This window comes from Octopus sinensis, linkage group LG1 (assembly GCF_006345805.1).
Source record: "Octopus sinensis linkage group LG1, ASM634580v1, whole genome shotgun sequence".
NCBI classification, from domain to species: Eukaryota; Metazoa; Mollusca; class Cephalopoda; order Octopoda; family Octopodidae; genus Octopus; species Octopus sinensis.
The window spans coordinates 10,943,551-11,087,729 of record NC_042997.1 but is presented as its reverse complement, the minus strand read 5'-3'; the positions used below and the strand labels follow the sequence as shown (position 1 = coordinate 11,087,729).

Sequence of the window (144,179 nt, the reverse complement as noted above, 5' to 3'; positions counted from 1 at the left end):
ATACATCATGTAGGTGTTAATATGCTGAATGTCATGCAAAAATGCTTACTGAATTGAAATTTCTACTTGTAGTAGGAGAAAGGAATCAAAAGCCTTGTGGTAATCATTAGTAATTTACAATTGGCAAAATAGATATATTCATGCATGTAAAGCATATTTCATCATCATCATCACCACCACCACCACCACCACCGCTGCCACCACCACCGCCACAACCACCACCACCACCACCACCACCACCACCACCACCACTGCCACCACCACCACCATCAACAACATCATCATTTAATGCCCACTTTCCATGCTAGCATGCATTGGATGATTTGACTCTCACTATTTGAGAGCTACAGGCTGCATCAAGTTCCAATGTTATGCCAACCACTTTACAGGGTGTACTGGGTGCTTTTTTAAAATTTTGTGTCAACAACACTAATGGGATTGTCATGTAACCTATAAGACAGAAAAGAAGAGAGAAAAAGGAAATGGAAAAAAGCTCCTACTCTTAAGATGAAGGATTTGGGAGGGGAAGGTGGAGGTGGGTGGCTTTATGCCAGATGCTGAAAGGCTAAAGTATGATAGAGGGAGAAGCACAAGCATCTTGCTATAGAGGAGATGCATGGCTTAAGGAGATAAAAGGAAGATAGTGATGGGATGTTACAGCAAATTGTCAAGGAACAAGGTGAGCATAAAAGAGGACATGGTGAGTGGGTCATGGGAGAGGATGAGAGAATGGAAGCTTTTGTTAATGTGTGAGAGTGAGAGAAGAGTAAACAGTTGGAGGTCGAGATTAATGTAGTAAATTATGAACAAGGGTGAGGGTGCAGATGATGGGAAACACAAGTATGTAGAGGTGTAATTTGGGAGGCATAGGAGTAACTCAGGAAGAAGGATAGAGCAGAATATAGTGGGATGATGTGAGAGGTGTAGAAGTAGTGGAGTGGAAGATATAGGGATACATAAGATGGTAGATATGGGGGAGGGGCATTGAGAATGATAGCAGACAAGAGTTGTTTAGAATAGAGTATAGCAGAGAGAGTGAGAGACACACACAGACAGACAGAGACACAGAGAGAGAGAGAGAGAAAGAGAGAGAAGGAGAGAGAGAAGGAGAGAGGGAGAGAAGGAGAGAGGGAGAGAAGGAGAGAGAGAGGGGGAGAGCAGTGGTTGAAAGTATAGAAGTGGTTCTGGGGGTGTGGGGCCGACCATTACAGAGGATTGGCTGTAATACGTGTGCCAATTCTGCTCTCAAGTAAGTACAACAGCCAAGTATTACCAATGATATAAGAGGGATGAAAATGGTGATAGTGGTGGTGGTAGTGCTGGTGGGGTGTTTGATGTGTTAGAGAGAAGAGAGAGAGGAGTGGGGACAGGGTCTTGCATGTACTAGAATAACCAAGTGGTTTTAGGATATCATTTTTATTGTAATGGACAGGTCTTCTTGAGCACAGCAAAATGTCAATCATCTCTGTCTTTGTCACCTCTTCTGTAAGGCTCAACGTCTTGTGATCAGCCTTCAATGCTTTGTCCTATGTCTTCCTGGGTCTCCCTTTTCCACATGCTTACATACATATATTCATAAGCTTAGGTTCATAGACAATGCACCATTCATATCATGAGAGTGAAAATGTGTCAGAAAGAGAGGGTGGGTGATTGAGGAGAAAGGGAGACTAAGGGGAAGCAGAAGTGGGAGAAACCCATGAAATGACTTTTGAAACTACTATTTTATTTTATTTTATTTTCACAGATGAAGTCCGAACTGGCAAGTATTCCCACTTATTTCATCCTGAGCAATTGATAACAGGAAAGGAAGATGCTGCTAACAACTATGCCAGAGGACATTATACGATTGGTAAAGAAATTGTGGATTCAGTATTAGAGAGGATTCGCAAACTGACCGACCAATGTAATGGTCTGCAAGGATTTTTGATTTTCCATAGCTTTGGTGGTGGCACTGGTAGTGGTTTTACTTCTTTATTAATGGAACGTCTCAGCGTAGATTATGGTAAGAAATCTAAATTAGAATTTTCCATTTACCCAGCTCCACAAATTGCTACTGCTGTTGTTGAGCCATATAACTCTATTCTGACAACTCATACTACACTAGAACATTCCGATTGTTCATTTATGGTTGACAATGAAGCCATCTATGATATATGTAGGCGTAATTTAGACATTGATCGTCCAAGCTATACCAATCTAAACCGATTGATTGCTCAAGTAGTCAGTTCCATCACAGCCTCATTACGGTTCGATGGAGCCCTTAATGTAGATTTAACTGAATTCCAAACCAACCTTGTACCTTATCCAAGAATTCACTTTCCATTGGTAACTTATGCTCCAATCTTATCTGTTGAGAAAGCTAATCACGAACAGTTGACAGTTTCAGAGATTGCCAATGCATGCTTTGAGCCATCTAACCAGATGGTTAAATGTGATCCACGTCATGGAAAATACATGGCTTGTTGCATGTTATATCGTGGAGACGTAGTACCAAAAGATGTCAATGCGGCTATTGCTACAATTAAAACCAAAAGGTCTATACAATTTGTTGACTGGTGTCCAACTGGATATAAAGTTGGTATCAATTATCAACCACCAACAGCAGTGCCTGGTGGAGATTTGGCTCAAGTACCACGAGCAGTGTGTCTTTTAAGTAACACAACAGCCATTGCTGAAGCTTGGGCCAGGCTAGATTTTAAGTTTGACCTCATGTATGCTAAACGTGCATTTGTTCATTGGTATGTTGGTGAAGGTATGGAAGAAGGAGAATTTTCAGAAGCAAGAGAAGATCTGGCTTCATTGGAAAAAGATTATGAAGAAGTTGGATTTGATACAGAAGATATTTATCCTGAAGAAGAAGAACTAGAAGAATATTAAATAGAAATATTATCTCCCCTGCAGCATTATCATAGCTTAAAATATTCTTCCACGTTATTACTTATAAATTTCAAGAATAAATTCAGCTTTGAAAAATATAAATTATCATGTGATTTCAAACTATAACAATGGTAGCTTTATTTATAACTTGCAAATGAATTTTTTTTAACTTCTTTTAAAGGAGTTTTATTTTTTGGTAAACATTAAGGATCTTTTTTTTTTTTAAGTTCAGAGATGAACTTTTTTTATGCAGAATTTTACAACCAAATGCTCTTCCTAACACCTACTTCATTGTTGATTTACCAAAGTTTGTCTTCCTGTCTGTCACCTTTTACACACACAAATTATACAAGCAGGCAGCTTTATTATTTTAAGAAAGCATAATGCAGTGATAAAAAGGATTAAACAATCAATTTATACTTGTTTAATCTAAACTATATCCATATATATTTTCAGAGAAATTATTTAATTAATGCCTAATTAGCATTTTTTGTTCATTTTTTTAATTTTATGACTAACCAAAAAGTTAAAGGTTGTTATGGTTGTAACATTGCTGAGATTCTACAGCAGAATATCAATATTGATGTTATTATTGGAAACTAACGACTTACTTATATGGAAGTATATATACCACTTGTGATATATATTTATACCACTTGTGCTAATTAAGTTCTTAGAGCAATTATATTTTCACTTCTTTTTAAATTTTTATATCAAGGAACAAATATATATACACACACACACACACGATTGGGTGTGCTCAACGCACAACAGTTAAACCATTCAGGTTTTGGCTCTAATGTTAATTGCGTTAAACTCCCACCGTTGCATGTATGTATGTATGTAAGCTATGTGATCTTCAAATTTACAGATTTAGGGAAGTGTTTTAAATTTAATCAATGATTTCTCAATTGCTGCAATTGCAACTTCAATATAGCTTGTTATTATCACTGGAAAGTCAGTTAATATGATTTGAGGTGTTATAGAGTTTGTTATTGACACAAGACTAATGTGAATTTGACCTGTTATAGGGTTTGTTATTGATATGTTGCTCAATATAGTTTTGACTAACTGCAAGATTAATCATTGACTTGTCGAGCAGTATGGTTTGATATTCTATATGTTATGCTTATGCCAAGTAATATAATTGAAAAGTTTATGGTTTGTTATGATGATATGTTAACTACTGGTATGGGTTTTCCTGAAACAAGATTTATCAACATGTTAACTAGTATGGTTCGATGTTCTGTTGTTTGTTATGTGCGTTGTTATTGATATGACAACTAGTATGGCCTGGCATGTTACTGTATTGTTAGTATGGCAATTAACATGGCTTGACATCTTACAACTAACATTCAATGTTTAATGTAACATGCTCTGCTTGTCATGATAGTATATACCACTGATATAACATGATGCATTATAAAGTTCTTATTGAAGTGTGAACTACACTGTTCCAATACTGATTACAAGCCATAGAGGTGTTGGGGATAATATCAATTAGTTTATTTATTAATTTATTTATAAGTTACTAGCAAAATTAATATTAACTGATTAACATGAACTTATGCTGTTTTGCTATATTTACAATAGTTCTGCTAATGTATAATAATTATGTTTAAATAATTATTAATTCTAGTGTATGTTGACCATTTTAATTGTTCAAATCAATGTTAAGTTGTCTGTTTGTAAACTGATACAGTTGTTTAACCTCATTTCAATTTTTAAAAAATTACAAAATAACAAAAGCTTCCAAGGAAATATCTTCCATAAAAGAATACATAAATGCGAAATAAATGTTTTTTAAACACTATTCAAGTTGTTTTGTTTCATTTCAACTTTCCATACTCTGAGCTTTTAAACAGAAGACATTTAGCTTATGTAATTTATTTTTAAGCTCTTTACAAGTACAAAATTTTTTTCAACAATTTTCTCTTTACAACTTGTTTACAGTGAACCTTGTTATTTTTCAGTACCTTTTCTTTTAGGCTTTAATTTCTAGTGGTTTGCAAGATTCTTTATATGAGTTCGTGTGTTGAAGCATATTCTGTTGTGTCTGGGGAGAGTCATTTTCTTTTTGTGCCTTATAATAAAACACACTCACCGGTAAAATTTCCAATTTTTTCTTATTTTTATTGTCCTAAAATTTTTGCTGCATCTTGCAACCTTTTCAATAGTTTTGACTCTTTAGGACAATAAAAATAAGAAAAAAGTGGAAATTTTACCATTGAGTGTGTTATATTATAAGGCACAAAAAGAAAATGACTTTCCTCAGACACAACAGAATAATAATAATAATAATGATAATAATAATAAATGGAATCAGGAAGAATATAAAGAAGTAATATATGCTTATTACTTTGCATTAAGTAGGCCAACCCAAGAGAAACACACCGCAAACTCCTACAGAATTTGGAGGAGCCGGAATCCAGCTAGCAGACCAAACCCGGATGAAAACAGATTAGCAAATGTTAGAAGAGATATCTTCAGAAATATCAGACCCACAGATGCAGTGGTAGAGAATGACCTAAATGTAAGTCAGGAAGGAAATAACGAAGCAGAGGGGAGGAATGTTGGACTGCAAGCATTGACTGAAAGGCGAACATCTGCCGAAAAGACTCAAGATCCTGAAGAAGAAGAAAATATAATGACCCTAGAAAAAACAGCCCGGAAAATGATGTCGAAACAGAATTTGAAGACCACATATTCGCTGAACAATACAGAAAGTCTATCATTGAAATGAAGCAGGAAGTTCTGAATGAGCTTGCAGTTGTAGGGCATACAACTATGAATGATAGGGAACCACTCCATAAACTCTCAAATGCACACCAACATAAAACACAAATAAAAATTGGCAACTGCGTTACACAAGAAATCATACAACAACTAAAACCCGATCTTAATAAGTTAAATGAAATTATTTACTCCGTTGCTAAGGTAATCGAAAGATGCTGTTTAATGCCCAAAAAGCCAACAGTACCAAATTCAAAAAGAAAATCAAACTGGAGGGGTAGAATTGAAACTGAAATTGAATCATCGCAAAAGGAGATATCAATATTAACTGAGCTAATCTCTGGAAATGGTGTAAGATCAAGAAAAGGCAGGAAGATTGCGAGAAAACATGGACTCTCAACAAGAGAAGACCTAATCTCAGCGAAAGAAACAAACAAAAAGTTCAAGCAAAAGCTCAGAGAATATGCAGATTTGAGAAAAGAATTAAATGCTACAAGCAAAATAAGATGTTCAAATCCAATGCCAAATCATTATACAGGGAAATAGGGAAAGAAAAAATAACTATTGAAAATCCACCCCTAATGGAAGAAGTTGAAAACTTTTGGAAAGAGGATGGAGTGATGAGAAACCATACAGTGAAAATGCAAACTGGATCAAACGCATCCAAGACACCTACAAAAATCTACAAGAACAGGTATGGGAAGACATCTCAATCATCAACCTAAGGAGGGCACTAACGAAGGCTCATAAGTGGAAATCCCCTGGTATTGACAGAGTACCAAATTTCTGGTTCTCATCACTCTCGTCCGCACACAAAATGTTAGTAATACTATTTAATAGTATTATGAAAGACCCGGAAAAAACTCGCCATTGGATGGCAAATGGTATTACTTACCTCCTCCCCAAAAATAATGAAACAAAAGATCAAAAAAACTACCGGCCTATAACATGTTTGTCTACTACCTATAAGAATTTGACACCTATTCTAGTGGAGAAAACATATACGTTTATGGAAGAGAATAACCTCTTTCTCACTGAACAAAAAGGATGCAGACGAGGTTCATACGAATGTAAACATCAGCTCCTAATTAATCGCATGATCCTTGAGAACTGTCATAACAAGCGCAGAAATCTCAGCTCTTCTTGGATTGATTACAAAAAAGCCTTTGACAGCATACCACATTCGTGGATTCTGAAATCGCTGGACATTTTCAAAATTTCTCCTGTGATTTCAGATTTTTTAAAGTATAATATGTTACTATGGAACACGAAGCTCCAATTATACCATAATGGAGTATTGCGCTCAAACAATATTAGCATAAACTGTGGTATTTTCCAAGGTGACTCACTTTCACCACTAATTTTCTGCATAGCACTAATACCACTCGCAAGTGAACTGAATAGAACAGGGTATGACTACAAAATTGACAACAGGAAAATAAGCCATCTATTTTATATGGATGACTTAAAACTATATGGCAAAGATGATGAAGAGCTTGACAGACTCTTACATACTGTGAAAGGATTCAGTGATGATATCGGGACGGAGTTTGGCCTTGAAAAGTGTGCCAAAGCCTCTTTTAAGAAAGGGAAATTAGTAAAGTCAAGTTCAATCAAATTAGATGTCGAAACAGTAATAAAGAAACTTGAGCAGGAACAAACCTATAAATACCTAGGAATAAATGAAGGCTCTGGTATCCAGCATGCAAGCATGAAAGAGAAGGTAAGGAAGGAATGTTATAGAAGAGTTCGAGCAATCCTGAAGTCTGAGCTGAATGCATATAATAAGGTGTTAGCCATAAATTCCTTAGCAGTCCCAGTTGTTCTTTATAGCTTCAATGTGCTTAACTGGAATACCAGTGAAATAATGAAAATTGACAGAAAAATCCGCAAGCTACTGACTTGTAATAAGATGCACCATCCAAAGGCAGTCGTGGATTGTCTTTACCTTCCCAGAGCTCAGGGAGGACGAGATTTGATCCAGTTTGTACAAAAGCACTACAATCGGGCTGGCCAAATACCTTGAAGCAACCAACAATTGGATGCTAAAACTTGTTGAAAAACATGAAAGACCGAAAAAACTTCACTCTATTCTGAAAGAGAGCAAAAAATTCGCCACTGATCTCTTAGATACCTACCAAATTGATCAGGCTGAAAGAAATGTGCCAACTGCTGCTGCAAAGAAAATAAAATTGATTGCAAAGACAAAAGCACACGAAAAATTAGCTAGCAGATGGGAACAGAAACCTCTGCATGGCAAGTATGTGGCCCATAGCAAACAAGCTGATGTCGACCAGAAACACACGCACAAATGGTTACGAAGCTCAGGGCTAAAAGCAGAGAGTGAAGCTGCTCAAAACCAATGCTTATCAACCCGGAACTACCAAGCCAATGTGATAAAAAATGGAGCTGACCCAAAATGCCGATTCTGTAACAATGAGATTGAACTATAGACCACCTAATCTCAGGGTGTAGAGTTTTAGCACCTGTAGAATATAAAGCAAGACATGACAGAGTCGGCCAGTATTTACACTGGACAATATGTCGGCATTATAAAATCAAAACCACTGAGAAATGGTATAAACACCATCCTGAAGCTGTGACTGAGGGAGAAAATGTGTCGATTCTATGGGACTTCCCCATACATACCGACAAAACTATAAAAGCTAATAAACCGGATATTATTATAAAAGATCAGACAAAAAGGATGTGTTTATTAATTGACATGAGTATTCCTTGCGATCACAATATAGCGGCGAAATAATTTGACAAGATCAGTAAGTATAAAGACTTGCTAATAGAAATTGAAAAAATGTGGCATCTCAAGGCGACTACAGTACCAGTGATTGTAGGATCTCTAGGAATAATAAAAAAAGGTACTGAAACCTATTTGAAAATGATACCAGGCTTACCATCCCTACAAGAAGTGCAGAAAGTCATGTTAACTGGAATGACACATGTACTGAGAAGAGTATTGTCGTTGTGAAAACAACATCCATCCATGAATTTATTTATTTATTAATTTTTAAATACATATTTTACTGTGAATTTGCATGTGTAATCTGGGAATGCATACAATGAGCTTCTCTGCCCTAGGTGTACAGAAAACACTTGGCGAGAAACGGAAGAAAATTTGAAGAAAGAAGGAAAAATAATAATAATAATAATAATAATAATAATAATAATAATAATAATAATAATAATAATAATAATATAGGTGTAGGAGTGGCTGTGTGGTAAGTAGCTTGCTTACCAATCACATGGTTCCGGGTTCAGTCCCTCTGTGTGGCACCTTGGACAAGTGTCTTCTACTATAGCCTTGGTAGACAGAAACTGAAAGAATTCCATTGTATATATATATATATATATATATATATATATGTATGTATGTATGTATGTATGTATGTATGTATGTGTGTGTGTGTGTGTGTGTGTGTATACTTTTGTGTGTTTGTGTTTGTCCCCGCAACATCGCTTGACAACCCATGCTGGTGTGTTTACGTCCCTGTAACTTAGCAGTTCAGCAAAAGAGACAGATAGAATAAGTACTAGGCTTACAAAGAATAAGTCCTGGGGTCGATTTGCTCGACTAAATGTAGTGCTCCAGCATGGCCACAGTCAAATGACTGAAACAAGTAAAAGAGTAATAATAATAATAATAATAATAATAATAATAATAATAATAATAATAATAATAATAAGGATTATGACAAAGCAGTATTAACATTACCTTTAATTCACATTTATAAATAAATGCAGCTTCAAGTAGACCTACATATGTTTTGATTGCGTTGGTTAGTAACTGTTGCAATTGTAACTTTTCTATAATACTGGTGTAGTTTCTTCAGGGTCTTAAATGTAATATCCTTTGAGATTTAACTGCTTAAATTTTATGTTGATTTTAGTTGCATTCAAAAAAATAAAAAATAAAAGACTGGCTAAACACTTAAATTCATTTGAAGATAAAAAAAAAAATTCAAAAACAAGTCTAAGTAGGTTAACCTGGTCTCTTAAAGACAGAAACAAAGATTATACTATCAACTGGGAATTAATTAGCACTGCAAAACCTTACAGACCAAGAACTAATAAATGTGATTTATGTATAGAAGAATTTTACCACATTTTTACATCAGAATATAATATAATAATTTCTAGACAAGAACAAGCTTTAAGATGCTTGCATATGAGAAAATTTACCTTTGCTCAGTATAAATGAATAATAAATATTTAAACAACAAAATTTTTTGAAATAACTGACTATAAGGAATAAATGAGTGATTATCCAGTCAATACTTGGAATAGAAAATAGTTCATGTCTGAACTAACATACAACTCTACTTTGTTGAATACAAGTAAAATCAACATAAAATTTAAACCAATTAAATTTCAAAGGATATTACAGTAAAGACCCTACAGAGACTGCACTGGTATTATAATAAGGTTGCAATTGCAACGGTTACTAAGCAATACAGTTGAAACATATGTAGGTGTAATTGAGGTCGTATTTATATATAAATGTGAATTAGGGTTATGCTAATGCTACTTCATCATAATCCTTATTATTTTTATTATCTATATTAAATATTCCAGGAAACCTACCTGGTTAAAGGTGATATATTTGGAATAATCCAACGAAATATATCTCTGAATTCTTACCTATTAAGAATTATTACTGGATTTATAAATAACCTATTTTGAATACCTAACCTAATTGTGAGCAAATCAGTAAATGTTTGGAGAAATACCTTATTAATTACCTACACACATATATATATATATATATATATATATATATATATATATATATATATAAACCTATCGTTTAAAGTTATATTCAAGCTAACAAAAGAATTAAAGAACCTTAGGTGGTCGCTTGAATTGAGAAATGATAGCCAAGTGCCCTTTAAATTACACATTAAATATGAAAGAACATATTAAATAATATAGTCTTAGACAACCCATAAAATGTCAGATGGGTTATGAATGGAATACCTTTAATCAAAGATGTGCTTAACCAGGGCTGTTCTGGGACCCAACAATAATAAACAATAATGACAATTACATCTTGATAAATGAGCCAGTGAGGCAGGAGAAGCTCTGTTTAACTACATTTCTTGCTGGAAGTGACAGCTAGGTTCTCTCTTAGGCAACACTCTACTGTCCTAGATACTACCTAAAAATATGAGAATGTCACAGCTGGAGTGCCTTTGAGCATAGGTCTGCTTGATTATGACTGACCTAGACCCAAACAATAGGTGGTATTTAACATATAATATTTGTTTAAGGTGTTTAGTGGCAGAAACATCTGTGGCTGTGAGGTCAGGTATGATGATAAGAAACAAATATAGCTATGTCGTTAAGTGATATGCTTTGCAGTTTCATAATTTCTGATTTGGCTCCACTTACATGGCACTTTAGGCAGGTGACTTCTGCTGTTACCCTGTGTGTGTGTGTGTGTGTGTGCATGAATACACATGCATATGTGCACACACTCATGTGTGAGCATGTATCTGTGTGTGCTGTGCATGTTGTGTATGTCTTTGCATTGGTACTTCACTGCCAATGGTGACAACGTTTATGTCTTACATGAACAAAAAGTCCAGTTGCTTGTCCGTTCATGCAAAGTTATGGATTGAAATGCTTTACTTGAAAAACAAGTACAAGTCTTGAACTCTTGGAAATAGCAGGCAAATTTTCCTCAAATCACACTTTGCCATCTTAGATTGAATATGCAGTCCAAGAGACTCCTAAAAAGATGGCATGCTCATGAGTCTGCTTGATAGTAAGACCAAGACTAAGAATTAAAACAATAACAACCACAGCAAGACCAGTAAAAGAGATTCTTCGTAGTTACTTGATCACCTAAATATAACAACCAAATGTTCCTCAAAATATATCCTGCAGTCTTAAATTAGGAAAGAACATTTTTTTTCTTTTCTGCTTACTCAGAGGAAGAATCCAGGATCCTTTCCAAAGTCACCATGACTGGAAGAAGTAAGGAAGTTATTCTTAGACCAGAGATGTGCTATTAATGCTTGCAACAGACTTTGCTAAAGGTGCTGGCATGGCTGTGTGGGTAAGAAGTTTGTTTCACAACCATATGGTTTGAAGGTTCAATGCCATTGCATGAACTTTTGAGCAAGTTCCCTTGGTCACAGCCTTGGATTGAGCAAAACTTTGTGAGTGGAATTTGGTAAATGGAAAGCCACTGACGGCTGTGTGTGTGAGAAAATTTACCTTTACTCAATATAAATGAGTTATAAATATTTAAACAACAAAATTTTTTTGAAATAACTGACTATAAGGAATAAATGAGTGATTATCCAGTCAATACTTGGAATTGAAAATTGTTCACGTCCGAATTAACATACAACTCCACTTCATTGAACTAAAATCAGTTAAAATCAACATAAACTTTACCCAGTTAAATCTCAAAGGATATTACAGTAAAGACCCTAAAGAACTACACTGGTATTATAGTAAAACTACAATTTCAATGGTTACTAATCAATGCAGTCGAAACATATGTAAGTTTATTTGAGGCTGTATTTATATGTAAATGTGAATTAAAGGTAACGCTAATGCTATTTCATCATAATCTTTGTTGTTGTTGTTGTTGTTATTGTTATTATTATTATTATTATTATTATTATTATTATTATTATTCATATTAAATATTCCAGGGAACCTATATGGTTAAAGGTGATATATTTAGAATAATCCAATGGAATATATCTATCTCTGAATTCTTATCAAATAATGATTGTTACTGGATTTATGAATAACCTATTTTGAATACCTAACTGTGAGCAAACCAGTAAACATTGGAGAACTCCCTTATTAATTACCTATATATATATATATATATATATATATATACACACTTTATTTAAAAGCAGCAGAAATATAACAAAAGTTGTTACTCAGAGTTTCACGTTTCCGTTCGTTTTTTTTTTAACAAAACTGTCTGACAAACGGGAACGTAAAACTCTGAGTAACAACTTTGTTATATTTCTGCTGCTTTTAAATAGAGTATATTACTCTATCTCAGGTATTTGAGTACTTTTTTCCACCTTGTTTCACATTTATGTACTTACTCCAGTATATATATAAAAACCTATAGTTTAAAGTTATATTCAAGCTAACAAAAGAATTAAAGAACCTTAGGTGGTTGCTTGAACTGAGAAATGATAGCCAAGTGCCCTTTAAATTACATGTTACTAGATTAAATAAGAAAGAACATATTAAATAATATAGTCTTAGACAACCCATAAAATGTCAGATGGGTTATGAATAGAATACCTTTAATCAAAGATTTAGCTTAACCAGGGCTGCTCTGGGACCCAACAATATAAACAATAATGACAATTACATCGTGATAAATGAGCCAGTGAGGCAGGAGAGAGCCTCTGTTTAACTGCATTTCTTGCTGGAAGTGATAGCTAGGTTCTCCCTTAGGCAACACTCTACTGTCCTACCTAAAAATATGAGAATGTCATGGCTGGGGTCTATTTGAGTATGATTGACCTAGAGCCAAACAATAGGTGAAATTTAACATAAGATATTTGTTTAAGGAGTTTAGTTGACAGAAACATCACTGGCTGTGAGTTCAGGTTGCACCTCTTAAGTGAGGACACATAAGAGGTGCAGCACCAGAGAAAATAGTCTTTGGGGGTGGTATGTGCACAGGTACAATTAACACTGAAAATGTACAGAAGATAGACTCCATCAAATTCCAGGGGGAAAAAACTAGAAGTAGTTGGTCGATAGCTTCTGTTACCTAGGTGACCAAGTCAGTAGTGGGAGTGGATGCTTCGAGAGTATAGCTGCTAAAATAAGATTAGGCCGGGCAAAATTCAATTAGCTCCTACCTCTGTTGGTAACAAAGGACCTCTCTCTCAGTGTGAAAGGCAGACTATAATGCCTGTGTACAAACAGCCATGCTACATGGCAATCAAACATGGGCTGTGACTACTGAGGACTGTGTAAACTTGTAAGAAATGTTCCATCAGTATTCCTCGTATTGATGTTTGTGTATGCATGTATTCAATAATAGAGGTTATTCTCTGTATTTATTCCAGAACTGCCTTTTTACCAAATGGCATTGTATATAATTTTTGTGATAACATTGTGTCACATAAGGAGGCAGTACCTTGATGGCATGTATAATGCCTTCCACAGAAATATGACAATCTACATTTTCAGTTGCATCTTGAAGCTCCGAAGGCTTCACTGTCTTTTGTTAATTGGATATTTAGTAGCAATCTCCTGTTCTTGGATTGCAAATGCACAGCCTTCAAAGTTTAATGTGATGTAGCAGTGATGAGCCCAAAAGAAGCTTTGCTTCATGTCAATATTACTGTCTTCTTATCAGTTATGTACTGGGGTCGATCTAATCGACTGGCCCCCTCCCCCCAAAATTTCAGGACTTGTGCCTACAGTAGAAGAGAATATTTAAAAAAGGTGGCAAGCTGGCAGAAATGTTAGCGTACCGAGCAAAATGCTTACTGGTATTTTATCTGGCTTTATGTTCTGAGTTCAAATTCTGCCAAGGTCGACTTTGCCTTTCATCCTTTCAGGGTTGATACATTAAGTACCAGTTGCATACTGGGGTTGATCTAATCGACTGTCCCCCTCCCCCAAAATTTCAGGCCTTGTGCCTAGAGTAGAAAAGAATATTATTATCTTCTTCAAGGCTTTGGGAAACATACCTATACATGGTCTTTTTTTTTATTGGTATGCTGAATATTTCATACATAAGTCTTCTTTAAGGTTTGCTTGTCTACCTTTTTCGGGGTTGTATGGAAGGTCATCAGGAAGAGAATGTTCCTTGAGGAGTTCACTGGCAACATAGGATATTGTTCACTTCGCTTTTCAGCACTATGTTAATGCATTTATTTTTGCAGCTGTTGTTTAGCAAGTGCTGTCTGAGAGAGACTATGCAACATTCAAAAACTGTTTGCACTGATTTCAAGCCTCAACCATCTTTATCTCTTCATAAGTAGAGCATACATGTACGTACATATGTATTATGTATGTATGTATGTATGTTTTGTTTTTCATCCTGCAGGGTGTCCAATAAACACCCTCCTCACCAAGCAAGCTTGGTGGGGTTGCCGGTTTAGTCGCCGACAGCCCGACCATGCAACAGGTTGTACTGGGTTACATGTTACCAGTAGCACTGGAAAGTGACCTAACCCGTCAAAGGGTGGAGGAACTCTTGAGAGTCAATGGTCATCCAATAAATGTGTATTTTTTTTTCTTAAGGCTTAAGGCTGTATCATGTGCGGGGACATAGAAATAATCGGACTGAATACTCGATCGCGCGGTTAAACCATTGGGAGTGAAGGACTCCTAGCCTTTGTTAGGGCATCCTTCTAGGAGAAGGTAACTCAGATAACTGGGATAACTCCGACATAAAACCTGCGGCTCAGTGGTTACCAATGATGTTGACTTGTTCTTCTTTTCGGATTATGGCTGCTGTTGCTTAGTGAGTGGGATTGAGTCAGTGCACAGCCTTCCCTCAGTTAAAAAAAAATCTTTTTGCACAGGCATTGCACGATAACAACATTGTTCATGATTGTTGATGGTGCTGTGAGTCTCAACTGAATGGCTGGCTGTAGCCTTAAAAAGCAAATAAAAGTCACATTCGATCACAACACCAATAACAGTTAAGCTTCGTGCAATGGCCATACTCGATAACGAGGGGGCAGCCATCATGTATGTATGTATGTATGAAGGCATGTATGTTTGAGTTAGAAGATTTGGGTGACATAATATTTTGAGGAGTTGGAATACTTCATGGACATTGAAATATGATATATAGTGTATATAAGCCAAACCTAAATAGCTTTTTGTAAAATAAGTACTTTGTATTTAAAGGAAATTTACTGTGTTTATAATACAAATAATACAAATATGTGGAAGAAGGGTTAAACTGATCTTTGTCTAAATAGACTGAAGGAAGAGCAGGCTTTTATTGTGAGTGGATATGAAATATAAAGCAAATAAACAATAAATCCAAAGTTATGTTCTATTGTCTAACCATTTGACTCAAGGAGAATGGTGACAGGTTAGCTTAACAACAGTTATTCATAGATAAAATTTTGGGTTACAAATGCATGTTAATACATGTAAGGTATTTTAGAATTTATTATAAATTAGAAACATATATGAATATGTACTTACAAAAAATAATAGTTTCTTTTGTCTAGTCACAAGACTGATTTTTCATGGTGAGATATCATTATTAATTCAATCGGCCTCATTACATTACTGGTATATATTTTATCATTCCTAGAATGAGAAAAGTTAAAGTTGAGACTTTAGGGATTTAAACTCTTTAAAAAGGGAGAGAAAAGGCAAATACTGTAATGCACTTAACACATTATATTAATGCTTATGCCAACAAGCTGAACTCAGCAACAAATAAATAATAAACATTTACTTCCCTGATATTTGTGGGTATGATGGGAATACCTAGACCGTTCAGAAAACATGCCTTTTGAAAATGAGTACAGACACATAATTAGTAATCTGTTGTTATCCAATATCATTGTGTAACCACAATTATTTTGCTTAATCCTGAATATACAGTCACCACCACCACCATTATTATGATGGCATGGATATAACATCCATTTTGCTATGATGGCTCATCTTGATCTTGCATTATATAATCTGTCAACCAAAACATCCTTAAATTTAGCTTCATCATCCTTCCTGTGTGTATGTATGTATGTCTGTGTGTCTCATCTTCCACTGAGGAGGGAGTCGGTTTCCTAAAAAGATACAAGGCTCTGTCTTTGGGATGTAGTTAACACAGACACATTTGGAACTTAAGAAAAGTCTTGCATATTTTTACTGTTCCACTGACAGATTGCATGTGTAATGTATGCATTAAATGGTTAGTTGCTCTTTCTGAAAATTCAAGTTTATCCAGATTCTCCGTTAAGCATTTACTAACAAAACCTAGTATCCCAATTATTATTGGTATGAATATGAATTCATATTCTGGATATAGAAGCTAGAGGTTTCGAAGCAGTTGTCCATAGATATCCTCTTTGTCTTTGATTTTCGAAGAGATATTTATATCTGCAGGGCAGCTGACCTTTATGACATACATACCTTTGCCCATCCATCCCAAACAACAATATCCTGCCTGTTATGTTAACATTTCACAGAAGTTTTGATGGGAATATTCCACCAGTATTCCTTGAGTTGGTGTTTATGAATGTATTCCATAAGAGAGATTTTCTAAGTTTATTTCAAGGTAGTCTTTTCTGTGGATGGCATTGTAAATTGTTTTAGCAACAACATCATGCCACATAGGGAGGTAGTACTGTGACGACATTTTAAGACAGCTGCTAATCACATGCATGATGTCTTCCACAGAAACATGACATAGCCTACACATGCAGTTGCACCTTGAGATTGCAAGTTCATCACTGTCTTGCTTGTTCACCAGGTATTTTGTGGCAGTCTCCTTTTCCTGGATTGCAAATGCATAACCTTCAAAGTGTGATGTGATGTAGTGGTCTTGTGTCAAGAGAGGCTGTGCTTCATGGCAATTCTACTGTCTTCTTCAAGCTTCCAGGCAACATATCCATGCATAGTCTATTTTTTTGCATGCTGAATGCTTTCCACCCAGGTTTTCTATCAGGTAAGAGAGCCCAGCTGTTTTGGAGCTGTATAGGAGATCATCAGGAAGAGAGTGCTTCTTGAGGAGCTCACTGCCAACTTGTGTAATGTTGCTCACTTCACTTTTCAGGACTGCATTAATATATTTATTTTTGTTGCTGTTGTTCAGCAGGTACTGCTTGAGTGATACCATACGGCATTTGAAAGCCGTCTGCACTGATCTCAGGCCTCTATCACCTTCATTTTCCCTTAGGGTGAGCCTGTCAACATCACTGTTTCTGTGGAAGTTCCCAGTTGTTGTCAGGATTTTGCGGGTTTTGATATCTATGGAATGGATTTCCTCTACAGACCAATCAAGTATCCTAAATGTTGGGATCAGCACTGGTACTGCAAATGCATTGTGGGATATCATTTTGTTGTAAGAGGAGAGTTCTGACTGTCATATTTTCCTAAATCTGGTGTAATATTCTCAGATCACTCTATCTTTATTCACAGTGCCTTCATATGATACATTTTCGTATGTGCCTAGATACTTGTAACATTCTTTGTGTGGAATGGGGGAGATAGAGAGACCATTGATGCACAGGCATTGGGTTTGGGGGACTAACGTCCCTCACTCTATAACCAAATACGAACATTTCTTTTGGCCAAATTCCATACCTATATCATCTGAAAATTCCAGTTGTTTTTTTTTTTTGGCATTGTTGACACTTTCAGCATAAATCTTGCAGTTGTCTACAAAGAAATTATGAGTTACATTGATATTTCTAGCAGTTGAAGGTCCTAACATGTAACCATTTGTTTTCTGCAGTAGGAATGATGATGGATTCAGTGCCAAAATGAAAAGAAGTACAGAAAGACTATCTCTCTGGAATATTCCCTTTAAAATGGCTATAGCATCTGAGACAATTATTCTGTTCTCAGTTGGAAGGGTGAGAATTGTTGTCCATGTCTTTGTGAGTCTCTCTATAGCAGCAATTAGGGTGGTAGGTACTTTTGCCAGATGTAGGCAGTTCAACAGCCACGAATGAGGGACAGTGTCGAATGCATCCTTATAGTCAAGCCATACTGTCATAAGGTTTCTATGCTGTTTTCTTCAGACAGTACAGCTTTGTTTATTAAAAGTTGTTCGGCACATCCCCACACTCCCTCCTTTCCACCAGCCTGTTCATTAGTCACAATGTTGTTCGACTCACAATGGTCCTGGAGGAATTGGTTGAGGCAACTTTTGTACATCATCATCATCGTTTAACGTCCGCTTTCCATGCTAGCATGGGTTGGACGGTTCAACTGGGGTCTGGGAAGCCCGAAGGCTGCACCAGGCCAGTCAGATCTGGCGGTGTTTCTACAGCTGGATGCCCTTCCTAACGCCAACCACTCCGTGAGTGTAGTGAGTGCTTTTTATGTGCCACCGTCACAGGTGCCAGACGAGGCTGGTGAACGGCCATGCTCGGATAGTGCTTTTTACGTGTCACCGGCACGGAGGCCAGGCGAGGCTGGCAACGGCCACGATCGGATGGTCTTTGTTACGTATATATGTATGTGTGTATGTATGTATATGTATATATATATATATATATATATGTATGTGTGTGTATATGTATATATATATATATATACACATGTATGTATATAATCATGTTCCATGCTTGCATGGGTTGGACAAAAATGTTTTTCAGTGCCTACTGGAATCATAATCCAGACACACCATAAATTGTGCAGACATGCTAAACACTAAGGAATTGTCATTTTATTCATTCTTTCACTCATTCATCCATTCATACATACATGTTTTGTGCGTGTGTGTGTAATTGCACACACAATTACGGAGAAAGAGAGTGAGAAATGGTAAAGTGTAATGCATAAATGAAAATCAGAAGAGATGGAAAAAGAAAGAAAAATGTTTCAGTTACAAGCATGTGAAGTAAGTATCTTTAATGACAGGACAGGCATCTGACTGTAAAGCAATGCTTTAGTAATATTTATTCGTCTGACCTTTACTACCACTGCAAAATAGACAATATAATGAACAAAATATCAGAATGAAAATTGTATTTTTACCATTCAGCTGGTCATTATATTTCTTGACCATCCAACACTGACATCAACAGATCAGCTGTCCTCTATTATAATGACTATCACTACTGGCATTTCAAGTTTACCAGGTCACTATGTAACTGACCACTAATAACTGATATCTACTTATTGCTAATGTATATGTAATAAACCCTTAAAGAGAGAGCCCCAGGATGACCACAGTCCAATGACTGAAACAAGAAAAGGATAAAAGATAGATAGTCCCCTAAAACATTTAGTCATGGGACCCCTAGGCTAATCCCTGCTTTGATAGTGAAAGTGGGCTTAACTCTAGCATTTAATCCAGCCATTTCTGGTCCAGATATTTTCCTGGTTTTATGTTAAAACTGAGCAGATCCAATGTCTCACACCTACACTACAAGGTCATTCTAAAAATAAACAACCACATCATAGAAATTGTGAAGCTATGAGAAAATGCATGATTAATTCAAAACAATGTGAATAAATAAGGTTTACATTTGACAAAGAAATCTGATAGTTCAAGAGTTAAAGTTGCACCATAAGCATCCACATAAATCTTTGGCATTGCTAGCTTTCCATACTTTGTGATTTTGGCATTGCTAGCTTTCCATACTTTGTGATTTTGGCATTGCTAGCTTTCCATACTTTGTGATTTTGGCATTGCTAGCTTTCCATACTTTGTGATTTTGGCACTGCTAGGTTTCCATACTTTGTGATTTTGGCATTGCTAGCTTTCCATACTTTGTGATTTTGGCACTGATAGGTTTCCATACTTTGTGATTTTGGCACTGCTAGCTTTCCATACTTTGTGATTTTGGTATTGCTAGCTTTCCATACTTTGTGATTTTGGTATTGCTAGCTTTCCAAACTTTGTGATTTTGGCATTGCTAGCTTTCCATACTTTGTGATTTTGGCACTGCTAGGTTTCCATACTTTGTGATTTTGGCACTGCTAGGTTTCCATACTTTGTTATTTTGGCACTGCTAGGTTTCCATACTTTGTTATTTTGGCATTGCTAGGTTTCCATACTTTGTGATTTTGGCACTGGTAGCTTTCCATACTTTGTGATTTTGGCACTGCTAGGTTTCCATACTTTGTGATTTTGGCACTGCTAGCTTTCCATACAGTAGAAGACACTTGCCCAAGGTGCCACACTGTGGGACTGAACCCGGAACCATGTGGTTGGTAAGCGTGCACTGGTCACAACAGGTATTGTTATTTACATGTTAAACACTGAAAGAACTTACAATGAGATAATTATTGAGAGTTTCTTTAGCTTTCTCCAGAAAAGATTCCCCAATGGATTTAAACCACATCTTATTGGTACTTGGAAGTTCCTTCTTTCCAGGTTGTACATAATGTTTAGGCAAGCAATGAGCCTGTAGTTTCCTGCCATCTTGGTGTATGTACGCACGTGCATGCGTGTGTGTGTTGTGTGTGTGTGTGTGTGTGTGTATATTCTCTTCTGTTTTTTTTAGATTCTTCCTCTGAGGATACAAAGCGTCAACATTGAAATGTAGATAACTAAAACAATGCCATATAATATCCTCTTTCTCTTTTATTTTCAAAGAGATATTCACATCTGTAGGACAGCTGATGTTCATGACAATACATACTTCCTGTCTGTCCCAAACAACTATCTCTGGCCTCTTATGTTTACACTTGACAGATGTTCCACCAATATTCCTTGTGTTGATGCTTGTATATGTTGTCAATAATGGGGATTCTCTATATGCTTGTCCCCACTACCACTGCTTGACAACCAGTTTTGGTTTGAATACATCTCTGTAATATAGCTGTTTGACAAAAAAGACTCATAGAATAAGCACCAGATTAATGCACACACACACACACATATATAATATTTTACTTCTTATGATAAGTGCTTTATATGGAATGTATATCAATTACTTATCTTCATATAGAGAAAATGTTTCTTATACATTTTTCACTTATATTTTCAAACAACCGTTAGCCACATCAGTTATAATTCATACACAACTAGACTCAACACTATCTTAGTATGTTTTTTTTTAATCTTTCATAAGGATATTATGTATATCCAAATACTGAGGAAAACAGTAATTTGTAATTAATTAATTATGATTATAATTAAATTATTTCTAATTTTTTATCATGTTATTTATATGTTAATATTATTGTTTGAAATGATTGTATGCATGGATTAAATGTTTTTAAAACTTTTAACACCTTCTCTTCTCTATTTTTAATTGTTTGTTGAGTCTCTATAGGATACGAGTTCTATAAATGCTCACAACAGACCTTATACTTGTAACATTTTCATATTTGAAAAATACTTACAACTGTAAGCTACCAATGTAATATAAAGAATCTTTATTAGAAATCGACCTTTGGATCCCACCCCAAGTAAAGGATGAAATAGAACTCAACCTTTTCTCATATATATATATATATATTGATAGAAAAGGTAAGACAACAAAAGAATGATAGAGACCTCGATATTATGTAAATAGAGGAATTTATCTGTAAATGTAATATGTGGCAATTATTTGGTAGCCATGATAAAACTCTGAGTTTTGGATGTTGGAGTGGAAATCCTTGCCGCCATCTCTTCAGTTATCTGGCCATCGGAAAAATGCTGCATTTTTCTGATGGCCGGATAACTGAAGAGATAGCGGCGGGGATTTCCACTCCAACATCCAAAACTCAGAGTTTTATCATGGCTACCAAATAATTGCCACATATTACATTTACAGATATATCATCATCATCATCATCATCATCATCGTTTAACGTCCGCTTTCCATGCTAGCATGGGTTGGACATATATATATACACACACACATACGTACATACATGTATTAATTTTTATAGCTGCTCCACATTCACTGTCTATGTATTTTACACCTATATAAAAATCACATTTCTTATATTTCATATTTACCGAAAAAGAATTAAATCATTTAATAGACAATTGTTTTCTCTCATAGTCTCTGGCTGACCAAAATCTTGGAAGTGGAATTAAGAAACACAGTATTCCTTCATACTTGTTCTGTACTAACAGTCTGTATTTCACTCTTCTTATCTTTTTTTCTGTTATTAGCTTTTAGTCTGGAGAAAGAAGCTATGACTATAACTTTCACAGGCCCGCTGAGATTGGTGAGATCAATACTGTTGATATTCCATTTTAATTGCTGTAATTTGATAATTGCCAGAAAACCATATAAAAAGACAAAAGTACAGAGTGTTGACATACTGAGAAGAATGTAGGTCGTGTTGTGGTTAGTGTATGATCTAGCAGTTAGATACAATATGGGTGATGAGAGATGGGAGAAGTAAACTGAAAGTACTTGAGAGGAATTGGCCCAAGACCAGCCATGTTGAAAGGGTAGAGGTCATTGTTACAGCAGTAGAAAATGTACAGGAAGAAGAATGTCTATGGGGAAGAGGTTGGTATTTGTGAGTAACTTCATGCCAGTCAGTCTAATGACATTTCTCTGGATGTGGTCAAGGATATCTGTGTGGGTAGTAACTGTACCATCCTAAATATGGAACCAGTCTTCCATTGTGAGTCTTACCTAAGTTTTGTAGAACATTAGTACAGGGGGGGGGGTTGAAGTACTTTCTGGCCCTAAAGAGAAAGGCCAGTTTTTGTGATGCAATTGTAGTGGACCTTGCAAGCATGAAGTGAATTCAATCCACCATAGCCAAATTTAAATTAACACTGCGACAGACCTTTTCCCACTGTGGAACAATGGTTTTTCTCTGACAGCAGTTTTACATTTTCCAGATGCCTTTAGCTAGGCCCGACATAATGTCTTCACCACTTGACCCTTTCTAACCTCTTCTACTTCACCAAAAGCTAGAATAGAGATAAAAAGATCATCAACTAAATCTATTGTTCTCAATGATATATCTATCCTTCTGGATAGTTATAAAAGCAAAAATCAGTTGGTGACAACTCAACAAGTTCAGTCACATGGTGATGACTCAATGAGAACGAAGTTTGGCTGACCAGCTAGAACCTTGGTCAGAGGGAGAAATGAAGTTTACTGTCAGCAACTGTGACACAACACCCTACAATTCTCTCTAGCTCTAATTCTGTTCTCTTACAACATCATTCTATCTCTTTCTGTAATTACTACTAAACAATGAAGAGGACACAAACACAAACTTTACTTCTCATGCTTTTGGATTTATCAAAACCTGCCCATCGAGGCAAGGTATTGTAACATAACGGTAAATAAATATTTCCTTAAAACTTCAGGCATTGTTTATCTTTCACATCCTACAACATGCAATTATAACAACAAATTTTTATTGTCACAACTGCTGACTCTGACATTTCATATTATTGTTTATTAATCAATCTTACCCATTACAATTGGTAACTACACTAATTAAAACCTAACCGTTACACATTCGTTATATTGAGGATGTGCATTTGTTAGGAGAGATCCTGATTGATAATGAGGATCTCTCCTCATTTGAAGCAATCATAAGGGTTCTAGTTGTGTGCAGCTCATGTTTAAGGAGTGTTGTATTTTCTTGATATGTAAAGTGATTGGGTCTTTTTACTGTTAAAGTAGACAAGATTAGCATAACCATACTGGGGGATGTTTTCATAGATATCTCTTTTTATAGCATCTATGCAGATCTGATGTAAAGGAAGGTATCAACGATGTATGTAGAAGTGGGTATTGTTGGAAGTGATAAAAAGTACGTTGTTGATGTATAAGAAGAAAACTGTAGGTGGTCAAAACTAAATTCTGGTGCACACAAGAGTTGATAGAGTGTTGGTCAGAGAGAGAGGGAGAGAGAGAGAGAGCATCAGTGGCATACCTTTTAATAGTGTGATCTTACAAGAAGTCATTGATCCAAGAGATGAGATATGAATGAAGCCCGTAGACAAGCAGCTAGGATAAGAAGGCTCATGTTGAAAGCAACAACATGGCTTTCAGTAAATTTCTTAAGAGCAAGAGTCTACAGGTGAATAATACAGGAGAGTAGGTGGCCAGTAGGTCTGGCTTCATTAAAACCTTACTTGCTGTCCTTAAGGAAGGAGACAAATCAAGAGAGATTAGAGAATACATTATTTCCAATTGACGGATATTTGTCCTGATCTTGTTTGTTGTTAACACGTTTCGGCTGATATACCCCCCCAAGCCTTCATCAGGTGTCTTTGGGAAATTTCGAAGCTGGGTTCTTATTCCTAAGGTATTTTTCGATGTTGTTGTTGTTATTATTATTATTCAGTTCACTGCCTGGAATCGAACTTGGGGTTAGTAGCCCGCGCTCTTAACCACAACGCCATATGCCCGTTGAATAATAACAACAACAACAACAACATCGAAAAATACCTTAGGAATGAGAACCCAGCTTCGAAATTTCCCCAAGACACCTGGTGAAGGCTGGAGGGTATATCAGACAAAACGCTGTGTTAACAATAAACAAGATGAGGACAAATATCCGTCAATTGTAAATAAGGTACATAATTCCTCATCTCTTAAATATAGAACAGATTAGAGAATGTCGTTGTTAATGGCTACTTCTCCTCTTCCTATTATTTTTCATGCCGTCGTTAGAGAATGATGTTCAAGTCTTTGCTCATAGAAGCGATACAAGTTCAACTAGAGGTATCTGGGTTCCACACTATGTAGACACTATGTAGAAGGTTAAGGAAGGGGGAAGAATGACAGAGGCATCATCTACGCAGAACCCAGATACCTCTAGTTAAACATGTATCGCTTCCATTAGCAGAAACTTGGACAACATTCTCTAATGATGGCATGACAATCTAACTGCTTCAACAACACAAAAGACAAAGAAAGCTATGTTGTACTTCATCAACTCTAATCTACAAGATACAGCTAAAACCCTCAATGTCGCTACAAATGTTAGACCTCACAATTTTTCATATCTCCTGTCAATTACACATTCAAACCATAAGAAAAACTATATTCCAAAGACTAACCTTCCTCTTTAAGTTTGGAAATACTACAACTCCCAGTAGGTGCTTATTTTCTACAAACGTTCAAGATCCACAATGGAAAACTACTTCCATATCTAGAACAGTACTGTTTGCTATACATACAAACGTCTTAAATCACCTTCAAAAGCAAAACATCTAGCTACTTTAGTCTTTCGAAACACTACCCCTTCACTCTATCATAATTACAATATCATAAGTTCTTCAGGATGTACCAGTTACATACCATATCAGTCTCAGTCGAATATTTGTACTTGTTTCTCTTCCTCTAGTCATTTGTACTCTGTCTCCCCAGGCCCCAGTCTAACCACTTTCCTAAGCTCTCTGTCTCAACTGTTTGAAATCCCCTTGCCGCCCGTTTTTTTTCCTGCTGTCGTTCACTTACAGATATTCAAACTAAATATCGACTGACAATATTACCTGTCTCGGATGAAGTGATGTATGTCATAGTCGCAGTCCACTTCCTCTTCAATAAACCACCGAAAATTTTTAAATGAAACAAAAATTGTGGCGATTAACTCATGGGATGCCAAAAAAAAAAAAATATTGAGTTTTCATTCCAAGTTCAGTTATATGTACTTTCTCTCTCCTCGTATATGTGTGGTATGAAGGGGAGGCGGCGAGTTGGCAGAACCGTGAGTACGCCGGGCGAAATGCTTAGCGGTATTTCGTCTGCGTTACGTTGTAAGTTCAAATTCCGCCGAGGTCGACTTTGCCTTTCATCCTTTCGGGGTCGATAAATTAAGTACCAGTTACGCACTGGGTCGATCTAATCGACTTAATACCTATGTCTGTCCTTGTTTGTCCCCTCTGTGGGTAATAAAGAAATAAGTATGAAGGGGAATATGTTATGAATCAGCGATGGGATGGGGCATAAGGCCTGAAGAGTTGAAGTTAAGGAAGGTGGGACGAGGCACGCTAAACCACTCCCCTCTTTGAGCTGAAAAGGAGGTGAACGCCTTAATCCGCGTACCTGCCTATTTCAATCACTGTTCTAAACGTAGTTAACTCCGTCGTTACCTGGAGATGATGATGCAACAATTGCTGGATGTTTTTCTACCCACGAAATTTAAAATTTAAAATTGTTTACAATGAAGAAAACTAATTCAATTCATTATATTAGGCCATTAAAAGGGAAGAAATTTTATATTTATGCAGAGAGTTTGTTATTATTTATTTAGCTTTCAAGTGGAGGAGTGGCGGAATCAGTAGCAAAACAAAAATCTCCTAGCAGCATTAAGTTTCACTGATTTTATATATTCGGAACTCAAATCTGGCCGAGGATAACTTTGTTTTTCATCTTTCTGGAGTCGGAAAATAAAGAAGTATCTGTCAAAAATATTGATGTAGTTTAAATCGCCTGTATCTCATCTCGACCCAAACTGCGACCATGTGCTTATGTCAAAACAGAAATCTTTATTTATTTATTACTATTATTTAAACATTTAGCCGGCATTTAGTTGCTATCGAAAAAAAAAAAAAAAAAAAAATCAGGCGCTTTGTAACAACCACTTTAAGTAAACATATCGCAATGATTGACCTGGTTAATACTTATCGGTAGTGTTTTATTTTTTCCTTCTTTCACACTCACCTCGTATTGTGTTTTAGTTGATAGTGGAGGCCAAACTGCATCAGCCTACATCAGCTGATAGGGGTCGTTACAACATAATATGGCGGCATGGTCTGACCCATCATTAACAGTTCTCGACAGTCCTCTATCACAACTCAATTCCGATGGAAGAAGGACATATACGGGGGATAGCTCAGTGATTTCAGGTAGGTTTTTTAATTTTTCTACATTTAAATTAAAAAAAACGAAAACAATTCATTTGACTTCGCCTTACGTGTTTTGATTGCGACATCTTCCAAACTTCAATTTCTTTTCTAAATGTTTGTTTTTATTAACTCATCGATGTATTATCCCTTTCTCTTTCTTACACTCATACACGCGTGTGTATAAATGAAAAATGTGTGCGCGCTTACATTCACATATGTGTATACATGTATGCATTTGTGCGCGTATAGATGTGCATATGTGTGTATATTATGTTGTATATATTTTATGCACGTATGCCTGTGTGTATGTGTATGTAATAATATTTGATTAGAAAGTATTGTATATTCAACTTACTACATCTTAAGCACAGAAGCCTGCAGGTATATATATATGTGTGTGTTTGTGTATATATATTTATGTGTGTGTATATATTTGTGTATATGCATGTATGTATATATATCTGTATATGTATGTGTGTATATCAGTGCTTTTCAAACTTTTTGCTGGAGCGGAACCCCAAGGAAACATTCCACTGGCTCGAGGAACCCCTGTGCAATAATTTAATAGTCTTATGCACACATATCAGCACAAGAGAATTAAAAATTACTGCCGATTTTAGCAGTTTTGTAACTTCTTGCGGAACCCCTGGACTGTACTGGTGGAACCCTGGTTGAAAACCACTGGTGTACATAATAGCTGTTTGTATATATGCATATACGCATATATGTATGCATGTGTATATATATATGTGTATATATATATATATATATAATATATATATATATATATATATATATATATATATATATGTGTGTGTTTGTGTATATATATATATGCTTGTGTGTATATATATATGTATGCTTGTGTGTATATATATATATGTATGCTTGTGTGTTATATATATATATATATGTATGCTTGTGTGTATATATATATGTATGCTTGTATATATATACAAGCATACATATATATATACACACAAGCATACATATATATATGTATATATATATATATATATACACACATGCATACATATATGCGTATATGCATATATACAAATAGCTATTATTGTGTTGAATTATTAATTAGATTTCATATAAACAATCAATAAAAAATGAAAACAAGTCTCATGTTTTCCCTGTCAAGTTGTTTTGTAATCATCTCGCCTACACTCCATCGCCTTGTTCAAAGTGATTAAAGTACAACAAATAAGCTGGACTTATTTAGTCGTTCATTTACAGTATGGTATTTTCAGATTTAATTGTTTTAGGGACGTCTACAGTCAGTGACTGTCTTGCTCAAACACGAACCCTTAATTCTGTGTTAGAGGTGGGATTATTGTGTCCATAGGTGAACGGAATAAGGGACCAAAATATTATTTTACTTCTTTCAGTCAGTGGACTGTGGCCGTGCTGGGGTTTAATGCGAACAAATACACCGCATTACTTATTGTTTCAAGTCTGGTACTTTTTCAATTGACTCCTTTACCGAACGTCTAAAAAGACATAAGTAGACCCACACCAGTTGTCAAGTGGCGTAGACACAGACACACAGGGCTTCTACACAGTTTCCATCGACCGAATTCTCTCACAAGGAACTGGTTAGTTCAGGGCTTGGCAAGACTCCCCCCCACCAAACCCCACCCGTTTTTAAAGTTTTTTTTTTCGACACAACCCCCATCCCTTTTCGGCTACGGGGAATACGAATCTGCAAAAATCGGCATTTTAAAATTATCACCCCACCCCCATTTCATTCTTTTTATAAACTTTTTTCACAATATTTTTTTCAAAATATGCGGAAAAATATGGAGATTATGGTTCTGAAAAAAAATTACCTAAAACTTTTGTAAAATTTTTTTTATTTCTAAATATGCAGAAAAATACGGACATGATTCGGATAAAAATTTCAAAACATTTCTGTACATACGGTTAAGGTTAGGGTTAGTGTTGGGGAAAAAAGTCAAAATTCTTTAATTTGGGGTGGGGGGAATTTAACAATGCCGATTTTTCGGAACCACCGTATCCGAAAACGGGTTTTTGGCAAAAAAAAAAAAAAAAAAACAAATTTTGGAGAAAATGGGTGGGGACAAGTGGAAGTCTTTCCCAGGGCTATTGTAGAAGACACTTATTACATCGAACTTTTGCCGAACCGCTAAGTGACGGAAACGTAAACAGACCAACATCTGTTGACAAGCGGTATGGAGATAAACACAAAAACACTCGCACACATATAAAATATGCTTCCACATAGTGTCCATCTACCAAATTCATTCATAAGGCATTGGTCAGTCCAGGGTTACAGTAGTAAACGCTTGCGCAAGATGCCGCTCAGAGGGTCTGACCCTGAAACCACGTGTCTGCAAAGCAGCGAACTCCTTAAGCACAGTATTATCTGTACCCAATACCATAATTTTTGGTAAATTGCATTTTTTAAAACCTATGGCATTTGAGATGTTTAAGGAGCTTTACTGCTGGCACCGAATTATCAAGTGATGCTCGACACAGTGCCTAATGCTGCCTGTCTTGGTTTGTCCCAAACATTTTGTTCTATAGAAATAATCTTAACAAGCAGTATTATTTGCACGATGTATAACTGGAGCAATGTGCATGCTTTATTTATCTTTATTTATTTGACACATCGGATCTTTCCCATTTGGCTGTAGTTTACTTTGGTAAATTGTATTATCTAGCGGTTATATAAAAACTGAGTTACCTGGCATTGAACGGACGGAAAATTAGATCTGCAAATTGAAATGTAAAAATATGCCTTTCGCCACAAAACAATCGTTTTGATACTTTCAAAATAATCCACTGGATGCTTAGGGAAATTATTTAGATTGAGATTTTGTTTTATTGGTACAAAGACAGAATTATTTGATTGATTTTTCCCCCTCTCATTATATATGCCTTGTGTCATATATGTGCTTCCAGTTAAAAGAAATCATTCAAATATATTAAGGATTACAATAAAGAAGAAGACAGCCAAGCAATGGGATCAGTTTTTGTTCTTTTAATGCATCTTTGATTGAATATAATTGTAATAGGAAACATGAAAGAACTTTGTTATAGTGTCCTATTTGCACCATTCCCACTATGATCACAGGATGTGATCTTGTAAGATATGCCTCGTTTGAGACATAAATTGCTTGCCTCTATGTAAATAAACATGAAAGCAGGAGTGCCATAGGTTGGGAAAGAGGTTCACGTCTTTATATATAAAAGTGAGGTTGTGTGCTGTCTGTCTCCTACGATTTAGATTCCTAACTACTCCCACATTTTGCGGTGCAGTTTAACCAAAACCGGGTATCTTATAGTCGTGATTCATATCGAGCCCTTCTGTGTATTAGCGCGCGTCTACTATGAGTCTACGATTTAAAAAAAAAATTACCATCAATTTTTTCCATTTTTAATGCATTTTTGGCATATATAAGGGAAGTAACTCTCTAAAAATTTATTATTAAATCTCAGAACGTTAAAAGCTACAGTAACTCCCCCCCCCCTTGTGGTTAGCCATAGTGAGATGGCTATTATACTTTACATCTCTAAAAATGCTTTTATAGTTATTTCCCTTACAAACCTGAGCAACGCCGGGCGATACTGCTAGTATTGTATAAAGAGAAACAATTGTTTCTAGCTTGTAGAAGGTAAATCAACTATATTTGTTAATTGCATTAAGTTGAAAAAGACTAAATCAACTTCCTAACATTTGAATGTTTTTTATCATTATGATATTTCTGTAATAATGCTAGAGTTTGTAGGAAGTAGTTAAGTGTAGGAAAACATGCTTACAGTCAACAGATCTACAGTCAACATCACTGCATGTCAAAATCTTTTTGAATAATTTTAATGTATCCTACAGATCTAATTTTTGAAGCTGAATCCAAATTTGTTATTCATTTATACCAGAAAAATTTTGTGAAAATGTTACAGGTGTTCAAAATTTGATAATTTACAGAGTTTTCAACCAATCAGAAAGCAGCGCATTTGCTGCCTCTTCCATCATCTGTCCCAGTAATGTGAAGCGTGAAAAACATTAAAAGATTCACAAGTAAATTAAATATTTAAAAGCTACGAACAAACCAACAAGAGTTGCTAGAAATAACAGTCAAAACGCGATAGTTACACTCCTTGTGTGCATGTGCAGCATCTTTGGTTACTATGAAAACAGTTCTTTGCAGTCGGTATGGAACACATGATGTTCCTTTGCTTTGATTACTATGGAGACAGAGTTCTTTGCCATGGGGATGTGTAAAATACTTGCTTCTGATTGGCTAAAATACCCAAATTTTGCAAATTTTAAAGGCTAATAACTTTTTTAATTATGGGTTTATAGGATAAATGAACTTCATTTTTATAATTAGTTTTCAAAACTTAATCCATATACCAAATTTGAAAACAGCTGGAACAAAGATCTCAGTAGGTTTACATTTTAAGTATGTTTTACAGTTTGAAATGATGTTGCATTATCATAATTGACAAATATGGTTGATTTTCTTTTATGCATGTTCTACAAACTACAAAAAGATTTCTTCTGCTTATTCAGTCTCTGAATCTCTTTTCAAGCTCTGGCACTCCTATTCTCAAATGTTCACATAGGGGCAGTCACTTAATGTAAATAGACTTTGATATATTTTGTCTCATAAAGAGATGTTTTACATATTTCTAGAAGATTATTCCACTAGAATGAATGGCCATATTCTACCTATTTTACGTTCAAACTGGCCAGATACAGCCTTACACACCTACCCTAGAATGCCATTCTAAAACTAAACAATCACATATCAAAATCTGAAAGCTATGAGATTAATTCAAAACAATGTGAATAAACAAGCATTACATTTGACAGATAGAGTAACCTGAAGGGTTAAAGTACAAACTTTAGTATTCTTTACACTAAAAAAAAACTGAATTGAAGTCTTTTCTCAATGCAGTTACCAATGTCATTACTATTCTTTCAATAGGATTTCTAAGATTTCTTTTATTCAAAGAAATGTAATGATCTAGAGAAAATACATTAGAACAATTTCTCTGAAAATCAGAAGTGTCTCTTTGTAGATGAGAGCTTTAGAGTCTTTTTTTATATTTTAAGATGTTGCTAAAAATGAAAATGTAATTCCTCTTTGAATGATTGTTTTAGTTTCTCTGGTTTTAGTTGTTGAATAAAAGGGCTTTAAGAAAAGTGTATTATGGTCAAAGAATCCTAAGAAATATTAGTAGTAAGAAAAAATGGCTTTAGCCCTTTTGTTACTGTTTTTGTTGACATATAATGCTTTTGTTTTTAAGATAGTGAAGAATTTAGTAAAATAACATTCTCATTATTAAGCTGCAATTCTGATAAAAGATTATAATTTAGATCACTTTAAAGCAGTAAATTTGTGTCATAGAACCAGGGAGTGGGGTTAGTATCAAAAAGGTTAAGGCAACCTGGACTGGGTCTTTTAACTGCATACTTGATTGTAACAAAGAAGAGAAATTGAAGTCATAATAGAAATGTTTTAACATTAAAAGAGTTATTATGAAATATTTCTATTTTCATAAATTCTTTATTTCAGTAATAGCATATACTTTTTTTTTTCTGTTTGATAGTGTTGTTGCACAAAGAGCAAATGATTTTATTGAAAGCTGAAGTTGGATTTGTAACTCTAAATGCCAAAAAGCATGTCTTGTCAGTTCATATAATTTGCAAGTGATTTCAAATATGGCTAAAGACTTATCTTGTGTGCATCTAGCCTTTTCTAATAAGCAAACTTGCAATCAATCAATGATGAAATGGTATCTATCTAGCAGCTTTATTGGGGATATATACATATATATATATATATCATTTGAGAAAAAGGATAGGCATAAATAGCTAGAGTTTGTAATTCTAGAAAAAATCAATAACTATTTTTTGTTTTGTTGTAGCTACCAAAAAAAGTTCAGAGAATGTGAAAAAGAATGGGATAGCTCAATAAATTACAAATATTTCAATTTTCATTTTAAAATCTCTAGATATACAATTGATTAAACTGCATAAATTAGTTTAAGTAGCCTTATTACTCAAACCCATCTGGGCAGTCAGGGCAGTCTCCATCAAGACCAAAGTGCGCCTCTTCAACAGCATCGTCATACCATCGGAAATATAGAAGACGTCAGCAAAGTTCACATGAAGGCTCAATGTATTTCAGTTATGATGCCTCTGATGGATACTGTGAATATCATACCAGGACCACATCACCAATGACAAGATACATTGCTGAACCGACACCTTTCCACTCCATGACATTGTCACTGAGTGCTGCTTGTGATTCGCAGACCATGTTCTCCGATTACCATTGTCATGGCATATGAAAACTGCCATTTTGTGGAAGCCACCACATGGCAAGAGAGAACGAGGGCGACCAAAAGTGACTTGGTGCTGCACCATCGTCAATGACCTCAAAACCATTGACATTTCATGGGATGAAGCCGAAATCACCATGGCTGATCGACCATGTTGGAGAAGCCTTGCTGCCCATTGCGTAACATGACACAGGACCTAAAACTAAGAAGCCTTATTACTAAAATCTATTATTTTAGGAAGCATTGGAAGTGGTGGGGGGATATATTTTCCTGCATGGAAAAAATAATTATCAGCGATTGTGTTGGCTGAGAACCACTTCATTTCAACTGAAATTGTGTCTAAAGATTCTGCTATGAGTAAGAGAGTTGAAATGGATTCACTTTTAGTATTTACATCGAAGTATCAGATCAGCAGAACCATCTGAACCTCAGACAAAATGTCTTGCAATACTTCAGTTATACATTCAGTGTTCAAATTCTGCCTGGGTCAACTTTGAACTTCAAGATATGGTATTAATTTAATTTATAATAGTCTCCCTTCCGAAATTTATGGCTGTGCATCAGTGTTAGAAATCAATATTTATAGGAGCATACAATACAGGTAGTAAATGGCAGGGTTTTTCAAACATTAAATGAAATAACTGATGTGTATTCCAACTCTCTCTACTAAATCCTGCCATGGTGAACTTTACCTTTCATTGTATTGTCGGCTTTCCCTTAGACAATATTGGTGATAAGAAGAGAAAAGACTTGCAAGCACTGGCACCTACTAGTCTTCTACAAAAATTCTTTGCTAGGTTTGTGGCTTTGTAAGAAGCTTTTCCAGTGCGGATACTCACTGCCGTTAACCCTTTTGTTACTAACGCGGCCAAAACCGGCTCTGTGGTAAAATGTCTTGTTTTCATAAGTTTTGAATTAAAATATTCCACCTAGCCTTAGTTACAATTTACGTTCCTAACACTAGCTTAATGATAACTAAGTTATTTTACTAAATTCTTTGTTATATTTAAAATAATTGAAAGAAACACAAAGAATCTCAAAATAAATACAGTAATGAAAGGGTTAATAGATGACCATTGTCAATATGAGGCCTGATCAAAAAGTATGAGAACTGGTGCTATAAAAAGATAAGCATAACACAGCTCATATACTCCTCTCCATACACTTTCTGCAACTTTATGTAGGTCTCTGCGTAGGTATCACCAAACTTTTGGCAAAATTTGATGCAGACTCTCTGCTCAATTTTCTTGGTGAGACGACCATACCCCCACACACGTTATTTCCAAGCACTGCTATAAACAACAGAAGTGAGTAAGAATGTTTAACTTAGTGTACATGTGTAACAGAATTCAAGGTCACTCTGTACCAAGTGACTTCACTCTGTGTACTTTAGTTCCGTTACCCTAGAAACAGCCCCAATATTTTTTGATCAGACCTCTTATAGTAGAGATATAACCTAAAATGGCAATCATCATCACCTTCATTTAATGTTCTTCCTTGCTAGCATGAGTTGGATGGTTTGACAGGAGCTAGCAAATAAGAAGACTGAACCAAGCCCTACTATTTGCTTTGACTAGATGTTCTTCCTAATGCCAACCACTTTACTGAGTGAACTGGGTGCTTTTTATGTGGTAGCAGTGAGATTACCATGACCCCTCAGCTGAGCAGGGAATAGTTTTGAAGGAGGTGGCTTTGTGCCAGGTAATGAGAAGTTAGAGTATTGGATAGTGGGACAGAAATAGGTGTCTTGCAGTAGAGGAGATACATAGCTACCTTAATTGGAGAGAGAGAGAGAGAGAGAAGATGTGATGGTGCAAACTCTTGAGTTGTAGGGAGGTGTATGTAAGTGGAACTGGGGACTGGATAAGGTGAGTGGGTGGGTAAGTTTATGAGATTGGGAAATGGAGGGAAGGTAAGGAATATAATGAGTGGATACAGGTAGAGAGAGGGAGTGTCTGGAGAATATATTGTGGGGAAGAGATTCAACAGGGACATATTAAGTGCTAGTAGGTTCATGAGGAGAATGGGAAAGGAGAGAAATACTACTTCGAACAAGTCCCTTGGGCATTTGAGGAAATCTAATTCCTTCATGTTCTTAGTGTTTACTTTTCCTCCACAACTGTCACACACACAAACTACTTTCTCTGTTAACCTTCCTGTGATTCCACTCCACTTCTTATGTGTATGTAGCTTGCACTAGGACTGGGTACATCATACTAAGTTTCTACTTACATTTTTCTGCATATTGAGCAAGGCCATTTCCATGAAGGGATTAGTATTTGTTTGCTTTCCTGCTTATTAGTACTTTAGCCTTTGTTAAATTAACTCCAAGGCTTTTTGATTTCAGACCTTGCTTCCATACTTGAGATTTCTTCTTTAATTCTACTTACTATAGATTCATTTATAATAATAAGGTCATCAACGTAGAAGAGCTCCCTTGGACAACCAGTTTTAAATTCCTGTTATAGCCTGGAGGACTATGATAAATAAGAGATGGCTGAAAATCAAAACTTGGTAAAGTCCGACCAGTACACTAATATATAACAAATATTAAGTATATCTTTGATACAGTAAAAGAATGAGAAAAATAATCTTAAAATACCTTTTATTTATTGTTATCTAATCTTGAAAGAGATTAAATGCAAATAGTACTTGATATTTTATTCATGAGGTCTACTGATTTTTTTCAACAGATTCTATTACAAGATATCTGGGGATGTACATGCATATTTAATATCTTAACATGCTATATTATGTTCCTCTCACAATCATGTATATATGGTTTTGATTGGGAGAAGTACAATGTGATATCTTAAAATCTTAAAATTTCAATATGCAGAAGCAAACATAGATAAATCAAATAAGGGAGATCCCTCCCTACATAGATAAGTTGCCACCTAAGTGGAATCAGAGCACACCACAACTCTGACCACCTTCTGGTCTGATTTTTTTCCACAAAGTGAACCATCCAAAATTGCCACAAAGTGTTTTTGGCTTTAGCCAACCCATGAAGGGCCCTACATCCTTTGAGTTGTAATCTCTCAATCACTTTTAAACTACTTAACATAGTCTTTATCAAACATATATCATCTAGAAGCTCTTGGTTATCATATTCTGTCTCTTCAATCAACATATTTACATTGTTTTCTTCTCAAGGTCAACGTTAGATCAAGTAGATCACTGTTTTACTTTTGAAGCGCTAAATTTCAGGCACTCTTTGAAGGAAGGCATCTCTTCATGAAGGGCTTTCATTGTCTTGTTTGCTTTTGTTTGGTTTCATTCTCTTTCTTCCTTCTTTTCTTGGTGGCTACCCTTCTCCAATCACCATTTGGTCCTAGTTGTCAGAGCACTTTTGGGTGGCATTATTCAATATAGTCTCTTGCTGGTCTCTTGCTTGAGGAAGAAACTCTTTGGATTTGGTGACGGTGGCACTAAAGATGAGGCAATTTCATTTGTTTTGGCTTCAATCATTCCTGAAGCTGTGACTGGTGGTGCTTTACAAACAGTAACAGCAGTGAGCAGATGAAGTAAGACAAAGATTTTAACTCTTCTAGACAGAAAGCCCCTAAATGGCTCTTACTACTCTGTGTAGCAACTGGGCCTGCGCAACCACTCTAATTGACCTTTTTCTTTTCCTTCAGTTGGGTACAGCTTTAGGATGGCCTTGTCTATGGAGGTTATTAGAAGCTGACTGTCCAAACAGACATTCAGCTCATATTGTTGCAGGTTTACTCACTATATGCTGCACAAAAGTGGTAATTAACCAAATGTGGTATCTGTTCCAACTTCTCTGGTTGTAATTCTTGTTTCTAAATCCCACATGTATTGTAACACCAACCTGTGAGCAGTCATATGGTGCACCAATTCCTCCTGTCTCCTTGTTTTGTGTTTACTTTTAAAGACCAGGTACATACTTCCATATGTTCTGCTCCAGTCAATAGACTACAATATCTGTCATACATTAGCTAAAGCTTCCTTCAACTCTCATTCAGGGGCATACAAAGCCCCCTCTGTCCATTAGTTGTTGAAAAACAGAGGTATATTATCCTCCATATTCTTTCTTTGATAAATTTCTTGGATGAGGAAGTGCAATTTTTTGTGACATATCCAATTCACTGATTTTCCTTTTCTTTGGACTAGCTCATATCAAATGATTCACCTTTTTTCCCCCACAATGGCAACAAATGATGATAGAATGTTGGTGTTGTTATAATGGTGATGAAATGTTGCTGGTGTTGTTAATGTTATTTGCTTTTATATTTTTTCCAGCACTAGTTTTTTTTTCATGTTCTCTATTGCTCATGTGTAAGTTTTAAGTTTTCTATATTTTTGATTTAAGGTCATGTTTGTTTTCCTCTGTTAGTGATATCTGTATATATAAAAGGCAGGATGTGTGTGTGTACGTGAATGTAATTTATGCACGTCCACAAATTAGCACACATGTCGCTCCAATTTTAGGAGGACATTTGTCATGATCCTAGCTGTATTTTCATCAACTTATTTTCCCCAGAGACACCAGTGAATAGCAGTAAAAATAAATTTTCAACTAAAACTTAGCAATTTTCAAATTGGAGAATTTGCCATTGTTTACAAACAGGAGTTAAGTCCCCTTCTAGCGACGAGTAAGAATTGATGAGTGGAAAAAAATTGATAAACCAATTCCTTATGGGATTTCCCAATCAAGTTGTCTGCAACTCATTTTCAGCCAAAAGTTTACCAATTTCAACAGATTTCACCCAAATTTGACGCCAATGTTACTTAGTTTGGTTTGAAATAAAGAACTTTATTAGCTTAATAATCCTAACTTAATCCTGGGCAAAGCCGGGCTATACTGCTAGTTACTACTATCAGGAGTATCTCTTCCTGACAATTGTGAAGTTGTTATCTTGCAGTGTGTAAATATTGCAAATGCCAAAAATATATGAGGGGAAGTCAAAAATTATCCACACTTTAGCCATAACATATCTTTATTATTGTCATACTGCCTTCTGTGCATGTGTGCTTACAGTTGATACTATTGTGGTCACATGATTGAAATTTGAGCCTGATCACACCATTTACCTACTGGCCTTACAGTGTAAGCATGGCCACTCCACTAGCAATGTGTGCCAAAGAAGAACAAAGAGCAGCGATCCGATTTCTCTGGCTGGAAGGTGTGTCAGGTGCTGAAATTCATTGGAGGCTTTTAGCACAATATGAGAACAGTGCACTACCACATAGAAGTGTGTATGAGTAAATTGAGAAGTTTTCTCAAGAGATGGTAATGGTGAACTGGTGAGTTATCATTGATGGGAGAGCTCATTCTCCTCAGATTAGTCATGGTTCTGCCTGTCAAATCATCCATGATGAGCTTGGCTTCCATAAAGTCTGTGCTAGATGGGGGCCAAGAGAGCTTGCTACAGAGAGCTCAAATACAAACATCTTGAGGTCTGCCAACTTGATTGCTACAACAGTGCTTTGCTGGGCAACAAACTGAAGCTAGCAATTCACACCAAACACCAACGCCTATTGTCGAAGAAAGTTTTGTTGCTGCATGACAATGCACATCCACACACGGCTGCCCAGAGCATTGAAACCATTAATCAGTTGGGTTTTGAGGTGCTGGAACACCCTGCCTACAGCCCAGATCTTGCCCCTTCCGAATATCATATCTTTGGACTGCTCAGATGGTCTCTGAAGTCGTCTATTTCCTACGGATGAAGATGTGAAGGAAGTGGTGCATAAATGGTTGCATGACTATCTGAAAACTTTCTTCTTGGAGGGAATACACAAGCTTGTGGACTGCTGGACCAAGTGTATCAAAAAGGAAGGTGACAATATTGAAAAAAATGATGTACTTGTTTATCTCTTGCTTTTGTGTAAATACATTGAAAAACCAAAAGTGTTTATAATTTTTGACTCTCCCTCATATAATAGTTGTAAAAGAATGTTTGAAATAATCCTTTTCTGTACTCTAAGGCAATGGGATAAATATCCAGTTGTTCTGAAGTTCCGTGCTGGTAATAGAAACCAAAGAAACTTCCTTCTTGTATGTTAATCTTAGGAAAAAAAACTGTTGGGTTGGTTGATTAATTCAACCCTAGGACTTGGCTGATACTATATTTTATCAATCCTGGAGGTAATGAAAACAAAGCTGACCTCAGAAGAATTCAAACTCGGGCTGTAAAATACTGGAACAAATACTGCGAGCCATTTTGTGTAGCATTCTAATAATTATGACAATCTAATAATAAGACTTGGGAGGGAACCAGTCAATTTTATCCACCCCAGTGCTTGACTGATATTTATTTTATTGATCCTGAAAGGATGAAAGGCAAAGTCAACCTCTGAAGAATTTGAACTCAGAATGTAAACATAGCATTTTGTCTAGTGTACTAGCAATTCTGCCAACTTGCCTTGATTCCATACCTTGCTTCTACACATGAGATTTCTTTAATTCTACTATAGATTTATCTTTAAGAACAAGGTCATCAACATAGAAGAGTTCCCTTGGACAATCAGTTTTAAATTCCTCTGTTATGGTCTGGAGAACTATGATAGATTAGAGGTGGCTGAGAATCAGACATAACAAATATAAATTTTTATTTGCTACAAAGGAAACAACAAAAACTTTTGGAAAACAATGATAGATTTCCGTTTTTTTTTTTTTTGCTTTTGTAGTATCATACAGATTAGAAATATGTACTGAGATTCACACACACAGACAGAATTTTACTAAATGAGATATGTTGTACAATTAATCTTATCAGTTCTTTTAATTATTTATCTCAGTCGTAATGTGTGTGTGTATATTAATATTATCTTGTTTGTTTTTTTTTTAATTTTCCACTTAATACAATTTTAATCTGTAATTATGACACTTCCAGCTTTTGTGCAGTTACTCAGCATACTAGAAATGGCAGCCAAATCTCCTGCAACTCATGCTTTATGATTTAAAATAGGGTGGAATACATTAAACAATAAATCTATGATACAAAAAACCTTGATCATAGCTAGCCCAGGGGCTTAGCTACATCATCATCATCATCATCATCGTTTAACGTCCGCTTTCCATGCTAGCATGGGTTGGACGGTTCAACTGGGGTCTGGCAAGCTCGAAGGCTGCACCAGGCCAGTCAGATCTGGCAGTGTTTCTACAGCTGGATGCCTTCCTAACGCCAACCACTCTGAGAGTGTAGTGGGTGATTTTATGTGCCACCGACACAGGTGCCAGACGAGGCTGGCAGACGGCCATGCTCGGATGGTGTTTTTATGTGCCACCGACACAAGTGGCAGACGGCCACACTCGGATGGTGTTTTCTTAGGTGCCAGACGAGGCTGGCGAACGGCCACGCTCGGATGTTGTTTGTTACGTGCCCACAGCACGGAGGCCAGTCGATGCGGTACTGGCTACGATCACGTTCGGATGGTTTTCTTATGTGCCACCCACAAGGATACAAATTCCATTGATGTTCATCTATTTTTATTTGGTTTGATTTGATTTGATTTTGATTTTCACTTGCCTCAACAGGTCTTCACAAGTGTCACAAGGAGGAAGGTATGCACAAGTGGACTGACTACGTCCCAGGTAGGGGCCACGGGTTATGGCTTCACTAGTCTTGTCGGGTCTTCTCACGCACAGCATACTTCCATAGGTCTCGGTCTCTAGTCATTTCCATGGTGAGACCTAATGTTTGAAGGTCGTGCTTCACCACCTCGTCCCAGGTTTTCCTGGGTCTACCTCTTCCACGGGTTCCCTCAACTGCTAGGGATTGGCACTTTCTCACACACCTGTCTTCATCCATTCTCGCCACATGACCATACCAGCGCAATCGTCTCTCTTGCACACCACAACTGATGCTTCTTAGGTACAACATTTCTCTCAAGGTACTAACGCTCTGTCGAGTATGTACACTGACATTACACATCCATCGGAGCATACTGGCTTCATTCCTCACGAGCTTATGCATGTCCTCAGCAGTCACGGCCCATGTTTCACTGCCATGTAGCATGGCTGTTCGTACACATGCATCATACAGTCTGCCTTTTACTCTGAGCGAGAGGCCTTTAGTCACCAGCAGAGGTAAGAGCTCCCTAAACTTTGCCCAGGCTATTCTTATTCTAGCAGTTACACTTTCAGCGCACCCACCCGCACTACTGACTTGGTCACCTAGATAACGGAAGCTATCAACTACTTCTAGTTTTTCTCCCTGGAAAGTGACGGAAGTTATTTTCTGCAGATTTTCGGAGGTCAATGCTCCCGAGCATCTGCCACATACAAAAACTATCTTCCCAGTTAGCCTACCTTTGACATTGCTGCACCTCTTATGTGTCCATAGCTTACACTGGGTACATCTTATAGAGATGTACCTACATTAACAATTATTGAGGCACTGGAGGTAGTCTTTGAAATATGTTTTTATCACTACCAAATTCACTTCATTAACTTGTGATATCAGATGAATACAGGTGTGTGTGTGTGTGTGTGTGTGTATTAACTGAATGACAATGTAACAAGAATTACGTAATCAACTTTATTAGCTTATAGTGTTTCTGCTGTAAGAAACAGGGCATTCAGTGCAGGGTACTTGTATGATTTCACTTGTATTTTCTTCAAATTTGTTGTTGATAATCTTCACACTCAGGCAGATGACATCTCTCAGTAATTTCCTCTCTAAAATACTTTAAAGTATTTCTGATACTTTTCTTGTCCACCATATTAATGCTATTCAGTTAGAATGGAACAGTATTGATTCTGATTTTTTTTTACCAGGCACAATTTTAGTTCTATCTAAGGAGAAGTGATATGTGAAAAAGGGAAGCCACCATGGCATAATAATGGTATTTCTTTTATTGGCTGAGTGGAAAATATAAATTAAGATCATCATCATTTAGTGTCTGTTGTCCATACTGGCATGGTTTGGATGGTTTGACCAGGGCTGGCAAGCTGGAAGGTTGCACCAGCCTCTAGTCAGATTTTGCATGGTTTTTATGGCTGGATGCCCTTAATAATGCCAACCACTCTGAGAGTGTAATGGGTACTTTTATGTGACACCAGTATCTGCCATGACTATGATTTTATTTGGCTTGATGGGTCTTCTCAAGCATGACAATGCCGAAGGTCTCGGTCATTGCCTCCGCAAGGCCCTACACTCGAAAGGAGCTTTTTACATACCGCTGCCGTCATCCACTTTGCCTCCTTGGGGCTTAACACTTGAAAGATGCTTTTTTACATGCTACTGTACTCTGCTTGTGAACTTCTTTGTGTTCTAGATCCTTGAAGCTACAAAAATAATTATGATGGGAAAAGGAGATACTCCACAGGTATCATAAACCTTCCATTCCATTATAAGTTATTTTAAATCAAAGTACAGCATGTTAGTATTACGAGTTAGATAAATGAATAATGAGTGGTTAAAATACAGAAATTTTTTAGCTTTGCTAGTCATTTCGCTTGGTATAATAGTGTCATCAATTTTACTAAAATTTGAACTCACAATTTAAATAGTTGAAATGAAACTAAATAGTGTTAGACATTTAATCTAGTATTTTACCATTTCTCTCCATCACTGCCCTAAAGCTTACATTAAGGTTGCTAAGATTCAAATGTTGAGCTTTGATTGTAATTAATTCCAAATAAACAATTTTAATAATCATATAACTTCTTCATTTCATACTAGTGTAAATAATACCCAAATACTAAATGTTTAATTATTCTACATAGATTTTGATAAATAATATGAATCATGGGTAATTAACCTAATGCCACCAATTATATAGAACTGTGTAATAGCCTGATGTTATTGGCACTTTTGACTAGACACCTGAACAGCTTAACAGGCTATACAACTTACTAAACCACTATGCTGAAACACTGTTTAACAAAAGGTAAAAATGCTCATTATTTGTGATATAAGAATGAGAACCAGAATCAGATGATTAATATGCATTAAGGTAAGCATAATATTTTTAACTGACATTGTGAGATTTTAATAAATATCAACAAATTATAGTAAGTAACTCTTTCATAGACAAAAAAGGGGCATTTTTCTGTTCATGGAAAATTTATAATTTTTACATTTGTCAAAGTCTCACAGTGTCATTTACAAATATTATTTTTACCTCAATGTGTATTTATAATTGTCCATACATATTGTTTAGTACATTAACAATCACGGTTAGGTCATATATAGTTTTGTGTTTAATGGTTGAGTATATTCACACACTCCTAGGATATCCATCACTAGTGATCTCTCAATTTTGAAGATTTTGTTGAAAGCAACATTGTTACTATTAACACCATTGTCTATTGTCCGATGTGAGGACCTTCTAGTAACTTTGTGAGCTTTATTTCTCTGAGCTTACTTGAACTGAAAGTTTTCTGTTAGACCGCTCAATCAAAGTGTGTTCTATGAAGTCTGGCCGGTTTCAGGACTCAGTTATACCTTCTATGCTTTTTCTTCTCTATATTAACTTCTCTCAACTTCCTGCACTGCACAGTACTGTATTACCCAACCAATCTTGGAATACACAATATCACAAAAATTGTACTAACCTTGTTTACATTCATTTTGAAGGATGTGAAGAATTCTTAAATTTAAGGGAGAAAATTTTAATTTCCTTTATAATTCATCTGTTCTGTAACAGAATGATTATGGGACTAGGTTTTTGACTTTTAAAATTGATTTGTTAAGAATTAATAACCTTTCCCCTGTTATTTATATTGGTACATACTGTTATACAGGTCATGCCACTCATCACTCATTGATAAGCTTTTGTGTACACATGTGTATTTCATTTCTTCCATGAACTGAGGTCAGGGAAACATCTACAAGTTCAAAAATAACAACTTAGTCTTTATTAACAACACCAAGACACACACTACTACTAGGCATCACAGAAACAGTCTAGCAACACTATGCTCTCCCTACTGATGAGTAACTTGCACTTAAGTGTTTTGCTTTATACAAATGATGTGTGCGTGTGTTTGTTTAGGTGCAAGGGTGATTGTGTGGTAAGAAGTTTGGTCCCCAAGGCGGTGAGCTGGCAGAAACGTTAACACGCTGGACAAAATGCTTAGTGGTGTTTCGTCTGCTGTTACGTTCTGAGTTCAAATTCCGTCTTTCATCCTTTTGGGGTCAATAAATTAAGTACCAGCTATGCACTGGGGTCGATGTAATCGACTTAATTCCTTTGTCTGTCCCCTCTATGTTTAGCCCCTTGTGGGCAATAAAGAAATAAGAAGTTTGCTTCCCAACCTCATGATTTTGAGTTCAGTCCCACTGTGTAGCACTTTGAGCAACTATCTTCTACTATAGTCCTGGGCTGACTGACCAAAGCATTGTGAGTAGATTTGGTAAGCAGAAATTGAAACCCATCACATATATATATATATAATATATCATCATCATTATCATCATCATCATTTAATGTCTGCTTTCCATGCTGGCATGGGTTGGATGGTTTGACTGAGACCTGGCAAGCCAGTGGGCTGCAACAGGCTCCAATTTGATCTGGCAATGTTTCTACAGCTGGATGCCCTTCCTAATGCCAACCACCTCAAGAGTATAGTGGCTGCTTTTTATGTGCCACTGGCACGGGAGCCAGTCAGAGGGCACTGGCATCGACCACGTTCAGATGGTGCATCTTACATGCCACTGGCACAGGAGCCAACCAGGGTGCACTGGCATCAACCATGTTCAGATGGTGCATTTTACATGCCACTGGCACAGGAGCCAGCTAGGGGCCACTGGCATCGACCAATTTTGGATGGTGCTTTTTACGTTCCACTGGCATGGGAGCCAGGCAGGGGGCACTGGTCTTGGCTATGTTTTCAATTTTACTTGACTCAACAGGTCTTCTCGAGCATATTATATCATCTGACTCTTCAAGGGTACTTTTAAATGGGCCAGTCATGCAGCACTAGTATTGGCTATGGCTGCAATCTCACTTTACTTGCTAGATCTTCTCAATCACAGCATATCTCCAAAGGTCTTGGTCTCTTGTCATTGCCTCTGTGAGGCTCAACGTTCAAGGGTCATGCTTCACCACCTCATCTCATGTCTTCCTGGGTCTACCTCTTCCACAGGTTTTTCCCACTGTTAGGATGTGTCACTTTCTCATGCAGCTGTCCTCATCCATACGTAACACATGACCATACTGGCGCAGTCATCTCTCTTGCACACCACATTTGATACTTCTTATGTCCAACATTTCTCTATACATACTGATATTACACATCCAACAGATCATACTAGCTTCATTTCTTTCAAGCCTATGCATGTCCTCAGCAATCATGGCCTATGTTTCACTGCTGTGTAGCATTGCAGTTCGCACACATGCATCATACAGTCTGCCTTTTACTCTGAGTGAGAAGCTCTTAGTTGCTAGAAGAGGTAGAAGCTCTCTGAGCTTTGCCCATACTATTCTTATTCTAACAGCTACTCTCAGAGCATCCACCCCCACTACAGACTTGGTTGCCTAGGTAGCAGAAGCTATCATCTACTTCTAGTTTTTCCCCCTGGTATGTGACGGAATCTATTTTCTGTAATTAAATATATGTCTGGTCATAGAGTGACCAATGGTTTTACATCCATAAAGCTAAGGGGTTTATGGATGTGAACCCCTTAGCTTTATGGATGTGAAACTATTGGTCACTTTATGACCAAACATATTTAACTGCATGTAAATACATTACTGGTTTATCCTTTGGAGTGTGCTGATGATATATATATTATTCTTTTACTTGTTTCAGTCATTTGACTGTGGCCATGCTGGAGCACCGCCTTTAGTCGAGCAAATCAACCCCAGGACTTATTCTTTGTAAGCCTAGTACTTATTCTATTGGTCTCTTTTGCCGAACCGCTAAGTTACTGGGACGGAAACACACCAGCATCGGTTTTCAAGTGATGTTGGGGGGACAAACACATACTTACACATATATATACATATATACGACAGGCTTCTTTCAGTTTCCAACTACTAAATTCACTCACAAGGCTTTGGTCGGCCCGAGGGCTATAGTTGAAGACACTTGCCCAAAGTTCCACGCTGTGGGAATGAACCCGGAACCATGTGGTTGGTAAGCAAGCTACTTAGCAAACAGCCACTCCTGTCCCTATATATATATATATATGTGTTACTATCTCCTTGTCTTGAATTTGCATGATAGTTGTAGACAGGTGACAGCTGCAGAAAAATCTGCCTCAGTAAGTTCCGCCTGATCCATGTCAGTATGGAAAAGTGGACATTAAAAAAAATGTTTATATTTTTGAGATTACATTATGGAGATTAACTATGATCAATGCAGTTATCTTACAAATGACATCAAAACCAACATATTCTTGCTTCTATTTATAAAGTTACTGAGGCTAAAATACAGGATTGGTTTGCTTTGCTCCATATTGATTATGTGTTCTTAGTTAGTTAGTTAGTTAGTTAATTTTTTGGCTCAAAAAGCAAAAAGCAAGGCCATGTAGGGGGACATGGAGTTATGTACAGGGTGGCATTCATGTAAAGAGTTCAGGCCACTTGTGGTCAAGGGAGACTTTGAACCGAGCGGTCGTCGGCATCTTCACTATCTCTTTTGGCAGCTTATTCCACAGATCTGCAACCCGGACAGAGAAAGCCCCTCTCCTTCAATTGAGATGAAATCGTCGCAGATAGAGCTTTTCGGAGTGACTCCGCAGCCGACGCTCTGGAGCAGGAGTGAAGAACAGCTCTTTCGAGAGGTTACACTTTCCGCTTATGATGTGAGCAAGAATGAGATCATCACGGCGTTGTCGTGTTTCTAGAGAATAAAGGTCGAACGTCTTCAGCCTTTCTTCATAAGACAAATGCTTGAGACCAAGAACCATGCGGGTAGCCAGCTTCTGGACTCTTTCGAGATGCTGTGTGTCTTTGAGGAGATAAAGAGAAGAGGCTTGAATCCCGTACTCCAATATGGGTCTGTTCTTACAACAGAATTTTTTGAGTTTCAAAAGCATTTCAAATTTGAAAGAATAGTGTAAAGTTTTAGGGCCTAAAAGTCTATGCTGTAAAGATTGAAGTGTTTGTTAGTTATGGAGAACACAATACATTGTTTCATCTTTGAAGTGGTCTTGCACAATATGTGGAAACAGAGAAAATAGCTTAATACTTTGTCCTCAAAGTGCAAATAATGCATGCATAAAAGATGTCCTGGAATTCGTAAGTTTAGCAGAGTATCAGGGTTTCAGATGTGTTAGATAGACTGGTTAGCAGTAAAAGTACTCATGAAATAAAGTTCGTTAACTACTTTGATGGTTAGCTAAATGTTGATAGTTTCTCTCCTCTAGGTTATCTAATTAGTGCTGGAGGTGACTGTAATGAAAAAAATGTAGCTAAAGTAAGGAAGGTCTGGAAGAAGTTCAGGGAGTTTATTGCCTGTTTGAAAACAAAGGGTTTATCTGTGTAAAAGGCAGACTACATGAAGCATGTGTAGCAAGTATGATTGAGCACATTTAGATTTTCTTAATGGGCATTAAATGTTGGAAATAGTGGTAATTGGATCTAAATATGGTAAACTTGATATATTGAATATTAACCTATATAAAAAGCATAGTACAAGTGATCTGAGGGCAGCTGTGCACTTAAAGTATCAGGTGATATCAGCAAGAGAAATATGATTATATTCTGATAAAGATAGATAGTAAAATTGGATGTGGTGTCAGTGAAGGGTATCCATGCAGAGGAAGTTGAAAGAAGATTTGAGAATTATCAAGGTCAGATGTCAATATGCTAAATTTCACTAATGAGATGGTATGTAATATTGACTAGATTAATGGTTACAAAGTATGAAGTCATAGTATGTATTTCACTTTAATAAATTATGAATTTAATGATCATTAAAAATAATTATTGTGCTATTATTTTCCATATATTTCATTTTTGGATTTGGTTTGCAAGATTCTTTATGTGAGTTCGTGTGTTGAAGCATATTCTGTTGTGTCTGGGGAGAGTCATTTTCTTTTTGTGCCTTATAATTTAACACACTCACCGGTAAAATTTCCACTTATTCCTTATTTTTATTTTCCTATAATTTTCGTTGCGTCTTGCAACCTTTTCAATAGGTTAACTACTTTGATGGTTAGCTAAATGTTGATAGTTTCTCTCCTCTAGGTTATCTAATTAGTGCTGGAAGTGACTGTAATGAAAAAAATGTAGCTAAAATAAGGAAGATCTGGAAGAAGTTCAGGGAGTTATTGCCTGTTTGAAAACAAAGGGTTTATCTGTGTAAAAGGCAGACTCTCTATATTTTCCATATAGTTAGAGCATTAAAAAACCTTGTGGTATTTGTTCTGTCTCTTTGCATACTGAATTTAAATCCCATTGAAGTCAATTTTTCTTTTCATCCCTTTAAAGGTGATAAACTAAAGTATCAGTCTTGATCTGAGATCAATGTAATCAATCATCCCTCTCTTCAAAATTGCTAGTTTTGTACCTAAACTAGAAACAAGTATTTCCCATATTGTATCTTGCAGTCTGATAGTTAGAATGAGATTGGGGCCTGTTGAAAGTACTATGGAGCTGAGTGAAACATTGAGTGAGAACCACTGAAATGTAAACTGAAAACTGTAAGTTAGTGATTGGATATCAGCAATAGATAACTTAACCTTTTAGCATTTAAATTAGTCATATTGAGTCTAAATACACTGTTTTATATTCAAACTGCCCAGATCCAGTCTTTCACATCTGTCATTCTAAAAATAAACAATTGCATCATTAAAATCTCAAAGTTACAAGCTAATGCAGGATTAATTCAAAACAGTATGAATATATAACTATTACTTTTGACAGTTATCTGAATGCTAAAGATTTAACATGATATAAAGTAGATTGATTCTAGACTAATAACTTAGAAGAGAAAATAGTTTTAGACCTGGTGAAAATGGAAAAACTTAAATATGTAAGATATGTTTTGTGAAGGATATTAGCTATTATAATAATCTTGATAAATTGAGATTATAGCATTATAGGAAGAAGCTATTGACATAATATAGCTTCAATTTAGGATATTAAGTGATTATATATTACTAATATCCTCAAATGTCTGGTATATAAAAAATTATTTATATTATGATCGAATGGAAATGCCCTAACATATATTTTGAAAATTTAGGAATACATTAATATTTTACATTTCACACCTGCTTTCAAGTTATCTTAATGAAAACTTACTCTATTGAAATTGAAAGACCTGAGTATTATTTTGTTGTTGTCAACATATTATTACACTTTACTAGGGAGGATTAGGATTAAATTGACAAAAGAATTAGGTTATTTCTTGCAGCTAAACTTCTCAGAATTAAAGATTATAGCTTCTTCTAAATCATTGTTATTTGCTTTGTGATGTATGTCTTTATGTTCTAAGTTCAAACCCTACTACATTCAATTTTACCTTGTATCCTTCTGGATAAAATAGATACTGGTTTAGGACTGAAGATGATATAATCAATTATATTCCTCCACAAAATTTGCAACCTTTTGTGTTAAAAATCTATATCATCATCATCATTATTATTATTATGAAGAAGGGGTGGTTGGCAGCTTGAATATTTAGCTATTTGCTTGTGTTCCAATGTTGCCAAATTGTCTTTGCCTATTATTTCATCAGAATTGATAAAACAATTAGTAGTCAATATTCAATGTTGCACACCAAAATGTGTGGCTGTGTGCCAATGTAAGAAATCATAATTTTTACTAAGAACTATTACATTGTGTGCATACATCAATGACTAATGCATCTGGACACATCTTCATTGATGTGCCTGGTATCATTGGGTGTTTCGGGTTTTTCAACACCATACATCCTCCTCCAGTGAAGTAGGAGCAGAGGTTAGTTAAGAAGCTTTGCTATCTACTGTCTTTGTTTTAAAATAATACCTGTAAAATACTTGGATTGGTTAAAGTAATTATTTTAATTATCCATTTCAAAAATAACCCTTAATCCTAAGAAATCATTATTTTAAGAAGAGATTTAAAATAGCGTGAAAATATTTACTTCAGTATTCTTATGTTGTTTTCTTTAAATGAACATTTGCTTATGTCTGTGAAAGAGAAAAAGAAGCAGAGAACTTTATTTACTATTCATCAACTTTCTTTTTCTTATTTTCTATTTTCATAATAATTAAGCTTGATTTCTTTCACCAATTAATGAGTCAACAGATAAAGCTTTTAGCAAATACTTTTCTGTCACTTAACAGCTTAAATGTTTAACTTTGGATGAGTTTTCCCTGAAATAAGAACACCCATTCTGTATGTTTTATATATATATATATATATATATATATATATTTTTATTCTTCTTGAGAACAGAGGACTGACTATTCTATGACATACAAAAAAGATTAAAGTGTTATTTTAAGATTATGAAAAAATTCTTCTCTTCATCCCAAGTGTACAAATAAAAAAAAATCTGAATTGAACAGACATGAACTCCACAGACATCCTATCTGAGGATGTAGTAATTCTGAATAAAAACTGATACAGGATGAAAGGGATTCTTTAGATTGTTGCAGACAAGCTCTCTAGTTCCATGGGGCATGATGAAATGTACCTTTTCGATACTGTAATGTGTTGTTGATAGAAAGACATTGACAACAATGAAGATTAGTAGCTTTTCTCTGTTTATGTGGGTGTTAAACGACATGTGATGGGATGATGTGAGACTCATCCAAGTGTTGAATAAGCAGAAAATGTTTACTTTGAAGCAGCTAGAATCATATGGAACTACTTGGTGTTGGGATGGATTAATGTAGCACAGAACCATAGCATATATTACAAAGGAGTCCTAAATTAAAAATATACATAAATACATAAATCTTTTATTTGCAGAGTAAAGTACAATTTAAAGTTGCATAATTAACACAAACAGATGTGTTGATGGTACTGTAAATGTCTATTTCACACAGAAGTTAATTTCACTGGAATTGTTCAATCTGTTTAGAGTCATGGTGCTCTTTAGTTCTTTTTTAATAATTTTTTTTAGCTTGGAAACGAATATTATCTACTGCAGTTGGGTGACAAATAGATGTATAAGGCATTAACTATGTTTATAAAACAAAACTCCAAGGAAATGCCCGTTACCGTGTTTAATGCAATATCATTTTATGCAGTTTTGCAAACTGCACAGCTCCTTCACTAAAACTTTCTTCAAGATCTTACAGATCCATGATTTGCATATTTGTGTTCAAATCTGCTGGAAATCATCATTTCCATTCATGCTGTTCACTGTGCAAACAATGATTTATTACATCCAGATTTAATTTCACAAGATTTGATGACCTCTTTACAATTCTCTTTAGGGAGAAATAACTTGAACTGATAAATTGATCCAAGTATACTAATTCACCTTTTGATAAGCTTTCTGGTATTTTGGTACAACAGAAAGTGATCCATCAATAATGGATGGAAATGTTTGGCTTTTAAACTTCTAATAAAGCATCTGAGATTTAACAAGTGGATAAAAATACTGGATCCCCTAAAAAAAAAAAACCATTATGTGAATTCATTGTATTTTCTTCAAGATTGTTGTTGATAATCTTTACATTCAATCAGTTCCTTGCTTATTTGCTCAGTGTCTGAAAAAAAAAAAGACTGCAATACTTGAAAATATCCATGTGGTGACTCACACAGTGCATGAGCTGTGATCAAATCTTGGCCAGAAGATTGCTAAGAACCCAGTATTTTGGAAACATTATAATACTTGACCTCACAATTTGATCATTATTCCTGTTTCTAACTTCATGACTGAAAAGTTGACTATGAGCCTATTTTTGACACTCTCTTTTCTGATCAATATTATTTAAAAAGCAATCCAAAACTTATTGCAGAAAAACTGTGTAAAAAGTCCTATAGTTGCATTAGCTGATCACCTGTTATATAACATTCTTCTCACAATAGGAAAATGAGCACTACCCTCAGATAATACTGTGAAAAGGAGACCCCCTGATAAGTGGAAATATAAGCAGTGTGTACCAATCAAAAGAAAATTAATCTTTCTTGACAATATGCATCAGTGCATTTTTCAACTAAATTTAATGAATAGAATGTAATCTGTAAATTTATTCAACATTTAAATTTATGCTTATTGGGTATTATTCTTGTTATTCATGTTTGCAGTTATTGTCATCACTTTCCCCCATGGTAGCCGTTTATATCAATACTGTTTTCTTTTAAAATTTAAGTAAAGTTTTAGCCAGCTGGTCAGCACAAGGACTTTCCTTATTAAAGATTTTCACTTCTCTTTTAACTGCCTAAACAGCAAAACATAGAACACAAAAGTAGGATAAAAAAAAAAGAAAGTACTAAAACGTTTACTTGTAAATTTATCTGAATTAAATATCCAAGTGAGATAAAAGTTCAGAAAAAAGTTCTAACATTGGAAAACTTTAGTGTACACAATGTTAATACCTTCTGTCAAAATTGTCACTAAACTAGCTGCAGCCTGTGTTGTTCTTGATGGTGCAACGTATCATCGTCTATGTCCATATTAGTCATAAGGAAACAGACATATTTTACTCATTGACTGACAATTAAATTTATTGTTTTTTTTTATCAATGCAACAGCCACTTGAACTCTATAATTAGGAAAGAGTGAATGGCAGAGTGACAGGTCTCATTTTAATTCTTGGTATAATGATGTGTTCATATCAACAAGTCATTGGAATTCTTGATCCATTGTGAGGCTTTATTAACTATTTAATTGCAATATTATATATATATTTTTTTCAATTATGTTTGTCCACTGAGGGGATTTTTGAATTGCCTTCTCTTCCTTTATCCCATTTCTACTTTTTCCCCTTTGTTTATTTTTTCCCCTTTTTTTTGTTGTTGTTATCTCTGTCTCTTTCCTGTCATTGTTTCCTTTCCAATTGTTCTTTCTTTATCCATAATGTAGGAGTTATCTGCTCTATATGCTAGGGTCATAAGTGCTATAAGCAAAAAGTTACCTTAAAACAGAAAAAATAATATTCATACAAAAGAAATTTTCTCCAGAAAGAAGAAAAGTATTATCCATAAAGAAAAAATAAGTTTCAGTACTGACAGAATATCATATATGGTATATGAATGTTGCAGTTTTACAAAAGGCAAATTTCTCCTCTACACACTGTGTAAGCACAATAAAATAAAATGGAAGTATCATTCTATAAAGGAAGTATCAAAGTAAATCACTCGATTTCTCAGAATCCTCTCCAAACATGCACACTCTCTATTGAAAAAGATGTCATGGGTGAACTGAGCTCGAATTATTCTTTGAAAGTCAAGGTCAAACTGTCAGATATGCACAATGTTATTTTATTGATATAGATTTGATTTTGTGATCTAATGTTGAAATCATCATGATCACTTAGTGTCCATTTTCCATGCTGGCATGGGTTAGACAGTTAACTGGAACAGGTAAACTAGAGAGCTGCAACAGACTCCACTCCGTTTTGGCTGGATGCTCTTCCTAATGCCAACCACTCCATAGAATGTACTTGGTGTCTTTTCTGTGTCATTGACACAGGTGCCTTTTATGTGTCACTAGCATGGTTACCTCACATCTGTCACTGGCACAGGTATCTTCGACATGTCACCAGCACAAGTGCCTTTCATGTGTCATTGGCACTGGTCATAACTATGACTACACTAAGCTTGATGTGTCTTCTCAAGCACAGCAAATCACCAAAAGTCTCGGTCACTTGTCATCACCTCCCTGAGAGAATGTGATGGTATTACATATACACATTGCACACATGCATTATATATATATATATATGGTAGGTTTTCTACCTGGCTGGCTCCTGTCAACCATCCTACCCATGTATGCATGGAAGATGGATGTTAAATAATGATGATGATGAGGATAATGATATATATCATCATCATCGTTTAGCGTCCGTTTTCCATGCTAGCATGGGTTGGACGGTTCAACTGGGGTCTGTGAAGCCAGAAGGCTTCATCAGGCCCAGTCAGATCTGGCAGTGTTTCTACGGCTGGATGCCCTTCCTAACGCCAACCACTCCGTGAGTATAGTGGGTGCTTTTTACGTGCCACCCGCACAGGTGCCAGACAGAGCTGATACTAAGATTAGAATCTACATACTGGATGCTTCTTGATTTATTGAGTAAAAGTGTATAACAAAGATTTTGCACTAAGGATAATCTCTCTAGATGATTAGTTTGTATTAAAAGAGAAAGAAACACTTTGATAGAATACAGTGGCAAGAATTAGTTTTAGAAATAAGTTTTACTAATAATAATTTAGGAAATAATTTAGTCAACAAAAGTTATGAAATAGCCTTGCAATAAAACAAGATGGATTTTCATTTTATAGAAAAGTATTTGTGTGAATTAATTTGTTTATCTTTCTGCCATTTCAGATGTTGATGGCTGTAGCTATGAAGAAGATCTTGTGTCACATATCAATTCCATCACAGATTCAAACAATCATTTGATGACAAAATATAAGTGGTGCCTTAACTATCAAGAAGCAGCTGTTTATCTCCAAGAAGGTGAAAATAATGATAAATATGATACCCATCCTTCAAATTACGATGCCCTACCAGCCTATCAAGTTGCACACAACTACTGGTTTCATATACTTGACCTTTTTGCTTCAATTCTGCTCCTTTCATTGGCCCTCTGCGAAAGCCCTGCAGTAACTAACATGGCATTGCCTGTTGGGGTGGGTAACATTGTTTTTTTTTACCACTTTTACTTTGTCCATTCATTACAATAAAGTGTAATTATTTGATATTTTATGTGTAGACACACACACACACACACAAATGTTTCTTCATATCAGTTATATGCATTTAATTGTTTCAGTATCAAATGTATGATTATTTAAGCAAATATTTCTTGTTCATTACATAGGCAGTGGAGGAAGGGCAGCATCTGTTATTTTTTTTGCAAGGCCTCTGGGCTGGTAGGTAAGGGATAAAGGGAAGAGAAAAAAAACATAAGTAATGGCTCATCTTTAGGCTGGTGACCATGTCCAAATCCTTGCAACACAGAGTGGATTCTGCTAAAAGTAGCCAATGGCCAGATGATGGTGTTAAACCTGATAACAGACTGGGTCTAACAGCTAAAAGCTGACACAGTTCATCAAATAGGATTCTGTACAGTTTCTGTCACTTAATTTTATACAAAATGCTTGGACTAACCTGAGGTTATGATAGAAAATAATGACTCAAGGTACCAGATTATGGGTTTGACCCAGAATCAAATGGGTGTGAGAAATGAACTTCATTCTTGCATGCACCCAACTATCTGCATGTCTTAAATATTACTTAATCATTACAATCTCCAGTTTGTTGCGAAAGTCTTATTGTTATATATCATAAACTATGAATATCAACTGAAAACAAGGTGATGTCATATTTGTTAGAGAGTTTTTATTGGAACAATACTTTTAAAGTTAACCAGTCACCCATAAAATCAGAATGGAACCCTATTAATTTTTTAATTTGTCTGGCAAATAGATGTGGATTCAGTTATCTATTCTGCTTATGTGTACAGTACAATGGGTGAATTAAGATTTTAATTTATGACCATTTAGTCAGTAGTTGTACTGTGTTTGGTCAGTAGTTGTACTCCTATGATATTAATTGTAACACGCACACATGCTCTCTTTCTCTCTCTCTCTCTCTCTCTCTCTCTCTCTCTCTCTGTGCTTCTCAGTTATATGTTATAACATATTATGACATTATGTTGTGTCCCTGATTAGGTTAAATGCCTTTATATTTTTAGATTTGTCCATCCACATTTTGAATTCAAATTAGACAGGTATTGCCCTTGATTATTATCTCTTCGCAGTCAATAAACTTTCACCAGGCATGTAATGAAGTTGATTTGATTGAATGCAGCCATTTCCTGCGTTTTTGTGGTCTTGTTTCCATGTGAGAAAGTTTATTCTGTTAAAAAATCATGGAGTCAACAATATTTAAGTAGATAAGTAGATTCATATTATGTTGTTGATGCTGTCCTACTTTAGGTAAAGTATAGAATTCCTACGTTGCTGGCTCACAATCAAGACCAGTGAAATAATAGTGTACACATAAATTACTTGAACTAATCAGAAATTAACATGTAATTTGAACAGCATGAAGCTAAAATTAAATTTTTACTTTCCATCTATTAAAAAAATCTGGTAACTGATGCAAAATATTTATATATCAAGAAGCATCTATTTATTTGACCAACAAGAATTAGTTGCCAAATCTCTCCAAATCAGAGTTTACTATCTTAAAAAATAAAGGACGCACTGAATATATTATGTCAGAAATAAAAATGATGACATGTTTACAGATGGAGTGCTAGTGAAATTATTAAAACTTACCACAGAAAACAAATAGACCAACATGCAGGTCAATATCAACATGAGACAAATTCAGGAGTCATAATTCTGCTTAAAGTAGATTACAAAAATACTAAAATGAGTATGACCCCCATCCAGCACAAAAACCACACATATACAGACAAAACAAACTAAAAAAAATCCACTTAAACAATCCCTGAAACTTAACACAAAAACCTGAAGTGCTGATATTATCTTCCTCCTGCAATACAATAGGAAACTAAGAAACTTCATAATCACATGTTCCTATAAAAGACCTCAGCTACAGCACTGTTATTACTTCACACAGTTCTATTATAATACAAAAGTAACCAATATAAGCACATTCAAGTACAAAATATAATGTAACAATCAAGATACAAAAGTAACAAGAATATAAAAACAAACTAAATTTATTACCACTCAATATTAAGGATTTTTATGGAACTAAAAAAAAAAATTTTTAAAAAACAATCATCACACTTTGATAATAATAATTTGTGGTTTGGTATTGCAGCATTGTTTCTTGTAATTACAGTGGTGGTTGTGTGGTTAAAAAGTTCCTTTTGTAACTATGTGATTCTGGTTCTGATCCCACTGTGCACCACCTTGGACAATTGTTTTTGTACCATTGTCTCAGGTCATTCAATACTTTGTAAGTGAAATTGGTTGAAGCTGTTTGAAATCTGTTGTACATATTACATATGTTATACATACTACCTTGTCATACTTGTGACAACTGTATGATATATATATATATATATATATATATATATATATATTATATATATATATATATATATGTATATACACTTTCTCCAAATATCAATAAAAGCCCAAAATAGTGGTTTATTCTAAGCCAAGTATTCCTCCTGCAGTTGCTTCACTAGGAAGATTGTACAAAGCCAAACTGCATCTCATCTAGATTTACACTGACACAAATGAATTGTTTGATATCTCTATAGTTACTTCTCTCTAAAGCATCTTTTTTGCTTTTGTAGCAGTTTAAAATGATACTGCTTTTCCAGTCATTATGTATGACACCTTTCTGTATAACTTGATTAACTACCCAGGTGGTGTTCATGCATTGAACCTCACTAGATATTTTGAGCATCTCTGTAATTATCTCTAATGGCCCACAGCTTTCCTTCTCTTCAGTTCCTTAATCACTTTATCTACTGTCAACTTGAGTTGCTGGTCCGCCTGTAGGCAGCTGAAGTAGACCATCTTTATCCCATGCATTCTCCACACTCAGCAGCCTCTCATAACATTTTCACATCATTTTCTTGTCTTCCATAGCTATGGTGAGTATGCCTTCATTATTCCAAATACACTTCTCACCAATGATGTCTTAGTTCTCTCTCACAAACTATCTCACAATCCTGAACCCCTCATGCCTCTGGTTCTCACATTGTAGGACATGGGCAAATCTCTTCCTTTCTGTCTCACCCTTAGCCATCTAGAGCTGCTTTTCTAGCCTTTTGATAATGCTTCCTGCTATTACCTTCCTTCCAGGTTTTCTAAGCTTGTCTTTTATTTTTTACTGCTCAGTCAACTGTGTCATTCCACCACCACGTTTCCCTTGGTTTGGTTCTGGCTTTGTCTCAGTTGTCATCTATGCTACTAGTATCAAGATCTTTCTCTCTATTATCATACATGTCAATTGGTACTGCTTTAAACCTATTAATAACTGCAAGGGCTTTTAGTTTCTGTATCATTCTCCTTTGTGTATAGTTTTTATTGATATATATTGGCAGAAGATGTAAACATCAGCAAGAAAAACAAGAAAACAATTGATTTTCAATTAAGAGCTTTTACAGTATTTGTTCTGCATCATGTTACAGACACTCCTTTATTACTCCTGCTGCCAGAAATGTAGTGAAGCAGTTGCATATTGGAAACTTGTACCCATTAATGCTGTTATTCATCAATTACAATCTAAAGAAAATATTGACATAAATAAACAACCCCTTTTATAATCCCTGAGTTCTTAATTATACTCTAAGAAAGTTAGACATTCCAAACTACAGTGGAGACCTTATAGCATATTTAGTTATATTTATTTATTCAATAAATTCAAATCTAACTGGCTGAACTTTTACTTTTATACTTCTGGGGTTAATGAAATAAATATCAAGTACTGGGAATTGATTTAATTAATTATACCCTGCTCTCTGCTACAGAGGGAATGTAGTTAATTAAATCAATCCCCAATACTTGATGTAATCTATATTTGTAATATAGTGAGCATCATGCTTCTAACTTAGACTCTGTGGGGACATTGTATTCACAAATATGTCACCATTCTGAATAAGCAATTGATAGCTGGCTGAAAGTAACTGTCACAGTTTCTTTCAAAATATAATAGAAATAATAATAGAATATCTATATTTATTAAATCTAATATTCAGTTTAAATCTCAATTTCAGGTTCATAGCTCTCTTGAGCTCTTTTGTTTATTAATTTTAGCACTGATTCTTGGAATTCGGTTGAAATGGTTAAAATTTAGAACATTTTTCAAACATAAACGAACAGTATTAAAGGTTAGTATTATCTCTCTCTCTCTCTCTCTCTCAATGTGTGTTAAAATCAATTTTTCTTTATTTCTCACCTTACCACAGTGATGAAAAATATTTTTTTGAACTAATTAAACAAATTTTTTTTTCTATTAACTTGGTTGAAAAACAAAAACAGATTTATGGTTATTCCTAGGTACAAATTAAAACTTTTGTCCAATTTTGCTGAACAAATTGAAACATTATCATTATAATAGGTGCAGGAGTGGCTGTGGTAAGTAGCTTCTTTACCAACCACATGGTTCCAAGTTCAGTCTCACTGCATGACACCTTGGGCAAATGTCTCAGGCTGACCAAAGCCTTGTGAGTGGATTTGGTAGATGGAACCTGAAAGAAGCCCGTCATATATATAACTTATAAAACAAGGGCAAAAGAAAAAAATTCTAATGCCAAATATGCCAAAAATAGACAAATTGTCAATAACCATTATAATTTATCACTATTAACATGTGTCTCGAAACTAGCTGACAGAAATTTCTAAAAAATTCCATTATTACCGTATTGGTCCCAATTTCAGAGTTAATTCATAAGAATTTTCTCTTCGTTGCATGTTAATAGTGATAAATTATAATGGTTATTGACAATTTGTCTATTTTCGGCATATTTGGCATTAGAATTTTTTTCTTTTGTCCTTGTTTTATAAGTTATTTATAAATTTAACCGTTAAAGGTATTTTTTAATATGATTTTGATTTTTCCAGTTTCAGCTAATGAGCTGTGGCCATGCTGGGGCACCGCCATTTTAATATGCTGGCCATTGATAAAATTTTTTTCAAAAAATGTTATCCTATCTTAGATGTGAATTTGATAGTGTTCACTTCCGGACTCCCTCACTCTGTGAAAGTTTCTAGTTCGAATCGCACGTGTCTCGAGATATGCTGAAGATTTTTTATTTTGGATATATTTGGGGTACTTAGGTCTGCTCATGACTTAGTGCTTGCTTTTTCCATGGGTATGAGTAAGTATTTCATTTATGTCTTATGTATTTATCGCTGACGAGGAGAAAATTCTTATGAATTAACTCTGAAATTGGGACCAATATGGTAATAACAGAATGTTTTAGAAATTTCTGTTGGCTAGTTTCGAGACGCATGTACTTCAGCATGACCAGAGTCAAATGGCTGAAACAAGTAAAAGAATATAGTTTATTATTTTAAATAATTTAACTAACAACGGTAGCTCTTTCAGGATGTCAACTGTTATATCTATATTATAGATAAGTAATGTAACTTTATTGTTTCGGCATCCGGTGGCTGGACTATTTATAATGGCGGTGCCCCAGCATGGCCACAGCTTGTGAGCTGAAACTAAATAAAAAAAATAAAAAAAATAAGGCCATATTTCTGTGGTACAGAATTTGTATTAAAAATGGGTTGTGTGTTGTGAGGATAGGTGAGAAGTATGTTATATCATTGTATGTGAAGCTGAAGAAAATAGGTGGCAAGAAGGTATAAAGTTAGAGGGATTAAGAAACTAGAAGTGGTTAATACTCACATGCATGCAGACATGCACCAATTATCACTTAATATAGAAGATAATGTGTGAAGGAGGAGATAGTTCAGGGAAGGTAAAACGAGTTTCAAGTGGGGAAGTTTTGAAAAAAAAAAATGTGGGGAAGGTAGGAGGAGAAAGATACCAGAATGAATCAACTGATTAGAAAGTACATGTGGCATATTTTGTATTCATTGCTTTAAATCTCTAACATTTAAATTTATTTCTTTACAGCTTTTTACATTAAATGGGTAATTGTTATCTATTAGGCCATTCATTCTATTTAAATAAAGTGATGAATTAATGGTTTAATAGTCTAAGAGATATTCTTACATTTTAGTACTTTCATTGTTATCTTGTCTGAACACTTTAAAGTCATCAGCAAAAATACTGTAGATAATTTTAATTGAAAATCATATGTCTTATATGAAGACAACAAATAGGTTTGTGCCTAACAGAATCTTGGAGGTATTATTCTTTACATTTTTCCTGTTCAAGTATCTATCATTAACACAAAGTGTTTGTCTTCTTCCTACAAGGATGTCACTGACCTAGTTACAAATGTTCATTTGCACTTTCAGAGCCTAAACATTTGATAGACAGTGGCAGAATGTTGAATTAACTATTTTGCTGTAGTCAGTATATATCAGGGGTGGGGGAACCCTCGCCCATGGGTGCAATTGTGCACGCAGGCTGATAATCTCATATATATACAAAATGTTGTAAATTTTTCAATTATAAAATTTATACAATATACGTACACCTATTTGCAACATAGGTTGCGTTTCCACTATGACTTAAAATCGTTAGACTTGAACAGAAATCATCCAGCAATTACCATTTGAATGGAAATTTTGTTATCCTTATAAAACACATATTGCTAGGTTTGTACCACCCCCTTGAAACTCAACTACCCTCTAGCTGAAAAATATAGAATACCTCATGAGTAATATAAACGTCCTAAATTCAGAGGTGGTGTTAATGATGTTAATCATTAATTTAATGTGTTAAACTTATCTTTATTAATGTATATCAAATTATATATATATTATATATATATATATATATACACACACACACACACACACACACACACACACACACACAAGACTTGTACAGATATAAGAATTAGAACTTGTGATGTGCCTGCAGACTTTTTCTTTGGAAATTTTTGCCTGCTGCATTAAAAAGTTTCCCCACCCCTGGTATATATTAATAATCATATGAAGCCTTTCAGTCCAGGCTTCTATAGGGTTATGGTTTGGCAGTATTATATTGTTTCCTAGTAAACAGGTTCTTGATTATATTGTTAGCAGACATATCTCTGACAATAGATTCAAATAATGATAGATGTTAAGCTGAATGATCTATAACACATATCACCTTGAAGTTAGTCCTTTTCTTGTGTATAGTTCCATTATATATAATTGTGCATCAAGCACAATACACAATTCTTTCCATACTTTTCTTGAATACCCCTTGGTAAAACTGAGTTCTGGAAATGCACAACTGGGCCCTTCATTCAATTTCCTTCTCAAGATACACTCCACCTCCTATTATCTCTCTAACTCTAGCTCTTCCTTGATACCGCTTATTTTGCATACCACTCAGAACTGTTTCACTTGTTATCCATCCTTTATCCATTAACAATGTTCTCTCTACCCATACTTTCATTGATCAAACCCCACACTGCTTAGGTGGAATATGATCAATAAAATTTTCTCTCTTCCTCCACCACTATACATCTCTCTCTCTCATATTATACTTGCCCCTCTCTCTCTCTCTTCCTCCTCACCCCTGCAAGCTACCCAACCACATGTTATCTCTCTTGTCCTTCCTCTATCTACCGTGTAATCTGTATTATTACTATTCTGCTACTCAACTCCTGCATCATTGGTCATCTTCCTCTCCTTATCTACCACCCTTCAACCCCACTCAGTCTTTACAGTTGTTGCATACCTCCCCTCCTATCATTCAATCTCCATCTCTCACCTTCTCATACACTCTTGCTACCTTTACACATCTTGGTTCCTCTGTCTCCTCTAACTTTTACTCCTCTTCAGAGCCCACCAGGACACCACTGTTACTTTTATCTAATTTCAGCTCCACCTGATCTCTATCAAACTCTTATCTAAAATGTCTGAAGCCGTGTAGCTCCTTTACAGCAAGAAATCTGTTCTACTCTGACCCCTCCCCTCATACTTTAATTCCTTATGTCCTAGCATAAAGCCACCCCACCTCAAGTCTCATAGTCTTGCAAGCTGCATGGTAAACTCACAAGTACTGGTAGCATGAAAAAAGTACCTAGTGTCTGCTGTAAAGTGGTTGGCATTAGGAAGGACATCCAGTTGTAGAAAGCATGCCTAACTAGATACTGGAGCACAATGCAGTCTTTGGACCCACCAGATCCTGACAAACTGTCCAACCCATGCCAGCATGGAACATGGACTTTAAATGATAATGTTGAGGATGGTGATAAGCAAGAGGTGTCTAAGAACATAATCTAATTTTTATAGTATGTGAAGATACCTCCTTGTATGGCAGGCATGCTTTTCAATTAGTGAAGTCCTAATTTTACAATGACATGTTTATCAAGAAAGAGGTGTCCTTCAAAAATATATGGGGATTTGAGTTACAATGCAGAGAGCTTCTGTGAAGGCTCTACTGAATAGTTGGTTTAACATGATACTTTATTCTCTGAAGAAACAGCCTTGATTCTGTTAAATGTTTCAGATGTTTGGATTAAGTCACTGCATTCAGCTTAGACTTATATTTAACACGCTTGAAAGGTTTCTACTTCTCTTCTATACTTTGCTTGGCTTGTCTCAAATCTATATCAAGGTTTGTTCAGTGTTCTTAAGTGATATTTGGCAACACTGTGAAATGATATATAATTACCAAATCCATTCTTTGGTGATTCTCAATTTGATTGGGTTATAACTCATAAATGTTTGCATTTAGATGAAGAGTGTTGACTTGGAATTCAATCTTTGATTAGCTCAACTGTGTTAATTATGAACTCAGTGATTTAGCATCTCACCACAAGATCTCTGACACTCTGCTTTTATAATTGTATAATCAAAATGAAAATAGTTGAAACACTTTTGTAGAGCTATTTTGACCTGAAATATGATGAAAATTAATTTAAGAAGAGATATATAATTACCATTATATAAGTATTCCATCTCAAATTATGAACCGTATATTTTTAATTGGTTAAGATTCTGGTGGCGGTGGCTTGGGGTTTCTCCTGTCCAGTGATTTATGGGTTTGCTAACATACTGGTGAAAACAAGAATATTAAACAATTTAGCTAAACGCCTTGAAATGTGTAAGGTTACAAGTTGCAAGTAAGTTTAATTATTTCCATTTAACACCTTTGGTAATTGTGTTAGAAACTAATCTGGTACTATAAACACAGCTTTTCATGTTTATACTTAGACTCCTGTAAGTGTAAACATAATATTCAGTCCTTAAAAGTTGTATCAAATCAGAGGTAATTTTTTGATAGCAAACAAACTTTTTGCAATATTGAACCAATTATGGTAGAGGCGCCAATATTGTGCATGCTGTTATTAATATCTATATTCAGTGTTTATAAATTTTTAGTAAAACGTCTGATATAGGGTTGACAATGTTTTTTTTAACTATTTTTAGAATGATCTACTGTAAGCCTGAGGAACATTTGTATAAAAACATTTGGGTATTTCCAGACTTATTTTTGCTTAGATTCATAGTAGTTAATCTTGTACTGGATTATTGACTATCGATACTGAGGGGCCTTTGTCTTATCTTATATCAGAAAAATTTGATGAGACACACTCCATCTTTCAGTGATCTTCCCACTTTCTATATAAAGTTTCTCTTAATTATTTCTTCAATTTTCTCCCCACCTCTCTCTTCCTTCACATTTGTTTTCTTGTTATAGAATTTAAATGAATAAAAATATTAAAATTGCAATTCATAATTTTGCCATTACTGAGATAAATTTCTTTTGTAATTTTCAGATGTTTCTGTTATTAGTCATGTTAGTGGAAGCTTTTGTAATGATATGTCGTCAGAAGAACCACTTACGGGTGACCAGAGCTGTGAGGCCATTCTTTCTTATGGATTCCTATTATTGCAAAGGCGTTCGAAGGTTGGCTCCTTTCCTTTTATACATTTTTCAAGCAAGATGAAGCTATATTGCAGATATATTACATATCATCTTAATCTGGTCTTCATAGCTTTAATCATCTGTGGTAAATGTGATCACATGGCATTGTTAATACCAGAAGCAGTTGTTGTTGTCATCATCATCATCATTGTTTATAATCTATTTTCCATTTTGGCATGGTTTGGATGGCTCGACATGTGGGGCCTGGGCTGAGCTTCTGTGTTTACTTTGGCGTAGTTTCTGTGGTTGGATGCCCTTCCTAATGCCAACCATTCTACATATGGTATTGGGTACTTTTTTGGGTCAACTAGCATTTGTGAGCTCACCAAGTAACTTACAAGACAAGACCCCTTAACTAGGGGTGTAGTATTGAGGGGGTAACTGTGTACCAGATATTGTGAAGTTAAAGTATGAAAAAGGAACAATAATAGGTGTCTTGTTAAAGAGGAGGTACATTGCTTCCCCAGCTGGAAAGAGAAAAAGATGGTAAAGGGAATATAAAAAGTTGAAGTCTTCTAACAAAGCGTTCTCAGTGGCAGTGGGTTAAAACAATAAATTGGCTAACATACAACTGCGCTTGAATATACCAGTAACTCTTAATGAAAAAATTTCAAGACTTGTCTTCCTTTTTCTTCTTCCTTGGTTGCCATGTTGATAGTTGCATTTGAAAATGGGATTGTGAGTGATGTCATGTTTCATTTCCATGTGCAACATGCAGTCCATTACGCTATAACTGGCATGTTACTGGTATCAGTAGAAGTTGGAAGCAATGTATATCACAGGCAATTCTACTTTTGCTGCTAGTGTTATCTTATTCTAGGTAAACCTTAATTGAACTGCCTTATGGTTAAAGGTATTTCATCTGTGACTATAATCTTTTTTTCTCCTTCAGACAATATGTCCTTCCATTTTTTAAGTTAGTAGGATGTAATTTGAGGGAGACTTGGTTGCTGTTTCTAGTATATTGAGCAACCACATACAGAATTATCCAGAGGAAACTCTGACTCATATCCCTTTACATTGTAAGTTCACATACAGAAATAAAGGTGTGGTAATCTATAGAGTGAGATATGTTTCCCAAAATATGATTTTTTTCAGACAATATAAAGTATTGTTTTCTCATTCTATCAATTGAAAAGTCAAGATTATATAGAAATATGATTAATTGCAAATGTTCATGTGCATTGAAAAAATGAATGGTCGAAGAAATTAAGAACAATAATTTGAACAATAAATCACTTTTTGTATTTATTTGTTTTATTTTCCAGATTTACACGTCAAATCTTTCAATCTCTACGGCCAATTTTTGACATGCTTCTACTGTTGCTATTTTTTATGTTGATATTTTCTATCTTAGGTCAGTAAAACCATATAAATTACTCTTGCCAGAATTTTCTTATATGATTTAATGACTTTACTAATCTATCCTAATGGTGTGTCCTTTCAGTTTATAAGGACAGTGTATATATCTATTTTTCATTATTTTACGAACCATAGACCCAAATATATTTCTGTATAGCACATTGATATCACACCAGTGGAATTTAGCTCAGCACTGCAAGCAGAAAAAGCACTTGTTAAGTCTTCAGTCTGCGCAGTCTTGTAAAGGCCAAAGATAACAGTCCCATCCTCTTCATCATCATTTAATGCCCATTGTCCATGCTGGCATGGGTTTGACGGTTTGATTAGGGCTGGCAAGCTGGAAGGCTGCACCAGATTCCAGTCTGTTTTGGCATGGTTTCTAAAGCTGACCACTCTGAGAGTTAATGGGTGCTATTATGTGCCACCAACATGGGAGACATTTTCATGACACCGGTATCTGTCACGACTGTGGTTTTACTTGACTTGGGTCTTTTTCTCAAGCACAGCATAATGCCAAATGGACTCAGTCATTGCCTCCATGAGGCCCAATGTTCAAAGCACAGCATAGTGCCAACTGGTCTCGTCCTTGCCACCGTGAGGCCCAATGCTTGAAAGGTGCTTTTACATGCCACTGGCATGACATTGGTAGCTGCCGTGACTGCGATTTTAGTTACCTTGATGGGTCTTCTCAAGCACAACATAATGCCAGAGGTCTTGGTCATTGACTCTTTGAAGCCCAACACTTGAAAGGAGCTCAACTACTTTGCCTTCATGAGGCTCAGTGCGTGAAAGGTGCTTTTTATGCGTCACCTGCATGGGTGCCAATTATGTGACATGAGCATCAGCCATGACTATGATTTCACTTGGCTTGATGGGTTCTCTCGAGTACAGCATATCACCAAAGCTCTCAGTCACTCGTCATTTCCTCTGTGAGGCCCAAAGTTTGGAGATAATCGACCTCTACCACAGGTTCCCTCCACAGTTAGAGATCAGCACTTCTTTACACAGCTGTCCTCATCTATAGGCATCAAATTACTATATCAGCACATTTGTCTCTCTTCCACACCACATCTGATGCTTCTTATGCTTATCTTTTCTCTCAAGATGCTTTCACTCTGTTGAACATGCACACTAACATTGCACATCCAGCGAAGCATACTGGTTTCATTTCTTTCAAGCCTGCACATGTCCTTGGGTGTTACAGCCCATGTTTCACTGCCATGTAGCATAGCTGTTTGCACACAGGCATCATACAGTCTGCTTTTCACTCAGAGAGAGACCCTTTGTTGTCAGCACAGGCAGGAGCTCTCTAAATTTTGCCCTAGTCTTATTCAGAGAGTTATGCTCTCGGAGCATACACCTCCACTACTAACTTGATCACCTAGGTAATGGAAGCTCTCTATTACCTCTAGCTTACTCTCATGGTAGTTAATGGAGTCTTAAAAAAAATATCCATGATTCAACTTGCTGTGATGAAATGTGTACCTACCTTTGTTACCTTTAATAGTTAGATGGACTGGGCCATTTCAAAGTTAAGAATATTGATCTCATACTCAATGCTTTACCAATGGCAGGCTTATACCTCAACAAATTATTAATATTTCTTACTTGCATTTTTATATTAGTTTACTACTACATATATCATTACACTAGTCACCATCAAACATATAAATGTTAATAATTTCAAATTTTTATATATGTCCAGTAATTTTATGGGAGGTGGCAAGTCAATCATACCAGCTCCAGTGTTCAACTGGTACTTGTTTTATTGACCCTAAAAGTTTGAAAAACAAAGTTGACCATAGCAAGGTTTGAACCCAAAACCTAAAGCAGAAGAAATACTACTAAGCATTTGGTTCAACACTAACAATTCTGACAATTCACTGCCTTATATGTAAATGATAAGGTATTTTTTTTTCATCCAATTAGCTCAGTCATCATCCAGTCTATACCTTATAAAACAGCATCACATGGAGTGATTTAAAAAAAAACATATTGAGAATAATAATTGTTAGGGTATTCTTTTATTTGTTTCAGTCATTTGACCGTCTCCATGCTGAAGCACTGCATTTAGTCAAACAAATTGACCCCAGGACTTATTCTTTGTAAGCCTAGTATTTATTCTATTGGTCACTTTTGCTGAGCCACTAAGTTATGGGAATGTAAACACACCAACATCAATGGTGGAGGGACAGACACACAAATACACACACACAACAGGCTTTTTTCAGCTTCTGTCTATCACAAGGCTTTGGTTGGCCTGAGGCTATAGTAGAAGACACTTGCCCAAGGTGCCACATAGTGAGACAACCTAGAACCATGTGGTTGGGCAGCAAGCTTCTTACCACACAGCCACTCCTGTGCTTATTATTATTTGATTGGGAATTTATATATGCCTACTCCAAATGAATTCTGCCCAAATTAAAAGTGATATAACTGGTGGCTTCAATCTGTCCAGCTTAATACTTAGATGGGCACTTAATTGACAACATATTTCATTTCTGCCTTGTGATTGAGTAGCCAACATTAAGGAGGACATCCAACTGTAGATTAATTTAATTTTTAAAAAGCCATCCCAGCTATGCTAGTATAAAATTAAAAAAGCGAAAAGATATAAAGATATTGTCTGCATTAAGCAAAGCTTTTCAGAAATCTTATTGGAAAACTAACCATCAGGATCAGAACATTTTTAGAAAGTTAGTTCAATTGTTTGACAGTTTTTTCCTAACCCAGCTCATTAATGTTATAATATCTTAAGATTCAGTTTTCTCTCCAACTCTCTTCCTGTACATCAATGACCAATTCATACAGTGCATTCACTCACATATGTGCATATACATACATACACACAAACAAACATGCCTGTCTGCCATGTGTCAGTGAGAGAACTTTTATATGTTTGTTGATAAAAACAGCAGCTAATCACTCCTCATATATTACTCTCTTAGAAAGATGCAGGACATAAAAAATAATTTAGTTTTAGATTAACATTTCTTGAAAACCATTCATCATAGATTTGCTCGCTCATGGATGATCTTAGGCAAAACAGCAACCTATCTATCACTAATATATTCAAATACCTAGTCCCATGTAAAAGGTGTCTTATCTCTCTATTTTTTAATGTTACCTACTAAAATTACCTCTGTTCTTTTGAATCTGCTAATTATATGCTTCTATTGAAATCAAGACAGCGCCTTTTCTTCCTCTTCATTTGTATCATCACCATTTAATTTAGGGTACTATAGATTACAAATGTTAGGAATCAGTAATTCAGCTTATTGAACCAACTAGTCACTGAAGTTGTAGACATTTTATTTATATTCCACAAAAGTGATGAGCATTATAGGGTAAGAGTAAAGTATTCTTGAGTGTAATCCCTCACTCATTTCATTTTACCTATATTATTAATGCCCATAAAAGGAATGTTGCACCATCCTGTTTTTGCTTTCTTCATAAATTTAAGGTCTAATATTTATATACAACACTAATAAAGATTAATATTAGAATAAGGTTAATAAATCATGTCTATTATGTTATGAATCTTTTCAATTGTTTCAATGTTTTTTTCATTTTTTTTTTTTGAAAGGATTTTATCTGTTTTCTGACATAAACAACTATACTGTAAGTATATAAATTTTTTTATTATAACTTGTTAAAATATCTTCCGTTCTGAGTTTTACTTCTTTTTATAAATATTTTATTAATTCAATTTCAAATAAAAATTTGCTGTTATGGATGGTTTTATGTTTTTTCATATTCTTTAGTGTTGTTTTTTATTTTTGGATATGTTTTTGAGTTTTTTTGAAATTATAATTACTAATGATTCTAATTTATCTAAAGTTGATGATAGAAGCAAGCCATTTTTTAATCCTTGCAGCCATTATGAGTGTGTGAAATAAGGCATCATGAGCTCTATGCTTGCATGTCCTGGAATTTATCCTACCATTGTGCATTAAGTGAAGAATTTCACAGATGTTTGTTTGGGATTTCTTTTATATTGTAGTTTCAGTTTCTTTACTTAGGAGAGAAGTCTTAATTGACATTTAATTATTTTTGTTAATTAAGGAAAATCACTTTATTTTTTATTTAATCATCATCATTGTTTTAGCATCAACTTTTCCATATTTGCATGGGTCAGATGGAATTTGTTGAGGCAGATTTTCTTCAGCCAGATATCCTTCTTGTTGCCAACCCACACCTGTTTACAAGCAAAGTAATATTTACCCATAGTCAGACATATTTTCATGGAAGACTGGAAACTGGACTTTGCTACTATGTCAGTGACATTTATTTATGGGTATCTTGTCATGTCAAGACAAGGAAAGAGAGAGAAAGAGAGAGACACATACATACACATGATAGGCTTCTTTCAGTTTCTGTCTACCAAATCTACTCACAAAGCTTTAGTTGGTCCAGGGCTATAGTGGAAGACTAAGGTGCCATGTAGTGAAACTGAACCTGAAGCAACATAGTTGAGAAGAGAACTTCTTAACCACACAGTCAAGCTTGTGCTTATATTTAATTTAATTTGATTTTAAATACAATACTTATCTGTAGATTGAATAGTTTGAACATCATTACGTTTCATTAGTACAAACTAGTTAGAGATATTTTAATTATATGTCATTTGGTAAGAACAGGAAATAAAGGTAATTGAAATACATGTATCAATTAAACATCTGATAATACTTTTGTATTCCAATGCTTTGATTTTCATATACCATATTTATGTATAATGTACATACCTAATAATAGGCAATGAAATCTTAGGAAAAAATAACTTTTGTGTATAATATGCAGTGACTTTACTGTGTATAAAACACATTGACATTTTAATGTATGTAATAACTAGAAAAGCACTTGGAGAGCGCAGACCTCCACCAAGCAGCTCATTTCCACCCATATACACACATGCTGAAAATAGCCCAATTTCCCAAACCAACACTGGCAAAATCATAACCTCCTTGGCAGAGTTTAAAAAAATAACACAGCTATATGATTTTTTTTTTAAAAACCCTTAAAAACAAGAATCATCTGAAGCAGTTATAATACATCAATGACAACAGAAAGCTAGTTTCACCAGACAACTAAAAAGAAACAACAATTACCTAAAACTTGAGTGATACACACACAATGCGAGTAAAATTATTAATAGAGAAATGAAAATAAACTTTGGAAACAGCAATGCCACCATAGGTTATGTTGAAATGATGAACGTATTTTCAAGGGAGATAATCAAAGAACGTAATATTGTAATACTTCATGTAAAGTAAATATAACAAATGAAAACTCCTTCAAGAATCCATAAAATTCCCAGATCACTACCAAAATTACATCATCTGTTCCTTGTGCATTACCAACTTGTCCTGCAAGTTTCATCATCAAATACCGCTCACAACTTTTTGAGTTATTTTGCACACAGACGGACAAACCAACATCGATGTATAACCTCCTTCCTTGGCGGAGGTAATAAGTTTTTAGTTAGTTTTATTATAATTGCTCTATGAATACATTGGAAATGTCTATGCATCCTTTAAAAAGAAATAAATTCAAAAGTGACCTTTGAATTTTGTCTCTGTAGATTGTAAAAGTGCACTGACTGTAAGGTCAGTATTGTGAAAATCATACAGTCATGTTTTTTTTTGGAAAATCAATTTGATTTTGATAATGATAATGATGGTGTGCTAATGATAAGTTTATACTCAATTTGTTTTATTAATTTTTTTTTAGTGAAGAATTCACGGTGGTATTGTCACAGGAGTACAAAGTATTTATTATTTAGGTGGAAATTTTTTTCTAAAACTCTTCTGTCGCATTATTTGATAGTATTAAAACCACCATCCAACCAACAAACGAAAAAGTCTTCAGGTTTTCATTTTGAGCACAAGACATTCAGAATCTGACAAAATTGTTTTCTTACTTAACAAAAAAAAAAAAAAAAAAATCCAAAATCTCTTTTGATTTAGACTCAGTATTCCAATTATTCCTTTTCCAGAAAGTTGGAACTCCAACCCCGCAAAAATTCCAATTTAAACTACTCCATCGAATATCTTTCTATTTAATTTCTTGAGACATAAATTGTAATGATACCAATAAGCTAATTTGAACCACTTTATATTCTCATATGAAACCAGATCATCTGTATCATTGATACTTTTGTCACATCAATTACCCCATCCAGTAAATATGTTTTATCATTGAAGAAAAAAGAATGATATTGGTGGTGGTGATGTTGGTGTTGTTGATGGCATTATTGTTGGTATCATTGTTGTTGTTATTATTAAGGCAGCAAACTGACAAAGCTGTTACCATGCTGGACAAAATACTTAGCATTTTTTATGGTTTTATGTTCTGGGTCATCTTTGCTTTTCATCTGGGGTTGATAAAATAAATACCAGTCAAACACTGAGGTTGATGTAATTGACTAACTTCTCTTCAAAATTTCAGGCCTTTTGCCCATAATCAAAAGAATATGGCAGTAAGCAGGTAGAATCATTACCACATCACTTAAAATACTTAACAGCATTTCTTCTGACTTTACTTTCTTGGCTTAAATTTTGCCATGGCTGACTTTACCTTTCGTCCTTTCGGAGGTCAATAAAATAAGTACTGGTTGACCACTGATGTCATCAACTAGCCTTTTCCCATTAAATTTCAGGCCTCTGCTTATAATAGACAGGATTATTATTAGTATTATTAAGGCATTAAGTTGGCAGAATCATTAACATGTTGGATAAAATGCTCAGCAGTTTTTCTTCTGACTCATTATGTTCTGAGTTCAAATCTGCTGAGGTCAACTTAGCCTTTCATCCTTTTGGAATCAATAAAATAATGTACCTGTCAAGGAGTGGGGCCAATGTAATTAACTAGCTCCTTCCCTTACAATTTTAGGCATTGTGCTGAAAGTAGAAAGATTTAATATTGTTTCTATTATCATTTTGATTTTTCTTATTTTGATTGTTTCTTTAGTATTTCAGTACTATCCAGGACTCTTTTGTTAGTCTTTTTGTTCTACTAACAACTGCTAAGTAAGTATAATATTCTTTTTTAATTAACATGTTTAACATTTCTTTATTTTGTTGTTTTCTGTCAGAAATTTTATAAGAGGTTTGGCTTCTAAATACCATTTTCCTTTTTGAAATATGATAAAATGCTGCTATAACTTAGACTTTTTTTGCTTGATGCATATTGAAAAAGCGAAAAAAGTAAAAGTTGATTGGAATAGATCAACAGGAACATTTGAAAATGTATGTTCTTTTATATTGTGTTACTGGATTTTTCACACAAAATTTTTAGCCTTAAAATATTTTGAAGCTACGATCTAGAAATAAAGAATTTCTGACAAAAATTCTACAATAGTTCTGGATAATGTAACTTATTGTTTCCTTTCCATCATTATTGTAAAGCTTCATGCTTATGTTATGGAGTATGTACATATGCATCTTGTTGGATTTTTCAGGATATTTAGCATCACTAATTAGCGAGACTGCTCTGCTCCACTTGTAACCTTTTGCACATTTATTTGTATGATTATACGCCTATGCATGTATATATATCCTTTTTTCTTTTACTTATTTCAGTCATTGGACTGCAGCCATGTTGTGCTACTGCTTTGAATGCGTTTAGTTGAATAAATTAACCCTAGTACTCTTTTTTTTTTTAATCTGGTACTTATCCCATCAGTCTCTTTTTCTGAAGTACTAATTTAAGGGATGTAAACAAAAGAACATCAGTTGCCAAGTGGTTTGGTTGGGGTGACACACACATGCACACACACACACACGATGGGCTTCCACATATCTTTCCTCTACTAAATTTACTGACAAAGAATTGGTTGACTCAGGGCTTTAGTAGAAGACATTTACCTAAGGTCCTGTACAGTAGGACTGAGCCAGAATCTATGTGGTAGCAAAGTGAGCTTTTTAATCACTTAACCATGCCTGCACCTATGTATGAATACATAAGTGTATCCATGCAAGAATATATATGTATGCATTTGTACATCTATGCATAAAAACTCATGTAATTTACGCAGGTGATTTTTAGGATAAAAATTTTTAAAAACTTCTACTCATGTAAAATTCACACCCCAAAATTTTCAGAATTGCTGACAGGGGTAAAAGGTTTTCAAGTTAGTTGTATTTAGCATAATTTCACTTACTTATGATTAGATTTTATTAAACTTTCATTAAATACAAATAATTTCTGTTTAATAGGTATCACATTAAAAGCTATTAAATTATAAGTATTTGTATTGTTTATAGTAAATTTTATTTTACATTTCTTACCCTCAAGAGATTATATCTGATCTTTAGCATACTGCTGTATGACATTGCCAAAGTTAAACTTCCCAAAAGGCATAATCATTAGAGTCCATGAAAAAGGCTGCCTTGCTGAATCCAACATGAAAAATGACTAAGACTTGTGTGGGGACAACATCCCAATACCTGTGAACGTAGTTTATTAGTTTCTAAGTGGAATTGGGTAGACAGAAACTGTGTGGAATCCTGTCAGTTGGACTGTATGAAAGTAGTGGGCAAAGTATTGTACCTGTAATTTAAAGAATATTTCTTATTGTATTATAGATGCTTAAATAATACAATGAATATGTTGTTCATGCTTAAAAAACTTGAACACTCAAAGTAAAAAGTAATGCAATGTCTATTGTGTGTGTGTGTGTGTGCATGTCTACATATATTGATTCATTTCACATACTTTAAATAACTGGAACAGAAATAGAAGCTAGTTTCTGAAGTGTTAGATTAAATATTACGGAGATGTACTTGCATAGCAAGTGACCTGATCTGAGATTGTGTGCTGGAACAAAAACAATTGCAGCATGGAAGGTGTTTATAAGCCATTTAAGAAACACACAAAAACCGTTAGATTCACTTCAACATTTAAATTTAATTTGTCAAAATATTTTTGTCGCTTTGAGACTGCGACCTGTTCTCTGACAGCACTTAGGTGAACTTAGCCATTTAGAATAAAGTCATATATTGCTACATGTTATATTCTTTAGCTTGTTGTAGCTAAACTTATGTTGTATGACATATATTTTTGCAATAGATTGGGTGAGTTTTTACAGAAGTTACTCATCTGTTAACAAGTTTATCCTCATATATGTAATGGTGAAGTAGTAGAATTGTTGCAGCTACAGAGAAAATAAAATATCTTGGAGTATTTGTTTTGAATCTCTACAGTCTGAGTTCAAATCTTGCTGAGGTCAACCTTTCCTTTTGTATTTTTGATATCAATAAAGTTCTAGTTCAGAGTGGCAGATTAGTAGAATTGTTTGAACAGCAACATCAAATGGGATACTTTGATATTTTGTCAAATCTGTTTTGGCTCTTTGTGTTCTGACAGCGACTCCTACAATGACATTAGTGCCAAATTTGTATCAGTCATACTTTTACTGTGGACAACATTGGTAGCATGGGTGAGGTTGCATGCATGGGCAACTGTTAGTGCACCCTTGACCTGATCTGTACCTTGGAGAGGAACTTTCCAGATGCAAACCTATAGCCACATGGGATATAAGAAGATCCTGGGTATTGTATCTGGTAATGTTTGAATGTGATTTTTATCACAACTATAATAAATAAATATAAAATGCTGTTTGTTTTTATTTATTAGGTTGGTGCATAATTATTGCAGCTTTTTTTCAATAAATTTTATTCAACAAAAACAATGACATTTAACAAAAACATCTTTAGATGATTATTCTGGAGCATATGCACCATCTACTCCAATTACTGCTTCCCATTTGCTTGGCAGCCAGTTGGAATAATCATTTAAAGATGTTTTTGTTAAATGTTGTTTTTGCTTTTGTTGAATAAAATTTATTGAAAAAAAGCCGCAATAATTATGCACCAACCTAATAATGCTATTTTTAACAGCCGTAATGCATAACTGTTAATGATGTTTTTTGTCTGTCTTGTTTTCACAACTAGCTATCCTGATGTTATGATGCCTGCTTATAACGAATCACGTTTTTATGTTGCATTCTTTATAATCTACCTCAGTCTTGAATTATTTTTCCTCATGAACTTGGTAAGTGTATTTTAATATGTATTGCTGTTAGAAGATAGATAAAAAGAAAAAAAATCTAACTAATTTTTAGTAACATTGTCACAAATAGGATAACAAATGGCTGAAATTTAGATAAACGTGACATAAATGAGTGACACCAATAACAGGAATGGTGAAATGATTTACTTTGAAAACTGATAAGAGTGACATTCAGAATATGACTTAACTCATGGTCCTTTTTTTAGGACGAGAAGGATAATCCATCATATTTCTGCAACACCTGTATTTTTCTGAGGTATCTTTAGTTAGTCATCAAGACTGGAGTGTCTTTCAAATATTGTAATAAAATGTTGTATAAAAAAAGATTTTTGGTAATAAATTAAATAAAAAAAAAGGGCTCTAATGGGTTAATTTTAAGTACAAAGAAATTACTCTAATATATGAATTCAGTTTGAGGATTAGCAGTTACTGTTTTAGTTCATGGTGGTGATGATGATCATTGTCAGCAAATGAAATGTGACAGGTGATTAGGTCTGCCAAAGCAGGTCAGTTTTACATTAACTTTGTGTCTTGATAAATGTAATTGCACTGTGTAAATTTACATGCATAAACTGGATACTTTTTGCAAATAGTGATTTCTTTTTACTTGTTATGAAGCTTATTTTTGTTGGGTGGATTATAAATGATTGAATAACTCCCTCATTAGTATCTAACAAAAATAAATGGACCATGGTGCAATTTCATGTTTAATTTAAATCAGTTCAATTTTAAAATTTATTGATTATTCAGTACAGGAGAGGCATTGCCCATAACATTCGAAAACCTTGAATTGGTGAAATCAGAGCTGTTAATATTTAATTTGAACTTCAGTTGGTTGACTCCTATTGACATATATGTGCAGGGAAAAAATTTCAGAGGTGTGTAGTTTTGAGGAGGAATGATTGAGAAAATGTTTAGTTCAGACTCTGCAAAGTTGCAAGGAAAAGTAGTGGTGGATGCATAGAGTGAACCTAGATGTGGTATGTAGGGTGCTAGTTCAGAGAAACAGAAGCAGTTGTAGGAATGTAACATAGAAAAAGATGGGGGCCAACCTCTTTGTGATATAGTGGGATAGGAGATTCAAAGGATGCTTAGCAGAAAGCTCTATAACTCTAACTATGTACTCTTGCTATATTGATGATATCAACATCATCATCATCATCGTTTAACGTCCGTTTTCCATGCTAGCATAGGTTGGACATAGTAGCAAAAGCATCTCTCCAAGACAATATTTGTGGACCTGAACTAGAAGGTAGCACCATGGAAGGCATCCAGCAAATAACTAACTTCATCCACCAGAATATTAAGGTAACAACAGATTACCATAGTAAGTACTCCAACTACAGGCTACCTGTTTTAGAAACTGAATTTCCATTGGAAATTAGAAATAACAAGGTCCAAATTCTCCATTTGCACTATACCAAACCTATGGCTTTCAAATACCTGATCCACGGGAATGCAGCAATTGTGGATGATACTAAGTTCAATATCTTAACAGCAAACTTGACTAGGGTGATGAGAAATGTAAGCTGCATGTATGACCTGATTAGAGAGACACATACAGCTCTTCATTTACTACTTTCAGTTCTCTGCATACAGCCAAAGAGACAGGATCAAGGTGTATGAAGGAAACATGACAAAATTCAAGACCATCATAGAAAATGACACTAATGAGATTTACCTGCTATACAAGAATAAATCATGTAATAACATAGAAAGAACTAAAAGGAAGATAGGTAAGGCCTAGCCAAAAATACTAGTGTCATGCTATCTTTGGAGGTGAACTAGCATATCGTTTTAGAAAACTCTTAGGTAAACTGAATTCACAAATTAAAGTAGTTGAAAGGCCAGGAACTCCCATAAAATCCCTGATCTGTAAAACATATTCATTTAAAAGAACTCCTTGCACTGATAGGAAGTGTATAGTGTGTAGAGTAAACCCACAAATAAACTGTAAAACTAAGAATGCAGTATAAAGTGACAGAGGATGGTGCAGAAAAAGGATGATGATGTATATTGAAGAGACGGTCCATAGCATAAGAGAGGGCATAACTGAACACTGGTGGGAACTCAATGAGAAGAAAAGCTTGTCTGTTCTATACAAATGTGCCAAACTAGAACATAGGGATTCAATAGATAACATAGATGTTAGGATCTTATCAACACATAGAAAAGACACAACACTCAGACAGATTATGGAGTCCACACACAATATAAAATAGACTGAAACTCAACAGAATATGTGAATGGAATTATAACATCCCCCATCTCACAACCTGACAACTGAAAACATGGGTACAAGCAATGTAATATACAAACACAGACACACAGATACAGACACAAATGGATATACGGATAGGGATACATACCATAAAAAGACAAGATGGAATAGACAGGACAAGACCAGAGAGAAGAGGAGTTACAAAGAGTAGATAGTCATTGAAGAAGTCACAGAATGTGTAATGAAAGAATTCTGACAAATAAACCAATAATAATAATAATAATAATAAAGCTAAAGTGAAGATCAGATAAACAGTGCATGTGTTTATTGGCCAAATGATCGTCCCCAAATGTAACAATATTTTATAGAATGCTTTCCCTGTTTATATGTCATTGATGGCTGTTTTTTTTCTTCTTTTAAAGCTTCTTGCTGTCGTGTATGATAAATTTTCTTCATTAGAGAAAGAAAAACTGAGAAAGTTATTCTTTCACAAAAGACTTGGCTGTCGTTATGCCTTCCAGTTGCTTGTCAGTAGGCAGGTAGGTAATAGAATTTCACTTCTCACCAATTCCATCTCTGGCAAACGTAAATAATACATAATATAATAAGCTATAATATTGCCTTGAAAGGTCCATGAGTCACCATGAAATACAATGTCTTCATGTAGTACATTGACTGCATATTAACTTAGGTCCAGCAAGAACCAAAACCATGTTGTAGAATTGACTAATTAGAGTATTAGCATAGCTAAAACAGTGTATATATACTATATAGTAATACCGTAATTAGGGTTAGTAAGCAATCAGAGTTTATTATTACTACCTATTTAAATTTTGTATGAGTAGATATAGTTGACAGAATCAATCTCAGTATATTGGTTGTACTTACTGAGTTAACTTTTGTTAATCTCAGTATAGTTTCAACTGAAAGCCAGAAGCTAGAAACACTATCTTATTATAACTCACAATAATTGTTTCTTTGCATGAAGAACTTCACATACACAGAACACTTATCCAAAGGCAGATACAGCTTGGCACCAGTGATGTCACAGACACGTGTACCCTTAACATAGTTCTTGGGGAGATTCAGCATGACACAGAGTGTGACAAGGCTGGCCCTTTGAAATACAGGCACAAAAACACATGTAATAGTATAGTTCTAACGGAAAGCATAGCTATGTGTTAAAGAAGTTTGCTTTGTAATTTATGTGATTGTGGATTCAATCCCACTGAATGGCCCCTTTGGAAAATGTTAAGTGGTAGATTTAATGTTGTCAGCTTCAACACTGCTGTATGAGACTCTTGGGTGCCTTTATTTGAGTTCACTTTATTGAAAACTTTCAATCAAATCTGACAATAACTCAGTACCCTGGTGTGCTGTTTCCTATTACAGCAACCTAACGGTTGTGGTTTCTTCCTCTCTTTCTGCCATCAGTCTCTGAGGTCTTGCAAAAGTCATCTGACTACTCTTCCTCATCTGACAAAGTCATGAAGACAGATCCCTATTAAGGCGTTTTTGGATAATGTTCCTTGAGAGTATTGGATAAAGCACCTTTAGTGTAATGGGTAAAATATCTTGAGTGTATTGGATAATAAAAATGCCTATATAAAAATTAGCATTAGAAATTGTATTTTAAAAGAAAGACTGAAATAATATACCCCAAAAGTAGATTAAATATACACATCTCATTATTATACATTTGTATCAGTAAAATAAAGGAAATTTCATTTCTTTCTCAGCATCCAGCTACAATTCAGCTGAAACATTTTCAAGGAATGATGCAGTACTTAAGACCTAAAATGAGTATGTATTTATGCTATCATTGTAATTCTGTAAAATATATTTCCATTTTTAGTATTAAAAAAAATATAATTTTGCTGACAATCCAGAAAGCGGGATGACAAAGCGGAGAGACGCTTGACAGTATGACAGTGTAATGAAGGATCAAATGGGCTTGCAGCCCAATCTGGGGTAAAGATTGCAACAAGTAAGCATGATAAACCATGATCCCTGAGCATGGGGGAAGAACAGAGGATCAAACAGGAATGGAAAAAAAAAAGGAGCGGACTTGGACCAGAAATGGACTACGAGAAAGGAAGTGGTAAAGGAATGGTAGATGAGGAATTCAGCTGCTGCAGAAAGGTGTTTGCTAGTTACATCGGGCTGAGAATTCACCAAGGGAAGGTGTGTCAGAGGAAAGCAATTCAACAGCGTGGGTTGAAAAGCCATAAGACGTGTGGCCAGAACCTCTTGGAAAGAAACCATAGCAAGGGTCATTCCACAGTTGAATCGGAACAGCCAAAAAAAGTCATAGGCATGAAGAAGCCAAAGATTAAGTGGCCGAAAGCAAATGATGCAGCAAGCTATAAAATATTTGACGACGAGGTAGCAAGAATGACCACAAAATTCAACAGGGACGATGAGCTAAAGCTAGTAGGAATGGTGTACTTTAATGATGATTTGGATTCTGTTTCTAGCAGGTTGAGTGATCATTTATAGACTCCTTCGTTCATTGTTTGTATTTCATGTAGGCTTTTGGAAATTACTGGTTACTGAAGTTATATACAACTTATTTATATTCTCATGTCAGATTTGCTTAATATATTTAGACTACATATGCTTGTAAATTTATATTGAAATTTTATAGTGAAATGAAAAAAAATATATATGTTATAATGTACCCCAATTTTTTTCTAGGCCGGAAAGATGTCTACCTAACATTTAAAAGTATGAATGTATTATCAACTGGTTCATTGTCACTCACTGAGTTTTTTACAGTGTATGGATGCAGTAAGTTAAAATGGAAGGTGCGTAAATTTTTCTATCAATCTGTTTACAAATTCAGTAACAGATAAATAAGTCTGATGACATCATCAACATAGCAAGCTGTGACCCTATACTCTTTTGTATAACTTTTAATTTATAACTAATTTTTTCTCATAATAGAGCATCAGAACTATCAAATTTGACAGTATGCTAAATGACTTCTCTTTTCTGATCTGAGTATGAAATCGTTTCTAGAGTTGTGATACAGAATAGACACAACAAAAGAGGTGCATGGGAATAGCAAGTCTTCTACAGCATTGTGTATCACCAGCTGCCATCCTTCATTTGTAACACATACCTATACCAATTCAGCCCCCTCTCTTGAACACTACAATTGATTCTTCTTATACCCAGTTTGTCTTAAGTTCATTTATACTTTATCATTCATGCATACTAACATGGTGCAACCAGTGAAGCATGTTTGCCTCATTTTTTTCATGCCTTTGCATATCTTCCACCCTCAAGACCTATGTCTTGCTACCACACATCAGCACACTTCATATAGGAGCATCATATAGTCTGCCTTTGATCTCGAGGGATAATCCTATTGTTGCCAGCAAAGGTAATAATTCTCTGAGCTTTCTCCAACATGTTCTTATTCTAGCTACCACTCTTTTGGAACATCTACACTCATTACTAATTTGGTCACCTTAGTAGAAAATGTTATCAACCACTTCGAGGCATTCAAGTGAATCTATATCCCAAGTGCTTGCTGCCCTCGTGTGCCTGGTAGATCTGAAGTATACCCTTTCTGTTAACCTGCTTTTAATGCCACTATACCTTTTGTGTATCTATTTATTACACTGAGCAGACTTTATAAAATTTTTACTGGCTTCTTTTCTGCAGGTGAAGCACTTTTGCAAGTAGCTAATTTAAGATTTCTTGTTCTAAATATTCAAGATATAGCTTTACTGTTTTGGCCATCTGTGTACTTTTTTATGTGTTGTCTGTTTTTAATGGTTTTATTAATATAAAACCATTAGACATGCCATGTAAAGCTTTTCCTTTAGGAAAATAGACATGCCATGTTGTTCCAATGTGCAGAGTCTCATTTAGCTGTTTGGATTGAGTTTACTTTTCTGATCTAAAGTTTCCAGTTCTTACTCAGTGCAGTCCATTTCATCTAATTGCATTGTGAACCCATTTTCTTATAGCTGGTTTATAATATGATAGTATTCATTCCCTGTAATTTCCCTTATTTTCCAACTATTATGATATTTTAAATTTAGAGAGGCTTTAATTACATACCTTTTATTATTAAAACATTTCAAGCAAATATTTCTATCATTTTAAGTCACTCGAGTTATTCTAGTCACTATTTATAATTAGATGATATTATTAATTTGATTGACAACATGGTCATAAGTTCAAATCTGTTATTGCTTTCCTCAGTCCATCTTGTTGACTCTAGCGTTACACTTCACAGAAAATCAGTTATTGCAAGGAAGGGTATAAAGTTGTAATAGGATACACTCTAACAACATGTAAAATTGTAAAGTAAAATAACATATTCATTTTTTTTTTTTACTTGTTTCAGTTATTTGACTGCGGCCATGCTGGAGCACCATCTTTAGTCGAGCAAATCGACCCCAGGACTTATTCTTTGTAAGCCTAGTACTTAGTCTATCGGTCTCTTTTGCCGAACCACTCAGTTACGGGGACGCAAGCACACCAGCATCGGTTGTCAAGCGATGTTGGGGGTGACAAACACAGACACACAAACATACACACATACATATATATACATATATACGACAGGCTCCTTTCAGTTTCCATCTACCAAATCCACTCACAAGGCTTTGGTCGGCCTGAGGCTATAGTAGAAGACACTTGTCCAAGGTGCCACGCAGTGGGACTGAACCCGAAACCATGTGGTTGGTAAGCAAGCTACTTACCACACAGCCACTCCTGTGCCTATTTGTAAATAATAATGATAATAATCCTTTCTCCTATAGGCAAAAGGCTTGAAATTTTGGGGGTGGGTGCTAGTTGATTACATTAACCTCAGTGTGTAATTGGTACTCATTTCATTGACCCCAAAAGGATGAAAGGCAAAGTTGGAATTTAAACTCAAAATGTAAGGACGGATGAAATGCCGCTAAGCATTTGACTGATGTGCTAAAGATTCTCCCAGTCACTACCTTAATAATAATAATAATAATAATAATAATAATAACAATAAAAATGAAAAATGGATAAAATAAATCTTTAGTTCAATTTGAGCTGTAAGGCATAAAATGGTGCTCATTTATTTTCCAGTTTACTGTGCAAATATTTGGTTGAGTGAGCTCCTTGAAACTTAACAACATGAATCAGTAATGAAACATTAATAAAAGCAAATTTGCTGTTTATATATATATATTTCAGCCTAAAAATGTATCAACTATTTGGTCAGAAGATTTCAGATATCCTTTTAATTTGATTTTTCGAGGTAAATAATTTTTACAGATTTCATAAAGTTCTTAAAAGTCAGATTTGCCTTTGAATCCTTTACTTTCTGTCTTTCTTTTTTTTTTTTTGTTTTAGTGTTGAACATTTTATATTTCTACATTATGGTTTTAATAATGGTTCTTTTTGCAATAAATACAGTAACATAATCTTTACTACAATAAGCATAAAGCCTGAAATTTTGGGGGAAAGAGTTTGTCAATTACATATTGACCCCACTAGTGCTCAACATTTTATCAACCCCAAAAGGATGAAAGGCAAAATCAACCTTCATGGAATTTAAATTCAGAACAGTGTAAAGCTAGAAGACATGCTACTAAGCATTTTGTCTGGCATGCTAATAATTCTGCCAACCCTCCACTTTGATACAGTAACTTGATAGAGAAATCACTTAAATTTCAAATTTAGTCTATTGATATAATTCCATTCACATCTGGGGGCATTTTATAGGAATATAAATCACTTCTAATACTTATCTGGTACTTTATTTTATCAATCTCAGATAAAATGCACTTTTGACCATGGTATGGTTTGAACTCAGAATGTAAAAGGCTGTAACTAAATACTGCAAAATATTTTTCCAACCCCAATAATTCTGCTAAACTATCAGCCTAGGGTTATTCAAATTATATATATTATTGGATTACTGGGGAATAATATTGACTTGTAAAAGTTTATTTGATATTTAAACTAGTAGGGAAAAGGTAGTAGTGTCATTCATTTGATATTTCAAAACATTATTGTCTCTTCTGGATTTATGTGTAATAGGAATGTTTTAAAACATTATTCTTTTTACTAAAAGTCTTTCATTTACTTGAAAACAATGGAATTTCTATTATCCTAAAAGAAAAGCTTTACATATACAATAAACATAGTTCTGTACTTTAAGAACAGAAAAGCAAAAAGGGAAAAAGTAAATAGGAAAATGAAGTTTTGCTTGGTGCTTATCAATATGAAGGGGTACCCAAAAGAAACTGAAATTTTGCAATATTCACTTAGTTTTACAAGTTTACACTTTTATCACTTGCAAAGTATTCTCCATTTAAAACAATGTATTAGTTCTGACACATTTTCCGCTGTTTGAAGCAGTCTTGGAACTCTTGCAAAGAACTCTTGTAAAGCGATGCCTTTTAACACCTCTGTCATTTTTTTTCATCACCTCTTCCACATCGGCAAAACTTTTTCCTTTAAGGACTTTTTTCATTCGGGAATGGGGGGGGGGACAAAAAAAAGTCACAGGGAGCAAGATTGAGTAAATAGGGAGGATGGGTAAATGGGGTCATGCCATTTTTGGTCAAAAACTGCCTCACACTCAAGGCAAGTGTTTGCAGGTGCATTGTTGTGATAAAACCACCACTCTCCACTTTTCCACAGGTTGTAGTGTTTTCATCTCACCGCATCTTGCAAACACTTCAGAACTCTAAGTAAAATGTCTGGTTAACAGCTTGACCAGGAGGAACAAATTCTGTGTGGACAGTTCTTTTTGCATTGATGAAACAAATCAGCATCATTTTGACATTGAACTTCACTTGACACACTTTTGGGGGGCATGGTGACATTGAATGCTTCCATTGACTTGATTGCTGCTTTGTTTCCAGGTCATAGCCATAGCACCAGCTTTCATCACCATTGATGTCCTTCGCAAAAAGGTCTAGATCAACTTCCAATTGTTCTTTCAGTTCACGACATGCATTCAGTCGTGACTGCTTTTGATCTTCCATGAACAAGCAAGGCACAAATTTTGCTGCAACTCTTTCCATTTGTAATTCCTCACTCAAAATTTGTTGGTAGGAGCTCCAAAACACATCAATCATATCAACAATTTTGTCAGTTGTTCGGCAATGGTCCTCCAACATCAGTTCATGAATTTTCATGATGTTTTCATTTGTTCAAGAGGTCAACAGTCATCCTGAATGAGGTTGGTCTTCAAGCGACAAGCGACCATTCTTAAACTTGTGTTTTGCTCATGGCAGCATCCTTGTAACTGTTTGAAGCTTGACAACTGTTTCGGCTGCCATTTTCCCCAGCAGAAAACAGTATTTAATGGAAGCATACTGTTTCTTCATTGCAAAAATTGATGAACAGAGTAGCACTGCAAAACAATGATGCACCACATGGCAGTACATGTTAACTCATCACTGCTGGTTGGCAGACTGATGTCTGAGGGTTACATCAAGTGGTTTCTTGTGGTGGAAGTCTGAAATACAATGTTTCCAGTTACTTTTGGGTACCTCCTCATACTAATCAAAATATGTAGCTGACAGCCTTCTTGATAGTTTTTCTTTTAAACATAGTCTTGCAGTAAATTTTGTTCTGGCACAAAAGAATCAACTCAGAATAATTTGAAAAGTTATTTATCATAGGATGGAACGTACATTTGCACATTTCTCTATCTTGAATTGCTAACAAGGAATATCTTATATCTCTCTTTACTCTTTTACTTGTTTCAGTCATTTGACTGCGGCCATGCTGGAGCACCGCCTTTAGTCGAGCAACTCGACCCCGGCACTTATTCTTTTCTAAGCCCAGTACTTATTCTATCGGTCTCTTTTGCCGAACCGCTAAGTGACGGGGACGTAAACACACCAGCATCGGTTGACAAGCAATGCTTGGGGACAACACAGATACACAAACACACACATACATATATACGACAGGCTTCTTTCAGTTTCCGTCTACCAAATCCACTCATAAGGCATTGGTCGGCCCGGGGCTATAGCAGAAGACACTTGCCCAAGGTGCCACGCAGTGGGACTGAACCCGGAACCATGTGGTTGGTAAGCAAGCTACTTACCACACAGCCACTCCTGCGCCTATATCTGAGTACATAAATTGAAGAAAAAAGATAGACAAAGATGTTAAAACTAGAAACTTTATTTTGAGTATATATATAAATCATCAAACATAGTTTGTAACAGAATAAACTTTAATTGGTCAAATACTCAGAAAATATTGTTGTTTAAAACAAATAACACTGGGCAACAAAAAAAGGTAGATAATTATTATAATAGTATATTAGTATTCTATGTAGTATATTCATGTTCAAGGCAAATAGTATTATAATATAATGATACACAGTATATTTATGTTAAGGGAATACTCACTTTATTTTTGATAAGCTGAGAAATGTTCAAGACACTTGCTCTTGTGCTTATGCTTTGTGCTGGTCTCCTGTTGTAGGAACCAGCAGTAGTCACTTATCATGTGTGGATTGAACCAGCCTTGATACCTCGTTTCCATCTCAGATATGTCCTGGTGGAACCTCTCACCATGCTCATCACTAATGGCACCAAGATTCATTGGAAAAATATTGAGATGAGAATGCCAGAAGTGCGTTTTAAGGGATATTCAGCATCCCATTCTTTCATATGCTGTTAGCATGTTGTTTATTAAATCAGCATAGTTTTCAGCTGTATGATTTCTAAAAAAGCTCTGTACAATTAACACAAATGACTCCCATTCCATCAGCTCAATTGGATTCAGTTTACCAATGAATTTGCTATCAGACATCAAGGCTTGAGTCTATAAACAATCTCCATTCATTAGCCACATGCACATGTGCTAGGTTTTGCATGAGTGCATTAACCTCAGTACAAAAACAAGCATTATTTTCTTGCTTGAAAAAGACAGATAAGCCTTCATGGCAAGAACGGAAAATGGAAATTTTCACACCTTGCTGTAGTCTGGATCCAAAACTTCTGCCTTTTCCTTTGACAATGCTAGGTCTCTTACTAAATCGATCAAATCTTCTTGATTAAGTATGCATGGCTCATTTTTCTTAGAATCAACTATGTATGCTTTGTCGATAGAAGAATTAAGGGATTCATCGTGTGACATGCCAAGTTCTTCAAGGGAATCATGTGAGAGGAGAACTGAGATAGTCATGTGGAACTGGTTTTAGAACCGGCTTACCATCTGCATACATAATTTTTGCGTTGGTTTTCTTTGAGAAACCACTAATATTAGTCATGCAAAAGTAATCAAAGACATGATTGGTTGGCTGACATCATACCATTGGTACAACAAAAGGCATTCCCTCCTGTTTTTCATTCAGCCACTATGTAAATCCTGAGTAACACATGGTGCAAAATATATGGTGCCGACCTCTTGTCCCCAATTTTACATCCAAAATAATATTTATAGGGTGGTTTTTAATTTGATGGCAATGTTCTTCTGCTGGTCACGCGGAGCAAATTTTCCACAGACATAACAAAAGTTGTCTAGGTGATTCACACAGCCTCTCCTAATACAATAAACACAGTTAAAACAGTAATCACGCAGAGCGAGAGATACACATACCACATGTGACAGCAGCACAAACGGCATTAAGAGTTACCAAGAACAAATTGATGTATTTGGTGCTTGCACTCAATACCTTAGCGCCATCTATTGCTAAACTAAATAATGAACTTTCTCATCATTTGTTCTATTGCTGTTATTTCTTTAATTTTGAATTAAGATCACTTTCATTTTAGCAAATTTTATAATACAGCCTATATCTAGCTGAAAAGTATAGTTATAATCTTGTGCATGCACATAACTCAAAATCCTGATGTGCCAGAACAATTCTGAGTGCAAATTCGGAATCAGCATCCCTGATTTAGTCTAAAACATATGCTTTTACACCAGTAGCAAAATCTTTGTCCAGTGTAATTTAAGAATATTTTATTACAAAATATATCAATGATTACTGTATCGTTAATTATATATGTATCGTTTTAAACTACATTACATTCCTTTTTCTTTTTACAGTTTTGCATCGTATAGTTACTCACAAGTGTTTTGAATACTATATATGTAAGTTGATTTCTCTTTCTATACTAATTCAACAAAGCTGCTTTAATAACTTGTGTTGTAATTGTACAAAAGAAATAGGAGTGACTATGAACCCTCTTTATCCATTGGCACATTATTTCAAAGTTTTCATTTTCATGTAGAATATCAAGAGCAAGCAAATGTGTTAACATAAAATCTGTCTAAGTTATACCTCATGAAACTCTATTAAGTTTCATTCAAGGCATTAATCAACTCAAGGTGCTTTGCAGTGGGATCGAACCCAGATCCATGTGATTATAAAGTAAACATTCTAATCTTACAACTATGCCTACTCTTATATTACCGATGATTCTTTTTCATTAAAACCCACATCTTATTGGAGCAGCTACAATAATTCATTCACTGGGATTATGGGTTTGAGTTAAGCCATATGAACTTTTCTCTGATAAAAAAAAAATAAGTATGTAATACAGCTGTAGTTTTTCTCTTACAATACATCTGGCCTTGTATCTGTATCAGAAATCATTTCTCTAGACTTTCAAAACTCATAAATCCTTAAGCTAGAAGGTAGGTATTTTATTCAAAGGTTACATTGAACATGCGTACTCTTTGTGAATTTGAAGTGTCCATTACTAGATCTCATTCATTATGGGTTCAATATAACTAGATTGTTTTGATGAGGTGCAAGTGGAGAGAGTGTTGTTAATTGAATATATTTCAGTAAATTATTGGTAATTAATACATTCTGAAATGAACAGCAGTTTGCATATCTTACTTATGGATAACCACAATACTACAGTATTCATCTTGTGAAATCATCTTGTATAGATGTATAGAACTAAAAGCATAGAAGTATCAGTAGCTAATGAAAAGTGTACAATAGTGACAGTGGAATTGTTAGGTTACGGGATAGTAATTCTACTGCACAAAAGGTTTTTTAAAGTTTGGTTTGGCAAGGTTTTCCATATTTCACTTATTAATTTACTGAATTTCATTTGAGAGATTTGTTTTTGTATTTTATAGATTTGACAATAGCATCAAACTTCACCTGGATTGTTATTGAAACCGTACAGATGTCAGGTATGTGATATTTCCCCAGTATTGTTTTCTTTTAAATCTATTCCTCTGTTTTTGCATGGGTTGGTGATATATTTACCATAACAATTGTTTTTACAAGTGCATGTCTTTCCCACCACTAATGATTATGCAGTGATAGTAGAGACTTTTTTTCTTACTTATTACAATCAGGTAACTTTGAGCTTTCTCAGAAGTACAACTGAGTAACAATATTAAGATTTGAGTGTATGACTGTAATCCAGCTTTTTAACCTCCATAGCATCTTATTTCTTACCAGCCTTCATCTTTCTGAGGACATAAAATGAAGTATCAAATACTGAGGTTGATATAATTGGTTGTTCTTTCCCCCAAATTACTGGTTTTATGCCTATGCAGGAAATGAATATTTTAGGCTCCAACATATTTTAATTCTGTTTAAAAGTACTGGCCAAACATTGCTGGTTCAAAGTTCTAATTATTGTGTATAACTTCCAATAATGATGAATCAACAAACACAGTAAAACTAATGTTTGTTTTCAGTACTTAATGCTTCACCATATGAGTTTTAATGAAAAGAGATAGTTAAAGTAATAGGGTACAAGTCAACTAATTGAAAGGTAACCTTGTTTAGTATATCAGCAATACTGTAAGTTGTGAGTAATTTTTTGGTTTCTAATGCTTAGACCAATTCAGCCTATTGAAAAAACTACTTTTGAGAGATAGTTTGAAGAGTTTAATCTCTCTAGAACTAAGTATAATGAGCATTCAGAGAGCACAAACCTCCGCCAAGGCAACACCAACATCCTCTCAATGATTTTTAAAATGAGGATATCTGAAATAAATTTGATAGCTCTCATGAACGAGAATGCTAAAAATGAACCTGACCGCTCACAAAAATTCAGAAAAAATAATACAGAATCCTTGTCCAGTGCTAGGTTGATCCCAAAATCTAATCAGTTCTTGCTAGTCACGAGGCCAAACATCCTTGAAAGTTTCATCCGAATCCATCCAGCAGTTCTTGAGATATCTTGTCCATGGACAAACAAACAAACACAACTGCAAACAATACCTCCACTATGGCGGAGGTAATAATGAAGGAAATGATATATAGTTATAGTAATATTTCTATGCTATTCTGTCTGTTGGAATAGATTTTTCTCTTTTATCTTTTACTTGATTCAGTCATTGGACTGCAGCCATACTGGGGTACTGTCTCGAAGGGCTTTAGTTGAATGAATTGACCCCAGTACTTCTTTTAAAACCTGATACTTATCCTATTGCCAAACTTTTAGGTTATGGGGATGTAATCAAAGCAACACCTGTTGTCAAGTGATGGTGGAGGGCAAACACACACACACATATTTATACATAGCTATATAAATACAGGGTAAAAATTATTAATGATTAATATCAGTGGTTAGCATGCATAATAAAACTCAGAAGACATAAATATTTTTATAATATAATAGTGTATAAGAGTTTATATACAGAGAGGAGACCACCATGGGGATTCCTTACATGCTAGAAAGGGCAGTCAAAACCCAAACCATCATTTTCGTGGTTTGGGTTTTGATAGCCCTTTCTAGCATGTAAGGAATGTACATGGCCTCTTCACCATGTATAAACTCTTATACACTATTGTATTATAAAAATCATATATATATATATATATATATATATATATATATATATATTTAGTTTCAGTCTATCAATACACCTGTAAGGTTTTAGTTGACCTGGGGCTGTAGTAAAAGACTTTTGCTTAAGATGTCACACAGTGGGACTGAACCTGAAACTATGTAGTTGGGAAGCAAACTTCTTACCACTCAGGCACTCGTGTGTTAAGTCTCTATATTATTTGCTATATTATTTACATAAACCAATAATAATGTTGGTGATAATGATAGCAGTCTTTATAATCACCATCTTATCATTGGAATACATTCACATTTCTCTATTGTTACTAAAACAATGCTTTAAGTATTTCAAATTTGTGATGTTTGTTTAGGTTGTCCATTTATTTTTATATTGTTTTGTATGTGTGTGTGTGTGTGTGTGTGTGTCTGCTCATCATCACCATTATCAAAAGATCAATAAATATGTACCTGATATCTAATTTCCAAGGATTAACTTAATCTACCATGCACCTTCCATTAAAGACTTATGGCATTGTGCCAATATATGCATTTTTTCCTTCCTTTGTAATTAATGTATGTACTCTTCAGAATGTTTTGTTTGTTTCTGTCATTGTACTTTACTGTATATATTTAAGCTGCCTCTGTAGTAAAATAAAGAAATTATCAAAGAGTATTGCAGTTTGCTTGAAGCATTGCAGAATATAAAAATTAGTGATTTGGGAAGTTATTATAATTCAATTTGGAATAGATTAAACACAAATAAGAACAATGATTAAACTTTATCTTAAAAAACATAACAATCCCAGTATTTTAGGCAAAATGCACCTAATAAAAGAACAAGAAGAATGGGAAAGATATCTTAACTTGTTAAAAGTCCAAGTTCATATGATGGGCAAAATGATCAGATTAGCCAATATCAGTTGCTTGAACCATATTGGATACTCTAGTGATGCCTACTGGTGCTGTACATAGGCATGCTGTGGGTGATGATGTGCAGACATGTGCTGAGGCTACAACCTCTCCAGCAATTCCTTCACAGTGAGCAGATGTCAGATAAGTATTTCCATAGCTCCTTCTTCTGATTGAGCTGCAGTTCTAGGTAAAGCAAAGACCAAGACAAGGTGATTGGCATCTGGAATGTCATCAAGCATTCACAGCTATCTACCAGTCAGGCAATGTGGTCAGTGGAAGTTCTACATTGGTGTTCTATAGAGGGTTAGTAGCACACAAGAGTGATGATGTTCATGGGAAAACACTGAGTGTTGATGATCGGCTGGCTGGTCTGTTCTGGAGAACTTTCAGGTCTGGGCCCATAGATAATTTCCAGAAACCCCTAGCTAGGGAGTACCACCAGGGACTATTGCCAACTTGAGATAAACTCTCCAAACATAGAAGTGCATCAGCTGGTCTGCCCAAAATGCATGCAGAGCAATGTCCATTACCTGAACATTGTGAAGTTATGTTAAACGCTTGTTGTTATGTACAGGGTGACTCTAGCTATCAGTGCTGAATCCATTGTGAAGATCATTCTGCCACCTTCTTTTGGCCAGAAAGGACAGACTGTCTTTATCCATCTAGTGGCCTTAGTGAAAGCGATTGTGTGGTAGATCAGTTTGAAAGGGCTGAAGATAAACACCTTCCCATTTGGCCAGCCCTCTTCATTTGTTTGGAGTTTCACTTGAAAAAAAACAAATGAGTATGTGCCTGTAGACTGAAGGACAACAACAGAAAGAAGGCACTTGCCTTAATGGTGAGGGGGACTGTTGTTTTGTCGGGTTCTCCATGAGTAACTTGAGGAGAATCCCTCATTAAGAGAATTATTCATTAAAAAAAGTTTGGAATCTATTGTTTCTTTCTTTTTGATATCCTCCTTTTTTACATGCGCTTTCATGTAATCCTATACTGTAACATATTGTACCTTCCTCAATGTTTTTTGTGAATCCTTAGTGGTTAATAAAGAAACTATTATTATTATTATTATATTATTATTATTATTATTATTATTATTATTATTATTATTATTATAACAGTTCAACACATAAGTGTGAAAAAGTATGACTTCACAGCTACAGGAGTAACTGTATTCTTTATTTATAGTAAGTATATTTCAGTTTATTACAATAATTTTGTGATGTTTCTGTTTCATCTTGGTATAAAAAAAAAATCTTGCATATGACTATTATTCAAATGATTAACTTTCTAAGGTGCATAAACTTACGTTTTGGTTTCATGCTTTGGTAAATTTGTGTCTACAAATTTACACTCTTGAATGTTTTGTTGTGCCTTGTTATCTTCAGTTTTTGTTATGGTGCATATATAACAACATACACACTCTCTTCTCTCCTTACTCATTCCCTCTTTCTCTCATTTTATCCATTCTCTTTTTCTCTTGCTTTTCTCTCTCCTTTTGTTCCCTCTCATTGCCTATTGTATAATATAAAGTGACTAATGACTGAAACAATTGTGATATTCCAGTGTGAGCAAAGAAGCCTGATCTAATTTTTTCTATGTAAAGTTTCAGGAGGGAAGAATGGACTATATTCTTGGCTTTCATGGGTCCTCATATGGATGTCATTTTATTTAAACATTACCATAAAATTTATGCCCAAGTACATGTTACTTTAGCTCTATTATAGTTGTTTGAGTCCAATTATGAATTGTTAGCTCCATTATAGTTCTTGTACTTTCATTCCAGTGTAAGTTCATTCTAGTTTTTAAGTATGTCTACACAGTGTAATTTCCAGTTGTTAAGTTCATATCAGCTCTGATTAAGCACACCTACGATCAAAGATTTTCCAGCCAAGATGATCCTGTTTCTTTTTCTTTTCAAGCATGGTGTCTTAGACTACATTAGCTAATATGCCATTCTGTTTATAAGATAACAATGTGTGATTTGAGAAAGATTTGGCTGTTACTTCCAGCAGGTTAGCTCATTGCTAACCTGAGTTTATTACCATTGATATACTTGAAAAAAAAAATTGTACATTTCAAATTTTAGCAATAAATGTATTTCCTATTATAAATGTTACACTGAATTTCAAATATGCTAACATGTCAATATATGATAGAGAAATAAGGGTTGTTAAACCAAAATTTGGCAGAGTCTGGAGAGCAGCGATGTTCAATATGTTTCTGAGAGATATTTAAAATAAATGATGTAAGTAGGAATTTGGATAACTCTTGGGCAAACTCATGATTGTTGATAGTAGAATGGCATGAATAGTTTCTGTGAGACAAGAAAGATTTGGGGGAGGGCAGGGAAGGTTGTGATTAGTTTAGATACACTGAAGTAAGTAAAACAAATTATTGAGAGCTTAGAGTAGCTGTCAACATTGGAATGATTGGAGTTTCTCATTAGTATATATTAGCATTGGTGTTCCTCTGGTTGTTGATAATTGGCAGTGACATGTAATGATTTATCAGTGACAGCTGTAATACTTGATGACTGGATATGGATGTGTGTGATGACCTATGATTTGTCATCAATGGCTGATGTGTAGCCTTGAATGCTGGTAGTGGTTGATAATTGTACAAGGTTAGCTGTGGTGGTTAGTGATTTGGCATAAAGGAAAAAATATGCAGCAGAAATAGCTTTGTATTAGTTGGAAGAGGATTTTCGACTTACATTAGAATCTGTTTTTGTCTGCTTACTAATTGACCAGTGATGGCTGTGTTTGCAGACCATTGCACAAAGATGAGTGAGAGCTGTTGGCAGATTATTGGCTATGGGTGACTGTGGTGACTGAAAATTGGTTATAATGATTGGCCAAAGATGAGTTACACTTGGTTTGTGGTGGCTGTAGATTGGGTCTGAATGATGTAGGAATTGTTTTGTGTCAAAGGGGAAAGGATATTTTTGACCTACATTAGAATTTGTTCTTGTCTATATAACTGACCAAAGTCTCAAATGTTTTGTTTCTTTTACAGTATATGTCATTGAAGCATGTCTGAAAATTCTTGGTAAAGGACCAAGAGAATATTTTACAACTGGTTGGGATCTGTAAGTTAAACAATTTATATTATATATACTGGTTTCTTGTTAAGTTTTTTTCAAAATCAGCTTTATATAATGGAAATTATATTTCTTACATATTTTTGTAGAAATCCAAGTCAGTAAATCTATTGTATTTATTATTTTGTTCTTGATTTTTTACACCAAAATAACTGTAGGTGATTGTAGTCTCACATTTCTGTTCAGATCTTCATGTAGTAACTCTACTTTTTTCAGAATCAATATTTGTTTAAGCAAGAATTGAAACTCCTCTGCTTACCTATAAAATCGGACATTTAAGTGATTCAGTGATAGATTGCTGTCTGAGAATTCACTAATTCTGTAGTGGTTTTCTGTTTTGCTATTGAATACTTTCTAATTAGTAGTCTCTCATTTTCTATCTCTTAAACATATTACAAGATGTTGTAGGAGTTTGTTCCTAGTTTTCTGTTTTCCAATGTAGTGTTTGTCTTTCAGATGATGCCTGTATATTCTGTAATAAGTTAGTAAAAAGAGGAGAGGCAGGGCACATGCCCTTTGCAGGTTCTTCTACATCGAGAGCTTGTTAATGTTCATCTTTAACATGTATGGGTCAATTTTTTCAGGAAAAATATGAGTAGGGACGGAATTCCAGAAGGTTGCAGTTCTGAGAGGATGGGATATGTGAAGTGTTTAGTGTTGTGTCTGGGGGAGTGAAACACACAAAGAGTGATATGAGGGGAAGAAAGAATGAGTAAGTTTGGTTGGAGAGAGTATGTAAATAATTAGTTAAGAGGAGCAGAGGCCATCCTAGTAGTAGTTATTAGTGGATGTGTGTTGGTGAGTACATCGTTGCCTGTCAGTCAGATGACCATTTAGGCTCCAATGTAGATCTTATTTAAACTTTATAGAATGTTAGCAACTGATCAGAGCTGTGTGCAGAATGCGAAGGACGTATCCCTAGCATTACACACACAAGAAGTTTCATCTGCATAGGAGTATGTGTTGTTAGAGAGGAGTAGGTGTTGTACAGAAAGAAGAGTGTAGTAAACATAACCAAACCTAGGGGGTATACCAGAGTTTATATAAAGTGAGTAGGAGAGGATCTTACTGGTACATACTGCAGTGGTGTAATCTGGTTGGAATCTTCTGATTCAAGAAGTAAAAGACATGTTGATAGAAAGAGAGCAACTTGGCTGTTGTTCTCTAAAGAGAGTAAGAGACTCAAGGTAGATTACGAAAGAAAAATTAAGCCAATTCTTTTCACAAAATTCAACAAAAACTTGTCCAATATAGAAATTTGCCAACAATGGAAAACCAAAAGATGGCACCAAAGATTTCAGTTTGGTGGTTGAGGATGTAGTTGAGATAACCAGCCCCAAATGGTACTATATGATAACTGTGTAAGAGTGGCGGCATAGAGAAGTGGAGTTTGGGAAGAGGATTTGTTGACTGTGTAGTGTAGTGCTGGAAGTATGGGAAAGACATGTGATTTTTACAGCAGGTCTTTTAACAGAGATGCAGTCATGTATAGAATTAGGTTGTGGTAGACAATTCCCACCACCACACACCATAGGGGTTGTGGCAATATTTCATCAAATTAAGATGGATTCAAACTTTTTAAATTTGCCCAACATCATAGCAAAGAAAATTATATGAATGTAAACTCTATTTTGACTTATTAATCAAGCAACTTTGCTAAAAAGAATTTCATTAATATTTAAATTGTTGTTGTTGGTGTGGGGAGTGGTCATTTGTTAGTTTGAGAATCACTAACTGAGCTGATGTGAAGTACAAGAAGTTTGCAGTTGTTAACATTTCCTTCTCAAAGCACCAGAAATATGTCATTTGTTATTGTGAAAAGAATAATTTTCTTTTGTTATTAAATATTGAAGGGGTAGAATTCAGCATCATTACTTGCACCTCATTTAATATTTTCAATATTTTTGCTTTGTTCATGTTAAGTGAAGTTGTGCTCCATTCTTTGCTACTATGTTCTTGTAAAAATGTTTTGTAGCATTTTTACTTAATTGCCAAAAAATAGAATAAAAGCCATGGCTGGGGTGTCTATGATCATGTGTCTGCTCTGTTCGGACTAACTCTGCATTAAAACTAGTATTTTCTTTTTTCAATAAAGATTATTTTCTTTCTATTTTCAGGTTTGACTTTTTTGTTACATTAGTAAGCATTATCGGTCTGCTTGGTGAGATTGTCAATCATAATTTTTATTACATCATGGTTCTCCGACCATTCAGACTTCTCAGGTTTGTTACCGTTTTCTCTTATTACCAACATTACTGCCACTTCTGTCACTTACCACCATCCCCTAATACATACACACACTAACACATGCATACTCACATCACACATGCACAGGGCTATTTTAGCAGAATTATAGCCACAGTCCCAGGCAAAGCAATGCATAGAGGCTCCCTACATACATAACAACATATGTAGGTTAGCATTGGGCTCCTTGATGCATAGGACCTCGGGTAACTGTCCAGTGTGCCCATGCTTTAAAACGACATGCACATACACACAAATCATCATCATCATCATCATCATCGTTGTACATTATATATGAATAAAGTTGTCTTTCATACTTCGAGTAATAAAAATAAAGTAGTCATAAAGTAAGATTGTTTTTCTTCACCTCATAATTATCTCTAATTCTTTTATGAAGTTTCTTCGGTGATATTGACACTTGCTTCTGGTGTTGTATCTCTGCAGATTATTCAAAATCAATCGAAGATATCGAGATGTTCTGGGAACATTCTTTGTTATTTTCTCACGTCTTGTCAGGTAATGATGCTTTCTGTTACTGTTCTTTTTTATTTATATTTTTATATTACTGTTGTTAGAAATGGATATTCAATGTTGTTTCATGACTGGATACTTTTTATTTTTAAGGCACATAAAAGACACCATTTGAGCATGGCTGTTGCCAGTACTGCCTGACTGGCTCTCGTGTTGGTGGCATGTAAAAGCACCCACTACACTCTTGGAGTGGTTGGCATTAGGAAGGGCATCCAACTGTAGAAACTCTGCAAGATCAGATTGGAACCTGGTGCAGCCATTTGGTTCGCCAGTCTTCAGTCAAAATGTCCAACCCTTGCTAGCAGGGAAAGTAGACGTTAAACGATGATGATGATGAACAGTAAAAATTTAAGTGACACATATTGCTGATTCATTGAAACAAAAGCCTTGTTGTTAGCAGTAATCCTATCTTTCTACTGTTTAACTATATTTTAAGTACTGTACAACTAATATGATTCCATATTTTAGAGAAGAATGAACAAGAAGTGTGACACTTATGACTTACTCATGAGCATTAGCAGAGTAAATGAAAATGGTGAGCTGGTGGAATCTTTAGCATGTCAGACAAAATGTTTAGTGGTGTTTCATTCATCTTTACGCTCCGAGTTCAAATTCTGCTGGTGTCAACTTTGCCTTTCATCCATTTGGGGTCAATAAGATAAGTACCAGTTGAGCACTGGGGTCAGTCTAATCAATCTGTCCCTCCCCCAAATTGCTGGCCTTGTCCCAGAACCTAAAAGCATTAGTAGAAAAAGTGAAGTGAAATGGTTTTAATGAAGTATTGAAACACCAAATGTCATAACTTGGTAGAAGCTTCACTCTTATTTTTACCATACTTACCACCATTCTGTAGTTACCAATCAATGAAATTTATTGCATTTGGTCAACAAATCACTCCGAAACCAAGCAAAATGGGTAAGGGTTAGCAACAGGAAGAGCATTTGTTGTAAAACAGTGCCTCAGTTATGTTTTCATTCAACCCATGCTAGCATAGAAAAACTGTGGTTAAACAAATGAATGAATAAAACAGTGAAATTGAATAAATTTTGTTAAGCCAAAATACAAGCTGCTCTACTTTGCTGGAACTAAGTACACTTCTAGTTAAAATTGAGAAGAAAGCAGTAGGATGGACATCCAGACATAAGATCTCTTTCTCTAACAATATGCACTTACTCATAGTTAAGGATGCTGAAATTTACAGCTGCAAATGTGTATGGTGTTAGATATTTCTCTTTCTTTGGAGATATGAAGATTTGAAATGGTTAATCTAATTCAGTTATTTTAGCTGTCTTTTTTTTATTTTCTCATATATTAATAATTTAAGCATATACCTACATATGTATATATGATTGCATATGTCTATAATTAACTGCAAGTTGATCTCAGGATTTAGTAAATAAAATATTCAGATTTTATGCTTATATAGGATTCAACTCTCAGTAACAGAAATAAAAAAAGATTAAAATGTTATTTATATATAGGTGCAGGAGTTGCTGTGTGGTAAGTAGCTTGCTTATCAACCACATGGTTCCAGGTTCATTCCCACTGCATGGCACCTTGGGCAAGTGTCTTCTACTATAGCCTCGGACCGACCAAAGCCTTGTGAGTGGATTTGGTAGACGGAAACTGAAAGAAGCCCATCGTATATATGTATATATGTGTATGTATATGTTTGTGTGTCTGTGTTTGTCCCCCCAACATCGCTTGATAACTGATGGTGGTGTGATTACATCCCCATCACTTAGCGGTTTGGCAAAAGAAACCGACAAAATAAGTACTAGGCTTCCAAAGAATAAGTCCTGGGGTTGATTTGCTTGACTAAAGGTGGTGCTCCAGCATGGCCACAGTCAAATGACTGAAACAAGTAAAAGAGATACTGCACTTCTTAATATATAAACGTACTGGTATTATTTAATCTTACTTCATGTACTCTGTTCTAATTCTATTCTATCTCAGGTTATAAATATTTTCTGTATTTTTTTCTTCAGTATTGCATTAACTATTATGATGTTATATTACTTCTTTGGTATCATTGGTATGGAACTTATTGGTGATGTTGACCTCACCAATTGTTGTAAGTAAGTCAAATTTTTAATATCAACATTTTGCTATTTTTCTTTATTTACTTACATAATCTCTATATCAATAAATGGCAAAATGTCTGTGTATCTGTGTGTCCTTTATACAAATCCACAGTTTTTCACGTAAAAGGCTCGCATTTTCTATAGGCTTTCAAAACTGTCTGAGGGTGGTCCTGAAGATCTTTTTATTTTCCCCAGTCACCCCAGAAAGCCATTGAAAAAATCGATAAACCAACCCCTTATGCCCACAAGTTATAGGCATATCCATTCAAAATTGCTGAAACATACAAATTTATATGCGGTGCGTGCATACAGCTAGATACGCCAATAGACTGCCAGCTGTTTTTTGATTGGACGGAGATAATTTTACCCTTGACAGTTGAATGCACGTGCACATTTGTAGACAGTCTGCATGTTTGTGTTTTGCGAAGACACATTATCATGTGTTTTGGCTTTCAAATGGGCACACTTTTTTGATTTAAGAAAACAGGCAAAATGTCTGTGTATCTGTGTGTCCTTTATACAAATCTTCAGTTTTTTATGTAAAAGGCTTGCATTTTCTATGGGCTTTCAAAACTGTCTGAGGGTGGGTGTGAAGATCTTTTCATTTCCCCAGTCACCCCAGAAAGCCATTAAAAAAAATCAATAAACCAACTAGCACTATGACCCAGCAACACTGGGTCATAGTGCTAGTTTATAACAAACAGGTAAATAAATACTCATATTTTTCCTTCCCTAAAATGTAAAACAAAACTATATCTTTTAATGTTTACTGTACATTTATTTAGATTTTGTTTAATTATGACATTCCAAAATATTTTAATCATCATTAACCCTTTAGCATTCAGATTACTTTATCAAGTGTTATGCTTATTTATTTATATTTTTTTGAAATAATCTTGCACTATCTTGTAGCTTTAAGATTTCAGATGATGTGATTATTTATTTTTAGAATGACATTGTAAAGCAGGTGTGAAAGGCCAGATCTGACTGTTTAGAACTTAAAACAGGTAGAACATTTGGGCTACATATAGCCCGTTTAAATGCTAAAGGGTTAAGAGTGCATTGGAATTTTTAATTAATCTGAAAACTGTCATTTCAGGTTCAATCCTATTATGTGGCATGTTGGATAAGTGTCTTCCGCTATAGACCTAAGCAGATCAATGCTTTGTGAGTGGAAATGGTACATGGAAACCCTGAGGGAGCCCATTGTATGTGTGTGTGTGTATGCTTGAATGTTTATATTTTGTGGCATCTTTGCATGAAATTGCTTGAGTTGTCAACAAACTGCCCTGTTGCTCAACAATTTTTAAGACAAACATAATAAAAATCCTTTACTTGAAAAACAGTTAAGGGTTAGCAACAGGAAGAGCATTGGTTGCAAAACCATCCCTCAGTAATGACTTCATTCAACTTGCGTTAGCCTGGAAAAAATAAAACAATAGTAAACAAATGAATGATTAAAACATAATGAAATTGAATAAATTTTGGAAAAGCCAAAATCTGTGTGCTTTCAAATTAAAGCTGTTACTAAATTCTATCTACTATATATTTATATTAATTAATTGTCAGAACTGATTTTAATTAAGATGTACATTGTCATTATTATATTTGCTATGAAAAACAAGAAAAATAATCATAAAAGGGGGTGATAGAGACTTAAAATTTTATGTCATTTGTCTTTTGTCACTTGGTCTTCACTGACAACAGAATGCTGTAGCCAAACAGATTAAAATGTGATGAAATATTAATTTACTCTTGATCTCAATTTCCATTTTGCTTTTTTTTTTCAACTATCAACAATTCTTTTAATTGATAAGTGTTTTTTTTTTACAGTTGTTACATAATAAGAATTTGTCTAAAATATCCCATCAGCTATAACAATGCAAAAAGCAACAAAAATACAAATTTGAAAGATGTTAAAATATAAATCTGAAAATTTTAATTAGAAACGAGGACCTTACAGATATTGAGCTATTTCAGTACAATTACCATATCAGCTCGAATTAGGCCAGCTTAAACTAGCTGTATATTAACTAGTTATTTGTCCTCAACATTTTTCATGTGGTTTTAAAATATCTAAAGATATTTCTGATTTGGTTGTCATTCAAAGGAACACCAGTGTTGAAGACTTTTACCGGGAAGATAATAGCACCAGTATTCAAGGCTTTTATTATTTAAATAATTTTCAAAATATTCTTTACAGTGGAGGTAAGAAACTTCATTTATGCTTTATTCAAGCATCAACTAACTTTTTTTTTTTATTCTTGAACCCTGAAATTTAAATAACCTTTTAATTTCACTTTCTTTCACCTACTAGAATACTATAAAAATACAATTCTATTTGCTCTTGTTTAAAAAATATTATATTTTCAATGCAAACCCTCTTCTAAATTACAAATAATTGTAAAAATAAAGAAGCTATCAAATCCTTTTGTTTGAATTATCAGCTGTTTATTACTGTGGTTATATAAACTTTTATTTTAGTGACACTGTTTGAGCTGACTGTTGTTAATAACTGGTTTATAATCATGGTGAGAATACATTTTTCTAATATATTTCTACCTTTGATATTTGATAGTTTCTATCTTTGGTAGTTGTTTAATTTTCTGATTTTTAATGACCTACTAAATTAGTAATAACAAAGAAATTTAATGGTTGTGGATTAATAGGAAGTTGACATTCAGTAACTGCAATCATGTCACTGACTATAATTAACTGGCATAGTTTTTGCATATTACAATATGAAAAAAAAATTGTTTTACTTGAAAATTATCTATTGCATGTGTTTGGGTATACATGTAATATACCAGTATTTTAATATTATAAACTATTATTACATTTAACCCTTTAGCATATCCAGCCCAAATAATCAGCCACATCTGGCCCTAATATTCTACCTATTTTATGTTCAAAGTAGCTGGAGCTGGCTTCTCACACCTAACCTACAATGTCATTCTAGAAATAAACAATCACATTGAAATCTCAAAGCTACAAGATATTTATTTCAAAACCATGTGAATAAATAAGCATTACAATTTACAGAATAATCTAAATGCTAAATGGTTAGTATCTTTTTCAGAAAATTACTAGTCCAGTGATAGAAATAGTAACACTAATGATTAATTGCATTTATTTTTTACATTGTGTAAGGCAAATAGAGGAGGTGTATAGTTGATTGAATCTACCCTAATACATGATTGATACTTATTTTATTAATTTGACTAGGATAAAAGACCAGTTCAATCCTGGCATGATTTGAACATAGACTGCAGAGGGATAATTTAGTGATCGATTTTTTTTTCCTTTTTACATAAATAAACAAATGTCCAAAAAGAATTGGCCCCATTGATTTGTCACATGTAATTCATTGAAAAAAACAGGTTCATAAATAGTTCTTTATTTTCCTTCTAACATTTAAACAGAACTAATTGTTCAGATCACAAAGAGTAAATACTTGTTTTGGTAATTCAAAACCTGTAGTCTTTTTTTTTTCTTTTAATAGTATACTGTATCATCATCACCATCATCTTCACATGTTGTTTTTATTGTCATCATCATACTTCATCATCTATCACATCTATTTTCCCATGCTTGTATGGGTTGTATTGGTCTTCTCTAGCACATTGTCTCACCACATGATGCAGTCCCCTGTCATCTATTTCAAGAGATTCAGCCCTACCCAATATTAGATTTAACTTCTTTTCCCCATGCCTTCATTCTCAGTGGATCACTTGGCAATTCTTTTTACCCAACTATCATCCTCCATGTGTATCATCACGTCTGTACTAGCTTAATCTTTTCTCCTACAAACAACAACTGATTCCCATAAAGTTCTTCTTTCTCAGCTCATCTATGCTCCATTATTCATGCACACTAACAATTACACATTTAGCAGAGTATGCTTTTTTCATTTCCAGCCTTTACACACCTTTCATTTCACTGTCCATGTTTCAGTATCAGGCAACATAACATATCATACACAAGTATCATACACTCTGTCTTTCACTCAAAGTCCATTTGCTTTCAAGAGAAATAACAACTACCTATTATGTATATTTTCTAAAATGGTGCTTTTCTATCATTTGTGTAGGAAGGTTATGCTAATGCTGTCAGTGAATGGCTGCGACTCTACTTCATGCTGTTTTATATTGTCTCTATGGTTTGTCATTTTTAAATCTTAAACTTACTTTTTCTTTTTCTGTCTGATTAATAGAGATATTGTTTAATTTTATTACAACACATGAGAAATTCATTGTCAATAATGACTTCAAATTTCTCAGAGCCATTATGTTACAATATATTTTTCCTTTTGTAATATGATTACAATTACATCCTAGATAAATTACATGATGTTTATGTTCGTGTGTATATATAAATACACAATATTTAAGATTTAAAAACTGGAACATATACAAAAGATATTTATTGTAAAACTAACTGTAGAAACAAAAGTTTCTTTAAATATGTTTATTAATGTAATTCTACCTGGAAATTTGGAAAAGTGTCTTGTTACTGATTTACTTCTTTTTTATTTTCACATTTATTACTCCATACATCCAAAGCAAAACTGGACATCTAAGACAGCACATAAAACAGCTGGTGCACTATGCTTGTGACCTCAGTGTTGTGTACATGTGACTTTGACCTTCAGTCTAAAAATAGTCATATTATGACACATCAGTCCATCATTGTTCTACATGTACTTGAGTGAACATATGTGTAGGAAGGTTATGCATCATGTGGTGAGACAATGTGCAAGGGAAGACCAATGCATCTGGTAATTTATCTAAAGTTGAACAGTGAAGGATTCAGAAGAGCAGTGTGTTTGTAGGAAATTCTGTTTCAAATTGGGAAACTTTTACAGAAACATTTCCCAATGATACAACTAACTTATGGATTTAAGTCACATGCAGTGTCACAAGGAGCACTAGTATTTCGAATTGGGAAGAAAATCTGCTAAATTTGATCCCAAACCTGAACAATTTTCCATGACTATGTACAATGATTTCATTGTGAAAATATAAGCATTGATCTGTAAAAAATTGTCACCTGACTATCCATGAAGTTTCTAAAGAAATTAAGTATCTATAAAAGTTCGTGCTACATGATATTAAAAAGAAAATTGAAGGTGCATTGTGTTGCTAGAAGAAAAACTGCTGGCAGAAGAGCCAAAACAACCATGTTAGTTAGGAGCTATTTTATTAATGAATGCTGATGCAAACTTTCTGAAATGTGTTACAACAGGTACACGGCTACAATGCCTAACTAAAAGATAGTCATTTCAGTAAGTTAGCACCCATGCTGGCACCATGTAAAAAGCATCCAGTACACTCTGTAAAGTGGCTAGTGTCAGGAGGGGCATCCAGCCATTAAAACCATGCCAAAACAAATGAATGGAGCTTGGCTCAGCCCTTCAGCAAACCATCCAACCTATGCCAGCATGTAAAATGAACATTAGATGAGGATAATGACTATTTGCCACACCAATGCCTGAATAGGCACTGCAATTGTGTATATATTGCTGATGGAGGAATTGCTATCTCTAACTGCGGACATCTTTCATTGACAAGGAAGGCTGAAATCATGTGATCTGGTAGTTCTGCTGGCAGAGAAAATATGTTGCTTTATGTGCTACTAAAGTTTGTTGTATAAATTACATAAAATTTTCAAGAATTTAATAAATTGATTATAGTTTTGTATTTCTCTAATTAATGTAAAGAATAAAATATTATAGTTTCTGTCATTTTTGTTTTAGGTTGTGATGAATATTGTTGTGGCATTTGTTTTAGATGCCTTTCTTTTCCGTATTCAGTACAAGAGAACAATGAACTGTAAAGACATTGAAGGTATGAAGTATATTTTTCAGCAGCCAAACATCCCTTATATCAAATGATTACAATTCACTATTTCTCTTGAAGTATTTAAATTCAAATCAATTAAGTTAGATTAGAGGCCTACTCTTGGTTCAACTTCCAATAATATGTTTGCAAAATTAAATTCTACAAATCAACTTTGTAGTGTTAGGTCACTCACTCTGTATTTTCCACTACAACTACATTGTTTTCTGCTTCATGGAAGTGGCTGGTTTCATGACACTTGGATTCAAGCACTCTTGACTCACTTGTCTCTTCTCTTTTTATCAAGCATGTTGTGTCTAGCCCTCCCAGGCCCTACAATAACCACTACATCCAGTTCTTCCTCTCCTGGGGATCAAGCCTCTGGTATTCTCTTCCTGCTCATGTCATTCTTGTCAACCACTAACAGCTTTAGTGGAACATTGATGGCATCAATCAGTAGCTTCAGCAGGCTTGTAAGGGTGATATCACTGCCTCTTTTTTTCCAAACCTTGCAAATAAAAATAAAAAATAACCTGTATTTCAATTACAGTGAGGTTTTGCCATATTTAAAGTTATTTCAGTTCTGATTTACACTGTGTTGTACATAAAATAGATATTGCTTAATTAATGATGAGCCTTCAAAAGCAGAAATATGCAAATTAGGTTACCCATCAGAGTGCTAGCCCAATTCATGACTACTTATCTTTGCTATTGATTGGGGAAGAAATGGTTCCTCAGGAAACATCTTCCTGTTTTTTCACCAAATTTCAAAGAATAGAAAGAAAGTGTTTAAATCTTATTTAACTCACATTGAAGCTTTGTAATATTTAAACGTGTGTGTATCCATACATATAAACACACAAACACACATACATATATATATATATATATATATATATCATCATCATCATCATCGTTTAACGTCCGTTCTCCATGCTAGCATGGGTTGGACGGTTCGACCGGGGATCTGGGAAGCCAGAAGGCTGCACCAGGCTCCAGTCTTATCTGGCAATGTTTCTACAGCTGGATGCCCTTCCTAACGCCAACCACTCCGTGAGTGTAGTGGGTGCTTTTTACGTGCCACCTGCACTGGTGCCAGGCGAGGCTGGCATTGGCCATGGTCGGATTGGTGCATTTTACGTGCCACCGGCACGGAGGCCAATCGAGGCGGCACTGGCTTCGGCCACGATTCGAATGGTGCTTTTTACGTGCCACCGACATGGTGTGTATATATATATATATATATATATATATATATATACACACACACAAGCATGCATGTATCTGTATCATCCTTCTTTGACATCTGTTTTTCATGCTGGTATGGGTTGGATAGTAGTGACTCAACACTTGTAGCTCTTTGATACACAAAACAGCAGAGAAAACCATCACTCTTTCTTGTTGAGGATGTCATGTGTTTTTAGTGTGGTTTTCATGGATAGACACCCTTCCTATTGCTAACTACTTTAGAGTGCATTTTATTGTGCCACCAGCATGAGAGACATTGTCTGGTGGCATAAAAAAGAGTGCCTTTTCTATGTCACCTTTTTTTATATCATCTTGATTATTGATGAGCTATTTTTCTTAGCTTGTGAACTCCACATATCCTCCTTTTCCTCTTCCTTTTTTTGTTTTTACTTTTGATATGGGTGTCACAACTGGGTGCTCTTCTTGTTGCCAACCACTCCACAGTATTGATTAGATATATTTTGTCATATTACTGGTACCTGAGAAGTTGTCTACAAAAATTTTATATATGTGTGTGTTTATATATAAGTGGCAGTAGGGAAATTGATTGATGTTTAAACATTTCAAAGGCATAAAAATATGCACTAATATATTCCAAATACAGCAGTGAATTCAAACAGGTGAACATCTCCCTCCAATTATTTTTGGTGGTCAATGTGGAAACTAGGGATAGATGAGTGGTTGGTGAGAGCTCTACAAGCCATGTACAGGGATGCTGTCAGTAAGGCGAGGGTTGGTAATGCATAGAGTGATGAATTCAGAGTATAAGTAGGGATTCACCAAGGTTCAGTTCTCAGCCTCTTCTTGTTCATCATAGTCCTTCAGGCAATAACAGAGGAATTTAAGTCAGGCTGCCCCTGGGAGCTCCTCTATGCTAATGGGGAATTAGACAAGAAATTCCAGGTGTGGAAGCAAGGTCTAGACTCAAGGGCCTTAGAGTTAATTTAGCAAAAACCAAAGTCTTAGTAAATAGGAAAGAGGAGAAGTCACAAATTCCTTCAGGTAGATGGTTCTGCTTGATATGTAGAAAAGGTGTAGGTAGGAACTCCATAAGATGTACCTGGTGCAAGCTATGGACACATAAGAAGTGCAGCACTATCAGAGGAGGGTTAACAAGGAAAATAGTCTTTGTGTGTGGCAGATGCATGGGTACAATAAACACTAGAAATGTAAATACAATAGACTTCATCAAATGCCAGGGTGGATACCTTGAAGTAGTTGATAGCTTCTGTTATTTAGGTGACCAAGTCAGCAGTGGAGGTGTATGCTCTTAGAGGCTGGGCAAAGATCAGAGAGCTTCTACCTCTGTTGGCAATTAAGGGCCTCTCCCTCAGTATGAAAGGCAGACTGTATGTTGCCTTTGTGCGAACAGCTATGTTCCACAACAGTGAAACGTGGGCTGTGACTGCAGAGGACATGCGAAAGTTTGAAAGAAATGAAGCTAGAATGCTTTGCTGGATGTGCAGTGTCAGTCTGCATGAGTGATAGAACATTAGTATCTTGAGAAATAAACTGGGCTTAAAAAGCATCAGGTGTGGTCTGCAAGAAAGGCAAATACAATGGTATGATCATGTGATGTGTATGGATGAGAACAACTTGTCAAGCCAAGTGAAACTGTAGTCATGGCTGTTACCAATGTCATGCAAATGGCACCCATGAAATTATAGTCAAGGCTGTTACTAGTGTCATGTAACTGGTACCCATGCCAGTGGCATGTAAAAAGCACCCATTACACTTTGGAGTGATTGGCATCAGGAAGGGCATCCAACTGCAGAAACCAGGCCAAATCAGGTTGGAATCTGGTGCAGCTCTCCAGTTTACCAGTTCCAGTCAAACCGTCTAACCCATGTCAACATGGAAAGCGGATGTTAAATGATGATGATGATAATAAAATTTGTAAGAGATCTGTCTCTCTGTACTTGATACATGCTATTATTTAATCTTGTTTCATTTAACATTTACTTTCATTTACAAATAAAATAATTTCCTTATTTGACACATATTTTTAAAATAGTTTGTATTTTTATCAACTTCTTGCAGATGAAAGCATTCAGCAAATTGACATACCTTTATCACAGAGGAATTACAAATGTGTGAGCAAGAAGCTATGCCACTAACTCCTTTATATTTAGGTGACCAGTCAAACACTAATGTAAGTACTTTGAAGGGGATAGTAATAATAATTTAGGCACACTGCCATAAATTTTGTTGGGAGGGGGTTAGATAATTACATGAATCCCAGTAATCTTGGCAAGATTTGAACTCAGAATGCAAAGAGCCGGAAGAAATGTGGCAAGCCTTTTATTCTGTCATAGTCACATTTTAGCCAGCTCAATAACTGTTTCTAATAGTCAAAAGGTCTGTAATTTAGGTAAATGGGTTACTTGATTCCATTAACTGCAGTGCTTGATGAAAGCAAAGCTGACACTATCAGGATTTGAACTTGAATTGTAAAAAGTAGAAGAAATACTGCAGAGCATTTTGTTCAAAAGTAGAGGTGCATGGCTTAGTGGTTAAGGTGTTGGACTTATGGAAAGATTGTGGTTTTGATTCCTGGACAGGGCACTGTGTTGTGTTCTTGTGTGAAACACTTTGTTTCGTGTTGTTCCATGGAGGAATATATATATGCCAGAAAAATCAGGAAAAATACTGTCCAATACTCTATAGCCTTTGCTAATCTACCACTCTTAATTATTGTTTCTAGCATTCATCATCATCATCATCATCATCATTTAGCGTCCGTTTTCCATGCTAGCATGGGTTGGACGGTTCTACTGGGGTCTGTGAAGCCAGAAGGCTTCATCAGGCCCAGTCAAATCTGGCAGTGTTTCTACGGCTGGATGCCTTTCCTAACGCCAACCACTCCGTGAGTGTAGTGGGTGCTTTTTACGTGCCACCCGCACTGGTGCCAGACAGAGCTGGCAAACGGCCACGAACGGATGGTGCTTTTTATGTGCCACCGGCACGAGGGCCAGGCGAGGCTGGCAACGGACACGAAACGGGGCGGTGCTGGCAACGGTCGCGAAACGGAAAGTTCTCTTACATGCCACCGGCACTGGTAACACATCTGCAATTTCCATTGATCGATTTCCATTGATCGATTTCGATTCTGATCCTCACTTGCCTCAATGGGTCTTCACAAGCAGAGTTTCGACATGCCACCGGCACTGGTAGCACATCCGCAATTTCCATTGATCGATTTCGATTCTGATCCTCACTTGCCTCAACACGTCTTCACAAGTAGAGTTTTGTGTCCCAAGAAGGGAAGGTATGCATACGTAGGCTGGCTCCATCCCATGTAGAAGGCCACGGGTTGTGGACTCACTTGTCCTGCCGGGTCTTCTCGCGCACAGCACACTTCCAGAGGTCTCGGTCTCTAGTCATTTCCTCAGTGAGACCTAAAGTTCGAAGGTCGTGCTTCACCACCTCGTCCCAGGTTTTCCTGGGTCTGCCTCTTCCACAGGTTCCCTCAACCGCTAGGGTGTGGCACTTTTTCACACAACTATCTTCATCCATTCTCGCCACATGACCATACCAGCGCAAACGTCTCTCTTGCACACCACAACTGATGCTTCTTAGGTCCAGCTTTTCTCTCAAGGTACTTACACTCTGCCGAGTGTGAGTACCGGCATTACACATCCATCGGAGCATACTGGCTTCATTTCTAGCGAGCTTACGCATATCCTCAGCAGTCACGGCCCATGTTTCACTGCCATGTAGCATGGCTGTTCGTACACACGCATCATACAGTCTGCCTTTCACTCTGTGCGAGAGGCCTTTTGTCACCAGCAGAGGTAAGAGCTCTCTGAACTTTGCCCAAGCTATTCTTACTCTAGCAGTTACACTTTCAGCACACCCACCCCCGCTGCTGACTTGGTCACCTAGGTAACGGAAACTATCAACTATTTCTAGTTTTTCTCCCTGGAAAGTGACGGAAGTTGGTCTCAGAGCATTTTCAGTGTTTATTGTTCCTGAGCATCTGCCACATACAAAAACCATCTTCCTAGTTAGCCTTCCTTTGACATTGCTGCATCTCTTATGTGTCCATAGCTTACACTTGGTGCATCTTATAGAGTTTCTACCTACACCTTTTCTACAGATCGAGCAGGGCCATGGGGAAGACTGGTTGGTTATATTAATCCCAGCTATTGACTGGACTTTATTTTATGGACCCTAGTAGGATGCAAGGTAAACTTGACCATGACAGGATTTGAACTCAGAACAATTTCTAATTTAGGTACAGGGCCAACAATTTTGAGGCTAGGAGGTTAGTTGACTTCATTGACTTTCTCCAGTACTTAGCTGGTACTTTATCAAGTGGGAGGATGAAAGGCAAAGCTGACCACGGCAGTTTTAGAACTCAGAACCTAAATGCCAAAGCAAATCACATGTTATTTTGTCCAACACTCTAATGATTCTGTTAATCCACTTTCCACAAAATATAAAATTGCAAGCTTTTGCACTAAATAGTTAATGAGTCAAAATTTATTAGCTAAACTTTAATTCAGAACATGAATTAAGAACAGTAATGATTTTTTTTTTAAAATTAGGTTTGAAGGTCTAAAGTAAATGAAGATATATAATATGTTTTGACATATAGAAGTTGCTGTTGTTTAGCTCTGATAAAACAGACCTATGGTGAAAGGTATTCCAGTCATAACAATCCTGTTTTTTTTTCTACGCATAGTGTACCCATTACTACATTTACTAACGTGTCCTCTTCTAAGATGATAGAGTAGGTTTGATTTGAGTGAGATTTGGCTGCTATTTGTAAAAAGTGAAGCTACTGCTCCCAGACTCCCTTGTTAGCTTGATACTCAAGAGTTTTTTTTTATTGAGCTGAATGAATTAAAGAGGTTTCTTAGAAATGGTGCAGACATGGCTATGTGGTTATGAAATTTGCTTTACAACCACATGGTTCTGGGTTCAATCCCACTAAGTATCACATTGAGCAAATGTTTTTCTATCATAGACTTGAGTTGACCAATATCTTGTAAATGGTATTTGATAGACTAAAAATGTGTAGAAGCTTATTGTGTGTGTTTGTGTGCATGTATATACATGTATCTAATTATTGTCAAAGAATGTAAATATTGGCACAGGAGTGGCTGTGTGATAAGTAGCTTGCTTACCGCCCACATGGTTCTGGGTTCAGTCCCACTGCGTTCCACCTTGGGCAAGTGTCTTCTACTATAGCCTCGGGCTGACCAAAGCCTTGCGAATAGATTTGGTAGATGGAAACTGAAAGAAGCCTGTCATATATATGTACATGTATATATATGTGTGTGTGTGTCTGTGTTAGTCCCCCCCAACATCGCTTGACAACTGATGCTAGTGTGTTTACATCCCCGTAACTTAGCAGTTCGGCAAAAGAGACCGATAGAATAAGTACTAGGCTTCCAAAGAATAAGTCCTGGGGTCGATTTGCTCAACTAAAGGCGGTGCTCCAGCATGGCCACAGTCAAATGACCGAAACAAGTAAAAGAGTATTGGTAAAAGCATGGTGATCTTTGAATGAAGTACTTTGTGAGAATAAAATCTTTTGCCCTGTCTTTCAGACACTCTCTTGTCACTCTTGCCTTCAAAAATGCAGTCAGTGCTAATCTATAATCAATAATATTATGGTTCACCATTACCAATATAAAATCAAATCAAACATAAAAATATTAAAAGCTGATTCTTAGCACTGATTGCTTGCTTTGGCATAGAAAATAACTTGTTAAAATAATAATAATGGGAAAATGATTTATTTTGGTGTCTTTTTGTTGTTTAGTCTGTTATTTATTTCTGCAATCATATTCCTGTGTGATTTAGGTGTCTGCAAATGTGTGAGTGTGTATGTATATATATATATATATATATATATATATATATATATATATAACAATTGGTTGTTACTATTTTGATACTTTATTTTTTTTTCTTAGACCAAAGTGATTTATCAAGGTGAACGGCATAAAAACCGAGAAGATTTCAGTCTGCAAATGTACCAAGATGAAGTCACGGTATGAAGAATTTCCATTTATTATATAAAGTAATTTTTTCATAAATTGCCTACTTTCTATACTTTCTTTGTAAAATATCAGTATTATTTTGTATATTGACTTAATTCATTATTATTATTATAATTATTATTACTAGTTTTTGACCCGATTTCATTCAGGTCCGTTCTCAAACTGTGACCTTTTTAGAAAAATGAAAAGTCTTTAAAAATAACGGAAAGTTTATTAAAAAATTAATTGAAAAAGGCAAGTATGCAAATGGATAAAACATTGATAAGCCTTCTCGGTGAAACGTGGAAAAAAATCACACCTATTGTCTCATGCCACTAAATCGAGAAAATAACTACTGGGATGACAGACACTCTCCATTATCATCATCATTATTATTATTAAAGATGGCGGTCCAGCAGAATTGTTAGCATGCTGAGGAAAATGCTTGGTGGCATTTCTGAGTTTCACTACCACTGGGATTGACTGTCTTTCATCCTTTCAGAGTTGATAAGTACCACTTGAGCACTAGGATCAATGTAATTGACTCACCTCATGTCCTTAAATTACTGGCTTTGTGCCAAAATTTGAAATCATCATCATGATCATTACTATTATTTATGGTTACGTATGACCTCATGTCTGTTTTAGAAATGTTACCAGTGATTATTGTTATGAATGTAACCATGCCAAATATACTTTTATTACGCTTTTATCAGTATATTCCAGTAAAGCTGTTGAGGTTTTTTTAACTTTTACTTTTGCAATAAAATAGAACAAATATTGTGAGTAGCTTGGAACATAAGCCAAATTGCCATCTTACTTAGTCACAAGGGTTTAAAGTTACTGTTAAGATAAATGAGATTGTGTGATATTCATGCTTTTCTCAAAACGTTAATAATGTAAGTGAAAAAAAAAAGGCCAACAGACATGGGTGTCTGGTTAAGAAGTTTGCTTCCTAACCACATGGTTTTGGGTTTCAATTTGTTGTGTAGGGTTTTGGGAATGTTTGTGAGTGTGAATATATTTGCATCTCCTTGTCTTGACATTACATGATTGTTGTAAATGAATGTCGTTCATTTCTAATATTGTGTGAAAACCTGTCTCTCCATGAGGAAATATTAACTTACTTGGAAATAGGTATAGGTTGATGCCAGGAAGGGCATATGTCCATGAAAAATCTGCTTCAATAAATTCTGTCTGACCCATTCAAGCACAGAAAAGTGGGCATTAATATGATGATGATGATGAATCTAGATTTAAAAATTGAAAGCGGTTTGCAAGATGCAAATCATGAAGAATTTAATAATCTATATTATTAAACTCCTATCCGTGACAAAGAATAAAACATGCATATACAATACATAAGAATATTCATTAAATACTTGTTTTTACTTTTCTTGACAGGTTTGGCTTGAAGAAGAAGTGCAAGAACATATGCATGCTATAAATTATATGAAGAATCTTCAGCAAAGAAACCGAGACAACTCTGCCAACTTGGAAGATTTTTCTGTTAATGACTCAGACACCAGACATCTAACCCTCACTTTATAACTGACCAAACATCTTTTGTATTGTATTGTTCTTCACTCTTGTATTTTTTTTATCCTCCTCAGTAATGAATAACATCTTTCACCATTGCATTACCCCATAACTGTTGTTTATTTCATCATCAGAAGTAAAATGTCCAATGTTTAGAGACAACGTTTAACAACAACAGTGAATAACTCGTTTTAAGGGTCAATTGAGATCCTTTCTTTATTAATATATTTCTGAATTTGTCCAAACAGTCCACCATCTCAAAATGGCTGTGTAATTGTAATAGTGAAACAAAATCTTAAAACTGTTGCATTATAGGCAAAATATAGCCTAATTAATATTCAGCATTAGGAAAGACATTCAATATGGAAATGTGTGGCTTAGTAGTTAGGGTGTTGTACTCATGATTGTAAGATTGTGGTTTTGATTCCAGGACTAGGAAGCTTGAGCAAAACAGTTCATTACATGTTGCTCTAGTTCACACAGCCGGCAAAAATGAGTAATCCTGTGATGGACCAGTGGGGGATATATATATGCTACAGAATATGAGAAACCAACCTTGAGCCTATGGCTTGGGAAGAACCTTTTCACTGGAATAACATGTATAATTGCATGTGTATAAATATTACATATGCATATGTGATTTATGTTCTCTCTCATATACATATATGTACACACTGACACACAATAATGATTATGAAATGATCACACCCCACTACCTATGTGATATGTCATATGGCAAATAACCTTTGATGAATACATAGTCATCTATAGCTCTTCTCTCTTTAAGTCAGTGAAAAATTGTTTCCTTATTTCACCACACACTTCTATGGAGACTCTCCCTTGTGCAATGTTGAAGGGGAAAATGTCTGAATAGTATTTTGTTTGCACAAAAGAGAAAAACCACACATGTATTCTACAAATTTTCAATTCTAATAAACATCATACAATTACATCTTTATTTTTTCCATGCTGGCATGGATTAGATAGATTTGTATCATCATATTTCTTCAGTTCTCTATACTTCTGTTGGTGATATTATGTGTATTGAAGCCTTCTTCTTTAGTTACCATCAAACATTATCTGTATGTCAAAGCTACATCATACACTGTTTGCTCTAGTGAATCCAATGTTTCTAGTTGTGAGCTGCTTTCTACCGTGTGATCTGATTATGGGTTTTAAATTCTATATCCATTAGATCATATTGAAATAATCTTATTCTATGAACCAGTAAACTTTGTCTTTCATTATTCATCTTTCATTTCCACTGCATACACCATATACTTAATTTTATTTTCATGAGCTTTTGACACTGTGGTGTTGCTGACTCAATATGCAACAGTGTTTAGATAAAAGAGGTATATCAGACATTAAACATGGAGAGCTGTATTTCTTGGTTTAGTTTACTATTTACCTTTGTCAATATTGTATTAATCAGAAATAATGTTAATACTGGCGACCAATAATTTAGACTTAAGAATATGGTTTGAAAAGACCTTTAAGGAAACCTTTAGCTACAAATGGATTCTTTGTTGTCTGCTAGATCATAGGAGTTAAGTTTGTTTACCTCATTTGGTAAATACATAGGTATTGTTTTTGTTTTATAGTAATCTTATTGATTGATTAATCAACTATTTTGACTATTATTTTTATCATCAAATTCAAATGTCTTCCATTAAACTAACATACATTATATACTGGTATAAGAATCAGCTTATGTGTTAAGACTACAAAATACTACCATTTTCAATTGAATTACTTTACAGAGGTTGAAAGTATTCTGTAATGATTTTTAGAATATCATGCATAATTCAATATGTGAGTTTGATCAGCTCAGTTACTGTGAGCAGCAAACACTTTTTCCTTGCCTGTTGCTTCATAGAAAAAGGGCAAGGGCCTGTGTATTAGAATCTTCACTCCTTATGGCAGCTGAGCTTATCAGACTCCTTTGTGTATCAACTGTTGCCAATGCAGACCATCACTTTTCTCAAATTCTGGTTTTAATGCTATTATTCAATATGATCAAGCTGGCTTCAAGAAAACATTGGTTCCTTTTCAAAGAAAATATACTCTGGTCTGATGATAATTTCTGCCTGTTACTGGTTTCTTTGATGAATTCAGTTAACCTCTTACTGACTTTCCCTAACCTTTGCTCACTGCTTCTGTCATATATATATATATATCATTGCTACAATAATAACAGGCACTGTTGTATAATCAGGAATGCACTCAACAGGCAAACAAAAGGTATATGGTTTGAGTCCTGTCAATGGGCCTGTTCCTCCTAATATTTGACATAATTTAAAATGAAAATCATTACTCTCAGTTGATTTAGATTTAATGATAGTTTTTATTTACAAAACACTTCTCTACACTTGTCTCTTTGGATCAAACTACTTTCATATCTTTTTGTGGAAACTACAAATCATGTAACCTATTTACTCATTCAAATCACAAAACTATAACTCATAGAAACATCATCATCATATGTCTGTTTTCCATGCATACATGGATAGAATAATTGACAGGTAGAAGACTAACCCAGGCTACTGTGTCTGTTTCGGCAGGGTTTTTATGGCTGGATGCCCTTCCTAACACCAACTGCTCTGCAGAGTGGACTCAGTGCTTTTTACGTAGCTCTAACACAGATGAGGTTAATTTTGGCAGGATTTCTACAGCTGGATGCCCTTCCAAATACCATTTTACAATGTGGACTATATGCTTTTTATGTGGCATCAACACTAGCAGGATCACCAAGTAACTTGCAAGACAAGGAATTTTGAGAGGGGCAGGGGCATTTGAAGGGAACTTGTGTCAGAGGATGAAAGGTCAGAGTGTGACAGAAACAGAGAGGTAGAAACAGGTATCTTGCCACAACAGAGGGGGCATTGGAGGAGGTGATCTGGTGTCAGATGATGAAAGATTAGAGTGTAATAGAGAATTAGAAACAATAACGTGAAAATCTGAAATCCCAAATTCTTAATGGGTTTTTATTTCTTCAGTAGTCAAATATTCCCTTTCTTGTGTGCCATTTTAAAAGATTTATCCTTAAAGCATGAATACACAAAGAAAACAATTCTGTAGATATGTTTGTTTCCAAAGTGAACTTTCATTTAGTTCTCAGATATCTTGTAAAGTTACCCTCTACCTTTGATGAGAAAATGAATTTATATAATATATATATTTATATGATGTACATGTATTCTGAATTCTGTGACCAAAGATATTTTTATATTTATGTTTAGAATTTAAAGAGCAAATACTGTAAATAATTCAATTGCTAATAAAGAATTTATGAATTTGAAGATATTAATCATTTTCAAAATGTAATTGTGTAAGCTAAAAGTATAAAGATGTTTTTCATTTGTTAAGATTATGCATGTTTAAATGTGTGTGTAAATATATACATATTATGTATAAATGTGTGTGTGTATATATATATATATATATATAAATATAAAATTATAAATGAGGGTGAAAAATCGATATTAATTTAATAATACCATTAATTTAACACCAAGTGGCTTAGCACAAAAAACTACGGAGAAAATACAAATTTATACATAAATTATTAGAGAGTTATCCACTATGAGGGAACCTGTGGAAGCGGTAGACCCAGGAAGACTTGGGATGAGGTGGTGAAGCACAGCCTTCGAACATTGGGCCTCACTGAGACAATGACAAGTGACCAAGACCTTTGGAGATATACTGTGCTTGAGAAGACCCGGCAAGTCAAGTGAGACCATAACCGTGGCCTATGTCAGTGCAGCATAACCAGCCCATTTAAGAGTACCCTTCAATCATTGGGCAATAAACTGTGCTTGCGAAGACCTGTTGAGGTAAGTGAAATCATTGTCGTGGCCAATGACAGTACTGCCTGATTGGCATCCATGCCAGTGGCACATTAAAAGCACTATTTGAGCGTGGTTGTTGCCAGTGCTGCCTGACAGGTTCCCCAACAAACTAAGGTGTGCAAGCATGTGTGGATGGGGACAAGTGAGTATGTATGTGTGGGCAAGTGTGTGTGTGTGTGAGTGTATATGTGTGTGTGTGTCTGGCCAAATAGTGTGCATGTGTATAGTGTATGTTTGTGGGAAAAAGTTATCTTTGTCTAGGTGTGTTGCATGTGTGTGATATATTGTCTGTGTTCAGGTATTATGTGCTTGTGTGTGTACCAGGTTAAACAATGTGTGGCTGCTTGTATAGTGGTAGGTGATACTATTGAAGATTGTGTGTGGGTGCTGAGATGTGTTCGGTGCTAGTGTTTGTGGGTGTATGTGTAATGGAGTGTGAAGTGTGTAATGAATTGAACAGTGTATGGGTGTTTGTATAGTGGTATGTGTGTGGTGAGGGTACTGAGGCAGACGGTATGCGGGTGTGTGGGAATCCGTGGGGTTGGTGTCAGATAAAGAGAAAGTAGTAAGTTGAACCCATATGGCACAAAGGAATTAAGAGGGAAGATTAATTCTTGTTCACAGCAAAGGTGGCAGTCTGGGTGGCGTCTCTCCAGATACAGTCCAAACACAGACAGATGTTGTAGTGAATGACTGGTAGAGTGGAAGTGGAATGAGACCAGGGCATTATTGCCGAATCTGATGTCCCGGAAGTGTTCCGTGAACCAGTCAGCCAAGCAGCATCCTGTTTGACCAATGTACAGGGAAGGACAGAGAGCAGGAGATGCAGTAAATAACATTACTAGAGGTGCAGGTAAAGAAGTCAGTGACGTGATAAGTGCCAGTGAGGATGGTGGTGTTGGAGAGGTAGGGGCAGGTGTGACAGCATGGGGAAGGAGTCAGGCTGAGAGGCAGGGGTAGGAAGAAACTGCGGACCAGGTCATGCAGGTTATGGGCTTGTTTGGAGGGAAAGTGTAGGTTAAGGAAGATGTACAAGGTGGAGAGCTCAGACTGGAATCACTGGAAAGTTCAGAGAATGGTGTACTGGAGGGATGGTAGGTGAAAGGAAACGGGTAAGAGTGGGGTGGATGTGAGGAGAAAGAGCAGATCGTGCTTGGGCAAGGGCAGTGTGGATAATGGTGAGGGGATATCCACATAGGATGAAGTGGCAAGCCATGAGTTGAGACTGAATCTCAAAGTTATATAAACAACTAGCAGAGATACCTGGCGTTGCTCATGTCACATAGACTTTTCTTTTATATTTTCTTTAATGAACTGGAATACTTATGATTCGAATTTCATCAAAATTGCAGATGAAGAATTTTAATGAGGGTTCTTTCTCTCTTTACACACCCTAAATTAAAATCCTAACCATGACACATTTATCCCATACTACTCATCTTTATGCCCAGATTCCAAAATCCAAATCTTATAGAACCTATTCAAACACACACACATTCTCATCTTTATATATATAGATAATAGTAATAAGGATTTTAACGAAGTTGTATAACATTACCTTTAATTCTTTTTTTATATATATATATATATATATACAGCTTTACATAGACCTACATGTTTCCCTTATTTACAAATATGTGTGTGTGTATGTATGTTGTGTATATGTGATTAATGTAATTAACATATGTATTTCTGACCCCTTAAGGCATATTACACTTAAACTGAAATGTTAGTAATTTATAAAATGGCAAATTCTTTTCCTGTTGTCAGAATTTGATTCTATTTCAAATAACCTAAATCTAATTATCAACAAAATAGAAAGAATTCCCATTACATATTCACTTTAGGTCTTGCTTCATCCATTCTCCAATCTAACCTATTCATTATATCTGTTTTACTGTCTCTCAATATTTCTTAATTCTTAAACTAAACATTTCACAAAATTCTTCATTCCAGGTACTATTGCTGTTAAATTCTCTTCTTAAATATTTCAACACTGCATCTCAAGCCAATGAAGGAATGTCTGTGTTCACTTGTCCTATCAGAAACAGCTGTAAAATCTCTTTTAAATAACAGCCTACTAGCTTACAAAAGGGAATTATTGATAATGTGGTCCTAGGTTCCCTGCATGTAAAGTAAAGATGGGCTGGTCACAGCTAGAATGTCTTTAATCAAAGATCTGCTTGATCAGGACCAATCTAAAGCTAAACAACATATTACTCATTGGCTTTCAACTTCTATGCCATTTCATTTTACAATCACTTTAAGGCAGTGAGCTGGCAAAATTGTTAGCATGCCGGGTAAAATGCTTAGCAGTATTTTGTCTGTCTGAGTTCAAATTCTGCCAAGGTTGACTTTGCCTGTCATCCTTTTGGGGTCGATAAATTAAGTACCAGTTGTGTACTGTGGCTGATCTAGGCGACTGGCTCCCCTCCCCAAAATTTTCGGGCCTTGTGCCTAGAGTAAAAAAGAATTGAACAAAATTCTTATGGGTATTTTATCCATCTTTATTTTCTGAGTTCAAATTCTGTAAAGGTTGACTTTGCTTTTCACCCATTCATGGTTGATAAAATAAGTACTAGTGAAAAGCACTGTGGTTGTTGTAATCGACTACTAACTCTCTCCCATCAAATTTCAGGCCTTATGTCTGTAGTAGAAAGGACTTTTCAGATCCAAGTGAATTTTCACAGACTGATATAAACCTTTTCACCCTAGGCAATGAAAATTATATTGAACAAAAATACCTTATAGTAACTGTCTCAGTAGACTCTGTTTACAACAGCTTGACTTGCCATTTTTACTTCCTCTGAGTGCAACAAAATAAATGCTTTCATAAGTGCTATACAGGAGAGAAACAGACTGGGTCAACTGGGTGCATAATTACCCCAAGTATCATAAACTATATGGTATTGTAGCATAGTGAATGAAGGGTGACCAATTATTAGAATGTTAAAATTTTTATATTTACAGAATATAAAAGAATGGAAAATTACAAACCAAAATGGCTTAATTTTTAAGAACTGTAAAATAATTAAAAGCAATCTACTATTGTAAGTGAACACTGAATATTTATTGATACCTTAAAAACTGGTCATCAGTTATTTCTGTTTGGTTATTGTAGTTCTCTAAGACAATATTTGCAATTCCTTCAAGGCTGCATTCAACCAGTGCTGTTGTAAGAAGAGATGCTTTCTCTTTATGTTTGCTGTGTTCTTTCATACGGAGCCAATAAATAAGTAAGTTTTTTCCCAATTGATGAACTTCTTTTTCAGTTGCATCTCTTAAACCATACTTTCCACATATACTCATCAGATAACGTAAAATAACTGTGTTGGGAATATTTAACATCATTCCTAAGCGAATTACAGTCAAACCGCTTTTAATGTGTTTTGCTATCAGTGATAAGCTTTTTTCACTTACAATATAAGCTCTGTCAATAGTAGGTATTTCTGCAAAATATAGAAGAAAAAAGCCAAATTGTTAGTAATTAACATCCTTTTCAATGTGTCCATGAATACTTACTCCAATACTATCTATCTCATTTTAGCTAAATGTTCTTATTATTCATTCTTAATATATTTTGGCAGACTTAAACATGGATATCTGATTGCTGTTGATTTCCATCATCAGAGAACACCTCTCTTTAGACAATGTGTGTTTGTAAAATATGCAGTTCACCAGTGTATGGGGATTTTGAGACACCTTTGTGTTTCAATCTTGTTGAGTGTCTCTTCATTTAACGTTATCCTATTCAGTAGAGTAGGTTATCATTATCTGTTCGGCAGTCATCAGTAAATAATTAGTTTGCTGATTCCTATAATAAAGAGCGCAAACTCTTGTGAGATTCACCAGTCCTTGTTATATTAAGTCCATGGCCAACTTATGTCCTTTTATGTCCAGATGTACTTGAAACACACACACAAAGTTGGCTGAATAAACAACTAGAAAGTCAATTAACAAATTAATATTGAGCCACTCATATTCTCTAACTGTGTTTTGTTAGTATAGGTTGCAGGTATAAATGATTAATTCTTTGTTTTCCTTTAGCATAGTTAAATGAGATTTTGCCTATGTTTATAGTCATATTGAGTATGAAGATCTTCATGTAACTTTAAGTAGGTGAACATACAAATGACCTCACTGGAATTGTGTCTGAAGTTAATGTTGTTTTAGAAATTTGGTAGATAGAACTGTGTCAAAGCTTGTCAGATAGACAATATTTGTTTTATAGGGTGGTACACTAAATATTTTACCAGTATAATACCACTGCTTGGCTCTTAAAAGCCTTTAGCAGAGTTTATTCTGTTGTAACCATTCTGACCCTCCCATCTGAGGGTTACTAAAAGACTTCTTACCTCTACTTAGTATATTAGATTAAGGAGTGACTATAGTGTTGAGATTGGTTAGCTCCAGCATCATTATTTAACGTTTGCTGTCCATGCTGGTATAGGTTAGATGGTTTGACTGGAACTGATGAGCTGGAGAGCTGCACCAGGTTCCAATCTGATTTGGCATGGTTCCTACAGCTGGATGCCCTTCCTAATGCCAACCACTCCAGGAATGGTGCTTTTATGTGCCACTGACATGGGTGTCATTTACATGACACTGACAACAACCATGATGATTTACAGGTGGTGCTTTTTACATGGCATCACCAACGACCACAACTAAGATGCATGGGTGTCAGTTACACAGCACTGGCAGTAACCACAACGATTCATGGGTACCATTTGCATGGCACTGGCAATGATCACGATTAGGTTAAAAAAGATATATTGGGTGGCAGTTAGTGAGAACGGGAGGTTTATGTAGTATGGCAATATTCATAAAGTAATGAGTGGAGTAGTGAATACAATAGAAAAGCTGAAGGAAAATAACCCAGGGAATCATGTTTTACATACTAAATACAATTGTATTAATGTTACTGGGTGTTCAGGCTAATTTGACAGGTTGCATAAAATGAAAAGAAAACGCAATATACCATACAAAAATAAATATATTTTAAATAATTTTAAAATATCAACTATATTATGTCTGGGGAATAACAGTTCACTTAAATTAACTACCTTCAGCTTCCACCATGGCCTCAATATCGCTCTGTAACCTGGTACATGTGTTTCTCACTCAGCCCCTGGGAAGATCTTCGAACACCACCTTGACCTTGGGGTTGCAGGTAGAGTGATTGGTGCCTTTCTCAACAGCACCTCACACAGTTAATCCATGGGATTACAATCGGGGGAATTAGGCAGCCAGAAACTGGAACTGGTAAAGTCATAGAAATTCTCCAACAACCACTTCTGACTCTGGTGGTATGGTAGGGAGCCAAATCCTGCTGCTACACATCTCATCTTCCAGGAAAAACCCTCTCCAAACAGAGTTTGACCATAGTCTCCAACAGCTTCACATAACTGTCTAAAATGAGTCTAAGGCCCTATTCAAAGATGTGGGGTGGCATAATGAGTCAGAAAACCTGCTGCATTCCTTCTTGCTGGCCACGGCTTCATAGACTTTGTTGCAGCTATCCATGTCACATATTACAGCCTTTACATTGTTCACAGAGCAGAAACCCTTATGTCAGCATTTTGATACCTGGCGTGAAATAATAATGATACAGGTAGCTCTTATCCAATGTTCAGATAGCTTCCAGTCAGCTAACTTTTTCTAAAACTCCAATTTTAATCTTTATACTCCCCAATGCCATTGATTGTTCACCAATACATAAAGCTGTTCCTGAAAAAGAAGACATTAAAAAATCGTCAAATTTAGTCCAAACACCCTGTGTATAGCAAGTTGAAAAGCTTCGATCAATTGATTATCCATGCACGACGTGTTTAAAATCTAAAAACAGCAAGCAGGGGAGATAAATAATATGAAATATACTTAGCAAAACTCATAAGAGGAAACAAAAGATGATAAAGAACAATGTTTGGCAAAAATCTGCATGATCTAACATGTGAGGGAGGGAGTTAGATCTGCAGTTAATTAAACCCCAGGAAAGTATTTAAATGCAGGAATATAACATAATATTTTTTTCTGTTACACCCGTTTCACGAGAAATGGTAACTAAGAATTTACCTAAATTATAGTTGTGTGTGTGTGTGTGTGTGTATAAAAGGCGCTATTTTCGCTCATGAATTCAAGCCAATGAGAGAGCACCTATGAAATTGTTCGAAATGCAAGAAATTTATCTCAGACACCTTACTGTGTCAATAAAGAAAATGCATAATGAATATGTTCTGCGATATATTTTTGAAAAAAATATATAATAATAATAAATAGAAGACAGGATGGTCATTGCTAAAATGATTTTGATCATAGTTTGTTCGATTTTGAGGCTAAACATGTTACTACTATAAAATGAATTTTTCTTCCCATTATATCTTATGAGTTTCATTCTGAATCAGCTATTTCTTTTAGTTATTATTTTGTTGTTGAAATGGCATTACTTTAGGGATAACATATTTCGTTGTGTTAAAATCTTCAATCTCACCTTTCAAATTTTTGTTTACGGTCAGATTTTTATATTTGAAGCCCATTGTTATTACTCCCAAATAAAATAACACATAACATGCTGGGTTTCAAGAAAGCTAACACTGAAGATTTTACGCCGCTAAAATATATTTTAGCAACTTTTTATTATTCAAAGTGTATGCGAAACAAAATATAATTTGTAGGACTCAAAGTTATTGATTAAATATATTCTCATATAATTATTATTCGTTAGCCGGATCGATCCAGTTCTTTATGTTCTGAGAAACCCGCCGGGGTCAGCTCTGTCTTACATCCTTTCGGGGGTCGATAAAATAAAGTACCAATCAAACACTAGGATCGAAGGTATCGATTAATCTCTTTCCTTTAAAGCTGTAGGCCTTATGCCAAAATTAGAAAACAATTTCATTCATATATAAGACGTATTTTAGGAATATTAAATCAACCGTCGTACTTAACCGATAATTTATTTTATCAACTCCGGAAGGAGAGCAAAATTGACCTCAATGGGAATTTGAACTCAGAACGTTAACTGAAGACTACTGACACTTTGTCCAATGCCCTAAATTAAGGGCATATTTAAAACTAGGCATAATTAAATATTTATGAAACCATTAAATTGTACATAAAAACATAAATAAATTGTGGTTAAATTCCGTTAAGTTTGGAGTTCTGACTTCAATTATAAAATATTTGAATTCAGAACTCCAAACTTAAAGAAGAAATGGCAGTGTTCATGATCTTTGCAGGCCAGAGAATATCTATACATTAATCGAAAACTGCAACGAAATCTGCAGGGGTGTTCGTAGGATCATTATTATTATTATTATTATTTATTTTTGATAGATAGTGTAATCTTCGTGGAAATTAGACAATAATCATGACTAGAAATTTGAGTGTGTTTTTGTCTTTAATTCTATCAAAGGCATCTTAAAGGATTATTTATTTAGTCTTTGTCCCTACTGTTCAAAATTAAAATACCTGGCAGTACTAACCTATATCGGATTCACTAGGATTTTCTGAAGGACGGCGCATTTTTTCCTTTCTTCGCGTTTTATCGAGAAGTTTGAGTATTCAAATATTATCTGCTTTCCATTTTATTAACGTACGCTGCTTCTAAACCAAACCCTAATGAATAACGGTTTATCCGTTAGATTTCATACTGTTGTTCTTTTCTATTGATTAGTAAAAAAAGAAAGACTTCTTTCCGCCCGCCTTCACTCTTTTCTCGCAAATTATTATTATTATTATTATTTTTGCAAAAAAACCCCGTTTTCGGATACGGAGATTCCGGAAAATTGCCTAAAATCGGCATTTTGAAATTTTTGTCCCCCTCACTTTCTTCATTTTTCACTTTTTTCCCTAACCGTAACCCTAACTACAAAAATTTTTGGAATTTTTTTCAGAATCATGATCTCCGTATTTTTCCACATATTTTGAAAAAAAATTTCTGAAAAAAGTTTTAAAATAAAGAAATTAGTAACAATTAATTTAAATTATCGGAAAGATTTCCGACCCCGACCCACCCCCCATTTTCTACGAAATTTGTTTATTTTTGTAATTTTTTTTGCCAAAAATCGGTATTGTGAAAATCACCCCCTCCAACCTCTTCAATTTTGACTTTTTTCCACAACACTAACCCTAAAATCCTAACACCCTAACCCTAAAACTCTAACCGTAAGCACAGAAATGTTTTGAAATTTTTGTCCGAATCATGATGTCTGTATTTTTCCGCATATTTAGAGAAAAATTTTTTTTTTTTTAAATTTAACAAAGAGTTTCGGAAATTATTTTCAGAATCATAATGTCCGTATTTTTCCGCATATTTTGAACAAAAAAAAAAAATGGTGGAAAAAGTTTAAAATGAAGGAAATGGGGGTGGGTGGTAATTTAGAAATGGCGATTTTTGCCAGTTTTTTTTTTTTTTTTGCAGATTCGTATTCCCCGTAGCCGAAAAGAGGTGTTTATGTCGAAAGAAAAAAAAATTAAGGGTGTTTTTTTTTTGTGGGGGAGGAAGGGCGGAAGTCTTGCCAAATTATCTTTATATAGCACTAGCAATATCGCCCGGCGTTGCTCGGGTTTGTAAGGGAAATAACTATATAAGCATTTTTAGAGAGTTACTTCCCTTATAAATTCGGGCTTTCTTAGCCATTTTTGTTTTGGTGTCTTCAAGCCATGAAGTCGTTGTTCTAAAAGAACGCTGGTTTCCTTCACAACGCATTACGACGTTGATTTCTTTACACTCCCTTCCCCACAGCTTCACGAGGGAGGGAAGGGGGAGAAGCAAACAGGTGCAGCTGTGAGCGTGGACGCCAACTCCGCCGCCATCGACACACGATGCATTAAAATGGAATAAAAAATGATGTTAAATTATTTTTAAAATCGTAGACTCATCGTTGACGCGCGCTAATAGTCAGACGGGCTCGATATGAATCACGACTATAAGATACCCGAATTTGGTTAAACTGCACCGCAAAATGTGGGAGGAGTTAGGAATCTAAATCGAAGGGGACAGACACTCACACAACTAGAGTTTTATATATATAGATTTTTACCAACGTGGTAACAGAATTGCTAAAAGTGGGTAATTCAGTTCAACGTTATGTAATATGACTAATACTTAATCACATTAAGAGAGAGGCGAGCTGGCATGCTTAGCGGTATTTCGTCTGCTGTCACGTTCTGAGTTCAAATTCCGCCGAGGTCGACTTTGCCTTTCATCCTTTCGGGATCGATTAAATAAGTACCAGTTACGCCCTGGGGTCGATATAATCGACTTAATCCGTTTGTCTGTCCTTGTTTGTCCTCTCTGTGTTTAGCCCCTTGTGGGTAGTAAAGAAATAGGTATTTCCTCTGCCGTTACGTTCTGAGTTCAAATTCCGCCGAGGTCGACTTTGCCTTTCATCCTTTCGGGATCGATTAAATAAGTACCAGTTACGCACTAGGGTCGATGTATTCGACTTAATCCCTTTGTCTGTCCTTGTTTAGCCTCCTGTGGGCAATAAAGAAATAAATACTCAATCTCATAAAGTGCAGCAAATCGCAGAATCGGTAAAGCGCCGGACAAAATATTATTTGATGTTTTGTTACCTTTATGCTTGATATTCAAACTTCACATTTTATCTTTCCGGGAATTATAAAATAACTATAATAAACAGGTATCAATTGAATGAACCAGACACCTCCTTCATTATGTATATGTTAGTAGTCTTGTAAAAAAAAAAAGAACAGATGTTAGATTCGTCTCTTTACATTCTGTGCTGACATTCTGCCGGAGTCAACTTTGCCTTTCATTCTCCTTGGATGTGCAATAGGCTTGATTCAGTTAACCTATATCCCTTCGCTACAAATGGGTTTTCGTATGCCAATGTTTCCCTCAAATGACACTCTCTCATAAAAAATATAAGCAAAAGACAACGTAGTCTGATATTCAAAAAGATGGGCCGACCACGCTGGAAACACTTCTGAGCTAGGTGTGCTCGATAAATTCGTTCGCTTTTTGCCTCACATTTATTCTAATAATTATTTTTCAACAAATCAGTCAGAATATTCTCCTTCATTGTTCGCTGACAAGAAATCGTGAACAATGAAGGAGAATATTTTTATCGACTGATTTGTTAAAACATTGATGAAAAATAAGGACTTCATGGAATAAAACCGAACGAATTTACCTGACAATCCAATATATACAAAGCATTCTGTTGAACCTAACCAACGAGGGATCTTCTACATAGCCACGTAATCTACTCAAAATGATGGCAAAATCTCCTTCAAGTCACACCTTATTGTCTAAAACAAGTGTGGAGTCTAGGGAGTGTAGTCCGAAAAACACAATGTCTGACAAAGAAAAAAAAAAAAAAAGAACGGTAACGTCTGTAAAGCCTTTGATCAAAAGTCGTTTTCACGATCAGGACTGAGTGGAATTAAACATTTATTGTTGAGCACTATAGTGCACGAGATAACTTTGAGATGAGCTAATGAGTTTAAGTCACTTTTACTACATTCATACTCTTTTACTTGTTTCAGTCATTTGACTGCGGCCATGCTGGAGCACCGCCTTTAGTCGAGCAAATCGACCCCGGGACTTATTCTTTGTAAGCCCAGTACTTATTCTATCGGTCTCTTTTGCCGAACCGCTAAGTGACGGGGACGTAAACACACCAGCATACAAACATATACATACATACATATATATACATATATACGACAGGCTTCTTTCAGTTTCCGTCTACCAAATCCACTCACAAGGCATTGGTCGGCCCGAGGCTATAGCAGAAGACACTTGCCCAAGATGCCACGCAGTGGGACTGAACCAGAACCATGTACTTACCACACAGCCACACAGCCACACAGCCATTCATGTTGCCAATAATTTTCGAAGAGTACGAACGTTATAACTTGTAATTTAAGGAATATTATTATTATTCTTTATTCGGGCTTAAAAAAATCCAAATCACAAAGAAAAACCAAATCCATTACACGATTTCACTTTTCCATTCTAAATTTGAAACCTTTTGTCAATATAGAAAATGAATGTTAAGTATATCCCGGTTTACTGAAACTTTGGAGCATAGTTTTATTAAATAAATGAAATATATTTTAAAATCCAGTGTTGTATGTACACATATAGTATTGAACGTGTGAAGTAGAAAGAATGGTTGATTAACTGGTTCGATGCTGAAGGGACACATTTAGCACAGGATCAAACAGGATTTGTCAAGTTATTGGTAAATTAAATCAACAATTTACTCTCGATTTCCAATTGAAACCGTTTCATTACAGCGAAGATAAATATTTTGATCCTAATACTGAATTAATACCCACCAAGGATTTAGTTAATGGGTAGGGGTGGGGAGATTATAACACATACAGGCACACACACAAACTATTTTGACTAGAAAAAATTACTGATCGCAGGTGCCCGTAAGCTAAATTGAGTACCTTGATATTGCTTTAATAGAATCTTGAAGAGTCATGCTTAATATTTCTTTCGGAAGATTTAGTTTTTACGGTATTTTTACTTTAAGCGATCATATGCTTATTTTTGTTTGCGTTTTAAGCAAATTCTTTAAATAATTGTTTCTTCTTTAAGTTTTATAAACTCAAACATCAATACAAAGAAATGAAAAATTCACCAGAATAACTTTGTTTATTGGTGAACTTTATTAGCAAAATATTTAAGTAATATATTTGATCTTTAAAAAATAGAAAAGGCATAGATATATTCACTATTTGACGTTGCCTAAACATACTGATAAACTCCTATTTTTCTGTTGTCATTTAACACTAGAAGAGTTTACAAATAAAATAATCAAAAAATCTTTTTTGTTGGAGAAAATATTTTGGCCATCCACTTTTAGGCTTTACTGCAAAAGCACAATTAATCTTTTCAATGAAAATTGGAGTACAAAAGTATGGTAATGCATCAGTTTACATCAGTTTCACTTTCTGATTTTGCTTGTTTTCCCCATCTATTTTATGAAACTCCGTTGTGAAGTAAAATAGCGGGTTAGTTTATTTTTTCGATTTAGAAAATTCTGCAATGAAAGACCTAACTTTAATTCTTCTACAACACGCATCATAATTCCAAGCAAGACAAAACTTCCTATGATAAAAACGAAAGTATACATGCTGTTGGAGAAAAATGAAATCGGTGTGTGTGTGTGTGGAGGCACATGGCCTAGTAGTTAGAGCAGCGGACTCGCGGGTTCGAATTTCAGACCGGGCGATGTGTGTGTTTATGAGCGAAACACCTAAGCTCCACGCAGGTCCCACAGAAGGTAATGGCGAACTTCTGCTGACTCTTTCGCCACAACTTTCGCTCTTGCAACTCACCTGCGTTGGACCGGCGTTCCATCCAGGTGCAGAAACCGGCCCTTATGAGCCAGGCGCGGCTCGAGAAGGAGCAAACACACACATATATATATAAATAGGTGGTGCTCCAGCATGACCACAGTCCAATGACAAACTAGTAAAAGGGTATATATATATATATATATATATATATATATATACACACACAATAATAATTACGGCTCTGATAGAGGTTTATTTGATTAAATTGTTTCACCACGAAAGAGAAACTAAAAAGTTTTAACTTTGAGGGCACACCACCATAATCAATAAATCGCGCTAAGTTTGCAATAAGACTTGTGTCGAAAGTCATAAGAATTATATCTAACGCTATAAAAATTATTTCAATACGTTTATTTTCATTGAGTTAGTTGTTCTGAAAAATTAGTTTATTTTGCAAACGTATTCTCGATAACAGTAGAAAATAATCGATTATCCATTTGTAAACAAACCTCTCAATTTGATCAGACTCGCGAATCAAAATTCCCACCATATACAGCAATTAGATGAAAGAGGGAATGGGCAATAAAAGCATATTTATCCTATTTGCATGACACTCTTACTGATTTACTTGTTAACAAGCGTTTGTTTTCATATCATCCAGCCCCGATATTAGTAAAATTCATATCACTTCTTAATTTAAAACACCCACATCTCTAAGAAAGTGTATTTAATAATTGAATACATTTATCTGGTTGGATCCCATCACGCCAATTAGGATCGAAAATTATTACTTAGGTTATTTTATTTGGTTAAAAAGTAAACGAAATTATTTTCAGAGAAATCTGCAACATGATTTTTTTTTTACAAAATATTATATCTGAGTTAGTAATACAGGCATAATCTATTGTTTGATAAAGAGAAAATCAATTACACGACATAACAAACAAATTAGAAAGTACTTACCTCCGGGTGGAGCATCAGACATAATGATAATTGAACCGGTTAAGCGAAATTAACTCTAGGGCTAAATAAACACTGATCGGCTATCTCATTCGTTTTCAGGTCTAACCTGTTGCTACTTGAAAACTGGCAGTCGTTCCTTAGCAACATATTTATCTACTGCTATAAACATTTGTAATATTGATGATGAATAGTGGATATTCATTTTTTCTTAATACAGTGATGTGAATCGATTGCAGATTATGTTCGCCCAAGATCCATGCCTTTAATCTAAGGTACTTTGTTTCGCGCGAATACCACTGAAGGCTTCGGTGCTTAATACTCTAAAGTACAACTTCTCTCATATAAGACATGTAAAGTACACTAGGAAGTATGGATTTAAAAATGGATATTTTAATAGCTTCGTCAGAAAAGAAAGAAAAGTCTCCTTTTTAAGGCTACAGTGATCGGTGGAAGCAAAGGAGGCTGTTACTTTGAGACTAGTTAGCTAAAGCAGCGTACTTTACCAAGGACCAGGTGGTGGTATTAAACTGGGTGACAGATTAAGTCTACTACTTAAGAACAAGAACAGTCCTTCCTACAGACCTCCATGTAATTCTATCCCTCAAATTTCGTACCCAAGGATTTAATTGATTCAAGGTCATTGTAAAAGACATTTTCCGAAAGTGCCATTCTGTAGGATCAAACCTGAAACCACGTGGCTGTAAATTAATCTTCTTAACAGTCTAGGGCAGTGTTTTTCATAAGATTGAAAACTGGGAGGGCAAATTGCCATTTTTAATAAAATTAGGCAAGCTTCCAATCAACTTTTTAAATAGTCCAATGGCATGGTGAAGAAAGAAGGCGAATTATATGGAAGCTATTTTTGTCTTGAAGAAAAAAGTCTCATAGAATTTCTTTAATATTTTTTTGTGGAGTAGGAGTGGGCTGATATTTTTCAGTTTGATAACTGCTGATGCAGGGTAAATAAAGATGGTTGTGCTTGCCCATATCTCTTTAAAGTGTACCCACAGAAAGGCTCAGACTCAGCACTACAGCTAATGTAATAATTCTTAACGTTATGTGTTGACTATAAATAGCTGCATGTAGTATCTATTACGGTTAAGTGGACTGAGCAATTTTACAGTTTAGCTCCAAAGAACTACAGCTGACATGGTGCAAACTATCTGCTCAGCCATGTTCATTTATGTTATCTAGTGAACATAAGTAGTATGATAATGCGGATCTTTTCGGTTTGAACGGCAGTTTTTCTAGCGGTGTCATATGAAATTGTCACCCATAATTATGACCCTAGTATCGATCTATTGCATTTCAATCTGTTTTAGGATTAGGGTTAGGGATGGGGGAAGGGTATCTTTTTTTCTTCACAAATGTAAATAAACCCAATCTGTTCCTTAAACGAGGGACATATTCATACGGCACAGAATGTTTTTTTTTACCTCAATAGACGTCAATGATTGGTTGAAATTGGAGAAATTTAAGAAAAAAAAACAACAAATATCTTATAAACTATAGAATTTTCTCAATAAAGCCAAGAGAAAAAGATGTTTTATAAACACAATCTACCAGTATACGAAGTTTAAAAGTGTTTAGTTACGTGGAAATTATTTTTAAAAACTGCCGTTCAAACCGAAAAGATCCGATAATGCTACTATTATTTATAGCAAAGATTTTGTACTCCTGTGCTTTTTATTCAATTTTTACTTAGATGTACATAGTAGGAGAGTAGAGGTCTAGCTGATACTTCAGGCTTCACTGAAGGCAACAACAACAATGTAATAGGTAGCTGTATGTAAGAAAGAAGAGCAGTTCTATATTTAAGAGATAGGAATTATGTACGTTATTTACATTAGACGGATATTTGCCCTCATCTTGTTTGTTGTTAACACAACGTTTCAGCTGATATATCCTCCAGCCTTCTTCAGGTGTCTTGTGGAAATTTCGAACCTGGGTTCTCATTTCTAGGGTATTTTTCGATGTTATTATTATGGTTCAGAGTGCAGGCTACTAACCCCAAGATTCTGAGTTCGATTCCAAGCAGTAACCTGAACAATAATAATAACATAGAAAAATACCTTTGGAATGAGAACCCAGGTTTGAAATGTTCCCAAGACACCTGAAGAAGGCTGGAGGGTATATCAGCCGAAATGTTGTGTTAACAACAAACAAGATGAGGACAAATATCCGTCGAATGTAAATAATGTAGAAAGAAGAGCATTTTATGATTTGGGGATGAACTTTACTCGAGGTAGGTTTCCTATAAATTTGGTGACTCATCAAAGTAGGTGTTTCAATCTAAGGTACAGTTTCAGTACTTCAATATAGTTATAACTAGAAAGGATTACTGCTAAACTTAAGCAGTAAAGGCATCCCCTGGATAGGATTACCAGTTTATTACAGATTTTGTTCATATCATGATTTAAAAACAGTATTTCAAGATGAACACTTACTCTTTTACTTGTTTCAGTCATTTGACTGTGACCATGCTGGAGCACTGCCTTTAGTCGAGCAAATTGACCCTAGGACTTTTTTTTTGTAAGCCTAGTACTTATTCTATCGGTCTCTTTTGTTGAACCGCTATGTTACGGTGATGTAAACACACCAGCATCGGTTGTCAAGCGATGTTGGGGGGACAAACACAGACACAGAAACATATACACACACACATATATATACATATATACGATGGGCTTCTTTCAGTTTCCACCTACCAAATCCACTCAGAAGGCTTTGGTCGACCCGAGGCTATAGTAGAAGACACTTGCCCAAGGTGCCACGCAGTGGGACTGAACCTGGAACCATGTAGTTGGTAAACAAGCTACTTATCACACAGTCATTCCTACTTGTTAAACGAATCTTGCTATCTACAGCAATAAACTATACATCGTTCAGTATCTATTTGAAATTGGTGAGCTTTCCTCATGTGAGTCTCTCTGGGATGCTATGTGGTTTGGGAATTTACTTTCAAATCATGTGGTTCTGGTTTTGATCCCATTGTGGAATTTTGGGTGAGAGTCTTGAACCATAACCTCAGATTGACCCAGGGCTTGTGAGTGAAATTGATAAACAGAAACTGATGGGCTGAATGTGTTACTGAATGGTAGATTTAAGCTATGACTCTACTTAATAGCACCACCAGGCACTTGGATACCTTTAGTGGAGTATATTGTGTAGCAGAACCAAGATAAACAACTCTGACCTCTTTCCACTGCTAGTTGATATATATATCATCATCATTGTTTGATATCCATTTCCCATGCTGGCATGGGTTGGACAGTTTGACAAGAGCTGTCCAGACAATAATTGTCTGTTGTGGTATGATTTCTATGGTTGGATGCCCTTTCTAATGCCAACTACTTTACTGGGTGTGCTAGATGCTTATATAAATAGGTGTTTATAAAAATAAATTGGATCTTTTCAGTTTGAATGGCAGTTTTTAACATAATTTCTAGGTAACTAAAAAATTTTAAACTTCGTATACTGGTAGAATGTGTTTATAAAACATCTTTTTCTCTTGGCTTTATTGAGAAAATTCTATAGTTTATAAGATATTTGTTGTTTTTTTTCTTCAATTTCTGCAATTTCAACAATCAATGACCGCCTATTGAGGTGAAAACATTCTGTGCTGTATGAATATGTCCCTCGTTTAAGAAACAGATTGGGTTTATTTACATTTGTGAAGAAAAAAAGATACCCTTCCCCCCACCCCTAACCCTAACCCTAAAACACATTGAAATGCAATAGATCAATACTAGGGTCATAATTATGGGTGACAATTTCATATGACACCGCTAGAAAAAACTGCCGTTCAAACCGAAAAGATCCAATAAATTAATTAATATAAGCAGCTATGCACAATATAAAACCACAAAGGAAAAATTTAATCATCACTAATTGTGACTTAAGTGCTGAATAACACCTAAATTGTTAGAAATAAGTTAAAACCCTTAAAAGTGCATAAGCACACACACACACACACACACACAGATATATATTGTTACGAATGGAAAAAGAAATTATATCCTGATGATTTCATGTTCACAAGACACAAACATCACTCTCTGGTTTTGCATTGAAAAACATATTGAACACAGAGTGGAGTGATATTGAGAAATATCCCTTTTCCATTAGCTGGGTTTGAAATGGTGCTCCAGTTATTCATGCCAGTGGGATTTCGACTGTCTTGTCAGAAAGCATGGTTTTTTTATGACTGTAGGTACTTGATCTCTTGACCGCTACAGTCATAAGAGTTTAAAATGACAACAGAGTAACCCATTTTCGAAGGCAAACATGCACTGTGTTACCTGTGATATACCTGTCTTTCTGGCTGCATAGCCAGATGTATACAGGTAACTCTCAAGTTAAAGAGGGACAGAGACAGACCAGCTGAGTGGCAGGGAACATGTACATTTATGCAATGGGGCTAAAAAGAGTTGATAGGAGGAAGCAAACAAACAGAGAGCAACAGTTGTAAAGTGGTTGTGGCAGGCAAGAACGACACAACCAGGAACGTGAACATTGCAGAGGTAAATGAAATACCTGTCTGTTGTTAAATGTTTTAAAAGAAAAAGAACTTTCCAAAGAACTCTGTTGTTAAATGTTTAAAACAAAATGTTTTTACTTTGACTATATGCAACAATGTTGTTTTGTTGTTGGCGGCTTTTCTGGCTTCTTCACTGCTGCTTCTTCTAATCTGGGCAGTTTGACTTGCTGAGTGTTGGTGCACATGGTTTTCTGGGCTAGCAAACTGCAGGCTGTTTGTGGTGGTATCAAAGGGCTGAGTGTGGTGTAACAGCATATATATATATCTATGTATAACATGTAACCTTGACCTTTGGAGATAGGCTATGCTTCAGAAAACCTATTGAGTCAAGTGAAATCGTTGTCGTGACTAATGCCAGTACTGCCTGACTGTCACCTGTGCCAGTGGCATGTAATAAGCACCCACTACACTCTTGGAGTGGTTGGCTGTAGAAATCTAGCTGTAGAAATCTTGCCAGATCAGATTGGAGCCTGATGCAGCCTCCTGGCTTGCCAGTCCTGTCAAACTGTCCAACCCATGCCAGCACAGAAAGCGGACATTAAATGATGATGATGATGTACATATGTATATACATACATGTGAGAGTGTGTGCAAGTATTTATGAATGGAAGCATATGTCAATGTTGAATACTGAACAATGCTTCTATGCATATATATACATGTGCATAAGTATAAATATGCATATGTGCAATGATATATTGTGTGTATATTATATGGTGATATTTGTACATATGTATAAATGCATTCTCTATTCTTCCAATTCTGTCTTGACAATGGTGTTACTCCAGAACAGTGGAAAACTGCCAGTGTTATCCCTCTGTTCAAAAAAGGCGACCGCACATCGCCTGTCAACTATCGCCTTACTAGCTGCATCGCCAAACTGATGGAATCCTGTATCAGAGGAACCCTCTGGAAGTCTCACAGCCTCATCCAGCCGTCACAATTTGGATTTATTCCTAACTCCAGCTGCTGTAATCAACTCATCGAGTTTCTTGAGGACGTTACCCAAATCACTGATTGCGGATCCTGGGTGGATGTTGTTTACCTGGACTTTGCTAAGGCTTTTAACTCTGTGCCCCACAAAAGACTTATGGTGAAGCTCTCTGCGTTGGGCATAAGAGACGAACTCTATAACTAGTTGAAGTCCTTTATTTTCGGTCGAAAAGAGGTTGCCACAGTTCTAGGACAGCACTCTTCGCCCTATGAAATGACATCTGGTGTACCACAGGGATCTGTTCTTGGCCCCTTTTATTTGTTGCATATGTTAATGACATAGATGTCAACTTAAAGAATGCCACAGTGCTGAAATATGCAGATGACATCAAGCTGTACCTCGAAATAAAGAGGTCAGATCCTGTACACTATAGATCTCTATTGCAAGCAGACCTGGACACAATGCAGCAGTGGATCATGGACTGGCAACTCAAGCTGGCTGTGGACAAATGTACCACCATGCATTTTGGGAGGAGAAACCCAGCGTCCACCTACTCCCTCCACAACACTAGTCTCAAAAAGTCTTCATGTGAACGTGACCTGGGTGTTATTGTCGACAGTGATTTGTGTTGGACAAAACACATTGCTAAAATTGTCAAGAAGGCTGAGGGTGTCTTGGCATCACTCACCAAATCCTTTGTGAGCCACTCTCCGACTATCTATCTGCGGCTCTATATAGCTATGGTAAGACCTCACCTGGAATTTGCATCACCGGTCTGGAACCCCTATCTTGCCCAGGATATCAATCGTCTGGAAGCCGTTCAGTGACGTGCAACCAAAAGAATGCCCTCCATCAGGCATTTGCCATATTCTGAACGCCTTACTTCCCTGAGCATGGACACATTGAAACTCCGACGTCTGGCAGCTGACTTGGCAGACACCCATAAAATTATCAACCATCATACAAACAATAACTCTGAGCACCTTTTCAAACTCCACCCATCTAACACCCGTGGACATATTTATAAAGTCAGAAAACAGCACAGCTCCCATGACTTTATGAAACATTTTTTCATGCTGAGAGTTGCTGAAGCATGGAACAAACTGCCGGCATCAGTTGTTAATTGTCGGAGCACTGCATCCTTCAAAACTTCCATGCTTTCTGAGATTCGCCAACACTACACCTGATTTTTCTCCCCTCCATACACACACAAGCATGTATCTGACTCATGCATTGTTCGCTTTCCAGACATTTTTACATTACTGCATGTGCTTTATATGCACTGTCTGACAAGTTGTGGTGCACCTGAGCACTGTATACAATAATTTCATTATTATTATTATTATATCCCTGTGTGTATATATATATATATATATATACTGAATTAACAGATGAATGTGTGATTGTGCATTAACATGTATGTGTGTATTTACATATGATAAGTTTTCTCAACTTTATATACAACCTACAAATGTAATTTATTTTCTCACCTCATTCATATTGTACTTTATTTACATTGTAATTTACTCTTTATTACCCTAATTATATTTATCTTACCCACAACAAACCTGTAACCCCCTCACCTGGGCATATACCATTATTAATCATAAACAGTATTTATTTCTTTATTGCCCACAAGGGGACAGACAAAGGGATTAAGGCGATTACATCTACCCCAGTATGTAACTGGTACTTAATTTATCGACCTCGAAAGGATGAAAGGCAAAGTCGACCTCGGCGGAATTTGAACTTGAAACGTAGCGGCAGATGAAATACGGGTACGCATTTCGCCTGGCAATCATAAACAGTATTATTCAGTCACCCATGATAATTCTACAAACTAACAAACAAAATATCTAAGTGTATATTTTTCTCTCCCACTGAAGAGATTATGCTCAGAAATATAATCCTAATATTTAACTTCAATGAGCTTAATTGAAACAGTTGTAAGGGATAATGATCGATATCTCCATTTTCTTTTAATATATACTAGCAGTATTGCCCGGCGTTGCTCGGGTTTGTAAGGGAAATAACTAAGCATTTTTAGAGAGTTATAGCCAAAATATAGCAAAAAATGCATTAAAAATGGAAAAAAAAATTATGGTAAATTTTTTTTAAAATCGTTGACTCATCGTACAAATTTTTAGAGAGTTACTTCCCTTATATAATAGCGAAAAAATGCATCGAAATGGAGAAAAATGATGGTAAATTTTTTTTTAAATCGTAGACGCGCGCTAATACCCAGAAGGGCTCGATATGAATCACGACTATAAGATACCCGGTTTTGGTTAAACTGCACCACAAAATGTGGGAGTAGTTAGGAATCTAAATCGTAGGAGACAGACACACAACCTTACTTTTATATATAAAGACTAGCAGTATCGCCCGGCGTTGCTCGGGTTTGTAAGGGAAGTAACTATATAAGCATTTTTAGAGAGTTACTTCCCTTATAGATGCCAATTTGGGCTTTCTTAGCCATTTCTGTTTTGGTGTCTTCAAGCCATGAAGTCGTTGTTCTAAAAGAACGCTGGTCTCCTTGACAACGCATTACGACGTTGATTTCCTTAAACTCCTTTCCCCACAGCTTCACGAGGGAGGGAAGAAGGGGGAGAAGCAAACACAGGTGCAGGTGTTTGAGCGTGGACACCAACTCTGCCGCCATCGACACACGAAAAATTATGCATTAAAATGGAATAAAAAATGATGTTAAATTATTTTTAAAATCGTAGACTCATCGTAGACGCACGCTAATAGCCAGACGGGCTCGATATGAATCACGACTATAAGATACCCGAATTTGGTTAAACTGCACCGCAAAATGTGGGAGTAGTTAGGAATCTAAATCGAAGGGGACAGACACTCACACAACTACAGTTTTATATATATAGACTAGCAGTATCGCCCGGCGTTGCTCGGGTTTGTAAGGGAAATAACTATATAAGCATTTTTAGAGAGTTACTTCCCTTATAAATTCGGGCTTTCTTAGCCATTTTTGTTTTGGTGTCTTCAAGCCATGAAGTCGTTCTAAAAGAACGCTGGTCTCCTTCACAACGCATTACGACGTTGATTTCTTTACACTTCCTTCCCCACAGCTTCACGAGGGAGGGAAGGGGGAGAAGCAAACAGGTGCAGCTGTGAGCGTGGACGCCAACTCCGCCGCCATCGACACACGATGCATTTTATGCATTAAAATGGAATAAAAAATGATGTTAAATTATTTTTAAAATCGTAGACTCATCGTTGACGCGCGCTAATAGTCAGACGTGCTCGATATGAATCACGACTATAAGATACCCGAATTTGGTTAAACTGCACCGCAAAATGTGGGAGGAGTTAGGAATCTAAATCGAAGGGGACAGACACTCACAAAACTAGAGTTTTATATATATAGATATATTGACAGGGGAGATAACTGCCCCATGAGCAAAGCTGGAAAACCACTGGTCCAGATTAGTTTTGTCTGTTAATTGCTGACTCATTGGCAGTGTCTATCCCCGTTGTTTGGATGGTTCAACTGAAACCCTGTCAGTATATATATTTACCATATGAATTTATGGCAAATTTAACAAAATGCTAATCTGTATACTAAAATTAATATAAGTAGCTATGCACAGTATAAAACTATAAAGGAAAAATTTAATCATCATTAATTGTGAAATATTAAGAGTAGTGCTCTTCCTAAGGCAAATTATGATTCTTTTAACAAACCTGTATTGAATAAAACAAAAAACATGTTCATAGTTGTTGTTGTTAGCCAAAGATGTGACTCATTGCCTATTGCAGATCTCCATGCTATATCTATGATATTCATGGCTGTGAAGTATGATTTTTAAAAGTACATTTGTTTGTGTAGTTCTGAGAAAAATCAATATTTCTATTGCATTCATCCATTTTTTGGATGAGTACTTGTCTGAGGCAATAGTAGAAAACATTTGCACTGATGTACCAAACCTAAAATTATATGACTGCAATGCAGGCTTCTCAACCATAAAACCATGCCTGTGACTATCTGCGCATATGCATTTATTGTATTTTCCATCCAAAGTTGAGTATTTTATACCAGGCCAAAAAATAAAAAAAAGAGAGAAGTCTATAGTACTATGTTGTTTAGTAGATTTATATTCAGTCTTTTTTGGCATGACCATCTATTTTTTAGTGATATTACAACTACACTTTCTAATGTGTCTTATTTAAAATGGCAGTGAGACTTGAGAGGAAATGTGACTGCTATTTCTAGCATGCAAGTAACTATGTGGAAGCCATCTCCTTGTTATATTTAGTTTTGAAATGTATTTAGGCCATACAACTAAACTTCAAAAAATTGATTAGACATATTCATTCCACTTGCATTCATCATCATTTAACATCTGTGGTCCATGCTGGCATGGGTTGGACGGTTTGACCAGTGCTGGTAAGCAGCACCAGACTCCAGTTTGATTTGGCATAGCTTTTTACAGCTGGATGCCCTTCCTAAAGCCAACTACTCTGAGAGTGTAATGGGTGCTTTTACATGTCATTAGTATTTGTCACGACTGATTTTGCTTGGCTTGATGTGTCTTCTTCTCAAGCACAACATAGTACCAAATGTCTCGGTCATTACCTCTGTGAGGCCCAAACAAAACAATTCAATAATATTATCTTTGACCCACTTCTTTGTACATCTGCCCTTTTAAATAATTGTAATATTTTTAAGCAACATTTCACACATGCTAGATAGAATGATCTTTTTCTCTTTCACACAGTCCTCATAAATATCTAATTATTTATGCACATTTAAGTGATAATTTCTGCTTGCAAAACATCATTTTATCTCTTAAAGTGCTTCCAGAAGAACAACTCTTCCTATGTATTTTTCAGTACAGACACTAAGTAATCCATCTTCCAGGGCTTTTTTTTTTCTTGTTGACTCTTTCATACCAGTGATGATTCCTAGTCTAGTCATGGCTTACCTATTTAAAAAATTAATTCATATATGTAAAATGTAGAAACTGGAAATATACAAATTTAAAAAACCCCCAGAAATTGAGTTTTTATCATAGCTGCAAATCGATTTGTAAGCTAACTTGTTCTTTTAACATTTGTTTTCTTTGCTAGCCTGGGTTTGAACAAGAAGTTATTTGAGGTAGGAATCTCTTCTGTTTTCAAGGAAAGGAATTTTTGACTTTAATTTCTTAACTCCAGAAGTCATCATAAGTTCAAAGCAATCTGTCATGTCAACAAGGACTGTCATCACCACCATTTTCCAAACAATTGATAAACATGGAATATCAACATTCACGCATATGCACACCAGAGACATGCCTGTACTTGTCTATATTATCCATATATTTTCAAATTTGAATATACTGACTTAAGAGGTTCTGATGCACATAGGTGGAGGTGTTAGTGTATGATTGAGAAGTTTGCTTCCCAACCATATGGTTTGGGGTTCAGTTCTACTGTGATACCTTTGCAAATGTCTATTAAAGCCATGAGTCAACCAAAGCCCTGTGAGTGGATTTGGTAGGTGGAAACAGAAAGCAGCCTGTTGTGTATGTATGTATATGTAGATATATGTGTGTGAGCTGGTGTCTTTCTTTCTTGTGACATCATAAGATAGCTATAAATGTCATATTGTTTCTATTATTTCCAGTCTTCTTTGAAAACATGTTTGGTCACGGGGTAATATAACCCTACTTAAAAACAGGAGAGGATTGGTGGCGTCTGACTACAGAAAATATGCCTTAATACACCCTGCCTAGCCCATGCAAACATGGAAAAGTGGACATTAAAATGATGATGATGATGACAGAACATTAGATTATCTGTACAGATTATGTAATGAAGCTGATAGCAAGCTGGTTACCAATTTCTTGAATACTATCAACACAGAGGTTACTTACTTTCCACTGTTACTATGATTTGAAAAAAAATAAATTTCATTGTTTTACACATTTGGCAATGCTACAGAAATAAGCTTTAATGTGGTGTATATAAACTAAAATATAAGTTTGTATTGGTGGAGATTAAAATGCATGTTAGGATTAAAAATCCTTGAGCAAACTTGGAAAAATGATATGTTAATGGAAGTAGATCTGAAAACATCACTGTAGCAATATCTCCCAAAAGATGAAATTAATTAATATCAATTCAACTTGACAACCATACAGGAAATTTCTCACAGATAATAGCTGTGTAAACTACCAAAGTATTTGTAATAATATTGAAATGAAGATTCACAGGAACTGTAGTTTTCCATTTATAGGTTACTGCATTCTCTCTTCAAAAGACAATTCTCTCTTTTTTTTTATTATAGTTTTCATTTTTGAGGTTTGTCCAGTGTTCGTTTATGTTATTCAGTTGAGGAATAACTGTTTTAATAAGTGCTCTCAACAAATGTATGACCAAGATAAAAGAAAAAATATTGAACACGTGCAGGTGGCACGTAAAAAGCACCCACTACACTCACGGAGTGGTTGGCGTTAGGAAGGGCATCCAGCTGTAGAAACACTGCCAGATCAGACTGGGCCTGGCGCAGCCTTCTGGCTTCCCAGGCCCCAGTTGAACCGTCCAACCCATGCTAGCATGGAAAACGGACGTTAAACGATGATGATGATGATGAAGGCTCATAATAAAAAATTGTTATCTTACAACTTGAAGTTAGTTATTTCTCTTTAAAGAATATCTTCCAATCAAAATAAGCTTTACTTATCCTAAAGAGATATAATGTATAGTAGAGATGGAGATGTTTGAGTGAATAAATACAGATCAACAGCTGAGAATGCTTGTGTGTGCACACACATGACCAAGACAGCTAAACTCTCAA

At 35.4% G+C, this 144,179-nt stretch overlaps 3 protein-coding genes across 5 annotated transcripts in view; 2 read left to right on the top strand and 1 right to left on the bottom strand.

The window, feature by feature from the left end:
• Window positions 1-4,690, top strand: part of LOC115218774 (tubulin alpha-8 chain-like) — a 42,198-nt gene extending 37,508 nt beyond the window's left edge. Inside the window, exon 3 of the mRNA XM_029788705.2 lies at window positions 1,745-4,690. Within this exon, the coding sequence (XP_029644565.1) occupies window positions 1,745-2,877 (1,133 nt within the window). The 3' untranslated portion in view covers window positions 2,878-4,690. The remainder of the gene's footprint in view (window positions 1-1,744) is intronic.
• A 21,628-nt stretch (window positions 4,691-26,318) lies between these two features.
• LOC115217190 (two pore calcium channel protein 1-like) lies at window positions 26,319-118,111 on the top strand. Its single transcript, XM_029786827.2, has 26 exons — window positions 26,319-27,055; window positions 54,738-55,042; window positions 59,125-59,238; window positions 64,768-64,898; window positions 66,185-66,273; window positions 69,865-69,899; window positions 73,248-73,306; window positions 76,232-76,331; window positions 78,993-79,109; window positions 80,310-80,373; window positions 81,268-81,377; window positions 83,764-83,827; window positions 88,597-88,641; window positions 89,644-89,700; window positions 93,344-93,409; window positions 95,241-95,313; window positions 97,443-97,547; window positions 98,014-98,085; window positions 100,089-100,178; window positions 102,295-102,392; window positions 102,669-102,715; window positions 104,275-104,343; window positions 105,940-106,030; window positions 109,310-109,362; window positions 113,197-113,274; window positions 114,667-118,111. Exons 1-26 carry the CDS (start codon window positions 26,950-26,952, stop codon window positions 114,811-114,813), a joined length of 2,385 nt encoding a protein of 794 aa, XP_029642687.1. The 5' UTR covers window positions 26,319-26,949; the 3' UTR covers window positions 114,814-118,111.
• Window positions 118,112-121,700: 3,589 nt separating this feature from the next.
• On the bottom strand, window positions 121,701-132,164 carry LOC118765877. 3 transcript variants are annotated; one of them, XM_036508711.1, is made up of 3 exons: window positions 131,901-132,164; window positions 123,719-124,382; window positions 121,701-122,101 (listed from the first exon to the last, which is right to left on the bottom strand). In XM_036508711.1, exons 2-3 carry the CDS (start codon window positions 123,732-123,734, stop codon window positions 121,722-121,724), a joined length of 396 nt encoding a protein of 131 aa, XP_036364604.1. In that variant the 5' UTR covers window positions 123,735-124,382; window positions 131,901-132,164; the 3' UTR covers window positions 121,701-121,721. The 3 variants fall into 3 exon arrangements, with proteins under 3 accessions (XP_036364604.1, XP_036364562.1, XP_036364522.1); XM_036508669.1 differs by lacking the exon at window positions 123,719-124,382; XM_036508629.1 differs by lacking the exons at window positions 123,719-124,382; window positions 131,901-132,164 and adding an exon at window positions 126,137-126,363.
• Between the last annotated feature and the right edge of the window lie 12,015 nt (window positions 132,165-144,179).

What these genes read in the sequence shown, in the direction of transcription:
- LOC115217190 (XM_029786827.2), top strand. Translation starts at nt 26,950, where the DNA reads ATGGCGGCATGGTCTGACCCATCATTAACAGTTCTCGACAGTCCTCTA. An exon ending in CTGACATAAACAACTATACT is followed by an intron (nt 69,900 to 73,247) that starts GTAAGTATATAA and finishes TTGTTTCTTTAG; the next exon opens with TATTTCAGTACTATCCAGGA. An exon ending in TGTTTTATATTGTCTCTATG is followed by an intron (nt 104,344 to 105,939) that starts GTTTGTCATTTT and finishes TTTTTGTTTTAG; the next exon opens with GTTGTGATGAATATTGTTGT.
- LOC118765877 (XM_036508629.1), bottom strand. Translation starts at nt 126,176, where the DNA reads ATGCGCCGTCCTTCAGAAAATCCTAGTGAATCCGATATAG. An exon ending in TCCTAGTGAATCCGATATAG is followed by an intron (nt 122,102 to 126,136) that starts GTTAGTACTGCC and finishes TATATTTTGCAG; the next exon opens with AAATACCTACTATTGACAGA.